This window comes from Phocoena phocoena, chromosome 7 (assembly GCF_963924675.1).
Source record: "Phocoena phocoena chromosome 7, mPhoPho1.1, whole genome shotgun sequence".
NCBI classification, from domain to species: Eukaryota; Metazoa; Chordata; class Mammalia; order Artiodactyla; family Phocoenidae; genus Phocoena; species Phocoena phocoena.
The window spans coordinates 104,433,256-104,577,434 of record NC_089225.1 but is presented as its reverse complement, the minus strand read 5'-3'; the positions used below and the strand labels follow the sequence as shown (position 1 = coordinate 104,577,434).

General features: G+C 38.5%; 1 protein-coding gene across 1 annotated transcript; it reads left to right on the top strand.

Moving 5' to 3' along the window:
• The first annotated feature begins 34,581 nt into the window (after nucleotides 1-34,581).
• Nucleotides 34,582-133,247, top strand: SPHKAP (SPHK1 interactor, AKAP domain containing). The gene is made up of 11 exons (XM_065880184.1): nucleotides 34,582-34,734; nucleotides 53,191-53,298; nucleotides 92,411-92,470; nucleotides 94,430-94,564; nucleotides 98,665-98,920; nucleotides 100,851-104,616; nucleotides 119,119-119,304; nucleotides 121,124-121,210; nucleotides 123,441-123,493; nucleotides 123,581-123,765; nucleotides 133,104-133,247. The coding sequence occupies exons 1-11, from the start codon at nucleotides 34,582-34,584 to the stop codon at nucleotides 133,245-133,247; spliced, it is 5,133 nt and encodes a 1,710-aa protein (XP_065736256.1).
• Nucleotides 133,248-144,179: the final 10,932 nt, after the last annotated feature.

Genomic DNA, 144,179 nt, shown 5'->3' with positions numbered 1-144,179 from the left:
AGAGGCAGCCAAAGGGGTGGTGCACGACCAGTGGGGAATGTAGGCATTGCCAGGAGTAGAGCCTGAATGTGGGAAAGTGGGTGAACAACTTCAGGGTTCAGACTGCTTTCCCAGAGAGAGAGACAGAGATAGAGAGAAGGGGACGAGACTTTGAGGCAGGGAGAGAGAAATTCTGTCGGAGTCACCTCTGCTGGGCACCGGGAGAAGCAAGGAAAACTCAGAAGGGGCCACTGGCAACGAAGACTGGAGTTGCCTTGGAGGAGGGCAGGAGCCGGGTAGAAGGGTTGGAGCTTTGGCCAAGCGCACTCGCAAGATCAGAGCGGACGCCTGGGAGGAGACTATCTGGCGGTCGCACGGTGCAACGCTTCCCCGCCCGGGAGGAGCGAGGCTCAGACAGCACCTTGCCGCGGTGGTCCCAGCCTGCGCGCCTCCGTGCCCGCGCGCGTCTGTCTCTGCGCTCTGGGAACCGGGTCCTAGCACCGAAGACTTCCCATCCCTCGCCCGCACTTTCAGTCTTTCTTCTCAACGCGCGCATAGACAATGGATGGCAACTCCCTGCTCTCCACACCCAGGTAAGACCTGCTTCCCCCTCTGCCCAACCCAATGCCCATCAATCTCCGTTCTCTGCTATGAGTCGCTCGCGAACTTGCCCTGCGGGCGCCGCGGTCTGCGCGGGGCTCGCGAGGAAACCGAGGACTCTGAACTTATAATTAAGTCCGGCCGCGGCTGTGCGAGGAGCTCTAGGGAGATCGAGGGCCCTGTCAACTGGCCCACAGGGAGCGGTGCTGGATGAGCCTCCGAGCCAGAGCAGCACAGGGTGGGAGAGAGCTCGTGTCGGTCTCTAGGGCGGGGGCGCTGGGGAAGCCTGGAGCTTGGACTTTCTGTGGACCCAGCCTGGAGAGGTTTCGCGCCTTGTAGAGAGACAGGTTCCAAGGTAGGGATAAAAATAGGAGGGAGCAGGACCAGGGTAAAGTACCCCTACATCCCGTCCCTCTGGACCCGGGCGAGTGTCTGCGGTTGCTGGGCTGGGGAGACAGAGATGGGAGCGATTGCCCCTAACGCCCTACCGACCGGAGACCCTGGATAGAAAAGACCTCTGTCTGCCCCAGTCCCACCCGCCTCAGCTGCCCCCAATCTCCTGCCAGGCTGCGAGTTCCTCCTTAGCATCTCTGGCCTCCAGCGTTCCCTGACCATACCAGCCCTGGGGTCCGCACACGGGGGAGTCAGGCCCGCCACCTTAGACGCTGCCGGGGGCAGCAACATGTTTTCCCTGATTTGCGTTTCGTCCTGTCTCCTCTCCCTTTCCCTCTATTCCGCGGTCCTTCCAACTCAGTCCTTTGCGAATTGAAGAAACAGATTTTAAGATTTCTACCCGCATAAACCTCAGGGGTGAATTGAGGCGATCACTGGTTGGGTTCCGCCAGCCGGGCAGGTGGCTTTTGCGCCCTTTGTGCTCCGCGCGGAGCGTGCGCACCGAGAGCACGGGATGCTGCTGCCCAGGGGTGAAGGTGTCTCACTGCCGCCTGCACAGCCCCACCTTTCCTAGGCAAAAGGGACTTCGTGTTGACCATTCTTTTCCCCAAGCAAACGTTTAGGCAGCTACCAGCCGCGTATCAGGCACTGGGATAAACATATGAAGCTCGAATTCTTGGAGAGCACTTAAATCCAACATCCACAGGCTGAAGCACACACGGAGCTGATACTATTCTGCCGAGTAGTCGAGCTGGCGGTGGGACTGAAGTGGGGAGTAGTAGAGGAGGATGGACACCGCTTTTCAACCCTGTTAAAGACTGCCATCTAGGGGCTTGAAGTATTTATATTCTGCAAGGAAATGGAGCTTTCCCAACTCCACAGGCATTTCCTCTTTGAGCATCCCTTCCCTGGCGGGCTAGCAAAGGGCTCTAAAAAGATTTCTAAGCATGGCCTGAAGCTACTCAAATCTCTGAAAAGGACAATAAGAACCACAGGAATACTTCTTAAAACTTCAGATAGATGGATAGATGATAGATAGATAGATAGATAGATAGATAGATAGTCATTATTTTTAGTTTAAAGTGTGAGGCATTTGAAAGTCAAGCAAACTGGGGGTTCACTTTCTGCACTGTCTGTTCTACAGCCTGAGGTCTTTAGTATTGAAATGGTGAGCTGTGTGGTTCCAACATCCCAATAGAGACATTTCGATAGGAGAGTGCCTGCTCTAAATTCAGTTTTGCTGATCAATACTGTCGTGCTCGAATCGGGATTATATATCTATTCAAATGCTGAGACATTTTCTAAAATATTAGAAACACATTATGCCAATAACTCCTTAAAATTATTTCTGTTGCAGTACTCTAAAATGACCTTCTAAGGAGAAAACGAACGGCAATGAAATTGCTCTGTATCTTGGAGTAGCCGGTAAAAATGTTAATATAGAATTAACATCAGCTGTGCAAATTAATCCTTTTGAATATTACTATTTATTCACCAAGACACATCACATTTCTACAACTCAGTGTAATAATTCAGCTACTTTATTAGGGTCCTTATTCATATAAAACGATTCAGTTCATTTTATCGCCTATTTCATTGACTACAAGAAATCCAATTTTCTTTCTATAATATTTAATTGATATGCCAAAAATGAACTAGAATTTTTAAAAAGTAGAAATATTATATTCATTGTACCTCTTGTCCACAAAACTTTGAAATTTAGGTAATTGATGACGATACTTTATACAAACTTTTCAAGAAAATGGCAGTCAAGGGGAAAATCAAATTGTTATAAATCAATATCTGTATTGTCTAAATCTGAAATGTTTTCAGTATCTAATAAAATTAAGCTGGTGATTATAAGTCACTGTTTCTCTTAAGAATTATAAAATAATTTGACACTCTAACAATTGGGCAGATATGACAAAATGATTTTGTAATATATCAAGTTAATTATGGAATATATTTTTATGTTGGATTTTAGATTTTAAATTTTTTAATGAATCAAAGATATAAATTACTGAAACTTTAATCACAGTATTCTGTGGAGATTGATCTTATAATTTTATTTGATTCATATACTTTAGAAATTTTGTAGGATGGTTTTTTAAAAAGGAATTATTTATGTTTTTTTGAGTTATCCCACTATATTACCTTACCTCTGTGAAAGCTCCAATGAGGTTTTACTTTGAATATTTTCATCTTTAAATGTGCAGTGTTATGTGGATTACATTACAGATTTCTTAAAACCACTGTTTATCAAAGCTGGAGGGTGTCTCAAAGAAGGAAGCTGAGCTGTGGAAGGATGAAATTTTCCTGTGTTAGTTGCATTGTAGACCCAGAACCCAAATGTTTTCTGACTAGTAGTCTAGTTCAAGGAAGAAAAAAAAAAAAAAGAAGGATGTTTTTGTTTTGTTTTGTTTTTTTAGATCTAAAAGTTTGGGTAAAGATTCTTTAGTCATCTCTTTTACAAAAAGTTTATTTGATTTGCTAAGGTTACATAACTGGGAACTATGAAAATAAAACAGAATCCAGAATTCTCACCCAGTGTGTTCTATTGCTGTAGTACGTTGTACTACAATACAGTTACCTCTCACAAAAGGAAAGTCGGTCTCACTTACACTGGTAACTAGTGTGTGGATAGTAAAGTTGGAATTTTATTAAGTGTTATACCCTATATGAAATTATTTGATCATCACATCCCTGTGAGTTAATTATGACAGACATAATTGTCTCCACTTCCTTGTTGAAAAAATTGAAGTAAAAGGAAATTAAATGAAGCAAATAATTAGATTTTAAATCTACACAGTAGTATGCAGCAGAGCTAAGTTGTCTACAAAGTTCTTCTAACTTCAAGTTCAGTTTTCTTTTTTGTATTGATTGAAAATCCACACTTTATTTTAAATGGGGTAGAGGGGAAGAGATCCTGGTGCACAGTTTGGACAAACACTGATATCATTAGAACACATGGGGGCAGTCTAAAAGCCAGATCTTCGTTTAAAGCCAGCAAATGCTGAAAATACCATTTTTGCAAACAGAAATAATTTGTCACCTTGACCATATCTAAGCTTGAATTTGAAATTTAAGAAAGAAGTGATTTATTTTCGAAATCACTTGCATTTTTTATAATTTAGTTTTGTTCTTTTTATTCTGTGTGGCTTAGTGGATTCTATTTCAGTAATAATGTCAGGTTTTTTATTGGAGTATAGGTGATTTACAATGTTGTGTTAGCTTCAGGTGTACAGCAAAGTGATTCAGTTATACATGTACATATATCCATTCTTTTTCAGATACTTTTCCCACTTAGGTTATTACAGAATATTGAGTAGAATTCCCTGTGCTATACAGTAGGTCCTTGTTGATTATCTATTTTATATATAGTAGTGTGTATATATACTAATCCCAAACACCTAATTTCCCCCCTCCATGGCACTCTGAATGGAAAACACATTAAAGGCAGACTTTTGAGAAATAGCTATTTTGATTTAAATTTCCCATCAGTTGATTTTAACCAAGCCTAAGTTTAACCTAGCAATAAAGCTAAAGCCCATCAGAATCAAAATTTTGTCTCTAAGAATGTTAGTTTTATGGGAAAAAAACAAACAATTTTTTCAGTGGGGCAAGCAACCCAATGCTATAAACTAGACTAAAGTCCTCCATCAACAACTTTTTATTGAAAGATTATCTGTTTTCAAGTTTAAATAAACAGAGAAATTCAAGAGTACATCTACATTTCTATTTATCAGAAACTCTCAGAAAAAAATTAATCTATCACTCTTAGCAAGTTGGGGATCAGGGACAAATATCAGATTCTGTCTTAAATCTAAACTTGAGATTATTCTCTATCTTGGAATGCATGTTCTTTACAAACTCAGGGCTGATGTGGCCACATTCCCCAATTTCTAATTCTCAGGGCAACACTGCCCAGGAGGTGCTATTTATTATAGAGAAAGAAACTAGAAAGTCCTGGTGCTCAGGACTCTGAGATCCTACATTGCTGAAGGGTAATAAACATCTGAAGAAGAGATGGAAACTGTAAAGGCAGTTTCCCATAGAAACATTATAAGAAGTCTTGACACCCACCATGTATGCTACTTTTCACGCCCTGACACTTTTAGGGGCCCCTGATCTCCATCCCTGTGGTTCCTTTAGTAAAATGTGTATCTGCTGCCGGACAATCAATTTGCAAATGAACTACTAGAGCTCATCTCATTCACAAAGGGCACCTTCATCTAGTATTATTCATCTGAAGGGAGTTTTACTCTGTGATTGAAGGTTACGGCTATAAGGAATTGTAAAGAGGGGAGGAGGAAAAACTGGTGTGTTGGATATTCGGAGACCATTGGGAGATGTAGCGCTTAATTCTGTTCTGAACTTAACGGTTGTGACTGTGGAATTAATTGCTTGACTTGTTGATTCTCCACATCCTCCTGTTTACAATAACGTATGCCCTACATATACTGATCTTCTGGGTCCCTTTCACTTCTAACCGTCTATAATGCCATGACCTTTATTGTAGCAGTGACTCTCAACTGGGCATGATATGGATGAGCATCTCATTCTCTTGAAATATACAGGCAAAATCAAGGCATTAAAAAAAAAAATAAAAACGGGGCTTCCCTGGTGGCGCAGTGGTTGAGAGTCCGCCTGCCGATGCAGGGGACACGGGTTCATGCCCCGGTCCGGGAAGATCCCACATGCCGCGGAGCAGCTGGGCCCGTGAGCCATGGCCGCTGAGCCTGCGCAGCCGGAGCCTGTGCTCCGCAATTGGAGAGGCCACAACAGTGAGAGGCCCGCGTACCGCAAAAAAAAAAAAAACAAAACAAAAACCGAAGCAACACTCACCCATCCAAAAGAAAGCCCAGTTCAGAGAATGGGTTAGTTTGTTTTTAAATCCCCATCAAGCTGAGTTTCAGAACGAGCACAACGTGGAGCACAGCCCTCAGCCAATCCATGATGGACACATTGGATGAGAGAGAAACAGACCTTTGTCATTTTAATCCCCTGGATTTTGGAGTTGTTTGATTCTGCTACATCACCTAGCCCACTGTGCCTTACCCTGTCACCTTCAGGGCTGAAATGGTAGGTGGTCTGATGGGCTGCTGACTCGCTTGTGAAGGTTTCCAAAGGATCTCACAGCTTCTCTTCTTGCTCTGAACTTCAAAAATCCTCATCACTATCTAACAGTATGTTCCTGGTGTAGTGATATAAGGATGGGGTTGGAGAAAGGGAGGAATGGAATTCACGCTAATTGTTGAATCAGTCAGGAACCAGGCCTTATAGACCAGTTCTAGGCAATAACAACAAATACAGTGACCTGTAGCTCTCCCCTCCTAAGGACATGGAGTGTGAACCAGGAATCTCACTCATCCTGATATCAATTCACACACCGCCCATTTCACAGCCTCACACAACTGCTGCCGTTCAAGGACATAGTAGGGCATCATCTACACATTTAACTCGTGCAAATTCAATACTACATGTTCAATTTCCTTTTTTATTCTTCCATTTCTCTGCCTCTCTTTCATTATTAAAAATATGGGAAGCTTACATTTAACTTGTATTTCTATCACATATTGTATAGAAATCTATATAGTCTGCACGCACCAAAAAACAAAACTTTATTAGACTTTTTTGCAAAATCCAACATGCCACGATTTCTAAGCTTCTTAAAGGAGTTTCAAAGGTTATTTTGACTCCACACAATTTTCAAGATAGACTATGACATTAGACCTGAAATCCCACATTAGCTGCTTCTCCGTTTCACAGTGATTGTCAAAACACTGATTTTGGTAATATGTCTCCATGAGAAGAGGAGGACTGGAGAGTCAGTCAGGCAGCACTCTCTCCTCACACCTTCATGATTCTGGGATAGAGGAAGACCCATTTCCTGCCCTCCTTGCATATCATCTTGGTGGCAGTTGGGCTTTGTGAGGAAGAAGACATACTAGGAAGTTGATACCCAGCACCCCACGACTAGATTCTCTTTTCATTTCCTGAGTGACCTCTCTCAGGCTAACCAAACTGATCAGTTCTCTTTCTGATTCTCAGCGCATTGACATGAAGGAGAGTTGACCCCTAACTTCTTAAAACAAGTTTTCCCTAATGAAAAATTTGCCTACAAGATACGCCTTCTGAAATATCACATCCCTTTCTCTCTGTGCTGAGGAAATAGGAACCCATCGAGCATGGGATGTTGGCGCTCCAGAGGACATTGGTAACGGCCACCTTGCTCAGCCCTTTTCCTTTACAGATTAAAAAACTGAAGTCAAAAAAAGTTCAATGAATTAATCAAATCATACACATATTTATAGATGGGGCCAAGAATGAAATCCTGATCTCCTGATTCCTATACTTACCACTGCATTGGGTTTATTTAAAGTAATAATAATAGTTAGCTCCAAAAAGTAGTTGGAAGCTCTTGGAATTTGGGGGTACAATAGAACTTGTCAATCACCTATGTCTAAATACCTTCCTTATTTTTCCTTAAGAAAAGTAATATTTTTATGACTGCTCATGTCTCCATGTCACTTCAGCTGCCAGAAATGCCAGAAACAAGTTAAAAGTTTAATTATCTCAACAGTGTAGGAGTTTACAACTTAAATATCTACGCTGTTTTTCACCATGATACTAACCTCTCGCCGTAATGTCTATTTTCCTTAGCCTGCATTTTAACTTACGTTCAACCATTTAATTGTATATATATTTTCTGTCAGCTGTCATAATTTTTTAGTGGAACAGGATGGATATCCATTATTAAACCCATCATGCAGTCAATCAATCAGTTTCTTTATAAGCAATGCAAAAGAATAATGTTCCTCTGTATTAGAAGAATTAAATCGATTGTGACAAATTGGAACTCATATAGATCAATGATCTGTTCATATTTAATGAGACTTTCTTTGATGACAGACTGTATCTGAAAAGTCATAAGCAGTTTCTTCAAAGTGATTATTAAATTATTAACATTAAAGTAAAACCAGCTGTTTTAGAATAAATGTAAAATAAAATAAACTGTGAAAGTTTTGTGAGATGTAATTCTCAATTACTTATTAAACATGATGTTACACATTTATTTTAAATGTATGTGGATACACATACATGATGTTACACATTTATTTTAAATGTATGTGGATACGTCATGAATATCAATTTGTAACAAGGGTATTATTACCTAAAAGTGCCATTTTTAGTTTGTAACATTTTACATTTCAGACTACTTTGCTCAGGTACTAAAATGCATTAAATAAAATAATATGCATAAAATGCATTAAATAAAACTAAAATGCATTAAATAAAATAATTATAAAAAATAATAGGAATTTTAAAATATTTAGTTTTGCTTCCAAAGATACAAGGAGAATTGATCATTTTCTCCCATACTTCAGTATTAACATAAGTTAAACAACATACTTAGTTGTTTCTGTCCTAAAAATCTATACTTTTGAACATAATAAAAAGAACAGAATAAGAATTCAATAAATGACTTCTGATACATTGTGCCTATGGATAGATTTGTCCATTCAATTACAGTTTGATCAGCCAGTTCTTCCACTTAATTTATGCAGACAAAAAAATTCAATCATTTATCTGGGTAATTCAGACCAAAAATCATATAAAAATAAAAAGTACTTGTTTACTTGAAAGGAAAGAATGAAACCTAGTGACTTGAAGGCCATTTCATCATGTGAGGATAATTGGAACCTGGAAAAGGGCACATAAATTTCCTACAAAGAAGACTAAATGTCATTAAATAGTGAACAAAATATGTTTGATTAGAAATTTATCTTTAAGAATAATAAAATTTATAAAAATTAGTTCAATTTATCAATATTTTAAAAACAGAAAGTGTGAATTATGTAGTAAACAAATAATGAATCTGGTGTTGATCGGATTGGAAGATCATAATTTTTCCTTTAAAGTTGTATGTTAACGGGGCACTTTCTGTCACAATATCATAAAGAATGTCAGTTCTGTAAATATATTCAGTAGTCTTATCAGTTGTGCCAATTGGTTTTTTTTTTCTTTTTTTTTGCGGTACGCGGGCCTCTCACTGTTGTTGCCTCTCCCGTTGTGGAGCAACAGGCTCCGGACGCGCAGGCTCAGCGGCCATGGCTCACGGGCCCAGCGGCTCCGGGGCATGTGGGATCTTCCCGGACCGGGGCACGAACCCGTGTCCCCTGCATCGGCAGGCGGACTCTCAACCACCGCGCCACCAGGGAAGCCCCCAATTATTCTTTTAAGTCTGATTCTCAAATCAGTCCCCTGTGAACTGTCATGTCACGAACCTCACTGATTTTCTCGTCTTCCGATTTTAACTGAACTCGCTCAGATAGACTCTCATCTGCCGACAGTTTGATATGTGATAAAGAGTTCTCCCACATCATATTCTTCTTCTTTCTGAAATCCTGCATTTTATGCGAGATTTGCCATTTTGATTTATTAATGTTTTATTTAAATAAAACTCACAACATCTTAAATCACCAACAGGCAACTACCAAAGGCGTTGATGCCATGGGCAGAGATAAACACTCGTGTTAGGCGGGGAGGGATCCTCGCTGGAGAGTAATTGTGAGCTGTCAGTCCATTTGTTAATGAAACTTTTGCTTTCTTATACAACCTTTTAACTGAAAAGACTGGAAAATGAATAACAAGGACACCTGATCTTCGGGGGGACAATTTACAATGACTTTAAATTTACCAGATTTTCTCCAGTGAAGGCACTGCTGAAAATCTTTTCCATTTTTCCAAACATTATCTCATAGATGATTGAATTTTCTAATGAAGCAATGCAGGTACAATTGACTATTTCAAAAACCTCAAACAATCTGCTGGAAAATTCTCCACTGTAGTTAAGACTAAAGAGGTCTTTCTGTTTCCAAAATATCTCACAATTATTAGTCCATTTTTAACATACAGGAAGTAATTTAAGTTGAATGAAAAACACCAAACAGTGTTCCAGGATAAATGTCAATCCTTTTCTTCTCCCTTTCTATAAGACTACCGTGTTGATTAAAGTCTAAAAGGCAACAAGTATATCAATTGGATTAAAACCGTGTGGTAGGTCTTCTGATGGCGTCTGTGGTGACCAAGGCCTGGATGAAACAGATCCACATCTAATCCCTCACAGTCACCGAATCACTAATCCCTATAATGGGTCCCTTTATGCCTCTGAGGAGGGCAAAAAAATGCTACCACAGAAACAAGGTTTTTTTGTGGAGGATTAGAGTCAAATGTAAGACAGATATAAGCCTTTAAAAACAAAATACATTCATTAATGTATTTATTTAGTACAGACAGTCCACTGTCTGCATCTGTGGCTACTGCACCCTCAAATTCAATCAACTGCCCATCCTGTACTATGTTTATGATCCAAAGCTTGTTGAATCTGTAGATGCAGAACCCAAAGATAAGGAAGACCAACCTTGGGACCTGAGCATCTGTGGATTTTGGTATCTGAAGTGGGTCTTGTAACCATTCCCCCCTCGGATAACGAGAGACAACTGTATTGTATATTTGAAAATTGCTGAAAGAGTAGATTTTAAAAGTTCTCGCCACACACACACACACACACAAAATGGTAATTATGTAAACTGACGGACGTGTTAACTAACCTTATGGTGGTAACTATTTGGCAACATGTGCATATATCAAACCATATTACATTGTACATCTTAAATTTACACATTGTTATATACCAATTATATTTCAGAAAAGCTGGAAAAAAATACTGTCCACATTTGAAAACACTCATGTTGACCGATTATGCTCATTATAATCAGGTATAGTTGTTTGTTCAGTATCTCTTATTCAATAAAGGAAGGAGAGAGGTATAAACTGAGAGAGAGAGGAGAAACAAATGTAAAAAATGGGGAAGGGCAGTGAGAATATGTCACTTAGGTACCTTAAACTGCATCTTACGTGGTGGGCACAAAAGCTGATGGAATTCAATCAAAAATATTTTGCCCCTAACATGTGCTAAGTATACAATAAATATAATTTTCTTTGTTTTTTAAAAAATTCAGTCCCTATCTATGTAGTCTCCATATGACTCAATCGGCTTCATAATCAATCTCAGTCATTAAAGGGACTCTCTCCCCCTCTCTATGATCTCACAAGAATCCAAACCTACCAGAAAAAAATTGGGTAGTGTCTGTAATCCCCAATCTATCATTGTTTCTGATGATATCTTGTTTTCCACTGACATGCAGTCACTTTCTGTGCACTTTAAGAGTGGGACAACAGGATCTTTGCTTTATCTCAGAGCCCTAACACTTAATGACTCAGCTTCTGTCAGCTCAACATAGCCATTCCTTCCAGAGTTCTAGCACCTTCTCATGGCACTTACTCTAAGAAAGGCTGGGTTCCCTCTCTCTGTGGTTTCTACCAACCTCTATACCCTTCCTAACTCCTGTTGCTTCTCAAAGTCAAGTTAGTATAGAAATACGTGTGCAACACGATCCCCGTTATCGATATTAACAGTAAACAACTATTTTATTGAATTCTTTCCACTAAATATTGACAACTTTTGAGAGGATGCATGAATATAATTTATTAAAATGGCCCATTTGGTGGTCTTGTTCAAGCTTGAACTAAGGTAAAACTTACCAATAGATAATCAAGGGGAAGAATCTGACTGATTTGGTCAATTAGTATAATTCAAATCTAAGAGACTTTTCCATAAAGTAGTATCTATGTCATAATTAATTACTGAAATTCACCTAAATTCTCCAGCTGAACTCTTCTGATTCTCAAATGCAATTTTTAAAAGGCAACAAGCATGAAAAGAGTTTCTCATTCTGGGGACCTACTTTTTTTCCCCTAACCTCATCTGTTTGGAATTAAAGTGCATAGAAACAGCCAGTTCCAGGCTCTGAAGAGTGGGATGCCTGACCCTATATGGCTCAAGAGTAATTTCTTAAAGAAAGAATATGAATGGTTTACAACCAAAGTCTATCAAAAATAAAAACAGAGTGAATTCTGAGTAATTTTTAAACATCTTTCATCTTCTACTGACTCCTTCCCCTGGCTCACCATTTTTGTTCACGAATTGTACTTCTGAAGGAATATGAGTTTGAACCATGCTCTGATTTAATACAACGCAGTAAATAGCAAACCCAGAATCATTTCTGCCTATGGTACTGGCTACCCTACAAACAAGACATTGCAACTGATTAACACATACTTAATAGAAGGGCACAAAAGCTTGGAGGTAAAGGTGGCAAGAACAAAGAATCAAAGGTTCTCATCAGGTGAAGTTTGTAAAATTGGATTAGGTGTCATGAGGACTTGTGCTTCTGAGCAAATATCTCATAAACCTTTTTTTTTCTCACTGATGGCTGAAATTCATGTAGCAGGTGACAATTCAATCACTACCATTCTGAAGCAAAATAGCATTGTTTCTAGATTGGACCAATTCCGTAGCCTCTCAGTTGCATCGGCTGAGAACGCCGACAGTGTCTCACATAGACTCGCCCTTACCTTCCTATCCAGTCTTTCCTTGGCTTACATTCTCCCTCACGGTCTAAGCACCAGCTGCGTGGATCTACTTCTGGTCATTCCTACACACCAGGTCTCTTTGCCTGGATGCCTTCCTCTTCTTTACCTGATTAATTCCTCTTCATTCTTTAGAAGCCAGATTCTCAGTGAAGCTTTCCCTGGACTCCCTTTACTAACTCAAACCTTCCTCTAAAGATCACAGTTTACACTATAGTCTATTAAGTGTGCAGTAGCATTATGTCTAAAAAAACAATGTACACACCTTGATTTAAAAACACTGTTGCTAAAAATGTTAACCATCGTCTGAGGCTTCATTGAGTCATCATCGTTTTGCAAGAGTAAAATCAAAGATCACTGATCATAGATCGCCATAGCAAATATATTAATGATTTAAAGGTTTGGAAGATTGCAAGAATTACCGAAATTTTACAGAGACAAGAAGCGAGCAAGTGCTGTTAGAAAAATGACACCAATAGACTTGCTTGACAGAGGACTGTCACAAACCTTCAATTTGTAAAAAAAAAATAAATTAAATAAAATAAAAAGCAATATCTGCAAAGTGCAATAAATGAGTATGCCCGTATGTTACAATATTTCATTTAGAAGGTTCACACAGATCCAGCTAAAGACCATTTGAATGTCATGATCGTGGAGAGGACTAACATGATTAATACAATATTCCACCTCCCCTACTTCCAAGCCCACAGATTCCACTGACAGTATCAACTCTCAGATTCATTCAAAACATCACACCAAGCTGAATTTCCTCCTCTCCAATCTATATTTTGACTCATTTCTGTCTTCTCTAAAATGATGTTTTTATATTAAAAGCCTTATCTTGCAGCTGAAGGTAGTGAATGCCACTTCCCTTTGCTTCCTTTCCTAATGAACAGGACTCTAATGGCTTCAGGCTCCTAGCACCAGAACACATTCCCAGCAGCAGACTGGAGAGAGATTTTAAACGCACACTTATATGGAAATTATTTCCTCAGATATAGTGAGGATGGTATAGAAGTGAGGTGCATGGTCTTCTGTGATGAGAAATAAGGATGGAGAAGAAGCCAAGAGCTCGATGATGAAAGACCTACAGTCCATTGACCACGATGGACTTAACATTTCCTTCATCTTGACTAAACTTTAGTCATCATCTTCCTGACTCCAAGACAAGACTTATCTTTTCTTAGAGGTTTTTGTTTTTTTCTAGATAACTTATACTTTTAAATTATTTCTCCGCCCCTCTGAGATATAAATCTTTTCAAAAGCCTCTTGCCAGTTTTACAACCCAGGAATGTCTTTCTTAAGGACCTGGAAGACTTCTGTTTGAAATATAAACATCATGGGACATAACATGTCTATCTTCCAATTTCTTTGGGAGGGTAGGAGCCTGAATTCTGTGGGTACCTTGCTCCAAGTTATAAAACTATCACATGTCATGGAGATATGAGAGTTTCTTTTTCCTTTGGGTAAGGACAGTTAACACAAATGATGGCCTATGCTCCCCCCACCAACCACAACCACTCCTGTTCTTAAAAAATCTCCACGCTTTGTTTCAATGGAATTGAGTTCACACTGAATTCTGGTCTCTCTCCCCTATTGTAATCACCTTGAATAAAGTCTTTCTTACCTGTTTAACTTTGGTACAAATTTGCTTTGAGACTATGCTTAGGAATCTTGATTATGTCTAAGTTGTTAGTAGGACAGCGGTGGAGAGCTCAGACTTGGCGTTCCTACAACCTAGACTAGAATTCTGACTCTTCCACTGCTCATTTGTAAATTACTTCACCCCTCTGTCTATTTCTTCATCTATGACACACAAGAAGGCATTGAATTCTTTCAGAGATAATAAGAATGGAAAGAAGGGGATAGGATGCAAGATGTATCTAGAGAGTAAAATTGAAAGGATTTGATAATTGATTAGATATTAGGGGTGAGAGGAAAAGGATTCAAAGACAAATTCCAAGTTGTTTTAGTTTGGAAATTTGGGGTTGATTGTAACAGAAAAAGCTGAGCTGAAAATTCATGGGGAAAGGCAGATCAGGTAGAAATAAGTTGACCTTGAGATAGATGCAGAACGTATCGATGGAGATATCCCGCAGACTGCTGAGTATTCAAATCTGAAGCTCGAGGAGAAGTCTGGAGCGAGAGAATGAATCTAGACCAATGAATCAGAGGCATGAGATCTCTTGGGTGAATTGGTTAGGTAAGAATAGCTCTCCTTTTCTCACTCCCAATTCTCATCCTCCTGAATTTTTAATATCTTGTTAAATATATATGCTTTAATTTTCCTGGTGGGCCCCAGTTTCACTCTATAGAAACGGCAATAGAATTCAGTCTCTTGGACTTTGACTTTTCATGTTACTTAGGACATACCTTAAATTGGCCTCTGGTTCTTCCCACTCCTGGCTACTTTAACCACCTCCAGACCGGGACTGACTGTGGTTGGTCTCTTGGCCCTATTTTAAGGGGTAAAATAATACAGACTATGCTGGAAAAGAAGGAAGTACAATACAATCACAATGATCTTACTTGTGCATATTTTATTTCCACATAGCCTTCTGAGGTCTGAAAAAGAAGAAAGTAGGTGAAGGATGCAGTTAGTGGACAATTTGGACAATAAATAGGAAGTTGCTTGGCTGATCAACACTGAACATTAGCACGGATGAACAGTCTCCCTGTCGCTTTGCCTTTGTGCAGTCACAGACAAATCCGTGAGTGTGTTGTCCATCCTATCGCATAACTCCTGACCTTTTGCAAGCACGTCAGTCATAAGTAGTTTCAGTAAGCTTGGCATTTTGTTGTGCCCTTGGCATTTCCACATCAGTCTTGTGCATTTTGCAGTAGATTAATAACTATGGCTTAATAAAAAGCAGCTCTATTTAAAATTTGGTTTCTCGTTTTTCTTGGCAATTTTACTTTCCTTTCAAGAATCATAACTATTCAACCTAGACAAAACAACTACTGCCCATCTGTGACCATCTAAATAGTCTGTGAAAATGTTTCAGCCTATGTGTTTATTTCCAAGTCTACCCAATGAAGCTGTCCTAGCAATTGTAAAAAACCAAACTCACCCAAATTCCAGGGGTCTCTGTGGGCTATCCCTGTCCTTACATACATATACTCCTCCTGAGCTTTCTTCCACTGCCTTCCCCGCAGATAATACCTCTTTATCCCCTATATTAATAGGCCTATGTAATAGAAGCACATGCAATGAGGCAAATAAACTCAGAAATCCTCTGAAAGCAATTTCCATCAAAAAAAATGTAAAAAGAGGATAACAGGTGTTTTATTGCAAGTTATCCAGCTGCTATATTCTTTTCTCATTGTCCAGCTTTCTTTGAGACAGTGGGTGGAGAACCCTGAAATATGCAGATATATATTCAATTGTTCAGTTCATTTGGCTATTCTCTTTCCATGATATTCAGTACACAACTCTTGTGAACATTTAATTTACTTTTTTGTTGTTGTTGCTGTGTAGACGATGCTTTATGACGGAAAACTCCCAAGGTGTGGAATTGGAAGACTTGGAGTTAAGAGCACGTTCTTTGATATACTGTGTGACTTTGGCAAAATTGTTTAACTATCCTGAACTTGTGTATTAATGTTTCCCGAATCACTTCTCATTATTTGTGTGCAGAAAAAAAAAACTAGGCAACCTGTGCGAAAATATTCACTATATAAAAGTAATATTCAAGTGTGATTTTTTCAGTCTCTTACATATTTTTACTTCTATATATTGCTTTTTCTTTTTGTCTTTCTCCTCCAATACAGCATAAACCCCAAGGTGGTGAGGAGTCTTGTATGTTTTATTCGCTGCTGTATCTTGAGCACTTCACACGTTCTTGGTGCTCAGTAGCTATTTGTTGAAAGAATAAAAACAAGCAAATGCAGATTTCTACTTAGTTTTATAATTGCTCAGAATGAATATGTTCCTTCTGCTTTTTCTGCTTACAGAGTGGCTAATGGAACTGTTAACATATCATTAGAAAGAAATCTCATTTTGATTGAATTTCAGAAGAAATTAAATGTTTGTGTGTTTCTAGAAGATCTTACCTTAGAAAATGAGAACTTCCAAAGTAAATCTGAGTCAATGACCAGAAGGTCTGGAATAGATAACTATAAGTGTTTATTGATGTTAATTAGCTCTTGCACTTGTAATTTTGGTTGGTGGGATAAGCTTAAGTCCATCTGCAGTGGAGAAGAATATATCAGGAATACCAATATAAGTAAAGCTTCTTCACAGTTCCCATTTGTAGTTCTCTCACAATCGACATGTAGCTACTTTTGAGACATGCATGTCAGATTCTTTGGGAACTCATACTGTAGACTCTATGACAGTACAGATAAAAGAGAGTAATCTTATTTCAAAGTAGGTCTTGAGGGGGAAAAAGAAGTCTTATTCTCTTAGTTGGCATATCTTAGCTTAATTCTTTCACAGGGGAAGACATTCCTCGCCGTGGTGATCTTCTATATAGGACATGCTCAGTTCTGCTCTGCCAGGAAACTGACTGATGAACTGGATGGCTTGCTGAGTTCCCTCCCTGAGCTACAATGAACAAGTGTTCCTAAACTTTGAGTCTTTGCTTTGCCCTCTTTGCGTGTACCACATAGAAGTCCTATTTCCTGTCTGCAACTAGAATTTTCTATGAATATTAAATTTACAGGATTTCTCTCAGAAATATGTTTATAGCACTCTTGAACACTTTAGAAATAGGGACTAATTGTTTTAAGCCCCTAAGCAGCCTGGACGTCTCTTTACATAACCTCTCTGGCTGGATTTGCTCGCTGTCTGCTCTCAGCTCACTTTTCTCAGTGGCATCTAATGAAGCGATAGTATAAATCTACTGTGCCCATGGCTATATTGTCCTAATAATGAGGAAACCTGTTCACCTGCTCAGCTTCACTAGAATTCTGTGCTCCACTTCCCCTAGAAAGGGTGAAATGTGATTTCTAAGAACAAGCCACACTTTCTTGAATCTTGGCTATTTGAGCACCTATAGAGTTATAAAATCTGAAATGCATATTTGTATATATATCATATTTTATGGTCTTTTTAGTGAACAACCTTTTTATGCTGCTATAATTCATATGTGGCCTAATATTTGAGGTTCTCATTAATAATAGTTGCATATAGATTATAGCTATTTAATAATTTGTGTTCCAACTGCTTTAGTCTCATCATCTACTTTTAGAAAGCAAAAAATTTTTACTCTTATCAAGTTTTATCTCAGAAATAGCTACCGTTGAATGAGTGAGAAGAGTATTCACTGCTAACCTTCAAAACAGAGATGCTGGTATAATTGGCTTCAAATTTTATCTATAAATTGCACAAAGATATAATTTAGCCAGTAATATCTGTTATTACAATTTCTGAAGTGTTGCTCAAATTAAAACTTTAACTAAAAATTTCCTCTTAAATATAAAAGCTTAGAGCTATACTATAAAAATCTCCCTAATATTCTTTGCACATTGAGAATAGTTTACATGTCGCTTGGCTCACATACTATTTTTCATGAAGTGGAAAATGTAGACATATTTTTTTCTCTTGAAAGCTCAATGTATTTAAGCATTATAGCTTGGAACCTAATATAATGAGCTTCATTTATCTGTTTTTATTAATTCATTCACTATTATTTTAGTTGAATGAACCCATGAGAAAAGAGAAAATAGATGTTTGATTATTTCCTCCATTTTTACATCTCATCCTAAAACCTGATCATTTTAAAGTTGCTTTTTTAAACTGAACTAGAGTAAAGAGCCATCTCTAATATGCTGGACTGTGCTACTCAACTTCCATTAGGGTAAAGATGTTTTTGTGGGGAAAGCAATTCAGATCTGGCAGGGAGGCATCATGCATGCTACTTGAATTTTGTATGTGAGTCACTTTATCTAAGGTTTTTCTGCAAAAGAAATCTACAAACACAATGACAAAGCATTGTTATAATGAATTTATAACACAAAAAAAGAAGATTTAATAAGATTATTAATAAATTCACATATTGTGTTTTCTCTGCCTGAGCAGTTTGATATATCGTGTAGAAGTAAACTTCTAAAGTATGCTTGCTTTCCAAGAAAGACATTGTGTGCTATTCATAACTATATATAAGTACCATGTTTTTCAAACTAAGAATCAAGACACCTGCTCTACCAAGTATGTGGTTTTGAAGTACAGTTGAGCAAATGATTTGAAATCAGGTCCATCTTGAAAAACGGAAGTCATTTTAGCTATACACAACTTTATTTTAAAATGAAGATGGTTTTATTTAACTTCTGAGGGGAACACATAATTATTAATACCTAATTATAGTATTATATAATAATTATCCGTGGTAATAATTATTACCATTGTTGCTATTGTTTTTGCTACAGCTTGTTTCTATTGCGTGAAATGTTTAACTGAGTAAGTAGGTACATTTGGGTCACTTAATTATCTACTTCCTTCTCCATCCAACTGCTTCTTAATTCTTTATGAAAAGCTTTTCAGGAGATAGGTCAGTTTTTCCTAATTTGATCTTCTCGTCTGCTCACAAACATTATTAGATCTCTCATGTTTCTCAACCTTGAAATCTGTTGGTAATATTTTTCTTTCTCTGTGTCTTTCCCAACACCATGAGATAATTTTCAAGGCCTATCAGTTTTAACTCCAGTGATATTTTTAAAATTATTCATCATTGCTCTTGCTTAAAATGACTAAAATTGCTTTAAAATTTACTAAAAGAATTGAAGAGTAGATAACTTAATAAATTATTAGCTAAATATCAACAGGCCATCAAAGATAGACAGAAAATCTTAAAAGCAGGCAGAAAAAAAGATACAATGCCTTTAAATGAAATTGACAATTAGATTGACAGCTGACTTCACAAAAGCATAACTGGGATTCCCAAGATAATGAAGTGATATCTTTGATATATAGAGGAAAATAATGGCCAGTTTAGAATTCTATATTCAGTGAAAATATCCTGCAAGAATAAATACAAATATTTTCTTACAGACAAAACTGGTAATGCTATTTCTTACTAAAAGGAAAATTGTATTGCATTTTAAATATATCAAGCAGTTACATTAAAAGTGGGATGGGGGCGTCCAAGAGGGAGGGTGTAACTCATTCACGCCTTTTACCCCATGCCCCCAAATCAGGTGTCTCCTGCTGTGATGTCTTTGATGTTTTACTGCCTTTGTTCTCTGGCATCCTCATCCACACAGTAAAATTCCCTTGAATTCTAATTATGTACCAGTAACTACCAGCAATGGAGATGTGACGATAATTTCACCGACTCCTGGTTTATTTTGTGCTCCAACGTATTATAATGGCTTTATAGCCTTTGAGATTTGAGGTAATATACTATTCATTTTGACTGAAAAACAAAGAGCTAGAGCATGCCTACAGGTAAGCATTGTACAGAAAATTAATTACAAGGCTTTCAATGAAGCTGTAACAAATATCCATAAAAATCTGTTGCCCCACTATTCTCTTAATATTAATCTTAATATTAAAATAATAAGTTTGAGTAGCACAAACTGAGCTCCTCACCTATAGATACCCATAAACCAGGTTGGAAGTCTCTGAAAGTCTTATCTACAAGATTAATTTACCGTTTGATTCATCCAAGATGTGGAGCCCAATCTCAGACACACATCCAGGGTATTACCCAGGACAGACACTACCTGAAAATACGCATGCAATCTTTGAACCCTTTTCTGAGTTTCTAAAAATTATTACAACTTCATCATCTAGCTATTTTTGTTCTTTTTAAAGACAGCCTGCTCTGCTGTGTCTTTCCCCTTGAATGATACTAAAACTTGCTTCTTTTCCACCCCCCCACCCTTCTCCTCTCCTACTTCCTCTCCAAAACTGCTCCTGTTTGTAACTCCTTTATTGTGGGTGTGGTCCTCTCCATCAGCCATGTGGGTAGTTGAACAAAACTCACCCACCTACCTCTCTGCTGCCTTGTCTGCCAGGAGAGACTCCCAGGAATCCAGGTTGGTTGTGGGGGGTGGTGTCCAGTAGGACATACAGCCAAGTCATGACCGGGGCCTCTTCTTTCATGCCAGCATTCCATCCGCCCCCTGGGCTCCCAGCCCTCGGATTTTGACCGGGACTTTGCAGGCTTCCTGGTTCATGGTGCCAAACTGCAAATTGTGCCGTGCACCTGACCTCTTTTTTAACATCAAATTTTACCCTTTCTGTGCCCCATCCCTTTGGGTTCCTGCTACTCTCTTCTAGTTTAAATGACTGACTCCAAGTCATTAGTAGGGATTCCATCATCGAGATTAGACAGGCGGTGGATATTTTCAGTTGGACAGTTTTCCTCATCCCTCCACTCACAAAAGGAGGATGCTTTTCTATTTCATTTTCAGGGAGGTCTAGGCCTGGTAGTGTGTTTGGTGATACTTCTCTATGATTCAAGTCCCCCTCTTCCCTCAAGAGGACCATCCATCCAGTCTGGTGCAGCAGCACATCTCCTCCTGCAAACCCTCAACCTTGTCCGCATTGCTCTTCTCTGGACCCCAGGGTCCCCATGAAATGAGAGTACCCTGAAAAAACACGGTTCTTAAGAAAGTTAGCATGTGGCAAAAGCAAGTGACACCATGTGAAGACATCAGGCCTCGGGGAAAGAGCACAGACTGGGGTCAGGTTCATCTAGGCTTGGATCCCAAATTATGCCACTTAACTGTGTAACTCTGAGCAAACTCTGAACCTCTTTGTCTCAGTCTTCTTATGAATGCAATAGAGTAATAACACTTCCCCTACTCTGAAGATATGAAGTGACAAATGTAAAGGTCCTGTCTCAACAACTGGGATAGAGTGGGTGCTCAGCCAAGTGTACCTATTAAGATTGACTGAGATTTTCTCCTTTCACTAATAGCAAACCTTGTACACTAAAGTAAATAACATTAGTCCCATTTAACAGATGAGAAAACTGAGGCTCAGAGAGATTAAGTAACTTTCCCAAGATAAAGCTAGTAAAGTGACAGTTGAGACCCAAATTCAAGTCTTCCAACTTCCAGCACATAGTAGTATTTTCACTACATCACATGTCATAAGGATAGTTTTTTAATTTTGACATATATATTTATATTAATCACAAATCTTCTCATATGACATATTGTTTAGTGTGTGGATGTTCTTAAATGTTTCTTCATTCTATTGGTTTCAAATATTGCAATTATAATTTACATGAATTTTTTCTTGATAAAAAATGACAGTTCCACTTATGGTTTATATACATTATTTCTAGCTAAATGTTAGTTTTACAAACATTTGTATTTCAGGACTATAGACTCTCACAGACAAAAGCATAGAGATAGAATTAAAAGATCATGTTCAACTCTATGACATAAATCACAGCAAGATCCTTTCTGACCCACCTCCTAGAGTAATGGAAATAAAAACAAAAATAAACAAATGGGACCTAATGAAACTTCAAAGCTTTTGCACAGCAAAGGAAACCATAACCAAGACCAAAAGACAACCCTCAGAATGGGAGAAAACATTTGCAAATGAAGCAACTGACAAAGGATTAATCTCCAAAATTTACAAGCAGCTCATGCAGCTCAATAACAAAAATACAAACAACCCCATCCAAAAATGGGCAGAAGACCTAAATAGACATTTCTCCAAAGAAGATATACAGAATGCCAACAAACACATGAAAGAATGCTCAACATCATTAATCATTAGAGAAATGCAAATCAAAACTACAATGAGATATCATCTCACACCAGTCAGAATGGCCATCATCAAAAAATCAAGAAACAATAAATGCTGGAGAGGGTGTGGAGAAAAGGGGACACTCTTGCACTGCTGGTGGGAATGTGAATTGGTTCAGCCACTGTGGAGAACAGTATGGAGGTTCCTTAAAAAACTACAAATAGAATTACCATATGACCCAGCAATCCCACTACTTGGCATATACCCTGAGAAAACCAAAATTCAGAGAGTCATGTACCAAAATGTTCATTGCAGCTCTATTTACAATAGCCAGGACATGGAAACAACCTAAGCGCCCATCATCGGATGAATGGATAAAGAAGATGTGGCACATATACACAATGGAATATTACTCAGCCTTAAAAAGAAATGAAATTGAGCTATTTGTAATGAGATGGATAGACCTAGAATCTGTCATACAGAGTGAAGTAAGTCAGAAAGAAAAAGACAAATACCGTATGCTAACACATATATATGGAATTTAAGGGAAAAAAATGTCATGAAGAACCTAGGGGTAAGATAGGAATAAAGACGCAGACCTACTGGAGAACGGACTTAAGGATATGGGGAGGGGGAAGGGTGAGTTTTGACAGGGCGAGAGAGAGTCATGGACATATACACACTAACAAACGTAGTAAGGTAGATAGCTGGGGGGAAGCAGCCGCAAGGCACAGGGATATTAGCTCGGTGCTTTGTGACAGCCTGGAAGGGTGGGATGGGGAGAGTGGGAGGGAGGGAGACGCAAGAGGGAAGACATATGGGAACATATGTATATGTATAGCTGATTCACTTTGTTGTAAATCAGAAACTAACACACCATTGTAAAGCAATTATACCCCAATAAAGATGTTTAAAAAATAAATAAATAAATAAATAAATAAAAAAAGATCATGTTCACCTTTATCTGACAATTGGAGATAAATCACTAAAATTTTTGTGGTGCCATTTGTTGATCCTATCATATTCTTGAGTGCTGATTAATTGGTAGACATGGTGCTAAGTATTTTGTAGGGTTCCATAGTGACTTAGATGTATAAATCCTACTGTGCTTACCACATGTCTGAGAGCAGGAATGATCTGGGAAATGTAATCCCCCCTGCCCCCTTTAAAGGAACATTATTCAACCTCATTCTAACACATGAGATGCTTCCTACAGGCTTTGGATATTTTAAAAGATAATCTAATATACCCAAAAAAGACCTCAATAAAAATTCTTTAAACTATTAAGATAGTTTCAGAAAAATGAAGCCATTAGCATTGGCTGTCCTTACCCATTAGGAGAGCAGGAGCTACTCCTTTCGAGGTGATCGGTATTTTGGCGTGATGATGCTATTTTAAACTGTGCAGGTAATGCCATCCAGCAGCTTCCAGGATCTTCTGCTCCTGATCTAAGTAAAATCTCATTATCCAGAATCAGAGCTTGCTCCATAGGACTGTCGAAGTTTAATTTCATCTGGCCAGTTACTTATACAGACAACAGTGAAGCCGTTCAACAGCCTTATCCCCCAGAGATATAAGGAAAACCAGATGTGCTCATATACAGCAGACCATGACAAAGGACTCTTCAGCATAAAAACTTTGCCATGGAGGTTACCTTTGGTTAAAGGCTCGTTTTGTTGCTTTATTACTTCTAACAGTCACATTAATCCATTTTCACTGTGGTAGCTTTGGTGGGTCCCATGAGAACTCATCACTAAAATGGTAACCTATATGTTAAGATGGCAAATTTCATTTGATTTTGAAGGAAAAAAATTATTTAATAATCGGGGAAATTCCTTATGACTGTCAGTATAATAGATTTTGCATTTCCAATTTTTTTCATGAGCACTAGATTTTCAGAGTTTACAGAGATCACACATTTTAAAATAAAGAGTTCTTTTGAGTCACACACACACACACATACACGTGTAAAGAATATAAAGAATTTAGAAAATGTAGAAAAGAACAAGAAAGAAAATGTCACAAGTAATCCCTTTACCCAAAGATAAGTTCTGTTAACATTTTCATATGTTTCTATGCGTATGAAACTATGTATACATTTGTTTTAATTAGCTCATTGATTTAACAAACATTTACTGAGCTCCTACTATATGCCAGGTATTATGTTTGGCCTGAGAATGCCTCATGAAAAACCGAAAAAGATCCCCACATTTTTGGAGTTTATACCCAGCAGGTAATAAACCTGCGGGAGAGCGCAGGGAGGAGAGACCCACAATAAATAATAAACATAGTAAATAAATACATCCTATAGAATTTTAGAAGATGATATTGATACTGAGAAAAATAAGGCAGGGTAGGAGAGATGGAAACTCCAGGGATGGGGGGCCTGGGTGACACCAGGATGGTCAGTAAAAGCCGCAGCGAGAAGGGGCATTTGGGAAAGACCTGAAGGAGGTAATACGAAGGGATTTTGCAGACAAAGAGCAGAGGGGGCAGCAGTGTGCCTGTCCTGTTCTAGGACTAGCAAGAAGGCCAGTGTAGCCACAGTGGAGAGAGGCAGGAAGAGTATGAAGGGCACAAAGTCTCAGAGGTCATGGGATTTCAAGCATATAGAGCCTTGTAGTCCGTGGCAACGACTTACAATTTTACTCGAAGTGAAATGCAAACCTATGGCAAGATTTTAAGCATAGAAATGACCGGATTAATCTTACATTTTAAAAGGATGCCACCTATGTCGGGAGTCATATTGTATAACATTTTGTGTTCAGCTGTATTCATTCAATAGGGGAGCATTTTCCCAAGTCATTTTGTATTTATGGGGAAGAGGCATCATCTTAATATCTGCATATTAATTCCACCAGTGTACCTATTAGTGAATGTATTATTTATTTTCAGTTTTTCTCTACTCATGCTATTGAGTTGAACATCCGGTACGTGAGTCTTTATCTCAGTGTCTGTTCTTTAGAATACATGCTTGTAAGGGGCGGTACTGAGTAACAGGTATGAATAAGAGTTGTGAAACGTATGTCCAGATTGTTTTTCAAAAAAGCCACGTACATTTATACCCTCAGAAGCAACATGTAAAATATGACATATTATCTTGATTGACAGAATAGTATGCGAGTTTTCCTAACTTAGGAGACCAACAAAACTCATTCACTCATTTATTTATCAACAAAGACTTCTTAAAACTATACTGTACAACAATCACTAGACACATCAGAATGACACAGGCCCATATTTTTCACACACAGCTACATTTCTTATCTTTCTTCTTTCACTCCTTTTTTCTTCATTAACCCACTCTCATATAACTGACTTTGAATGTAAATGACCAACAAGCATGGCTCAAGCCAGGATACATCCCTTTTCCTCCCTCTCCTAACATTTCTTATATCAGTTCCTCAACGTGATTTTTGATGATACCTGAAACAGAGGCTTCACAGAAGCCTAACTCCCAGCATCTCAGAAGAAAGGGTTTGCCAAGCAAATGAAGGGGGCAAACAGAAACACAGAGGAAAATATATATTAAACGCTTTAAAAAATCATTCTTATGTATTTATTAGTCTTATTAAATTTTTTCAATTAAAGTAGCATTTAAGCAATACAACTTCTTTCCTCAAGAAACACTTTCAATTCAAATTTTCACTGAAGTCAGACTAATCCTCTGTAAGCTTTGGGGCTTTGCTTCAATGATCTGAATATTTCCCCATGTTGATAAACATAAGACTGTGTGTCTGAACAGGCCATATATTTGTACAGCTTTAGACTAATTGAATGAATTTTATGTTCTCTTGGATTTAAAAAAGTTTCATCATTCTTTATTTTATAACCTCATGGTAATAGAGTCAGCATAAGTATATATATATTTTAGAAACTCAGAACTGAGAACAGAAAAATGTCACTATAACAAGTATTTATGCATTTATTCAAAAGGCCTGCATGTATTATGTTTAATTTACTATCAAAATGTACTTAAAATCTAATAAGGAGACTCTTAAGAGTAAGTAAATTTACAGGGCTTAACACGGTATCATTTCCCAATTTAATATTGAGTGCTTTCCCTATGCCAACACTATGCTACTGCTTTACAAGAATAACCCCATTTAACTACCAGAACAGTTCCATGACACAGCTTGTATTATAATCTGCATCTTACAGATGAGGAAACGAATGCTCAGGGAGGTTTAAGTCACACGTCTAATTTCATCCAGCTAACAAGTGGTAAAAATAGAAACTTGAACCTAGGTTTCTCAAATACCAAAGCACTAGGATTTGGCTACTTTGGGACTCATTTAGAGGTCATGGTCATACAAGCAAAGGATTAGAAGGAAAATTAGAAGTTACAATGGAAAATAACATGGTGTAGAGGTAAAAGAAGAAGGGCAAGTCTCAGATCACTTATTTACCAGTGATATAAACTTGGGTTACATTTACCTCTAGTCCTTGATTTCCCATCTATAAAACAGATATAATTAAAAGACTGTGTAAAACACTCCATAGATGCTAAGCACCTGCTATGCATTAAATGATGGTAATATGTTCAGAAGTAATATAAAGAAGATTGTATAACAGAATGAGGCACTTGCCCAGGTGGTTTGGTGGAAGAACAGAAATTAGCTGGGAGTGGAGGTGGTTACTGTAACATATATTATTAAGTATCTGAACTAAAATCTAGATGCAGCAAAATGCAGTGACATATATGATGTGTTTTGACCCTCCAATCAAATATCATCTAAATCATTTTTTTAGAAATAAAGCACTTTGGGATAAATATATCAATAGTAAGCATCTAACGGTCTTCATGTATAAATGCATGTTCATGCAACACTAACTTAGCAACACTTTTTGTCTGACATTAAAATAATATTTTTGCACACGTCATTTGTAGGGCATATGTTTTCAAAAGTCTCCCCCTAGCCCTCATTAACAGAAGGGTGGGGGGAAAGCTAAGCTATCTTGTTCTTTCGCTTTGCTTGATCCTCTTTTCTGAACAAGGAGTTATATTTCAAAATTATTTCTTGGGCGTCTTGGTGAAGGCTGAGATTGTGAAACCACCTTTTAAGGTACAAAAATGAACTCCTACGGTAGTGATTAAATTCTTGAGGCCACTGTTTGTTGTCACCTATTTACTCAGAGATAATACATGAATTTGCAAAGCACAGTATTCTGACCCACAGAATATTGTTCATTTGAGCCACTTGTTTTATGATTAATAATAAATGATCTGTTTATCCTCTTTTTATTGTCATTTTTTAATAGTACCCCACAAAAAGTACACAAACTCAGGTCTGCAACATTTTCACTGATCTGAGGACAAAAAAATTATAGCGAAGTTGGTCAACCATCTTTTCTTAAAAAGAAATATTCTTCATTCTTAGATAAGGTATCATAGTGTCATTACATTGTTTAAATGTCCCTTCTTTGAAGAATGAATGTGAGAGAGAGGTAGTAAAGGATTTTCTTTAAAGGTCCTTATTTGGGAAAATAAAAGCTTGGTTGCTTTATAACACTATTGTTTTTGTTATTGTTATTTTACTGGTCCAGGAGATCAAAAAAGTCTGGAATTCACCATTCTACAGTTCTTTGGTCACCTTTAAAAATTAAAACAGGGCATAACGGTGGTTTTTAAATATTTTCAGGGTTGAGTAGTCATTTCCTGTAATACTTTTAGTAAAATCCTACAAAATTAATGAGGAGTTTGTAGGTCTGCTAGTCACTGATAAGCTGGTGACATATTTAATTCTCATGGATGACACGATGAGAAAGCCATGCTCTGATGTCTCCAACCCAGAAAATAAAAACATGAGTACAGAAGGAAAAACATGTGAATTTCTTACCAGAGATGGAACAGAAGGTTACACAGTGTAGAAGAAAAACCTTGCACCAGACACTTGTTAGAAATGCAAGACATTTTATTTGAGCTACTGCAGTAGGGGAGAGAGATAACTCTTTATAGAACTGAGCTCAGCTCCAAATACAATGGGGACAATTGGGGATTTATAACCATTGGGCAGGGTGGGGGTTCAGTGGATAGAAAATTACTAAGAGGAGATATCAAGTGGAGGGGGATCCTTGCTAAAATGGCCTGACAGGATTCTTGCTAGAGTCTGACCAAGGACTTAGATATTAAGGGTGAAGGATGAGGAACTTAAGTAGATATCAAGGGTGGAGAGTTTTACTAAACTGACTTAGCAGGATTCTTTGCTAAAACTGGGCTCAGCAGACTAAGGTCAAAATCTAGTTGAAAAGATGGTTCAGAGGAACTTGACTAAAGTTTGGTCAAGGAGGGAGTGTTTGTCAACAGACTGGTCAGAAGATGAAGGTAAAAGAAACTAACATATCATGCGATTTTTAATACAAATCATTTTTTGACTAAATTTGTTTAAAATTTAAAAAACAAAAACAGTTCACCTATTTCTCCCACCTACCTCTCCCTCTTGTTTTATAGATAAAGATATAAATAGATATAGATATATAGATATACATACACATATGTATATGTTTATAGATTCCACATATAAGAGAGATTGTACAGTATTTGTCTTTCTTTGTCTCACTTATTTCACTTAGCGTAATGCCCTCAAGATCCAGCCATGTTGTTGCAAATGGCAAGATTTCATTCATTTCTATGGCTGAATAATATTGCAGTGTGTGTATGTGTGTGTGTGTGAGTGTGTGTATCCACCCATCCATTGATGGACATTTAGGATGTTTCTGTATCTTAGCTATTGTAAATAATGCTGCAATGAACATGGGGTGCGTATATCTTTTCAAATGAGAGGTTTTGGTTTCTTTGGAGAAATACCCAGAAATGGAATTGCTGGATTGTATGATAGTTGTATTTTTAATTTTTGAGGAGCCACAAACTGTTTTCCATAGTGACTGCACCAATTTACATCCCACCAACAGTGCACAAGTGTTCCCTGTTTCCACATCCTCTCCAACACTTGTTATTTTGTCATTTTACTAATCATTCTAACAGGCATGTGGTTATAGCTCATCATTGTTTTGATTTGCATTTCCCTGATGATTAATGATGTAGCACATCTTTTCATGTACCATCTTTTCATTGGCCATCAGTATTCAGATCTTCTGCCCACTTTTTAATTGGGTTGTTCAGTTTCTTACTATTGAGTTGTATGGGTTCTTGGCATATTTAGGATATTAGCCCCTTATCAGATACATGATTTGAAAATATTTTCTCGCATTCAGTAGTTTGTCTTTCCATTCTGTTGATGGTTTCCTTTGCTATGCAGAATCATTTTAGTTTGACGCAGTCTCATTTGTTTGTTTTTGCTTTTTTTGCTTTTGTTTTCGGTGTCAGATTTTAAAAATTATCTGTGAGCTTACTGCCTATATTTTCTTCTAGGAGTTTTATGGTTTCAGGTCTTATGTTCAAGCCTTTAATCTATTTTGTGTTAATTTTTGTGTGTGGTGTAAGGTTGTGGTCCAGTTTCATTCTTTGTCATGTGGCTGCTCAATTTTCCCAACACCATTTACTGAAGAGACTGCCTTTTCCCCATTGTATGTTCTTGGCTCCTTTGTCATAAATTAATTGACCCTATATGTGTGCATTTATTTCTGACTCTATTCTATTCCAATGATCTATGTGTCTGTTTTTATGCCAGTATCACACGATTTTGTAGGTTTGTAATATAGTTTGAAATCAGGGAGTGTGATGTCTCCAGCTTTGTTCTTCTTTCTCAAGATTCTTGTGGGTTTTCAGAGTCTTTTTATGTTTCCAGAAACAAATCAGTTTTTGAAAGACTAACCTAAACCCCTGAGCTTTATCTAACAAGTTAATCCCTTTAGCTGAGCATAAAAGGACATTCACTTTAGCAAATTTTCATTTTGAACCACACAAATGTGTATTTTAAAATCCTCTAAATTCTAGGTTGTGGCACATTGTTAAACTGGCTTTAACAAGAGCAACTTGATTCTTTGCTCAAAATACCTTCTGATAGATGTGAGCTTTTATTTTTTTTTCCGAATGTCGTGATTAGAGGATTTAGTATTAAAGCTCGAGTGGATATCGTTAACAGAAATGAGACAATCAAACCAATTACTATATTTCACTGAAAGCATTCTTTAAGTGGGGAAGAAGATAAGAAATCTTACCTTTTAGAATCTTAAAATTGTCTAACTTTCACTGTGTTTACTAGACTCTCGCAACAATAGCAGCAGGATCCCTTTTCATTAGAATTATCCTGGGAAATACTTTAGATTATCTTCTCAGATGTGGCTTATCTCACCATATGTCACCACTGCAGAAAAGTCAGCATTGAATTCAAACACTCTTTTGTGCATAATCTTTTGAGGTCAAACAGGATGCTCAGAAAGATAAGAAAAAACAACATTAATAAATACTAATTGAGCATCCATCACTGCCTAGCACCATCCTAGGTTGTAAGGGGTCCCTAATCTTTCAGTATTTACAGCCTAAAGGGGGATACAGACAAACATTACATAATTATATATCATTTTGACAAAGGCTATAGCAGGATAAGGTTCAGGGTGCTGTTGGAACACACAAGAAGAGTGTCGATCTCATTTCTTGGGTTGGGTTGAGCGTTGGGAAGAGGGTGGGAAGAGGTGAGAGTGTATGTTTGTGTCTGTGCATTGGACAATGGAGGTTGGAGAGGAGTAGTGGCCTCCTTGGCAGAAAGAGGGAAGGGAGAAAGTGCAAGAAGTGATTTATAGACTGAGACCCAAAGGATAGAGAAGGAATTATCCAGGAAGAAGAAAGGGGACTGAGAAGAGTGTTTCTAAAAGAAGTAACATGTGCAACGGCTCAAGGGCAAAAAAGAAAGTATATTTAACTTAATACTTTAGATAAATGCTTCTCAAGCTTTAATGAGAATACGAATCACCTGAGTTTAATGTCAAAATACAGCTCTCATTCAGTAGTTCTAGGGCAGGACCTGAGCTCCTGGGTATCTAACAAGCTTCCAAGAGATATCAGTGCTGCTGGTTCATAGACCAAACTTTGAGTAGCAGCATATAAACAACTCAGTTTCCAGTAACTGGACACTTCACTCTGGTGAAATAACTGAATATTCCTTAGGCTATTTTCTGATGGTGACCCACTTATTCACACTGCATGAATCATTAATGATTGCAGCGTGGTGACAGCTCAGGACTCGGGCAATTCATATATAACATTGCTCTACAAAGGAGTCTGCTTCTCTTCCGGTAATATTTTTAAAGTCACTACTTTAAATTCTGCTTTTGTACCTCCTTTCCTACCTTCATCTTCCTCCTCACTGAAATGTATTTAGCAGTCTCAGCATGAAACCAGTCTGAAAGGATGTGCTTAATAAATACTGTCAACACTTGTCAAAATCAAATGAAAATGTCCCAGGAAAGTATTTGCAGCCATACCCATTAGGAGCAAGTTATAAGGCTGTACTGTATCTTGACAGCAGTTCCTTTAATGTCAGTTTGAACTCATTTTAATAAATGCATGAGTTTCATGTTCTTGCCATCTCTGTCTCATCCTGTAGCAGCAAATGTTCTGCTTCTCTAGAGACAATATTTTTGCAAATACTCTAAAAATTCCATTTCCATTCCAAAGACATGGGAACAGATTGGGCTCTGTTGTAGCCACCTACTGGAAATTTACATCCATGTCACATGATTTAAAAGATATGCCTCTCTAGATATATTTTGGATATAGGTGTCAATAAATTGATTCATAATGTGTTTCAGGAGAGTGAAAGATGCATTGGCTTTGGTGCAAGGAGTTGCCTCACAGTTATTGTGAAGTAATGCACAGATTTTAGTCCCACTATGTGACTCTATTGCCTCATTTAATTCTTATAACAATAAACAAATATATATATATATATATATTTTTTTTTTAATGCTATACATGCTTAGCCTTAGAACAAATGGCGTGAGCCCTACAGGCAAGCAACAGTTTCAAATTCCCTTCTTCACCTCCATCTCAGACCAGGATCTCACAATCATCTTAAAGGCAGAAGGGCTTTCAGGATACATGTGGGTAGACTTGTCATTTCTTCTTCCCATTAGACTAGCTCAGCAGTTAAACTTTATGTACATAGTAATTACTATAGCACCCGTGGCTACTTGCAGTCATATACAGTGTGCTTCATGGGAAAACAAGGAACTTCCATGGGTGATCTTTCACTTTTCCCGATGTTCCCATTACTCCCTGATTTTAGACCTACTCTCCCTAAGTTAGATGTGATCCCCCTTTAGAACGATCACAGATTGTTGAAGCTCTGTTTCTACTCTGTTTTATATCAGGTTTGTCTCCACCTTACTTCTCAGTCTGCCTACTTCCCACTCTCAGGACCAATAACCCTGCAAAGAGACATGGGAGGTGTCCTAACAGTGAACCTAAGTCCTTTGGTGGCCTGGATGGAAGTGATCCACCAGCTCACCAGAGCTGCCTAAGAGACACAGTAGCAAACAGGACATGTAGCTTTGTAGACTCTTCAGCCTGAACTCCTGCACATGGAGCTTTGGCTCCTAAAAGAAATAACATACAATTTCTCTGACTTATGGGCCAAGTTATTACAGCCCAAAGTTAGCTTGGTCTGTGGTCCTGTCTTCCACGTGAAAATGATTTGGGACCTCACGTGTTTCGTGTTTGTGTAAAAGCCAAACTTTCCTGTGGCCAAGAAAGCATTCAGAGGGACATCTGCAGTTGCGTTTGAGGGAGAATCACACTTAATAGCGTAAAAAGCTATAACCTCATGTGTGGGAAGCCTGTAAAAATACGGCTGAAAACTCAGACTTTCTATGATATTTTGAAAGTGATGTCCATAGCTAGCAGGGACCACAGACTTTACTCCAAACATGTCATCTATAAAAGAAGAGACAGACCCTGAAAAGCTAGGCAGTATCCTGGCTAAGAAGTTATAGCCAGTATCTGGAGCCAGTTAGCTTTTGCATCCTTTCCCCCTCCCTCCCTCCCTCCCCTCGCCTTCCTTTCCTTCCTTCCTTCCTTCCTTCCTTTTGCAACCTTTCACTAGTTCAACAAAAATAACATGGGTGCTGTCTTTTCATTTAAATTATACTCATTCCATTCCTCAAGGTGGCAACTTCTCAGAAAATAATACATAAAGTTTAAAATAAAGCGGATCTTACTTGAATTATTCTTTGAAATTTTTACCCAAATTTCTGATCTGTTACGTAGCACCATAAGCAGTCATGTAAAAATGTTATTCATATAATTAATAATAGAAATACAAACAGACTACATACATGCAATATTTGACTTATGGTTAATTGCAATGCAGTGAAAGTTGACTAATTCAGAACTTAAAGCATGAGGGTTATATGTTATTCAGAAATACATTGTTTATTTAACTGATTTTCTATTGTGCTTCTCTTAAGAAAAAAATTCTATATTTTGGGTTGATAATTGCATAAAGAATCATTAGACAGTATTCCAAAAAATGTATTTCAATGAATTGTATATGTTCTATGTGGCAAACAACCATGAAAATAAAATGTGTAGACTTGAGATAACAGTACATTTTTTTAAAACCCAAATTTGTGTATTTTCAGAAGAAAAATATTTAGCCTAATTTAAATACCAAAACAACCCTCTGAATCTTAATTTTTCTAAATATTCTAAAAATAATTTCAATTTATATCACACCTTGAGGCTGCAGAAATAATTTCAAATCTTTAAAAATATTTATACAGCCCCATATATAGTCAAGCCCACCAAGATTTGACAGAAATAGGGGAAAAGGATAGAAGTCTAGAATTATGGAGACAGAGAAGTTAAGATACCATCTCCAGCCACAGAGATGATAAAGAGACGACCTGTGTTTTCTAAAGCTCATGTTCGTTTCACAGTACCACCCTTCCTCCCAGTTAAAATTATGTTTTTCCCTCATTTTAAAAAATAAAATGAGTTGGGTTTTTTTTGTTTTGTTTTGTTTGTTTTGGTTTTGGTTTTTTTTGCGGTGCGCGGGCCTCTCACTGTTGTGGCCTCTCCCGTTGCGGACGCGCAGGCTCAGCGGCCATGGCTCACGGGCCCAGCCGCTCCACGGCACATGGGATCTTCCCGGACCGGGGCACAAACCCGTGTCCCCTGCATCGGCAGGCGAACTCTCAACCACTGCGCCACCAGGGAAGCCCAAAATAAGTAATTTTTATGTGTCCATTTTGGCCGAGCAGAATTAATGTGAAAATTGAAAGGATATTCCTTGGGTTTTAAAACTGCTTGCTTAAGAAAAGATGTCAACCCTGCTAGAAGTCACGCAGATGCGCTGTGTCCATCCACCTACACTGGAAGGTGATGGGTCGCAATTTTCTATTCACAATGGAATAGGTCATAGTGCTTCCACCAATTACAAAAGTGAAACCAACAAAGAGGCAAACAGCAATGTCAGCAGGAGGGTTGCAGTGTTCCACACAGTCTGAAAAGATGATTTTCCATAAAACCACGTCATGCTTCTTTCTTTCTGAGTACAGAGATGATTCACCAGAATGTGTTCTCTTTTGTGTTTTGGGGCACAAACAGCGAGTTGGAGTCACCCCTGATGTATGAGGTTCCGGAACTGCAGCAGGGCAGCGCCAGCGGCAGCTCGGGAAGTAGCTTGGGTAGCTCCATCACTGCGTGTAAGAAGGTAACACTGCCTAACACCACTCTCCTCTCACCGATTGAACTTGAACACTACTTTAGTTTGACTTTTCAAGCACTTCTTCTAAAGCAGGAACAGCAACAAAAACACACCACAGAATCACCCACAATTTGCTCCCCAGGACAACCCCCTGATGACATTCAAAACTCTAATTCATGGAAATGATCGGAAAACTCAAGCATTTCAGAAAGGTCTGATTTAAAAATTCTAAGCCTCCAGTGCTTCACCACACCTCCAACTTTTTCTAGTAACTCTTTCCAAACATAGCCATGATTGACGGCTTCTTGGATCTCCTTGTAGAAAAATCTTCACAGGTTTTGAATGGCTCAACTTATTATAATAAGCTCCTAAGTCTATATCTAAGAAAAATGCATGGCTCTTCTCTTTTTGCTGTTTTCTTAAAGGGAAGGGTAGCCTGGTTATTTTATTAGGAACAGAATTGCATTTCCTGGAGCATAGATTTTAGAACTGATAAACAAGTCTTGCTTTAAGACACTTGCAGAAAGTTGTCATTTGAACAACATAAAATCATCTAATTTAATTGTCTGATTTTTCCAGCCAATCCAACTTCAGACCCAGAAATTTAAAGCCAAATGCCCAATTCCTCATCTAATGCTTTTATCACTATTTGATGCTGAATTCCAGAGAAAAGTGTGTTCCTTTTCGTGAAAACTTAGAGGAAATCACACTGGATTAGTTCATTTATTGTTAAAACAAAGTTCAATTATAAAAAGTACTTACAGCTATAAATTAAGATAAATTCTTTTACTAATCATATTGTATAAGTATATATAATTATGTATACATAATGTGCATTATATATGTATATATATTTCAATTTACTGATTACTGTACCCAGTTAAGCAGCCTTATGTATTCTCTGCTTGTGTGATTTTGTATAGTTTTTAAGTACCAAAGAAAACAAATATCTTCATTAGAAAACATATGTTGATTATAAAAAAGTAGCATTAAATGTAATTTTACAAAATATTTTATGCATATATTCATAACCAAATATAAATATATACCTGCCTGATTAATTAAGGATTCTTATTATCATGTGTTATATGATCCTCATAAAATTCTTATAGAGGATTCCGTACTATGAATTCCAGTTTTTAATGTAGAAAACCGAGGCGCTACAATTCAAAATGATTTTGAATTACTTATGAAAGAACTAAAGCAGCAGGTTTTCAAGCCCTAGGTATGGTCTATTCAACTCTGTAACTCTAAATTATAAAGTCTTCACTGGATGCTATGTCTTTCATAAGGCTAAATGATTTTTAATTTATTCTACTTTTTAAATAACTCTATTTCTATTGATTAGAATTCCAGCGGCATTTAAAAGAAAGATTGAAGCCAGACTGCCTGAATTTGACACCCTGTTCTACAATTACTAGTTGTGTGATTTCAAGCAAATTACCTCTTCATGCCTCAATTTGCTCATCTGAAAAAAGATAATATTACCCACTTCACAGGGTTGAGGTGCAGATTCAATGAGTTTATAGACGTGAAATGTTTAGAACAGTGCCTGGCATATTGTAAGCACTCAAAATAATGATTACCTACAACTAATAGTATTCTAAAGAATGATTTTATCAACAAGTAAACAGTGCCAGAAAAAAAATTCAATATTGGCATTACCGTGCTGAGAGAGTTAGTACTTTATGATCTGTTATCTCAATTATGCTTATTTCCCTAGAAAATAGGTAGTCATATTCATTTTTTAAAAATCTTGTCTGGAAGCTAATGAGCTAATAAAGCTGTTTGGGACCGGGCAGCTACTAGAAAAAGTAAAATAAAAATTCAGTCATCTATTCTAAATGACTTCATGTATATATATATATATATATATATATATATATATATATATATATATGAATTTAAAGTTTTAAATATAATTCTACTCATTCCACAATTATTTCTAGAACAACTAGTATTAGGTTGAACCATATGAAACTGACTTTTTTATGGATCAAAAATGATCAAATAGGGGCTTCCCTGGTGGCACAGTGGTTGAGAATCCGCCTGCCGGTGCAGGGGACACGGGTTCGTGCCCCGGTCCGGGAAGATCCCACATGCCGCGGAGAGGCTGGACCCGTGAGACATGGCCGCTGAGCCTGTGCGTCCGGAGCCTGTGCTCCGCAACGGAAGAGGCCACAACAGTGAGAGGCCCGCGTACCACAAAGAAAAAAAAAAAAAATCAAATAAGGGTAATTCCATACAGTCCAACCCAAATACTTTTAAAACTTTGTTACATCCTGAGGAAAGATACAAGGATAGATCACAAACGGCCCCTGGTCTGGAAGAATTTACAGTCTAGTGTGGGAGATAATACTGGTTTCTCTTGTGAAAAGTCAAATGATAATTAATAAGTTAAATAATTATGTGAGGTAACTACACAGGCATATCTCAAGATAGACAAGTTCATCTTAATTTGGACTTTGAGGTATGATTAAGATTTGAATGAGTAAAGACATTATCCAACTAAATTTAGGAAGGATTGTTACAAATTAATGCAGGAGAAGTCAATACCTTTGAGTACTGGCAATATTTTTCTAATATTCATAGCACATTCCTTTCATTTTAAATATTCTCTTAAGCTTACATACTAATTGCAGTTTAAGACAATTTAGTAGCCATATATGCCACGTGTCATACACCATGTGGGCTATAGCGGTTTTCCTTGCCTTCAAAAAAGTAGCTCACCTGTGTTTCTTCTCTTCTTTGTATCAGGAACATGGGCCCTCAGTGAAAGGCATGAATATTGAGACTTTATTCCTTTATTTTATTATTATTACTTATTATATTATTATTTATTATTATTACTGCAAGCTGATTTAAGTGATCATGATTATATTTTTAATTGCATTAATCACAGATTAATTGGGGAAGTGAGGATCTATATGTTCACAAATGCACTATAATGTATATTCTGTACAAAAGTGACAAAAAGAATAAGGACAGCTCTGTCTTAGAAATAGCAAGGCTGTCCAGCTGAATCAGCACTCTTCACAGTCAGTCAACCTTCTATAAGAGTAACATGGATAATTGAACTCTATTGGTAATTCCCCAAACTCATTTCATGTAATAACTTCATCTTCTTCCCCATCAAACCTTCTTATCAGAACTGATACCTTGTTAAATTAATCAGTGGAAGAAATGAAACAAGGTTCCAGAAGATAATGCATTAGTTGAATAATCAGCCTCTGAAAAATTGCAAATTGACCGAATGTATTTCATGTGCCGTGTGCTTCACAGTGAATGTCTAAGCTTTTTGGGACTCCTACCCAGGTGCAATTTTCTTGTTAGGGAAAAATGGTCACTGGACACCATAGCTGTGAAAAAGCCATATCATCAGGAAAAAGACTTTGGTGGTCTTATTTGAAGGAATTATTGACTCCTTAATATATGTTTTTATCAGTAAGTCTTTCCCCAGAGCTAAGATTACCATATCATCTAGTCACAGCCTATATATACACTCTCCTGGAATTTTGTGGATAGACTCCCCTTTTGCTCTCAAAAGTTCCCTGGTATGCACAATGTTATACCATTATCCCAGCTCTAGCTTCAGAATTATTCTTTCTCTTCCTTCTCCCCTTCCTCTAAGTGCTAAGAAAGTCATCAGACAAATTCACACTGAGGTGTTAGTGATTGCTTAAAGTAAAGCAATAAAATTGCAATCACAATAAAATAGTGACTGCAAACATAAAATCTATTTTTACTTAACTACTACGACTGCTAAACTAGTTCGACTGCCCCCTCCCTTAACTGACATTGACAACTGAGCTCATTGCGCCCGGACATGATTTCAGAATTCCATTCATCACAAAGCATCAATCCATCCAAGTTGGGATGTAAGCTAACCCCTATGTCACCCTAATTTAATGAACACCAAGACCCAGGGGAAGTTTTAGTGTATGTAAAATAATGCATTTAAATGATAGAATTCCAAATATTGCCAGAAAAAAATTGAGAGAAAGAAAGAGAGCTGCTGGTGGAGAGGGAATACTGGAGCTCTCTGTGGTATCTCTTAAAATTGTATCTCACACGGACATTCCCTGATGTTTCCTCCTCTCATAGGACAATTCTTCCTTACAAGACAAATGTAATCACCTTTGTGAAACTGAATCATAGAGACTTTCCTTTAAATGAGCTAAATTATTATAAATGTTATCCTTTTATGTCTGTTAAACACTAAGTGAAAGGTCCTTATATTTTCTCTATAATAAATCAAAATCTGTTATCTAAAGGGAGGTAGTGAAATGTTGTGTAACAAAGCTGGACCTGGAATCCAAAGTCCTGAGTTAAATTCCACGTTTCTCTTTTTACTGTGTGATTTTAGGCCAGTGATGTAACTTCTCTGAGTCAGATGTCTTAGGGGTGGTGTGACGTTTATATACAGAAAGTTTTGTGTAAGTCCTTGGCACATAGTTGGTGCTCAATAATTACTAGTTCCAAGTAAATAATCTTTATACAAGGGCAAAATTTATGTAAGTAAAATTTAAAAACTAATCTGGACGTAGCATGCATTGTGCCTTCATTGTGTTGAGTATCTGTTAGACTTTCCTCTAGTTTGAAAGCATTATAGTCAATGCCATATTTCCACAATAGCTGGACATTTTCAATGCATGCTTTACTTGATGGACTGAAGATTTGTAACTTGGGATATAGTGGAACCAAGTCTCTGAAGAGGATTCATGTGAGGAAAGAATTGTTGGAGAAGAATCAATACCTCAAAAGCCTTCTCTTTTTATGTCATGTTAATTAAATCCACCTTAAACTTTGACTTATCAAAGGCAGCAGGCTGATAACATTTCAGTTTCCCAGAGGCAAAGTTTGATCTTAATATGACATCTGATCAGCTCTCTGAAGTTTCAAGAGCATTCTTTGGTGTGACTGACCTCCTTTAAACTGACTTAAATTTGCTGTCAACAGTGGCACAGATACATCTGAAGAACAGAATGGAAGCCCCTTGATGTTTCATCCTACTCTGTAATATACATTTTCATCTAAGCCCATATCATTTTGATGACATGTAATTAACAAAAGCAATTCAATTAATGTGTGCAGGCATGGGCATACAAACGGAGAAGCTTTTTCAGAATCTGATCCATATCTCTAAAGACATTTTTATTAGTCAGAATTATACTGCTTTTGGCCAAAAGGCTCAGTATTAATTCTAGGAAGTACATGATGGAAAATAGCTATAATATTCTGTATTTCTAGAAACTGTTTCTTTTTTTTTTTTTTGCGGTACGTGGGCCTCACTGTTGTGGCCGCTCCCGTTGCAGAGCACAGGCTCCGGACGCGCAGGGTCAGCGGCCATGGCTTACGGGCCCAGCCACCCCGCGGCATGTGGGATCTTCCCGGACCGGGGCACGAACCCGTGTCCCCTGCATCGGCAGGTGGACTCTCAACCACTGCGCCACCAGGGAAGTCCTAGAAAGTGTTTCTTTAAAGGAAGGAAGGGCTTTTAAAAATATATAACTAAATAAATAAAATTTAATACAAAGCCAGCATAATTGAGCCATAGCCACCTTTCTATAGAAGGAAGACACAAGGCTTTTCCCTCTGAAGTGTAAACTACTCAGAGCTCTATAAATACGCTCTTCTGATCAAGCAACCTGGTAGTGATTTTCAGGCTCAGATTTTGATACCAGAGAATGGCCTATCCAAATTTTGTTAAACTGCTAGGTGTCTTGTTGTATTGCTCTCCTGCAGGAGTAATCAGGGGCATTGAAGAAACAGGGAGATTTTTAAGAAAAGAATTAGACAGTATGGACTCCCCTGGCGGTCCAGGGGTTAAGACTCTGCACATCCAATGCAGGGGTCACGGGTTCGATCCCTGGTCACGGAACTAGGATCCCACATGCTGCGTGGTGCTGGGGGAAAAAAAATATGTATCTATTATATAATATGTATATATAATATATATATATAAATTTTTTAAAAGAAAAGTGTGCATTGTCCAGCAGTAAAACGACATTTAAAAAAAAACGAAATAGTTGTCTTACTAAAAGTGATATTTGAAGATGGTTAATATAGTAGTTCTAAAGATAATTCCTTAGAGCAAAGGGAGAGTGGAGTCTGGGATGCCAGGGGAAGCATAGCTGAAGTGGATAGGGAAGCAGGGAACAGAGAGGCGGAATCTGTATACAGGCAGTGGGAGGAGGGAAAAATGAACTCTGATGAGACACATTTGGAAGTCAAGGTCAATAGGTCTCCATGACATTGAGAGTTGAACAGAACCACGAACTCTGACTATTTGAACCAAGACATCCATGAGTGGTGGTGTCACTGAGGTCATTAGGGAGAAGAGCTAGGAGACAAGGTAGCGAGTTCACAGGTTCAGATTCAGCCAAGCTGCATCTAAAGAGCCAGCCACAGAATTCCCTCTGGGGGCCATTTTGCTGACTGCCTAAGGAAACTTCCTCATGTGCTGAGCCACACTGACATCCCGGAGGCTTCAAGGTTGCACTGAGGCCAGAACAAAGATGATGCGGGCTCTGGTGGGGACTAATTTCCTCTGCCTTCACCAAAAGCAGGTTGAAATGATGAATGTCTTCTCTTGCCTTTAAAGCAGGCTGGTCCACAATGAACTTTAGAGAGGTGGGGCTATATGTGCTACATGGTGAGTTTATTCTTTGGAAAATGTCAATTCAGTAATTTTACGTGGGAAACTTTGTTGAAAACCAGCAATTATGGCTCACTTTGCAGTTTGAACATGATTCAGCTTCTTACTTCAAAAGTCAAGACTTCTATTCAGGACTCCACACCACCTCTCTTTCCTGCCAACAATTGCTATATAGAGTACTTGAGACTCCGATATGCTAGTCTTCTTCTGTTCTCTCATTTTTGCTGTGTGTGAAGAACTCCTGGAATGATTTTGCAGTGCCTTTCCTTTTCTTTCTTTTTTTTTGTTTAACCAAAAAGTAGGACTCTGAAAACCCAGAATAACTTAAAACATTTTGTGGAATTGAGGGTGATGTTGCACTATTGAAACTAGGCAAGTGATCTTTTTTCCTGAATTATTGCAATTACGCCAAACCTTTATATTAGGTATTCAATAGCTCTATCCAAAACTGGGAGGGGGTCTAAATTTTTTTAAATATCTAATCTGGCATTCAAAACTCTCTTTTCTCTCTGTGGGCCTTTAAAATATCTTACCATCCCAGGGTTCCCCATCACTAGCCTTAAGGTTCTCCTCTCTTTCCCTTCAGTCCTCCATGTAAACAACACTCTCAGCTTTGTAGCCTGCAGTAAACACCATGTTCCCCACCAGTCCTAACAGCATCCACCTTCCCTGTGTCTGGCCAGGCTCACCCTTCTGATAAAAGCGCCCACTTTTCAATTCTGCCAGAATGGCATGGAAAGATTTGGCTCAGATAAACTTGAAGAGTCCTCCATAGGGGCCTTCTGGCTCATGAATCTCTGAAAGTGAGCCCTGTCATGTGCATGCCCACATTTACCAGGCTTATCTCTACATGTTGAGAAGGAGACCTGCCCTAAAAGATCCAGATGAGGGCTCACACTCTCCAGAATGGGGAATACCCAAGAGGCAGGTGTGAACCTTAGCAAATTATGTGTCCACATGCTGACATCTTAGAAGGTAGTTGTTCCCAGCAGCTTCTTCCAAAGAAGAGTCAAGAAATGAGAAATGCCACCTTCTTATAATTGCCAAAAGCCAAAGGCACACATCAGTACTCAAGGGATATGTAGCCAAATCCGCTGTCCCTTTGACGAACAGCAAAATATGCGCTACTTACACTTTGCAGAAAAATCATACAAAGTCAATGGTAGGTCTAGATACACATCATGTGTTTTCCTACATGTGCGTTTTTTCCTATCTTTTGCTTCTCCTAACATTAAAAATCACATTTCCATCGCTGGTCATATCAACATGACAGCATTATACTGTATCTAAATAGGAATTAAATAGCAATTAATCAGCTGTCCTCCATGTATGTCTAATTTGACTCTCTTTAAATCAGACCATTCATAAATTATACTATAATAGCATTTCCTGAGTATATCTGTGTTTGAAACTCTTGTATTTTATACTTGAGACTCAAACTTGGTTTTCATTTTCATGTGGAGAAAGCTCTGATCAACTTTCAAAGCATTCTTCAGCCAGCTGACTGGCTGAAGTGTGATGTGGCAGAAGTAAACAAGCGTGGCTTGATACTGCTGGATCGCCCTCTGTGCTCTTATACCTTTCTTGTGATTGCATTGATATACAATGTAACTTCCAGGATAGAGTAATTGTGTGGCACAAGAAAAGCAGGGAGAGATCTGAAACTGTCTACCTAGTTCATTTCTTGCCACATTAGGATAAACTCTGTGCCTGGTTAATATACAAAGTCTCCAGATTACATACATGGGGACATTAATTTCAAAGAAGAGAACCCTTTTGTTCGTGAAAATTTCCATTTTATACTCAGTTACTTGCATGTGTGACATTTGTCAGAAATATTTATAAATCAGTATATTTCATATTTATTTCCCAGAAGCAAGCTTAGTTCGACCAGGATTGCTAAAAGCATCCAATAGATAAGGACTCTCTCGCTATAAGAGTACAGTTTATCTTGAGGTTAGTACGTTTATAACGAAATATGAGAATGTCACCTTCTTTCTTCTCTGGGGGTATTCCCTCCCACCATTCTCCACAGTAAAGAGAGAAAGAATTGCAGATCCGCTGCTAAGCATTTCCTTCCCAAACTTCCAAACCACCTATGCCTTTGATCTGCTCCTTGACAGTGGAGAATTGCTAGTTCCAAGGCCTTAAAAGAACTCCATTGTTTTCCAATACTTTTGTAATAGTCAATTGCAAGATTTCCAAACTGTACTAGGTGTCAGTCGTGTAATGCAAGAATGTTTCACATCCAACCAGATGATCATTGCAGAATATGTCCTATGAATAATCAAACATGATTATTCATACTTTGGAAACAGTTTCCCCCTTTTGTCAAAGGAGGCTAAATACATAAAACGTCAGGCAGTCAGCCAGAAGAGTCATCATTAAAAGGAAAATGTTATCTTAACATTTAATTCAACCTTCTGAGAAACTGAGACGAAACCACTGAGTTTTCTATGCCACTTTTTTCCCTCCACACAATAATTTAATTTCCAGTTTGTTTCCTTGTCTCTTTTTAGGAATTCAGTGTGCTTTAAATAAGCAATAGAGTTTCGCTGTGAGGTAATGAAAAGGTATCATATCCCAGAGTGGAAAACAAAAGATTACAGAGTTCTCCAAAAAGTTCACTAAGGCACAGATTAACTCAACATAAAATAAGTGTGTAAAATTACACAAAATGATCCTTTGTATTTCTGCAGTGTCAGTTGTTACTTTTGAAAACGAAATGAAAAATGTTACTTTTTCATTTCTAATTCTATTGATTTGAGTCTTCTCCCCTTTTTTCTTGATGAGTCTGGCTAATGGTTTGTCAATTTTGTTTATCTTCTCAAAGAACCAGCTTTTAGTTTTATTGATCTTTGCTATTGTTTCTTTCATTTTTTTTCATTTATTTCTGATCTGATTTTTATGATTTCTTTCCTTCTGCTAACTTTGGGGGGTTTTTTTGTTCTTCTTTCTCTGATTGCTTTACGTGTAAGGTTACATTGTTTATTTGAGATATTTCTTGTTTTTTGCGGTAGGATTGTATCGCTATAAACTTCCTTCTCAGAACTGCTTTTGCTGCATCCCATAGATTTTGGGTCATCGTATTTTCATTGTCATTTGTGTCTAGGTATTTTCTGATTTCCTCTTTGATTTCTTCAGTGATCTCTTGGTTATTTAGCAGCGTATTATTTAGCATCCATGTGTTTGTATTTTTTACAGATTTTTTTCCTGTAATTGATAAAAGGGTGAATTTTATAGGGATGTGATATCTCTATGAAGAAAATGTTACCAGCAGTAGAGATGCCACTGTTTATTGCAGAGCAAATAGGTAATAATATCTGATGAACAGCTGTCTTCGTTCTTCCCTAACATCATTCTTATCAACTCTCGGCCATCTTTACCACTGACTATGCAAATCTAATTGCCCTGCTCGCACTACAATCTCTTTGTGTAAGAAAAATTTAATTGAGTTTCCTAGAAAATGGCTAGAACAGCAATAGGGGCCTGGAGATTCTTCTCTGAGGGATGCTCAGAACTCTATTAGTGCACTTATCTGGCTTCCTTCATTTTATCGCTCCTCTTGCTTTTTCTTTCCTTATCTCCAACACACATTCATGAAAATGAAGTGCAACATTTGAAAGGACGATTTCTTTAGACAGTGTTTCCAAATCTTTTCCACATTATTATACATATTTTTTAAAAGAATATTCATTTGGAACTCTTGAATAAGCAGATGGCCAGAGGTGCTTGCCCTGGAATGGCCAACCCAGCTTCTCTCCAGCCTCCAGACAGCTGAGAGAGTCAATGTCTCAAAATCCCAACACATCTTAACTTCTCTGAGTCTACCTGTTTGGGGTTGGGGGAACGATAAATCTCTGCTTTTGAAGAATGAGTTCATTGTTCTGATGACATTATTCAATTAATTTTAAGCACCATTCCATCATTAATCATGATACATACATTAGGCAAACGTAGCGTTTTGTGTTTGAAATTTTTCTCTTTAAGGGCTTTGATGCTTCTTAACATCATTATACTTACAATTATCAGAAAATAAAATTTGACAATATTTGATAGTACAGAAGTAGAAAATGGGAATTTGCTCAACATAAAAATTCTTTGTAACCTTTCCATAAAATCTCTGAGGAAAACAAAAGCCTTGCAGAAATAATACTCATATCATCTAATGGGAAGGACGAGACATGCATGCACATTCCAAAATTCTGAGATAAAAAATTGTTTTCATCATGAAGAAGAAACATTTGATAGGGAAAAGGGGTTTGTTTCAATTATATCTTGATAGCTGGGAAGGAACTTCTGGGAAAAAGTTCAGGGAGCTGGTGGAAAGATAGGAGGAAAAGCATGTGCATTATAAAGTCTAGAAGTTGGAGCTCTTTTAGTAAGTGGGAGATTCTAGCAGAGGGTGTGTGCAGAGAAAGTATTGGAGACAAAGCCAGGAAAACACCTAAACTGGGCATAGTTCAGTATCCTGAACATTGGAGCTTAATACATATTCATGAGATGATTAACAGGTGGGAGCTGAATTGGGTTCTGTCTTGAATACTAGGCCATGGTTTGACAATAAGCCCATAAAATTTGGGGCTCACTGAGCAAATATGTCCTTCCTTGTTCCCCAGCGCCTGGTCTGGTTTCCAGTAGGAATAGATGGTACAATGCTAATGTTTATTGGGTCAATTAATCAACTGAGGTTAAGGGCTTGGGAGAGAATTACATAACATCAGTAATCGTATTTGTGATAATAATAGCTATTTATTATTCACTGTTCACTGTTTGTGAACACCCAAAGTAGTCAGATACTGTGTGTGTTTCGTATTTTTAATGTCTACTAAAAAAATTCCTCATTGTGAGTGCAACACCGACCTCATTTTGTAGGTGGAAAAACTGAGTCTCAAAGAGGTTAAGTGACCGCCTTAGGTTGCACAGTTAATTAATGGAAAAACCGGAATTTGAAACCAGGTTTGTCTTCAAAGGCTAGTACTTATCTCTGATTCTGGTTTCAGTAAGCTAGATGGATTTGAGAGGCAAGGGATGAAGGAGATAGAAGAGACAGACCATTACAACGTTAACAATTGTAATTGTTAAGGACCCTGTGGGTGTCCAGCCTTCCCTAACTGCCCTTCCCAAGTATCATCCCATCTCTTTTGTTCTCTATCACTGCACCATGTTGAATTTCTTTATGCTACCTACCACGATTTATAATTAAAAGTGTATGAAGTGTATTTCAGTGCTCCTTTATTTACTGCTGGGTTTCCATGCCAGATTTTAAGTTCCATAAATGTGGAGATCAGGTCTGCATTATCCACTATTGTATTACCCAGAGACTAGTCTATAGCATGTACTTAAATGTTAAGTGAATTAAAGAAAAAATTAGAGCAAAATATAAGACTAGAAACAGATAAAGAGGCATTCCAGATGGCACAGACATTTTAAGCCAGGGTAGGAGAGAATTGTTCTTCCATTAACTGCAAATACAGAAGTCAGGGAGTCAGGTTTCTTTTAAGGGCCAGAATTGGGGAGGGAAGGGTTTGGTTTTAGACACAAAGAGTCCAAGGTGACAGCAGGAGATCCAAGAAAAGTAACTAACAGCTAGAACTGTGAAAAGCCAAGCTCTAGAGAAAGGTCAAAGATGAAGTCGTAGACCAATGAGTCATCCCCCCAGGGGGGAATTAGTACCCTGAGAGTCAGTAAGATCTCCGAGGAAAAGGGTTGTGAGGGGTAGAAAGAGCAACACGCTGAGGCCCTATGCAGAGGGGATACTCCCTTTTAGGGCATCAGAGAGGAAAGCTAGTTAGAAAAAGAGACATGTTCTCCCAACCTTCTCCACCATCCCCAGACAACTCAGATGCATCATTCAACTTGACACGAGGGTCAAGTGCACAGTCTCAACCTTCCGCAGGTTGAACTGGCTACTCCATCCTGGGTGATCTCTGACATGGATTGTGCTGATCAAAGCACCTGCTTTCTCTATCACGGGGCTGTCAGCGCTTGTTCTCCCCTCTTAGAGTTTAATTCCCAAGGCACAGCAGTCATTTCGTTCATCTTAATATTCCCAGTGTCAAACATCCAAAGGGTTCAATGAACCTCTGTTGACCGAATGTTGAGTGAAGGAGGAGATGAGAGAAGCGAGAGGGGTAAAATACGAATGGAGCCCCACAAATACAAATAAAGAGAAACTGCCAGGTGCTGTGCAGAGATCAAGAAAATGTTAAGATGGAAAATGTGTTTTCTCAACTTTACTGCATTCTCATAATAAAAGCCATCCCCTATCAATTGCCTACTCAGTTAAGAGCGTAGTCATTCATGAACCTTCTCTTATTTGAGCCTTGGAATAACTTTTTGAAGTGCCTGTAATCATCCTCCTGTAATAAATGCAAAAACTAAGTCCTGCAGAAGCTTAATGACTTGCCCAAGATCACTCAGTAAGTGACGAGATGGAAGAGAATATCAGCTCTGCCTCCAAACCTCTGTGACTAACCTTAAATTACTGTCTTCTCCAATTTAATTACTATTATTTTTTTCTGCCCAGCAATGTTTAAAGCTGTGTCCAGGTTACCAGGAGCCCACTTTCCCCTCCCCATGTCATATCAAATCCCCTCCAATCAAAATCCCCTCCCCATGCCATATAATTCCTACAACTTGCTTCTCTAGATAAAAAAGGAAAGTCACTGTACAAGAGAGCAGAACACTCTTTCTCCTTTGCTTAGGACACTCATGAAATTTTAAGAGAAAATGTGCCCTTGTTATTTCAAACTACTGAATGCACAGCATGTTTGTTATTAGCTCTTCATCTGAAATAAATGAACCTGCAGCTAAAAATAGCAGATAAATGAATGAGCCATTGAGAGCCTGGTGAGTTTTTCTCTTTCCCTCCCTGCCATCAGACAGTGACTGTCTCAGCAGGGAGATTTTATTCATAAAGCTTCAAAATCATTAAATTCTCAAGCACATATTCTTCTTTCAAGCATTCCTCTTTTCCTAATGGCTTGGCTAAGCCATTACACCAAAAGCTTCTCACGGGTTAAAATTGCTTAACGTATGATTCTAAGTGGTTTATTGAAACCTGCATTTTTATTTTCTTTGCTTATTTGGCTCTTAATGTATTTGGGAAGTGGAACAGCAGAAGGAATGAAAGGAGGACGAAGGCAGAGAATTACTGATGTTCCATGTAGAATATGACCCTTCAGATCACAGGATTTAATTGTATACAAAGGACAAACGGAGGCTGGGAGCTGCTGGGTAGCCTGACCACACAGATAGCAGGGTCAGGACTGGAGCTCAAAGCTCCTGACCACCCAGATCAGGCCCGTGAGGGAGAGATGGATAAATACATAGACATATGTTTGGTAGAATCCAAGGATGAGAAATTATGTAATTTTACCAGCTTGCAATGGAGCCATGCCTAATGGGGGCTTTGGGACCAGAGAGCCTGGCTCAAATGCTAGCTCTCCACTAACAAGAAAATTATTGACCCCTATAAGTCTGGGCAAACAGAATAATAATTTTTATAATAGCAAATGTTTATTGAACACTTGCTATATGCCAAGCACTGTTTTAAGTGCATTTCACGTATTAGCCCTCAAATTCTACGTCGTAAGTCTAGAAGTTTAATTCAGATAACATCTATTAGGGCCTTAGCCCAGAGAGTTCTCAATTAAATGTATTATTTTTTGGTCAATAATGAACGAATATAAGTATTAAATAATTAATAATCTCTAAATATCAATGAAATGTATTTTAATTATTGATAAGATCAAATAAACTATTCTTTAAATTGTGATGAATAAAATTCACATTTTAAAATTACACCGTGAATGAATATTCTCATGAAAGATGTTCTCCTCAAAACATTTGTTCTTAAACAATTGAAAGATTTAGGTGGCACTTTAAATTTCACTTCCTCGCTCTGACATTTCTGTTTCCTCTAAAGCAAAGACGGACCATTGAGAAGACACTCAGGATCCAAAGGATATGGAATAGCCAAGTGGGAAGTCTTTCTAGCATTTTCCACTGAGTAAGCAGGTCCATAAAGCTGTCGACTTTTTCCCCCCTCTTAGGATAGGGCAGAACAAGATCTTTGTATATGTTTAGTTATTATTTATGCTTAAAATAGGTGCAAAAAATGCCCTTATAGTAGAAGACTCAACGTATTAATCTTTCTGTGCTATTTCCCTATATCAGAGAAGTTCAACACAGGAGAAATCTGTTAGGTAGGTGACAATTCTCTCAGTCAGCCTCATCACGAGACAGTCTTTTTCATGGCCTTGGGAATCTTGCAGTGTGGAAGTGTCACGGTGATGCCTTTCGGCATTTGCATCTCTGACTCTCTGTGTTTCACCTGGAAAATATGCCAGTCCAGCCCACCACTTTTCTGGAAGACCTAAGTGAATTGTGTCTGAACTCTGCTCCCCTCTTAGGGCTGACTTAAGACAGGAATAATTCATAAGCTCCGATAAGTGGCAGTTGTTTTCTCCTGTTGACACACAGTTTGTTGCAACCATGATACATGTGCCTTGAATATGTTAGAATACAGAAAAGGTCCAGGGCCTAATTTCTGTGGAGTGAGCTTTGAAATGGCTAAGAAGGGATTTTTAGTCAGAGGAGTTATTAAACTGCATTGCAAGGTATTCTTAACTGGTATGTTCATTTGATGCTTCCATTTACAATCTCTAACATTATTATGATGCAGAGTAAACGTAGTTATGTTTACAAAAATTAGAGGCACATAACGCTTCAGAAACATACCCCAAATCACACCCATCTGTAGGGGTTATGCAAGGCAACATTGTTAAATGATTTCACTCACAGACTTGGTATCTTCAAAACCGAATTCAAAGTCCAGCTCTGAGCAGCTTGGGGCAGGAACTCAAATCTCTCTGAACCTCAAGGTCTTCATCTGCAAAATGACACTTGCCATGAAGATCCTTCTCTTTAATTCCTACCTTATAGTACTGCACTAAGGACTAAATTTAAAAGTAATAAATAAATATATGAAAAATTTAACACATTTCCCAGCACATTCTAAGCACGCAAAAAATAGTAGCTGCAACCGTTAATACTACAAAATGTTGAACTGAAGTTACACCTTAGGTCAGAATATTTGCTGAAGAAAATTTGTCTTCATACATCTGAAATGCTTTCAATCCACTAATTTCAGGCAAAGGCTTCCAATTTTCTATTTTCCTTTGAAGTTCGTATCAAATAGTAACAATGAGAACCATGTATTGAGAGGATGACTTGTCATCTTGCATGCTGAAGTGTTTGACACTTGTCATCTCACTGAATACCCCAATGATCCCACCACCAGGTGCGTGTTACTCTCTCCATTCACGGGTGTAGAAACCTAGACTCAGGATTTTAGGCAACCACCTAAGGTCTTCCTGCTACTAATGACCAGGTTTAGATTTCAACGCGGTTAGATCACTAATGTCCAGTCTCTTAAATTCTATTCTAAATATGCTGAAAGTAAAAGTGAATGGCAGTGGAGGAGGTGGACTGAGAAGCTTTTTCTTCTTTAAATAAAATTAGTCTAGATCAATGGTTCTCAATTTTATTTTTTTGGAATCAAACTTCCTTTGCACTCTAAAAATGTTGGGGGACCTCATGAAGCTTCTGATTGTAGGGTTTATACTTATTGATATTTTCCATATTATAAATTAAAGCTAAGAAAATTTCCACACGTAAGCAATATCATATGATATTTGTCTTTGTCTGACTTACTTGCAGGCAGAATCAAAAAAAATGATACAAATAAACTTATTTGCAAAACAGAAACAGACTCACAGACTTAGAGAACAAACTTATGGTTACCAAAGGGGAAAGGTGGCAGGGAAGGATAAATTGGGAGTTTGGGGTTGACATATCAATACTCTGTAATAACATAAATGGGAAAATAAGTTGAAAAAGAATAGATACATGTAAACTGAATCACTTTGCTGTACACCTGAAACTAACACAACATTGTTAATCAACTATACGTCAATATAAAATAAAAATTATAAAAGACAGCTTTTGCTATATACTAAATCGTATTTTCAGCATATTTTGATGAAGTCTGATGCCACATAGAAAGAAATGAAAATACTGAAACTTAAAGAAGCTATATAAAGTTATAATTCATAGAAAAAAAGCTAAGAAAATTCTAAATATGTGTAATTTTAAAATAACAGTAACAATTTAAATAAGCATAATTTATTATTTTAAAATTATTTTAAAATAATAATAAACACATTACATGTTAACATACATATTTTTATGGAAAATACCTATGTTTTCCAAAACAAAACACTTTAGTGAGAAGAGTAATTTCATCTTACATTTTTAGCAAATCTTCTTAATATCTGACTTAAAAGAAGACAGCTAGACTCTCCTATTTGCTTCTGCAGTCAGCCTGTTACACCATCACACCTTGTGTGGACCCTGGAGAACTCCACTGAGTACTTATGAGATAATTCGAATGAAAAGGGTGAATAAAATCTTAGTATTATAATAAGCATAGTTTGACTTCTGGACTCTCTGAAAGATCTCAGTGACCCCTAGCGGGTCCCAGCTCACACTTTTAAGAACCACAGTTTAGATAAAATCTTGGCATTGCCAACTTGAGTCTGCAGTGATAACTCAAGTTCGTCATTCAATTACCTTCTCATCAAAGTGTCTCTTTGTACTGTTCTGGAAAAGAATGATGAAAATTTGTCATCTCCAGGAATAATAAACATTGAGTGGGAAAAATATTTTAAAAGTAATAATATCACTTAGCTGAAACAAAAATGTTATAGAAAAATGTGTCAGACATATTTGGTTAACTCAACATGCAGAGACAAAAATTAATGTACTTTTATCTTTATAGAACAAAAGAAGACAATCCTTGCAAATGAAATGTAATTGAAGTGTCATTCTATTTTTGTGGCATTAACCAAACTGATTAAATGTGTTATATTAATTAAGTGAAGGTAGTTGTCAAATAGTAGCAGACATGTACCCTGATAAAGCAGAGGGTACCAGGAGAGCATTGGAAATCTTATATAAGATGAGAAAAATCCTATACAATATTTGAATAGAGTTAAGGCACATCAGAAGTTGAGTCATTTGTTTGTTTATGAGATTGAATCTTCAGAATGTTTTGGCTCAGAAATGCAATTTTTCTTCATTGCTTTAAAATCAAAGCCCAGAAACAAGGCATTTGTAAATCACAGTTGGTGTTGTTCATTTATGAATTGAAATTGATTTTGCTTTACCATACTGCTTCTAAAAAGGGAAAGGGCTGTTGTAAGACACTTACTTATTCCTAATAATTTTAAAATTTAATATAGTATCCTAAGTGTTCTAGAAGAACTGTGCCCTATTTCACAGATATATTATCAAAGCTGAAGAACTAAAGAATCATAATTTCAGTAACAGTATTGCACCAAATGGAGAAACTACATTTTTTAATCGAAAATTTTCATATTGTAGAATGTAAAAGAGTTCCAACACTTAAATGAAATTTGATTCCCCATTGCCAATTGAACCATATCCCAAAAAAATCACTTGACTGCAAATTATGCAAAAGTCACAGGTACACTGAAGTTTCCAGACGTTGAATTAGATGAAAGAAGAAACAACAGTATTCACTTCAATGTATCCCTCTAAAGTGGATTCCTGGTTGAATATTTTACACATTCTAGAGGTGCTGTTATCCTGGAAGTTTTTTCTAATATCCAGATGCTCTGAGGCAAACAAAACACTTACGGATTCTTCAGAAAAGAGTTCCTTGTTTAAATAGAAAATCTTGCCAATAACACTGAGAAGTTTGTTTGGTTCCTCAGGTTCTCCGCAGCAACAGCCTGCTGGAATCTACAGACTACTGGCTGCAGAATCAGAGGACGCCCTGCCAAATTGGTTTCGTGGAAGACAGGTCTGAAAACTGCGCTTCTGTAAGTAAACACAACTCTGGGGATGCAGGCTGAGAAAGTGGGGAGTCGGGCATATGTACTCCTACCAAGGACATAATGATTAAGTACAAGATTTGGAAAGCATCCTTTTGAAAATACATAACTGCTTTATACAGCGTTAACAAAATAACAGGCAGAAGCTGATGATTCTTCTGCTTTGCTCATTTCAACAGGTAAATTAATCTTATCATTTCTCTGAAAAGGAAAAACGATGTTTTCATTTTCAAAACTGACTGTGTAAAAGATTCAGAAATAGCATCGTATGATGAGAAATAAAAGCCTATTCAAGAGTGCTCTTGGATTCTTTGCAATATATTTTATAACTCCTACTAGTAGGTATTTTTCAACATGAAAACTGTGTAAAAATGTTCTACCATTCTTATAAGTTATAGTCATTATTTGAAAGCATTTTCAACATAAGGAATATACAGGCATGCTTTTTAATATTATATACTGGATCTGAGCTTTACGTATAAAACCCTCCTTTGCAAGGGAAGAGACGTCCTTATAGATAAATATTTCTTGTGGCTTAGAATGTAAGGGCGTATTGTTGATACGAGAAATCAACAACGTGATTTCTCCTTCCTATATGAAGTAGTCTGCTTCCTATATGTTTTACAAAACTATATGTTTCATTTTAACTGCAATCGCCTAGCTCTTATGGGGTCATGATTACAGAGACTAGGGGAGAATATTTCCAAAGCGGAGAGAAATGTAATTCTCATGACTAAGTTGAGAGCATCAGCTCTGAGCTACTCCTGGAGGTAAGTTGCCTGCCAACATTTCCGTTAAAAGAAAAAAAAAAGGGGGGCTTCCCTGGTGGCGCAGTGGTTGAGAGTCCGCCTGCCGATGCAGGGGACACGGGTTCGTGCCCCGGTCCGGGAGGATCCCAGATGCCGCGGAGCAGCTGGGCCCGTGAGCCATGGCCGCTGAGCCTGCGCGTCCGGAGCCTGTGCTCCGCAACGGGAGAGGCCACAACAGTGAGAGGCCCGCGTACCGCAAAAAAAAAAAAAAAAAAAAAGAAAGAAAAGGAAGCTGAAAATGCGATGGAGGAGCTTTTTATATATAATGAGCAGAACCAGAACTGGCAGACAGAGGATGTATAACATTTCACACTGCAGTCTCATAGCACAAGGAAAGCAGAGTCCATTCAACAGACTTAATTCAATCTCTTTGTTTAGGCAAAATGATTTTGATCCTGCTATTTTGGGGACTTTTTAATCCCTTGTCCAGAAAACCAGTTGATGGTTAAAAATCTTCGGCGAAAACGAAAAAGGATTTAGGTGGCAAGTAATTTAACAGCGATACCTTCTTTGCAAATTCAATTCTGAGATGAGGTGGAAAATTTAGGCATTTGCTGATATGGATCTCTAATTACACAGCTTTGATTTGTAAAAGGGAGAGAAATTGAGAGTAAAAGCTATCAGCATCTACACTCTAGTCAAAGTTGTCATCAAAGCAGCTCCTGTATAAAGGAGTCTGCCATTTGGAGAAGGCGCCAAAGTTGGGGCACTAAAAATTGTGTAATAAAGGGCAAAGAGGTCTTTTCTAAACTTTATATTTTGGGAATCTCTATTGCAGATCTACAATTAGAAATGGTAAATTTATAGCCAAATTTAAGATTATCATTGGATCTTCACAAGTATAAGAAAACTCTAGTCACAACCCCCCCAATCCCAATGAACTCAAATTTGGACTTAAAATTGTATGACTTTCTTCCTTAATTCTTTGTCCCTTTATAGTTTCAGATGACATCAGTGAGCTTGAGCTAGCTGTTTCATACTGCCATTATGGTTCTTTCTATACTTCCCCAAAGGGGAAAAATCTAAACACAAGTAAAAGGCATAATGGAAGATTAGTTTTCCTGCAAGAGATGATAATAAATGAAACTGACACAAATGTGAAAAATTGTCCATGACTCTAAACTGTAAAAAAATTTCAGAATCCCTATGAAAAATGAACCCTAATCTCTCAAAAAGTATCTTGTAGTTACTTTTTCTTAGTTTCTGAGTCCTTTCTCTCTTTCTTACTTAGCACAGATTTCTAGGGTGAGGAGAAGAAACAGAATCCAGAGCTGGACATTGCTGAGGGGAAGCTATTATCTAGAGGAAAATAGAGTTGATCAACAGCAATGCTTGACAGGACAAGGATCTCTTGATCAAAATAGCCATACACAAGGAAGGAGTCACTAAATGGTCAGGGAAAAAGTACTTAATTCCTTTTCAAAACAAATTATCCACAAAAGGGTAACAATGAAGTTGTAATTTAAATTAAAAAATAGAACTGCATTTTAAAATAATATCTTCATTAAAGTTTAATTTAAAAAATTAGTCTTATGAAATAATCCCAAATCTAAATCTATTAACAAATAATCACAACAGATTCTGAGGAACCTGTAGCAAAGCTTTCCCATATTTTATTGCTTTATACTCTATTCATAACTCTGGGGTACCCCAATCTATGTTCATTGTTGCTTCTTTAACTCATTTCTTCCTGATCAAACTTAGTAGCCAACTTTTTTATATTCAATTTTGATTGGCTTGGTATCCATCATACTGAACTCCAAGTATCTGGATTTGCAGTTTCTTAGAACTAAGTGCCTCCGAGGACCAATGTTTTCTGAATTCAAGATGTTCATTTAGAATTTTTATTGAGGGACAATCTCAGGCATAGAAACACTTCAGGGTGTTATGGGCATGGGTCAGAACAGCTGTTTGTTCTCAAGCATCAAACAAGCTTCAAAAATAACTTTTGGTCATTATCTCAATAAAGAATTGCTTTCATTTCACAGGTAAAATGAGGTGTCTTAGTGAAGAGCAGTTTGAAGCTGCCAGAAATGGGCACTCTGTAATGGCCTATATGGGAAAGAATCTAAAAAAGCGTGGACATATGTATATGTATAACTGATTCACTTTGCTGTACAGCAGAAACTAACACAACATTTTTACGCGGGCCCCTCACCGCTGTGGCCTCTCCCGCTGCGGAGCACAGGCTCCGGACGCACAGGCTCAGTGGCCATGGCTCACGGGCTCAGCCACTCCACAGCATGTAGGATCCTCCCGGACCGGGGCACGAACCTGTGTCCCCTGCATCGGCAGGCGGACTCTCAACCACTGCGTCACCAGGGAAGCCCTAACACAACATTTTTAATCAAGTATACTCCTATAAAATTTTTTTTAAAATAATAAAATTTTAAAAAAAGAAATACTATAGGCTGGCGAAACATGAAGTCTGACTCAGAAGGCCCCTGAAATTTACCCTTAAATTTTTTTCAAAAGATATCAAATATGAAAACTGTGGTTTTGTTTTTGTAAATAGATTTCTCCAATCAAACTATACAATTTTATTTCTGATTTGCCATTCTGAGAAAAAAAATCATATACCAACCTTCACCGTGTTCTTTTTTTAACCTAATTATTTAAAAGGGAAATGTGGACGAGGAAAATGAAGTTGGAAGCCAATGTTCAAACCCAACAGCAGAAGCATTATCTTAACATGAGTGGTAGGATTTGGACTTTTCAGGACCCTTGACTTTTTTAAATTAAAAACTAATTTAGGGCTTCCCTGGTGGTACAGTGGTTGAGAGTCTGCCTGCCGATGCAGGGGACACGGGTTCCTGCCCCAGTCCAGGAAGATCTCACATGCTGCGGAGCAGCTGGGCCTGTGAGCCATGGCCGCTGAGCCTACGTGTCCGGAGCCTGTGCTACGCAATGGGAGAGGCCACAACAGAGAGAGGCCCATGTACCGCAGAAAAAAATAATAATAATAATAATTTAATTACTTTTTAAGCCCCTATTGCTCTTTACTAGAATTTAATTTTTTATATTTCAAGAACCATCTTTTGGTTTAATGCTTCATTAAAATTACCTTGACAATTCACATTCTTTCTTTTTTTTTTAAATTTGAACAGACATATTTACAAAAGAAATTGAACATATAGTTTTCTTTTTTTTTTTTTTAATTGGAGTATAGTTGCTGTTCATAGTTACAGTCAGACTCTTTCCTTACTGATCATTTTAAGACTTTTGGCTATCATCACCCCGCAAGTAAATTATAGCCTATAGACTGCATTTTAATCAATGAACCATGGTATTTGAAAATGTGTTACATTTGCCATAAATTTATAAATAAATGAATCAGATTCTCAAGCAGCCTTCAACATTCCATACATGATATTGTAAAACTACGAAGATATTTGACAGCTGTTCAGTGGGACCTAGTCTATTCTGAAACTTAATAGAAAAGTTAAAGAAGAGACAAACACCCCACTTGATAAGCTGGTCTATGGAAAAATTTAGATTTACTTGATTAAGGAAATATGTAATTATAGAACTGTGAAGAGACATTTACATTATCTAGTCCAGATATTTACCAAGTTTTCAAACAACTTTTAATGTTTTTTTCCTAAAAAAATCAACTTTTCTACTTATTTTTTAAATCTTTAGACTTACAGAAAAATTGCATGAAGAGGGCAAAGAATTCCCAGATTCCCTAAATGCTCAAATATTACTGCATTAGCTTTACCCTCTCCTTTGTGCATGCATTCACTGATACATCTGTGTGTAAACACACATATATGATTCCTCTCTAAAACTTTTGAGAATGACATGATGCCCCTTTATCTCTACATACTTCAGTATGAAATGTAAATATTTTAAACTCAGGTTGAGCCCAGAGTTGCAGAAACCCTTGTTTAGGCTACTAATTCAGTTCATTGACTTTGTTTACTGCCTCAAGGAATTACAATGTAGATCTAAGCAATATTCTTTAAATATTTATTCAACGATTTTCAAAGAGAAGCTAAATGCTGCCTGCATAAAAGTGAAAAATCAAACAATGGTGGCAGAGTCAGCCAGACTGAACAAAACAGAAGCTCTAGATAAAACAGACAAAGCAAGTCTGCACTGGGGCAGTAGAGCTGGTCCATGTGACCTCATCTCACCCTGGGCAGTAGCTCCAGACACATTTTAAAAATCCAAGAGTCCCAGAGAAAACTTTTGAGTCTCAGTCAAATGAGAGTTCCACTGAACCTTCCCAAGCTTCTAGAAGCCAATGAATTAGAAAGGACACTTTATTGGGAAGCATGACACAGAGGGATGGTAGAGAAAAGAGTCTGCCACCAAAGAAACTAGGTGGCTCTATATCCACGAAAGCCATATGGAAGAAACCAAAACCTAGAAAAGTGATCAATAAAACTGAGAAGGAGATTTTGATAAATAATTTGAGGGCTGAACCTAAAGCGTGTGGCCAAATAATACAGTAGTAACTTGGAGGTAGGTCTTAGACCTAGTCCATAACATTTATCAATGTCTTAGATCCTGAAACTATTTTTTTTTTTTTTTTTTTTTTTGCGGTACGCGGGCCTCTCACTGTTATGGCCTCTCCCGTTGCGGAGCACAGGCTCTGGACACGCAGGCTCAGCAGCCATGGCTCACAGGCTCAGCCGCTCCGCGGCATGTGGGATCTTCCCAGACCGGGGCACGAACCCGTGTAGCCTGCATCGGCAGGCGGACTCTCAACCACTGCGCCACCAGGGAAGCCCCTGAAACTATTAAAGAGAAACATTTTATAAGTTTATTTTGATTGAAAATTGAGTCTAAATTCTATCTTATAAGTTGTAGGTAAAATGTCACATAATAAAAATTAAGATCATTGACTTTGTTTACTGTATCAAGGAATTACAATGTATATCTAAACAGGACATGTTCTTAGAGGAAAACATAGGCAGAACACTCTATGACATAAATCACAGCAAGATCCTTTCTGACCCACCTCCTAGAAAAATGGAAATAAAAACAAAAGTAAACAAATGGGACCTAATGAAATTTAAAAGCTTTTGCACAGCAAAGGAAACCATAAACAAGATGAAGACAACCCTCAGAATGGGAGAAAATATTTGCAAACAAAGCAACTGACAAAGGATTAATCTCCAAATATACAAGTGGTTTATGTAGCTCAATATCAAAAAACAAAAACCCAATCCAAAAATGGGCAGTAGACCTAAACAGACATTTCTCCAAAGAAGATATACAGATTGCCAAGAGGCATATGAAAGGATGCTCAACATCACTAATCATTAGAGAAATGCAAGTCAAAACTACAATGAGGTATCACCTCACACCAGTCAGAATGGCAGTCATCAAAAAATCTAGAAACAATAAATGCTGGAGAGGGTGCGGAGAAAAGGGAACCCTCTTGCACTGTTGGTGGGAATGTAAATTGATACAGCTACTATGGAGAGCAGTGTGAAGGTTCCTTAAAAAAATAAAAATAGCACTACCATATGACCCAGCAATCCCACTACTGGTTATATACCCAGAGAAAACCATAACTCAAAAAGAGTCATGTACCGCAATGTTCATTGCAGCTCTATTTACAACAGCCAGGACATGGAAGCAAGCAACCTAAGTGTCCGTCGACAGATGAATGGATAAAGAAGATGTGGCACATATATACAATGAAATATTACTCAGCCATAAAAAGAAACAAAATTGAGTTATTTGTAGTGAGGTGGATGGACCTAGAGTCTGTCATACAGAGTGAAGTAACTCAGAAAGAGAAAAACAAATACCGTATGCTAACACATATATATGGAATCTAAAAAAAAAAAAAAGCAGTTCTAATGAACCTAGGGGCAGGACAAGAATAAAGACACAGACATAGAGAATGGACTTGAGGACATGGGGAGGGGGAAGGGTAAGCTGGGACAAAGTGAGAGAGTGGCATGGACATATATACACCATCAAATGTAAAATAGGTAGCTAGTGGGAAGCAGCCGCATAGCACAGGGAGATCAGCTCGGTGTTTTGTGACAACCTAGAGGGGTTAGGGATGGGGGGCTGGGATAGGGAGATGCAAGAGGGAGGGGATATAGGGATATATGTATATGTATAGCTGATTCACTTTGTTGTACAGCAGAAACTAACACAAAATTGGAAAGCAATTATACTCCAATAAGATGTTTAAAAAAACAAAACAAAACAGGACATGTTAATGGATTGAATAAAGGAAAGATAAGTCAAGGATAAGTCCTACGATTTTGGCATAAGCTCCTAGGTGGATGGAAGTTTCATTTACTGTGATGGGGAAGACTGGTGGGGGGGAACTGGTTGGAGGTAGGAGGAGGGGGTGATGCTGGGTGTCTCTTACTCATTCAAGTGGAAATCCAGCCTGGTAGTTGGATTACAAGTGGGAGTTTTTGACAAGATCAGGAGGAGAGAGAAGAGATTTGAGGGTCTTCAGGGTGACCCTCAGAAAGTAGAGAAGATCAGTCACACCAGGAAGAATGTGTGGATGAAGAAAGGAGCTTCAGTACTTTGTGACCGCCTGGAGGGGTGCGATAGGGAGGGTGGGAGGGAGGGAGACGCAAGAGGGAAGAGATATGGAAACATATGTATATATATAACTGATTCATTTTGTTGTAAAGCAGAAGCTAACACACCATTGTAAAGCAATTATACTCCAATGAAGATGTTAAAAATATATATATTATTAGAAAAAAAATTATACCTCAATTTTTAAAATTTAAATAAATAAATATTTAGTAAATATATGTATATCTTTGCACATTTTCAAGTTAACATAAATATTTTATCAAATGTTTGATTATTTTTGCAAGAGGTAGGATTTCTAGTATATTGCAAAAATTGGCATTAAAACAATCTCCTATTTCAAATGTTAAAAAAAAAAAGAAAGGAGCTTATAACTGAGAGCTGGGGTTCTGATAAGCACACATACAGGGATCTCTATCTTTCAGGGTCCCCTCAAAAGCAAGAGATTATTTGTTAAGCGTGTGAGCCGAGTTTCAAGTACATAATGAAGTATTTTAGTGGTATTTTTGCCACTAAAAATACAGACAGATGAATAGACCTGAGTGTAATTTCAAACCCGGGTGTTCAAACCATTTCTCAAATTTTTAAAAATTCCTTTTGACAGAAGAACGCATTATTATAATAGCTCAGATTTGGTTTGAGTTTCCATTTTCATACAATTTCTGCAATTACAGCAAATTTCCTTTGGTTGAAAGCCAATCAGTCAAGAAAAACCAACAGCAATAAACAGTGTTTCTCATTAAAATACCTTTAAGCTTCAAGGATGTTGACTACATAATTTAGATATCTTTTTAGCAGAATTGTTTGGTTTAACTTGTCTTTCTTAATCAATTTTTCCAAAGTCCCAGGAAAACTAGTTAGAAGTAATAGTGTTAATTTTTTTTTCACAACTTAGAGACTGAAGTTTAAAAACAAATAAATAAATAAATAAGAGGAAGAAATACAAAAGTGGGCCTGGCTAATGACCACCATAGGATGTCTGTTTTCAGTTCCAAGCCTCTGGAGTACTATTTCCTCTCTTTTATAACAATGAGACAAGCTCACCCTAGGCCTTTATTAGGAAATGAGAAAGTGCTACAAGCAGAATTCCTGCCCTTCCATCCTTGGATATTACACTCTTTTTAAGGCCAGAGACAGCCCTCACTGTATATTCCAGACAGTACCTGGCCTGTCAGCTGGTCCATAGCATCTGAGATGTTGGTGGAATTTAATTAGACTATCTGGAGTCATTCAATGTACTTGCCGGAAGCATCTGAATTGGCTGAAACGAGTGAAGGAAACTTTGCCCATTGCTAAGTTATGCCTCAGGCTTGCTTTAATAGTATACAATGAGTTTAGCAGACAGTCTGTCAGCAGTGAGTAGGGTAGTTTTGCTAAGTACCCAGGGATGAATTCTTCTAGGGAGGGTCTCTCAACCTTCAGCACCATTGCCCTATTAAGCTGGATAATTCTTTGTCGCAGGGGCTTTCCTGTTCATCATAGGCTATTTAGCAACATCCCTGGCCTCTACCCACTAGATGCCAGTAGCACCTACTCTCCAGTTGTAACAACCAAAAATGTCTCCAGGTATCACCAACTTCCCCTGGCTGGGGAAGGCGGGCAAGGGGCAGCATCACACCCAGTTGCAACTGCTGCTCTCAAGTTTCTGAAATTTTAATCTCTAGTCTCCCCTAAGGTACCTCCTATTCATGTGTTTCAAACTGAGCTGCCACCTCACTCTTGCACAGACATGGAAAGGAAACAGCCTCTGCTTCCCCCAAAAGATCCCAGTCCTCTTGTTGCTCTCATCAAAGGCCATGTGCACTAGGAGGAAGGACTGAAAGTGAAAGGCTCACGAGACAGTCAAAGCCGCTTCAGGACACCTGCCTGTAGGTCAAGATCAATTAATTTATGGCCCTTGCTTCTACCACCAAACAGAATTCAGTACCGCTTGGACATCCCAGGCAACCAATTTTTAGACTGAGATGTATCACTTTTACTTATAACTTATTTTCTTTCTTTTATCAAATATAATGCAATTTCATAACAGAACATTTGAAAGCAGTAAGAAAGAAAAGCTCCCTAACTCTACTAGTTAAAGGATCTACTCTTGACACTGGTTATTTCCTTCCACACTTTTCCCCACAAGCTAAAAAGAGCAGGCATGTCAATTCACCTTGATTCCAAATGCTAATACAGGTCTTGGGTTGAAGATCTTCTAATATTTCAAAATAAGTCAGAAATCTAGTTTTCTACATGAAATCTGATTTCTAAATGTTGGGCAGCAATAAAATTTTCTTTCAAAACAGACCACCCGTATCAGATGGAATCAGCTGGTGGGACTCGTTTCTGACATCTGTCATTTCATCTTGTGTCCACCTGGCCTCATTCTTGTTACCTGCTAATTTCTATTTGCATTTGAATTTAGGATCCCTGTCACTAAACAATCTCTCAAGTGTTTTCCAGCTCAAAAATTGTATGAGTCCAGGACCAAGTACATTACTAGAACTTCCTTTCTCATTACCTGAATTAGCTTGTCCAAAATGTTACCACTCTCCACAAGCAGACAATACCACCCTCTGTGGCCTTATTCTCAGAGGATGATTTAGAAAATACAGTCTTACCTAACCTGGAATATAAAGAACAGTGGACATGAGTTATACCAATTTATTTATATGTGTATATAAATATATAATGTGTATTCTATTGAAATATATATAAATACACATTACATATATACACTATATACACATTATATATATATTATGTATATATTATATATATATATATTTCTGTTGAAATGTTGTTCATTGACTTCATGAAGACCTAACAAAGAAAAAATGGTCCAAAAGATAAAAATCAATCCTGTAAGTACATTTGCACCCAAACATCCAATTCAAGATCCTCCACCATCTGCCCTTTCCAAATTTGCCTCTCAGTCAGCCCTCACTTTCCCCCATTCCCTGGGTTCATTAGAATACTTGCCATTCTTCAAACACCTATGTCCCTTTGCCCATTCTGTTTCTGTACCCCAGGCTGCCCTGGAACCAGCCTGCTGCCTCAAAAATTCTTACAGACTTGTCAGTCAATCTGTGTTTATACAAAACAGTCATTTCAACTTTTTTGTCAACTTTTAATCATTACTTATTCAGGACAATTTGGGGAAAAATATTGCATTATGTCTTTCAGATTAATTCCTGGGGGACTTAACTGTAATTTCCTGCATTACTGACTTCACTGGGAACTGACAGCTAGTTTATCAATTACTTCAATATTGTATTCCTTCAAAATTGCTTTGTCTTAAAAGAGAGCAAATGTCATCATTCTTAATGAAAGTACTCTTCACCACAGCATTCTTACATGTACACATATATTTACATATATATTTCTCCTCCTTCCTTATAAATACTTATGTTACTCCGAATCCTCTTTAAAAAGCAAATATTAAAACAAGCAAAACACTTCCTTTGACCCTAGCTCTCTGTGAAACCACTCACCCTATGTTCCTTCTTCTCTTGACCACCAGACTTAAAAACTAACAAAAAATGTATTGTCTCTGGCTACTATCTGGCTACTATCTGGCTACTATCTGGCTATCTTACCTTTCTGCTGAGATTGCTCTTATTTGTGACAGCAAATCCACTAACATGTTGCCACTGCTTATGTTCCTAAGCTTTGAGCAGAACACTAACTAAACATATACCCACCCCCCCAGCTTCTGAAGACCGGCTATTTTTTCCATGGCTTCAGGAACATCATTCTCTCTTTTAATTATTTCCTTACCTCTAGGATCATTTCTTCTTTGTCCTATTCCTGGACTTCTGCTCCCCACAACCTTGCACTTAAATGTGGCTTTTCCCAAAGGTCTTTGCAAAAGCCTCTCACTGGATCATTCATCCTTACCTCATGGCTTCAGCCACATCTTTATACCAATGACCACCATCTGAGGACTACAGACTTATTTCTAAGTGCCTGTTAGATACACCCACCTGAAAATCTAAAAAATAACCCATAGTCAACATAACTTGGGTATTATCCAAAAATATGTTCCTCCTCCCAAAATTTCTATTGATGGTTTTGTAATCTACACATTTTCCCAAGCTATAATCCTCCGAATCACACTCATCTTATTTTTCTCCCTCACGCTTCATCTCTAACTAGTTATCAAAAGTTGCTTCTGGGCTTCCCTGGTGGCGCAGTGGTTGAGAGTCCGCCTGCCGATGCAGGGGGCACGGATTCATTCCCCGGTCCGGGAAGATCCCACATGCCGCGGAGCGGCTGGGCTTGTGAGCCATGGCCGCTGAGCCTGCGCGTCCGGAGCCTGTGCTCCGTGACGGGAGAGGCCACAGCAGTGAGAGGCCCACGTACCACAAAAAAAAAAAAGTTGCTTTTATTTCTCAGTTCTGGCTGTGCCTTTTCAGCCCCACTGTCACTATTTTATTGTTTAATGCCCCACATATTTCTTCTAAATATTTAATGTGCAAAAATCTAAAGCAAACACAGAAAGCAAAAATCAAAAAACCAAAGAAGTCCTTAGCAACCTTAGAAGTCCACTGATATCTTGGTATCCTTTTCTCCTGAATTCCTTTGTAGCCTCAAATGTCTAGACTTACTTTAAGGTTCCAGCGGTACAAATAATTACTTTACCAGTCCCCTACTACCACCCTCAGCGTCATATAATTCCTCCAGGGACTGCTGAGTCAATTCAGTAGCTAATTCAAGACCATGACTCTAATTTTTAATTGAATTAAAGATGAATTCCAAGGGAATATGAATATGAGTCACCACTGTTATCCTAGTTTTTAAAGTACTATGCTAAATGACAGGCCAATGAGGAAGCACTTTGACGTTGGTACTATTTGACCCTGGGAACACAATCACGGTATGGATTTGACAGAGCCTAGTGGTAGCACCAAAATAAAATAGCTCTTGGTGAGTGTATTTACATCACATGTTAAACAAACAAAATGTACGAGAGTTCTCCTATTCTGCCAGGCTAAATGACTAAAGTACCATTGGTGAAATTGCAGAGCCCAAGAGCTGGAATAAACCTGAGAGGGTATATTGTTCACTCCATTCACTTTTCAGGTGAGAAAACAAAATAGCAATGAGGAGGAAGATTGCTTAAAGCCACAGATTAAATTAATAGCAAAGCCAGGGCTTCCCTGGTGGCGCAGTGGTTGAGAGTCCGCCTGCCGATGCAACGGACACGGGTTCGTGCCCCGGTCTGGGAAGATCCCACATGCCACGGAGCGGCTGGGCCCGTGAGCCATGGCCGCTGAACCTGCGCGTCCGGGGCCTGTGCTCCGCCACGGGAGCAGGCCACAGCAGTGAGAGGCCCGCGTACCGCAAAAAAAAAAAAAAAAGCTTGTTAAATAGCATTGATTTTTCAACTTTAAGGAATATAATTTCATCATCAGCCCACAAAATAGACCGTAAAATGTTCCCCTTGACACCGCATGAATTGGTTCACAATATAGCTGCTGGCTGGAAGCTACTTAGACATTAAATGAGGTCTGGCAAAGGATGATAAATGTCAAATAGCTAAAACTGAGTCGTCCTCTCTAGTACTGACTGCATAGCAAACCCAGTTGTCTAGTTATGTCACTCATTTGTTCCAATAAATTATATTATCAACCTACAAGAGAATTTAGTCATGTATCCTTGAAATCACCAGAATTTTGTATATTTTCAGCCAGAAATTCATGGATAGATATATCTGTATCAAAGAAAATTCTCTGGTCACTGCAATTTTCATCTAATAACATTAATAATTTGAGGCTGGTGCAGGCTAGAAAAACTGATACTAAAATTAAGGGCCATACTTTACTTATCACAACAAATTCTCAAGTGACTTGGCCTATGTGACCTCAAAGGTTCCTTCCAATTTTGAAGCCTCTTTTCAAATGCTTATTCATTGTTCTTGACAGTCCGGTATTGGAAGAAAGTGATATTTTGCTTGATTAGTGAAAGCAGCGTAATTTTCCTACCTTTACTTGTTTGCACTGACCTTCAGTGTGGTGTTCTATTAACTCAGCAGAGTGTTGTTGTTCTAATGTTTTAGTCTGGGAAAGCACATTCCGGCTGAATTTCTTAAGAGACAAAGAACTAGGGATGTATATTTGGTTTACGTTAGTAACTGCAAAGGGAATTCATCAGTGTCACAGGCTTTGAGCTATTCTTATGACAACTCAATTTTACTATTTTTTTTTCCTTCAGTAACTTTGTCTTAAAGATGCCCTCTTCCCTCTATCCACCACAACCCTTTCTCACGCTTCATACGGCCAGAGATCTCTTTGATCTAAAGAGAAGTTATTCGAAAGTGGGAAAGCAAAGAATTGGACTTGAGCCCTGTTCATGTGCCTGGAAACCGAAGGGAGAATTGATTTGCTTAGGCAAAGTCCACTTGGGTTTTTAGTTTATGAAAGCACTTTTCACAACTAATCAATGGTGAACATTTTAGAAACTCCCTAAAATGAAGCCCCACAAGACATTTCAGATGACACAAAAATATGAATTCCTGTGGTGCATGAAAATTTACATCACATCATTTGTTTGAAAACAAAACCAAAAATATGAGTAGCTTATAATTAATAATATTTATGTATGAATACTTTTAAAATGTGATACTAACAGACTGATGTTTTCTTTTTTTATTTTATTTTATTTATTTTTTAATTTTTTTAATAGATCTTTACTGGAGTATAATTGCTTCACTATACTGTGTTAGTTTCTGTTACACAACAAAGCAAATCAGCCATATGCATACACATGTCCCCATATCCCCTCCCTCTTGAGCCTCCCTCCCAGCCTCCCTATCCCAACCCCGTAGGTCAAAGACTGACATTTTCTTAGTGTGTTGATGGTTATGAGAAAAATTCATGCAGGCTTTAAGCCCCTTTCAAATCAGCTGTGCAGACATTTACTTGCCTTCTTATTTGTAGTCCTACTATTATTAACGTCATCTCTTGTTTAAATTTTTTTTATTTTTAATACTAATTATCCATGCCAGGAAGCCATTAATAATACACGCTGCCCATGAAAGATGAAAAGGGCAAATAATAATATTTCACTGAGTTTTTACAGAAACCCTATGATATAGCCAGAGTAGGTATTATAAGTAAAGAGATGTGCGTGAGTGTTGAAAGGTTAAATGTTTGTCCAGGAACATAGAGTGATGGAGTTATTGCCTGAAATCAGGTCTTCCAATTACATTTGCCAAGCAACAATTAACTGGGAAAGTAAAGTCTTATGATTTCATATCCTTAATTTTCTAGAGAAGCAATTGACAAAATACAGTCCTCGAGCCAAATCTGGCCCACTGTCTGTTTTTGTAAATAAGTTTACTGAGACACAGTCACGTCCATTCTTTTATGTATTGTCTATGGCTGCTTCCCCACCATCACAGAAGAGGTGAGGAAATGCAGCAAAGACTTTTGCAAGATAAATACTGCTGCTTTGCATTATTGGTTTAGTACGGATAAAAACAAGACTATTTCTGTTCTATCTGAGGAATCTCTCAGGTCTGTTATACATCAAGTATTTGAAGGATATTACTTTTCACCATCAAGACTTTAATTCATTGATCTCTGCTTCCCATTACTTAAAACCATGAAATGTTCTGAAATTTTTGTCAAAATGACATTTCCATGACTGTTTCCTACAAACTTGCTTATTCTTGTTTCACTTTAGTGTAGACTTTTTGTGCCTTACCTCTTAGTGGCTTCCAATTTAACTACTCAAAGTGTCCTAAGAAATTACATGTTTCATAGCATTTTCTCCTGACTTACATTTGAGAATTAGACAGAAATATTGCCTTTTCTTTTCCCTCTGAAGAGCAAACTGGCATCTTTTAGGAGAACAATATTGCTTCCTGCATAAATCTAGCTTTTGTTTTTCTCAAAGCTGTAGTTACTAATCGTATTTTTAGTTCTGTAAATATTAATTTGCCATCCCATTTTACTGTAGCCTGTTAATCACAACTTACCAGCAGTCACAAAAGCCATGGTCATGGTCTTTGAGAAATATTTGACGTGTGCTGGGCAATTCAGAAAAAAGAACAAACACTTGTCAGCTCTTTAGAAAAGGAAAGTAAGTCCTTCAAAGAGGGTGTGATCAGAGGATACATTTCCCTATTTCTGGGCCTCAGATTTCATGAAGTAAGTTAGCAGGGGCATACGCCTACACACCTGAGCCCTACCTAAGTCATTATTAATTTGAAAACCAGACATATCTGTGTATACCAAAAGACAATGTACTAAAAGGTTACTACATCCATGGCATAAGAGAAAAAATGCAGGTGTTATAGAAACCTTTTCATCTTTGAGATCCATTTTATTGATGATATTCTGTAATTTGAATTTACTTCCATAATTATGTGCTTCCTACCTTAACGAGCATTGTGCTACTCCCTGGAACCACAGTGGTGACTGAGATAGACATAGTCTCTGCCCTCCTGGATCCAAAATTTTCTTGGTTTTGGAATAGAATGGTCTCATTTTTTATGATAACATTTGTTATAACATGCTGAACAGAAACTGACTGGCAGGAATACTTGTTGAAAGAAAGAGAAAGAGAAGGAAGGAAAGAAGGTGGGCTGGAAAGAAGGAAGGAAGGGAGAGAGAGAGGGAGGGAGGGAGAAGAAATAAAGCAGGCAGGCAGGCTCGAATAAAATGAAGGCAAAGTCATATACTATAGGGGGTACTTCTGAAGACGTCAATAACTCAAGATTAACTTCTCATGGACATTAACATAGATTATAGATAATGGATGTGAGATTATATCAATTACCCCATTATAGAACATTTTTTACATTTAAATACACTTTTTAATCACAGCATGTATTTACAGTAATTTTTGCATTGCTAGCACCTCTTTTCAAATGGTCAAAAAATACCACCTGCCTCAGTGCAGACAGTTGCTTGGCTTAAGGTCATAGGGGCACATTATAGAAATTTCAGCCTTAAGGTTAATCTCCAGAAGTTTATCTTTGTCCAACTGTAGCGTCATTTTTGCAAACTGAACAAGATGTCTGCCTTGATTTTTTTCCCTAGTTTTCTTAACATTGTCTCTACAATTTCATAGAGCTCTTCTCTCCTAAGTTAACTATAGGTCACTGGAAATGGTCCTCTGGTCTTTCCCATGACACCACATCACTGTTAACTTCAGATTCAAAGGTATTAATTTTATGCAAAAAAAGAAAAAGAAAAAGATTTTAAATGATGGTAGGAGTACCTGCTAAAGTAACATATATCAAAATCACTCCCAGAGTGGCTGAGGATTATGTTCTCTGGTCAGTTTGTGTTATCATGAGAATTCATCATAGCAGAATGGATCATTCTGTCACTCCAGACAGCTCTACTAGCCGAGAAACATGCTCTCTTTTGCAAGGGTGCAGAAATGAGTGTGATTTGTCTCTGTCAGAGCAATGTGCAACCTAGAAGCTAGAAATGGTGTGCTCATCACAGCCCTGGGGTCTGAGTCTACTGCCCGCGCACAATGTGGGACACAGGGTGGCACCAGCTGGCCTGGAAGGCATTTTCTCTGGAAGGTGAAGGGGAATTTTGCATGGACAGATTCAAACAGGTTGACTGTGGTTTTAAGGGGACAGAGGGTCCCCTTGGATAGCCTCTTTAAAAAAGGATAAACTTCCAAGAGACACAAATGATCATTTTCTAGAAAATGAATTACCTTGTGTCAAGGTGAGGCCCACGGGAGAGAGACAAGAATGGGAGGTGCAAAAAGGAGGCAACCTCTGGGTGATGACGAGGTCAGCTGTGAGTATTGGGATCACAGTCTTTGAAGCTTCTGGACACAGGCATATTTCAGCTGGAGGCTAAACCATATTTCATTGGAAAATCAGTTGGGGACAAAATGCAAGGGAAAACATGAGATAAATGAAAAAGAACCACTTGGAGCTTCTCTGGATTTTTGCCTAATTACTAGAAAAAAAAAGTTAAGCATACTTCTTTCCTTCTTTCTGATACTACTACAGGTTTTTGTTTTGTTCTTAGCCTCTAAAGGCATATTTAAGTTCTGCTGTGAATTATGCCCTTCCAACCTAAGCAGCAGGGGCCTCCTGGGATAAAGGATGCTATCTGAAGCTTCACGCCTCTGCTCCTGAGCCCCTCCAGCATGTAGCATTCTGACCCAAAAGTCTTTACACAAACTATTCACACTTCTCCAAACCCTCTCTCCCCTACTTTGGTGGCTAATAAGCTCTTCATTATTCATGTCTCAGCTTAGTCAGGGTCTATCTATCTCTCCCTGAAAGGCTTCTGGAACTTTGAGGTCCGCAACTGTACCTTCTACACCCATGTATCGTCACCCAGTACTATTCCTGGTACTTAGTTGACTCACAGTGAGAATTTTGAGTGCAAGTAAGGAAGTCATCTCTATAGTCTGGGGTTGGTTTACTCAGGGACAGCTTCCTCCTGAGTGTCCCCTGAGGCAGCTTTGCCACAGGGGGAGAGGCCACAACAGCGAGAGTCCCGCGTACTGCAAAAAATAATAATAAAAATAACCCTACAATTACGCTATAACTAGAAAGTAAATGGTACCCCTTGGAATTATACTACAGGGCATGCTTGCACAACCATATCAACAGTCTTAACAGGAATCACAAGCAAAATTAGGGGAGGGGGGCAAAGTGAAATAACTGAAAAATCACTGCCAGAAATTAGAATTCTCCCTTGATCATATTTCTTCTTTTGGCAGTTACCCTCTGTACTCCCATTTATAGCCAAACTTTTGAAATAGTTTAGACTCATCTCTTCAGCCCTCAGCACTCCATGGATACTGTTCTTTCCCAAGTTTATCCAGGACCAATAGACCATTTTCAGTATTTACCTTTCTTGAACTCTTGGCAATGCTGGTACCTCCTTTCTTGAATGAGTGTCTGTAAGGACTGTGAAAGAGCTGAGATTTTGTCCTACTTTCAAGCTGACTGTTACTGTTAAATGAATGCTTAGAAAAGACATGAGATTTCTGGGTCAGAGAAAAAGTACTTTATTACTCACAGCACAGCAGTAGCCAGAGTCAGTATGTTTGTGTCAGTTTTTCTTTTTCTTTTTTTTTTTGCGGTACGCGAGCTTCTCACTGTTGTGGCCTCTCCCATTGCGGAGCACAGGCTCCGGACGCGTAGGCTCAGCGGCCATGGCTCACGGGCCCAGCCACTCCGCGGCATGTGGGATCTTCCCGGACCGGGGCACGAACCCGTGTCCCCTGAATCAGCAGGCGGACTCTCAACCACTGCGCCACCAGGGAAGCCCTGTGTCAGTTTTTCTTGCCTCCCAAGAACCACAGGGACGACACAGGTGGGTCCCAGGTATATGCCATGCACACAGTGAGTTTGCATCACAACCAAGGTATGCTGAGCGTGGAGAATCCGCTGATTTTAGAGTGAGCCGCAAGCAAGCTTGCTCTTTGTCGGTGGGGAAGGGAGACATTACTTCATCTTTTGAGATTGCTTTCTACAAACACAAGGCTGTGAAATGGCCCTGGGAAAGAGCATTCGGGGCCTTGCATTTTTGGTGTAGCCAGCAGGAGCGTACAAGGATGCTCAGGGCTCATGGCGGATCACCTCTGCCAACACTGTCTTCTGTCAAGCTCTGTAGCCCCACACTTTCCTGGTTCTCAGGCAACCCAGTTCTCTTACTCTGCCCCTATGTGAGCATTTTAATGAGTTCTCTGTTGGTCCCTCCTTTCTTCTTGTTCTGCATACTGTTCCTCTTCAAGATTTCGTGCTTTAATTAACATCTGTAACAGGGGACACAAACTCAAATGCCTACAGAGGTGAGGCAGGTAATGTAAATGAGTGACACACACCAGGAGGAAAGCCAGCATCTGCCAGAAATAGAATCACCTGCCATTCATTTTTACTGAACAGAGAGAAAGATACTTAATACAAACAGGATTGACACTGAAAATAACTTTAAAGTCAAAAATTTTTAACTATATACTCTAAAAATAGAAACATCGCATTACTACATTTTTACATCGTAAGTTACTAGAGCTTGATCTGAAACTAAAAATCTGAAACTTTTTCTTCTACACAAGATGTCAATGGCAGGCTTTACATTTCAGTTTACAATGTACAAAACCAAGTTCAGTCATGGTTCCTCCAGCTGGGTGTGATATTTACTTTTATTGCTTTCCATAAAGGAAAACAACTGTTCCCAAACACAGGTACTGCCAAGGCTGGATACACCTGTGCTTCTTATACTTTAGGTAATTCCATCTTGGAAAGATAGAATTACTGTGTCCCAAAGTCATCATTTTTAGATTCCAGTACTTATGATTTTATGATTCTGTATTTCAGTAATATCCAATTCTTCCTTCATAATTGGAAATATTAAGAAAGAGAAATTGAGCAAAATTAATTAAATTTACTTGCAGTTTAACATCAACCAGAGAAATCTTTTTAAACATCAGCCTTCAAAACCATGGTGTGAAGAATGTGGTTCCATTTCATTTGGGAAACTGATTTTAGCATATAAAAGTGGGCCAGGGCTTCCCTGGTGGTGCAGTGGTTGAGAGTCCGCCTGCCGATGCAGGGGACGCGGGTTTGTGCCCCGGTCCGGGAAGATCCCACATGCCGCGGAGCGGCTGGGCCCGTGAGCCATGGCCGCTGAGCCTGCGCGTCCGGAGCCTGTGCTCCGCAGCGGGAGAGGCCACAACAGTGAGAGTCCCGCGTACCGCAAAAAGAAAAAAAAGGGGGCCAGGTTATTCCTTCCCAAATGGCATCTGCAAATACCTACTTTCAGGATTACTGGAGCAGTGAAATCGTGCATTTTGATAGCTATCCAGTGATTGGAAGAGTTGTACTGGCAACTTAAATGATCAAATCTTTAACACAGTCATGAACCCATGAATAAGTCGATGTTTTGAACAGTTAAACTTCTCAGCACTTTGTCATATGAAGCCATCAAAACCATGTAGTACTGCATGTCCAGTTCATTCAGAAATCTCATCTTGACTCAAGCAATGGGAGCTTATTGAGTTGATGGAGTTAATTGCAATGTTCATAACGTCATCTAGTGTTAACTTTTTAACCAAAACAGGCAAACAAAAACTAGTTCATAATGTACTACATGAACTAAAATTCTACATTCTTGAAAAAGGTTACCACCCGGTATGTTAGTTTTCTAATGTCTCACCAGTTTTGACTAGTCTACAATAAGCTGTTCAACTTCTCTCAGTAAAGTAGCTCATTTCCTGGTATTATGCCATCAGGAGAACTATATCCAAAAGTTCTCCGTAAAATCAAAATTATCAATACCGAGAACAAATAGAATTAACTGGTTGGTACTACATAGACAGATAGATAGATACATAGACAGATAGATAGATAGAAATCAATCTGTGCTTTGAGCAGATGCCACAAATAACTTTTTCCATGTAAATTATATAGTAAAATAGCTGTCCTTCAGCATGCCAAGCAATATTATTTCCAGCTAGACTTCTGTTTGTAAAACTTGTTTCTGTTCAGAACACATGATTTCTGCTACACTCAATAGACTATTTAATAAACCTGTCATCTGTAAAAAGCAATTGCCCAGACAAGTTATTTCCCCTAATGCGTAACTAATTCCACAGAAGCATCAGTTATTTTACTCACATCCGAAGCAAATGCCTTTAAAATTTCAGTCGTTTTAACAGATCACCAGTTGTTTCCTCATGCATCTTTTCTTTATACCCGTGTAGTTCTTTATGGTGGATGTTTCATAATATTATTTTGTTTTGTTTCTTTTAAACACAGATATACTCTGCATATCAAACATGGATCTAGCACTAACTTTCACAAAGAAATGGGCTCTCTAGCATTTTTCTTAAAACTCACAGTCTTGGCATTTTTATTTCCCCTCTTAATAAAGACATGGGTACAGAGATAATTTTCTCTACTCTTAAAAAAATTACCATGCAAAAACCAATGACATGGCGTTTACCATGCTACCTCACTGTTCAGGATACAATAGGAAGTGATGGAAGACTTGCCACACTTAAAAGGATCTGGGGGAGACTGTCATATGGAAATGAAAGCTTTTGTCCCAGAGATTCTCTAGAGGCTGGAAATCCAGAGTTTTTATGAGAAATCACTCAATTGTTTCATGTTACCTTGATTTCACTTAAAATACTACCAATGTACACTAAACACATTTCCAGGCTATATTGTCTAATTCTGGAGTGAAAGTGCCAGTTTGCAACGTGTGAACAGAATTGGGTGACATTCATTATACCAGGGCTAATAAGGCCAGAGTCCAGACTTGGTCACTATGAGATCCATTAGTTTTTCAAGGAAAATATTTTTTTTCTTTTCTTTTTCTTTTTTATAGAAGCCACAGCTAATACTCTTTTCCAAAAAATTCATGTCTTGGATATTCAGACTGTAAATACCTTGCCCCAAATATCACAGCTATCGTCAAGCAAAATCCTTGTTTGAATCACATATTGTAAGTTTCTGTTTACCAGGTCAAGGGTAAAATTGAGACTCCAACTAGAAATAATAATATTAATAAATAATAATAACACAATAATAAAGCTAATTGACTTAAGCTTTTATCCATGGTCTTGCTGTCCCTAGGTGCACATCCCTGGAAGCAGTAGAGTCTGTCATGCATGCTGCTATTATCGCCTATTATTATGTTGTTATGGAGAAAGTTTAACACTAAGAAAAGAATATCCACATATATCATATTTGAAGCACACCCATGAAAATGGAGAACTTCAAGATGCCCCAAAGGTTACCCAAGGTTGGTCTCAAACCCAGCGTGGTTTATGGAGCCTCTGTCACAAGCTTTAACCTGTGCTCCAGTCTTAGAGATGAGGCCACTGCTTTCCCCTCTCATGGGCTGATCTTGGTAATGTCACTTCTTCTCCTGGCCCTTTCTCAATCACCCATCAAACTCAGAGCACTTCCCGAGAACTGTCACCCTCTCCCTGAGGAACACCTTTCCCAAGTGCTGCCGTCCATCTTGGTTCCTACTTCAAGCTCTTTGTGGATTTAACCAAATCACAACGGAGGTTAACATAAGACGCCTCTTGAAGAGAAAAATTCTCAACAACCATCATGGCTTCAATCACAAATATATTAAAGACCTGGAAGTAAATATCACATTCCAATCACTAAGCCATGGTTTAAAAAAAAAAAAAAAAAGACCACCTTAGACTACTAGAGTGAAGTGCTTAAAATGTATCCAATTCTTAATCAAATTAGAACCCCTGACAGTCTATACAATTCATCTTTTAAAAACAGCATAGTAAAATACATATTATATATATAATATAGTATGTAACACAACATATGTAACATAGTATATTATATAATATATAATATAGCATATAGTAAATATTATGCTAAAAAGTATAGCAGGGCACAGACCTCTAAGATAGACGGCTTGGGAATGAATCTTGACTGTCACTCAGCAGCTCTGTGACTCTGTACAAGTTACTTAACTTTTCTGGGTCTCAGATTCCTCACGTGGGAGTCATAATAGCCTCTTCTTTGTAGGATTTTTATGAGGACCAAATGTCTGCGTGAGAAGCTGCATAATGAAAGTGTCTGCTACCGCATTAGCTCTGAAGGTCTCAGCTGGACACCTGTATAAATTGCTTAAAAAACTCTTTTTCTAATTAAGTTATGTCTAAGTATCAATGTTTGAAGCTCTGTAGAAATTTAATTAACCTTCTTCCTAAGGACTATTTTTATCATCAAAAAGGAAAACAGAAACCTTGGATGGGAGCAGTTTATCCCAGTGTCTCATACTATGTTGAATTAAAGTGGTGAGAGTGGGCATCCTTGTCTCATTCCTGATCCTAAACGAAGTGCTTTCAGCTTTTTTCATCATGGAGTATAATGTTGGCTGTGCGTTTGCCATATATGGTCTTTTTTTTTTTTTTTTTAAACATCTTTATTGGGGTATAATTGCTTTACAATGGTGTGTTAGTTTCCGCTCTATAACAAAGTGAATCAGCCATACATATACATATGTTCCCATATGTCTTCCCTCTTGCGTCTCCCTCCCTTCCACTCTCCCCATCCCACCCTTCCAGGCTGTCACAAAGCACCGAGCTAATATCCCTGTGCCTTGCGGCTGCTTCCCCCCAGCTATCTACCTTACTACGTTTGTTAGTGTGTATATGTCCATGACTCTCTCTCGCCCTGTCAAAACTCACCCTTCCCCCTCCCCATATCCTCAAGTCCGTTCTCCAGTAGGTCTGCATCTTTATTCCTATCTTACCCCTAGGTTCTTCACGACATTTTTTTCCCTTAAATTCCATATATATGTGTTAGCATACGGTATTTGTCCTTTTCTTTCTGACTTACTTCACTCTGTATGACAGACTCTAGGTCTATCCATCTCATTACAAATAGCTCAATTTCATTTCTTTTTAAGGCTGAGTAATATTCCATTGTGTATATGTGCCACATCTTCTTTATCCATTCATCCGATGATGGGCACTTAGGTTGTTTCCATGTCCTGGCTATTGTAAATAGAGCTGCAATGAACATTTTGGTACATGACTCTTTTTGAATTTTGGTTTTCTCAGGGTATATGCCAAGTAGTGGGATTGCTGGGTCATATGGTAATTCTATTTGTAGTTTTTTAAGGAACCTCCATACTGTTCTCCACAGTGGCTGAACCAATTCACATTCCCACCAGCAGTGCAAGAGTGTCCCCTTTTCTCCACACCCTCTCCAGCATTTATTGTTTCTAGATTTTTTGATGATGGCCATTCTGACTGGTGTGAGATGATATCTCATTGTAGTTTTGATTTGCATTTCTCTAATGATTAATGATGTTGAGCATTCTTTCATGTGTTTGTTGGCATTCTGTATATCTTCTTTGGAGAAATGTCTATTTAGGTCTTCTGCCCATTTTTGGATGGGGTTGTTTGTTTTTTTGTTATTGAGCTGCATGAGCTGCTTGTAAATTTTGGAGATTAATCCTTTGTCAGTTGCTTCATTTGCAAATGTTTTCTCCCATTCTGAGGGTTGTCTTTTGGTCTTGGTTATGGTTTCCTTTGCTGTGCAAAAGCTTTGAAGTTTCATTAGGTCCCATTTGTTTATTTTTGTTTTTATTTCCATTACTCTAGGAGGTGGGTCAGAAAGGATCTTGCTGTGATTTATGTCATAGAGTGTTCTTCCTATGTTTTCTTCTAAGAGTTTGATAGTTTCTGGCCTTACATTTAGGTCTTTAATCCATTTTGAGCTTATTTTTGTGTATGGTGTTAGGGAGTGATCTAATCTCATACTTTTACATGTACCTGTCCAGTTTTCCCAGCACCATTTATTGAAGAGGCTGTCCTTTCTCCACTGTACATTCCTGCCTCCTTTATCAAAGATAAGGTGTCCATATGTGCGTGGGTTTACCTCTGGGCTTTCTATCCTGTTCCACTGATCTATCTTTCTGTTTTTGTGCCAGTACCATACTGTCTTGATTACTGTTGCTTTGTAATATAGTCTGAAGTCAGGGAGCCTTATTCCTCCAGCTCCTTTTTTCGTTCTCAAGATGGCTATGGCTATTCGGGGTCTTTTGTGTTTCCATACAAATTGCGAAATTTTTTGTTCTAGTTCTGTGAAAAATGCCAGTGGTAGTTTGATAAGGATTGCATTGAATCTGTAGATTGCTTTGGATAGTAGAGTCATTTTCACAATGTTGATTCTTCCCATCCAAGAACATGGTATATCTCTCCATCTATTTGTATCATCTTTAATTTCTTTCATCAGTGTCTTATAATTTTCTGCATACAGGTCTTTCGTATCCTTAGGTAGGTTTATTCCTAGATATTTTATTCTTTTTGTTGCAATGGTAAATGGGAGTGTTTTCTTGATTTCACTTTCAGATTTTTCATCATTAGTATATAGGAATGCCAGAGATTTCTGTGCATTAATTTTGTATCCTGCTACTTTACCAAATTCATTGATTAGCTCTAGTAGTTTTCTGGTAGCATCTTTAGGATTCTCTATGTATAGTATCATGTCATCTGCAAACAGTGACAGCTTTACTTCTTCTTTTCCGATTTGGATTCCTTTTATTTCCTTTTCTTCTCTGATTGCTGTGGCTAAAACTTCCAATACTATGTTGAATAAGAGTGGTGAGAGTGGGCAACCTTGTCTTGTTCCTGATCTTAGTGGAAATGCTTTCAGTTTTTCACCATTGAGGATGATGTTTGCTGTGGGCTTCTCATATATGGCCTTTATTACCATATATGGTCTTTATATGTTGAGGTATGTTCCCTCTATATCCACTTTGTTGAGAGTTTTTACCATAAGTAGATATTAAATAATGTCAAAACTTTTTCCACATCTTTTGAGATGATCACATGATTTTTATTCTTCAGTGTGTTAATGTGGTATAGAGCATTGACGTCAGTAGGCTTGTGGTCAGCATGCATTTAACTTCTTCTACCTGGTGGGGTTTCAGTATCTGCAAAACAACTCAAGGATATGCTCAGAAAATTACCTACAGACCTTGAGGAGGAACTAAAGGTCCTTGACTTTGTTTTATGACTAAACTATTATTATTTTGTCTTGCTTGACTGTTTTTCCTTTGTTTCTGCATTTTCTCACTTTTCTGATTAAATTTGCTCTTTGGAACTCTGGGAAGTTGTAAAAGGCTAAAGGTTTTCTACACACAGGATGCAGGGGACCAGGGGGTGGGTGGTTCCTGCTCAGTTTCTATAAGATAAAATTTACCATCCAGTCCATATAGTAGCACCTGAATGAATGTTCTTTGCTGTATTTTAAGTTTCATCTCATCTAACAACAAGAATTGGAGGATAAAGTAGCTAATAATGAACCGATGTTTCAGATTCTGCTTTTCACAAGCAAAAAATTTTCTTTTCTCTCCCAGCCTTTGCACTCACTGGCTGGAATATGTAGCCAGCACATGCAGTTCCTTTTGCAACACCATGATGGCTGTTCAGTCTTGCCACTTGTATAAATCAGTTTAGAAAACGCTTGGAGAAGATCATTTTTTCAGTCACATTAAAAATTTGCGGAAGTGAATAAGCAAGGAATAAAATATGTTATAGTCACTGTGGAAAACAGTTTGGCCTCTTCTTAGAAGTTAAACATGCACTTACCAGACAACCAAGTAATCCCGGACCTAGAATCTGTCATACAGAGTGAAGTAAGTCAGAAGGAGAAAGACAAATACCGTATGCTAACACATATATATGGAATTTAAGAAAAAAAATGTCATGAGGAACCTAGGGGTAAGACAGGAATAAAGACACAGACCTACTAGAGAATGGACTTGAGAATATGGGGAGGGGGAAGGGTGAGCTGTGACAAAGTGAGAGAGTGGCATGGACATATATACTAAATGTAAAATAGATAGCTAGTGGGAAGCAGCCACATAGCACAGGGAGATCAGCTGGGTGCTTTGTGACCACCTAGAGGGGTGAGATAGGGAGGGTGGGAGGGTAGGAGGGAGGGAGGCGCAAGAGGGAAGAGATATGGGAACATATGTATATGTATAACTGATTCACTTTATTATAAAACAGAAACTAACACACCATTGTAAAGCAATTATACTCCAATAAAGATGTAAAAAAAAAAAAAAGTATCCCTGAAGTATCTTGGAGAGGTAAAGTTTGGAGTTATTTATTAGTTTGGTTTAATTATTTGCATTTTAAAATTAGGTTCACTATCATTTATTCCCAGTGATTTTAAGCGTTTAAATTGCCTTTCATCTACTCTCAAATAATTGAGCTACTAAGACTACAAACATCAATTTCTACACATTTTACATTTTCTTTGTGCAAATATGTATGACTTTAAGAAGAGAAAAAAGGTAACTTTATTACTTTAAAGGTGAAAAATGAGAAATAATTTTATGGAAGTTTAGTTGAAGAGTTAAAACATAAAATTCTACAAAATTTAAAACCATGCAATATTTCAATATGCAATTCAGGTTCAGTTTATCAAATCTATAGCATTTCATTCTAATGCCATAGTCAAAGTTGAACTGTCTCATCATGCCTGGAGGAAGATTTTTGTCAATTAACTGATTAACGTTTCAATACTGATGAAAAGCACATTCTCAACTGACTTTTTAAATGTTTTAAAATAAAGCTAAGCCATGTATCCTTTTATACGCTGTACTGAGAAATTGAAATCATGCATTGGCTTCAAATGGTTGATCTGTACGTGTAAAAATTTGTGTTTACTCATTCTCATTAAAGATCTTTATTTCTAAGAATAGAGACTGTTTTCTCTCCAGATCTATAAGTTCTCTCAAACAGCACTATTCTTATTAGGGAACTAAATAAGAGATGATGATTAAGCAGTGGTTAATGTTTTTAACACGTCTACATTTCTGCTGTAAATTATAATTTTTTTTACTTTCATATTCATGAAATGGTTCCCTATTTCATGTCTGTTGCAATCATCTACTGGTTTTATGACACATGATAACAACATCACCATAACAGTTACAGGTATTCAGATGAATTAAGTCATAAACACCTCTGGGAACAAGAATGAAGGCATTTCTTAATTAAATGTTTTATAGCCCTGAAAAATAAGGTAACACACTGTACTTGTATATATTTGGTTCCAAACATAAGAAATAAAGGTTTAGAAAAAATAATTTAATGTTTTTCATCAATAAATAATGTTTACATAATCGAACTAAAACAAATATTTATATCAAGTAAATAAGATTTGGGTAGCAGAGGAAGTAGCTACATGCAAGGAACCAAATTTTAATTGCTTTACACTCATAAATAGCTGTTTTTTTTTTTTTTTTTTTTTTCCGGTATGCGGACCTCTCACTGTTGTGGCCTCTCCCGTTGCGGAGCACAGGCTCCGGACGCACAGGCTCAGCGGCCATGGCTCACGGGCCCAGCCGCTCTGCGGCATGTGGGATCTTCCCGGACCGGGGCACGAACTCGTGTCCGCTGCATCGGCAGGCGGACTCTCAACCACTGCACCACCAGGGAAGCCCAGCTGTTTTTTTTATAAGTATTCTACCTCAAATTATTTAGGTTAGACCTTATGAAATACTTTTTGTATGAAAAAAATTAAAGAGCAACAATTTCAAATAGTTCACCCTTACAGACTATAACACAGAAAGCAATAAAGTGTCATCCAGTTTGCTCCGATATTGTTTATTTTGTATTTCATCTAATCTTCACAGAAATTCTGCAAATCAGATATATTTTATTGCCCCCATTTTTTCTATGGCTTATTAAGACTACAAACTGTTAAGGGGTGAAGCCAGGATTTGAAGCTAAGCTTGTCTGTAGGCAGAGCACATCCTCCTGTCATTTCTGCACTACTGTACCTCAAAGATGAGGGAACGGTCCACCCAGATATGGGGAGCACATTGTCCCATGTACTGTGTCTGGAATTTCCTCCATCGCTATTTGGTGAAACCTATAAAATTTTAATATTCTGAACAATGACTGTGTCCTCTACGTGAAAACAGGATTGTTTTGAAAGCTTTGAAAATTAGGTGGCTTTCTGCTGCATAGCTTACTTATTTCTTCAGTTCTTTGTTGTTAGTTCTTTTATTATGGCCATTCATAGACTTTGAGGAACTGGGTTATTCCTGGCTTCCATGATTCAGGAACTGTCCTGCTCCCTCAATCATTCTTTTGCTTAGAGGATGCTGATCCAGATTAAGTAGAGTTAACCTTTTGAACTGAAGGCATCCAAGAGAGTGGTAAGAACTTATTAAAAAAAAAAAAACAGCAGTTTGAGCACAATGAATTTCAAAGAGTGAGATGTGTAGAACCGTCATATTTAACTTGATTACAGGTAAGAATTTCATGTTCTAGTCATGTTTTAGGATCAGCAAACAGATCTCATCTCCCACCTCCTGAGGTGCTGTTCATCTATCAGAAGACATAAATCCTCTGACTAGTCCCCTCCCCTACACATGCTCCATGTACCCCAGAAAAAAAAGATTTTCCCTATTAAACATGCTAGTGATTGCTGTGTGACTCTCTGAATCTTGGCTTAATTACAGTAGGCAAAGTGAAGACTTGAGAAATCATCTTGATCAGAAAGAAAACAGAAGTGTGCCGATGAGTAGAAGATACACCACCATCAACCAAGATGTCTATAATAATTCATCTACTTGATAGTTGATCAGCATTTGACTCTTCTTTGCCTGCATTATCCCAGGGTATGACTCCTGAGACTTCAGGAATGTATCTCAGCTCTTTGTGTATTAATAATCTAAATAACATCTGTGAGAGAAGAAGTAAGCAAGATGGAACCAATGTATTCTTTGTCCTTTCAATCTGACATACAAAAAAGATAAAACTTCCAGATAAACCCTGTTCTAAGGGAAATTTGACTCATTCCTGCCCCCACCATCTTTGGGCATCATTTTTCCTTAAGATCACTCCTTTTTATTCAGAAGACGTGACAGGAGAAAGTTCTCATCGCCAAGATGAGAGATGAAAAAATTACAGTCAAAAATCATCTTATCTTATGATTCCCAAGTCCTCAGTTACCAGGGGAGATTGTGAAAAATTCATATTTCCTTGGAAACAGCCCAAATATCCATAAACTGATAAATTAATAAATAAAATGCAATATATATATGTGTATATATGTATATATACACACAATGGAATATTATCCAACAATAAAAAACAAACTATTTTTACATTCTATGACATGAATGGACTTTAAAAACATTATGTTGATCAGTTACCAACAAATATATATTTTGTTTCTAAAACACATGATTCTTGTTACACTAAATGTCCAAAACAGGCAAATATATAGAAATAGAAACTAGATGACTGGTTGTCTAGGGCTACAGAGAGGGTATTTGGGGAGAAATAGAGATTGACTGCTAATAATACATTTTCTTTTGTGGATGATAAAAATATTCTAAAATTTATTGTGGTGGTGGTTGCACAACTCTGTTGATATATGAAAAACTATAGAAGTGGGACTTCCCTGGTGGTGCAGTGGTTAAGAATCCGCCTGCCAATGCAGGGGACACGGGTTCAATCCCTGGTCTGGGAAGATCCCACATGCCGCGGAGCGACCAAGCCTGTGTGCCACAACTACTGAGCCTGCTCTCTAGAGTCCAAAAGCCACAACTACTGGAGCCCCCATGCCACAACTACTGAAGCCCGTGGGTCTAGAGCACATGCTCCACACCAAAGAGAAGCCACTGCAATGAGAAGCCTGTTCACTGCAACGAAGAGTAGCCCCCTCTCGCCACAACTAGAGAAAGCCCGTGTGCAGCAACGAAGGCCCAACACAGCCAAAAATAAATTAATTAATAAAAAAAAACATAGAAGCATACACTTTAAATGGGTAAGTCATATGGTATATGAATTATATCTCAATAAAGAGTATCTTTAAAATGGAAGTTTAAAACAAATGCCATGTGTTCTTTATCTGGTAAATGTATATCAGATATTGCACATAAGTTTATCCTCTTGCTCCAAAAGAAATGTCTTTTAAAACAACAAAAATTGTGGGAAAATAAACAATTAATCTTGAGTAGCATCCTTATCTTTAATTTTTTAGGTTAGCAATAAAATTGGCTTGATGTATGACTAGTTAAAATATCTGTCACTGTTCAGAAATCTCTATGCCTTTTCCTGTGTCTCTTATCACAAACTGCTTGAATAGCTACCCCCAAACAGCATTTCAAAGTTATTTTTTAAAAATATTGACAATGAAAAAAGCAGAAAGGTTTGACTGTCTCAAGTGTAAATAAAACTTCATATTTCATTTTGTGTGATTACTTCAATCATTTCAAAGCAGTAATAACTGGATACCAATGCAGTATCATTCCAAATAGTCAAGTCTGTCCCAAAATGTCTGACAGCTCTGCGACATAACAACATTGATGTATGAATTGCCATTTCAGTTATCATCAGCCTAAAGTACTAATAGGGAAAAAGTCATATTCTTGAAAAGATGCTTTTGGTCCTGGATCTAGCTGAAGACTTTTGGTTGGGGGAAGAAAGGAAGCAATTTTTACTTTGAAAGATTTGTGGATCAGCATTTTAATACCACCAAATTAAGAGATCTTATCATTGCCACATGGCCAGATGGTTGCATTGTTAGAAGCTGCAGAAATAAGGAATTGGGTTTCTTCTAAGATAATACATATGTATATATTTGGTCATAGTAAACATTCAAATGCCTTGATGCCAAAGGCAATTTGACATCATGTTTTTTAATATTTTCTAAGCAGGATCTCCGTAAGAATGATTTCCTTAATAGATTTTAGCTGAATTCAGGAGAGATGAAAACATACCCGGGAAAGAAAATCAAAGGTCCCACATCCTGGGCTAAAACTCCATTGTCATGTATCCTTTTGCACAGGATTTGCCTTTAGTGAGTGCATGATGCAATGGCATTTCTCGACTGTTGCATTTGACTCTCTGAACAATCCAAAATGTTGACTGAAATGAATACATGATAAAATAAAACTGTCCACATACAATATAAGTTTGAGTCTGACAATCATCACCAGTTCTTTTTCTGTGGGTCAATTCAAAGAGTCAAACATGAATTTTTTACGTTACGTATAGTATTGTTTTTGTTTGACTTAATTTGTATTGAAATAAAACCATTAAATACAGTTAACTTACAAAAGTTATGAATTACAATCCACTTAAAATTATTGTTTCTTATTTTAATAAGGTTTAAGGTTAACCTCTTTCTCATAGTAGTTTTTTACCAAAATATATCTTATATCACTAATAAACCGTCACAGTAAAATTTTATTTTTAAACAGGTCTACGTGGTCCTCCATTTATGAAACTAGACTTATAGGTAAAATAAACAATTGAGATTACTTGACTAAATAATCTATAAAAACTAAACAGAGAAAACAATGTATTGCCTACAAACATTAAAATGTTAACTATTTATGAATACCTTTGAAGAATATTTTATTAGATTATTTAAAAGTCAAAATTATAAAGTGGCATCATTTTCTCAGTGATTCTTATTCCTATAACATTTCTTTTTAAAACCATAATAATGACAGAAGAGAGGCTTTGAACTTAAAAGTTATGGACAACCACAAAATTAGCCTTTAGGCAAGAAAAGAGATGTTTGTGTTCTCTCAGTGATGATGTGTTTTTATCATCTGCTACGGCTGAATATGTTTGCAGATGCTCTAAACAAGGGCGTGTGCAGACACAGAGTGGAATGTACTTTATATGAGGAGAAAGGAGCTCTCAGTCCAAGAAAAACGTTAATATCTTTTATGTGTATTTATTACCAATTATGGTTCTCAACTTTTTGCCTATTTCTATTTTTTTAGCAAATCCTTATTCATGGGATAAAGAAGCCAATCTAAGCACTTTAAATAATATCAATAGCTGGATTAATATTAGCCCAGTTAATTATCCGATAACTTCTCTATTTAATCCCTTGCATACTTGCTGGAAGAAAACTATGTAATAAATAAGGAAAATATTTATTTAAAATAACTTATTACTTATGTAATAAAATTATTACACCTATCACCTGTGACAGTGCTTTCACTTCATTCATGCATGTACATTTATCAGCAAGGATTTATTGAGCATCTATCAAGTGCCAAGCTATGCTAAGCACTAAGAATACAGTAATGACCAGGACCTGCCCTCATGAGCTAATAATCCAGTCAAGGCTGAAGGAAATGAACTGTGTTTAAAAGCAAAGGTAATTAAACAAACATGCCTACCTTAAAAAAAAATCTTTCCCTGTATCATTTGACATATTTGGATTTGCACATTCAGGCATTTTACAGTTAACTCAATAACATCACTCCAGATTGAGACAAAGAGTCAACACAGAGTAGTGACATCTTATTCCTAATTGGCTGATGTCTCAGACATACAGCCTCAACCTCCCTGCCCACAGTGCTCTTTCCAGACCCTGAGGGACCCCTTTCAATACTCAGCCCATTAAACCTTAATGAATAATGTCCCAGGCTTTAATATTTTAATCACACATAACACTCACCCTAAGCCTCTAGAAATTTTAACTTCCCATTACCAAGTTTCCTTATATCCTCCTGTAATAACATGGAAGCGGCCTTGTTTGTAAGAAAGGAAATACCTAACTCTAACCCACAGGTCTCCCTCAATTCTTACTGCACAGGAATTGTATCACAAAATTATGACTTCCTCTTTCATTTGACTCTTTTAAAAAAGTCTGCTATTATTACCAGAGTCTTTTATTGTGCAGAAAGAAAGGCATTTTGTCCACCCACTTTGATCTCACTCTGGAGTTTCTCAAGGAAGCTTCTCTCGCCTTGGACTTCACAGGCTCTGTCTTCTCCCTCTACTCAGCCTGTGCTTAAAACAGAGCCTCTTAGCATTACTCAACAGGTGCTGATCAGGGGAAAACCATCCATGCACTGTTTGTGTCATTTTCCCTCTTCTGCTTTTAAATGTGTCCTGCCTGCCTTCCAAGCTTACTTCAAATCCAGCTTCTCTGAGATGCCATTTGTGATGGGTCCCCTTTTCCCAACTTCCTTTACCAGCACACAGGCCTGTTACTTCTGTAACACTTCATGTTCATCGTGTTAGGGATGTGTTCTGCTTTCAGCAGACCATAACTCCCTGAGAGAAAGAAAAATACTTGTTTGTCTTCTCGGCACCTGACACCAAGCCATAAACCTCGGAGATGTAGAGCACGTAGTCCCCTCATCAACCTACACAACCGCTACCCCATACCCACCATTCCCCAGCCCTTCTGGACAGAGTCTTGTCTTATACTCTCCACTTCAGCAACGGAAGATGGCTAAATCTCAAGTAAACAGCCCACGGTCATAGAGGGTGAGCATAAGCTAAGAGGGTTCTCATCACAGAGAACATTTCACCATGAAGTGCACTTACTGTAAAACTATCAAAGCTTAAAATTTAGGACCTTGGTTGCATAGAACCCACTCCCAGGTACTCACATGGTTGTATGTTTGTGTGATTTTCAAAGTGAAGACATTCTAACTGCAATTGTCTCCTTCCATTCAGACTCTCACTACATCTTATCTCTTCTCGTGTGGAGGGTCATCAGAGTGGCCACAGACATGTGTGTGGTCTAGCTTAAGGGAAATGAGTAGATTAGTGTTTACATGAGATATATTTATGTTGCTTGAGATCACTTTCATGTACAGTTAAGTGACTGCTAGCCATCCACATGTAGGAATGGCTTCCTGAATGCCCCCATCATGGACTCAGCCAGACATTGCTGCTTGAAGATTTTAGATCAGAGACAGTTTCACAATATGAGGTGTCCTACCATCCCCAATACCAGAAACATAAAATAGTGAAAAGAAAACAAGGTTTATGTGCCAGAAGCTAGTCTGTGGAGAACTCTTCCAGTCACCAAACATGTAAAATTATAAATACAAGACGGGGTTCTCTTTGGTGCCTAGAAAACACAGAAGTCCTTTCCTGGTGGGAAATTGGATAATACAGCATTGAAAATTATAAATGAACCATGAACTATTTTTTTCTTTTTTAACAGGAATCAAACAAAAGAGAATTTATCCAAATTTTTATGTTTGTAGAGCACAAACTTGTAATGGTATTAAAATGAATGAATATATAACAAGCCATATAGGAAAGAAATTATGTAGTGGTTTCTCACTAAATTTGACAACACCTGGAAAATGTATAAGATATTATCAATAAAAGTTTGCGAAGTTGAAAAAACTTAAATCAACAGTATTAAAGACTGAATTATCTTTCGATCCTCTTTAGAGAAAATGATGTCGTAAAACTGCTTTTATATGAAGAGATGATCAGAGTATGGGGCCAAAAATGTAGAGAAAAAGGATCATGGAGGTGCACTGGGCAGTTTACTAATTAAAATATCATTTTTTTGAAAGCTCTCATGTTTGTGGTATTTGTCAGTCTTTTTTTATTTTTATTTTTTAATTAAATTTTTATTGGAGTATAGTTGCTTTACAATTTTTTTAACATTTTTATTGGAGTATAATTGCTTTACAATGGTGTGTTAGTTTCTGCTTTATACTGAAGTGAATCTGTTATACATATACATATATCCACATATCTCTTCCCTCTTGCGTCTCCCTCCCACCCTCCCTATCCTACCCCTCTAGCTGGTCACAAAGCACCGAGCTGATCTCCCTGTGTTATGAGGCTGCTTCCCACTAGCTGTTTTACATCTGGTAGTGTATATATGTCCATTCCACTCTCTCACTTCATCCCAGCTTACCCTTCCCCCTCCCTGTGTCCTCAAGTCCATTTTCTAGTAGGTCTGTGTGTTTATTCCCGTCTTGCCCCTAGGTTCTTCGTGACTTTTTTTTTTTTTTTTAGATTCCATATATATGTGTTAGCATATGGTATTTGTTTTTCTCCTTCTGACTTACTTCAATCTTTTTGACAGACTCTAGGTCCATCCACCTCACTACAAATAACTCAATTTCGTTCCGTTTTATGGCTGAGTAATATTCCATTGTATACATGTGCCGCATCTTCTTTATCCATTCATCTGTCGATGGACACTTAGGTTGCTTCCATGTCCTGGCTATTGTAAATAGAGCTGCAATGAACATTTTGGTACATGACTCTTTTTGAATTATGGTTTTCTCAGGGTATATGCCCAGTAGTGGGATTGCTGGGTCATATGGTAGTTCTATTTTTAGTTTTTTAAGGAACCTCCAAACTGTTCTCCACAGTGGCTGTATCAATTCACATTCCCACCAACAGTGTATGAGGGTTCCCTTTTCTCCACACCCTCTCCAGCATTTATTGTTTGTAGATTTTTTGATGATGGCCATTCTGACTGGTGTGAGGTGACATCACATTGTAGTTTTGATTTGCGTTTCTCTAATGATTAATGATGTTGAGCGTTCTTTCATGTGTTTGTTGGCAATCTGTATATCTTCTTTGGAGAAATGTCTGTTTAGGTCTTCTGCCCATTTTTGGATTGGGTTGTTTGTTTTTTTGTTATTGAGCTGCATGAGCTGCTTGTAAATTTTGGAGATAAATCCTTTGTCAGTTGCTTCACTGGCAAATATTTTCTCCCATTCTGAGGGTTGTCTTTTGGTCTTGTTTTTGGTTTCCTTTGCTGTGCAAAAGCTTTGAAGTTTCATTAGGTCCCATTTGTTTATTTTTGTTTTTATTTCCATTACTTTAGGGGGTGGGTCCAAAAGGATCTTGCTGTGATTTATGTCATAGAGTGTTCTGCCTATGTTTTCCTCTAAGAGTTTGATAGTGTCTGGCCTTACATTTAGGTCTTTAATCCATTTTGAGTTAATTTTTGTGTATGGTGTTAGGGAGTGTTCTAATTTCATTCTTTTACATGTAACTGTCCAGTTTTTCCAGCACCACTTATTGAAGAGGCTATCTTTTCTCCATTGTATATTCTTGCCTCCTTTATCAAAGATAAGGTGACCATATGTGTGTGGGTTTATCTCTGGGCTTTCTATTGTCAGTCTTTTTAAATTTGAGTCTTTTTGTGATTTCTTTTCTCCTTCTAAATAAATAAATATTCACTTTCACATCTAATTTTGAATTTCATCATTCTTTTTCTAAAAGAAGGTCTCCTAAAATTGGATGTACATCAGGCCCTAAAAACCTCCCCTACCACCAAGCTGCAGAAATATATACAGACTAAATATAAGCAAGTGGTTGGTTTATGTCTTGCTTTGTTTTGGTCTTGGCCCAGCTAGCAAGTATGGATGGTTTCCTCTGAATATAGGTAGAGTTTCACATTGTAGCCGAAAATTAATGAAAAAATTGTTCATCTTCAGAAACTAAAGACAATATTGGAGGGCAGATAAATGGTTGTTATAGATGCTTTTCTTTGGTCTCTCTGCTTTGCCCTCTCCCACTGGGAAATAAGATAATAGAGCTTTGTGATGCCCAGGGGCCAGTAATGCAACTTTCTTTAAGGTGAATGGAAAATTGTCTAATCAATTCAATAACTGTCATCCCAGTTGCATGTGAAGAAAAGTCCCTGAGTACTAATGGATATTGAACCAATTTTCCAAGGGCAAAGTAACTATCATTATATGAATATTCTCAAACTCCTCTAGATCATGAACCCCTTCCAAGCATCACCTACTATTTATGCTTCCATTTGCATTGTCTGCAAAAGGACTCAGCCTGAATCTTCCCTGTTTACCCATCTTATTAACCCAAAAGAAGAGAACCTCTGAATGAGAGTGAGGGTGGCATTTCATGCCCTTCCTTGCCCCAAATGCCCATCGAGTTATTCTTAAGAAGAAATACTGTAGGATGCACTGCAAAGATATTTTGAGCCCAGGAAACTTGAAGAAATCTCCCAATACTTGGGATAAAGACAGTAGAGATCTTTACACTTCAGCAGTATATAACCATTTTAGTTTTTAAAGCCTTTCCCAAAATCTTTCAATTACAGTTCTTTTTCCCTCAAAAAGAAAAAGAATGGACTCTAAGAAACTATGACCTCAAACGACTAACTGAAATCAGAAACCCCCATATGCTTGCAGGCATCTACTTAAGTCCAAACGTCTGACTAAATACCCAGATAATTAATGTTCTCATCCAGTTTTGTATGATCAAATCGACATGTTAGGAATAAAAACCTTTGAATGATTTTTAGTAAAATATTGTAAAACTTCATTTGCATGACTTCATTTAACATGAACCTTCCAAGACCTTATTTCTAACACTTTTCTTTCTCCAGGACTTTGCTGCAACCAGACTCTCTCCCTGCTTCTTTACAGGGCATTGCTCTTTCCTACCTCCAAATATTACTCATACTATCTGACCTCCCAGGGATGTCAGTCTCTTTCCTTACCCACCAAAATCCTATTTATCTCTCAATAACGTATCTCGTCTCTTTGCAAATTTTCTTAAAATTTTCTTCTCACCGTTCCCATCTGAATGCCCATGGTGGTTTGTTTAATCTATGTGATGTGTTTAAATTGTACAATTCTTTTACTGTTGCTCTGAATTATTATTTAATCTTGTAGCTGTTGCTTTCATACTCTTACTTATTCAAACACTTAATTAAGATAGCTACAGAAGAGGTAAACTCTACAACAAGATGAAATACATTAAAATTAACTAAAACAATGAGACAGAGAAATCCATTGATCGTACATGATATGAAAAGTGGTGGAGAAAGGGAGCAGGAAATAAGAGGAAAGAGGGAAACAGCAAGTAGTGTTTGTTGCAATTATAAACAGAGGTTGAGAGTATTACAAATCTTTTTCCTATTTCATGAGATTTGACAACACTTTATAAACCTGAAGATTTTCTTGGGACTGTTACACTGGTTCCATACAAAGGGGCTTTGTTTTGTTTGTCGGGCCATGAAAGACGGAGGGCATTTGGTGGGATCAGTTGGAACTATGAGTAGGAATTGGGTGCAGACGCCCAAAGGTAAGATGGCTGTTTCTAGGCCAGATCGACTACACAAGATATGTACGACTCTCTAATCATTTGCCCCAAACTAATTCCTGCTTTCTTCAGAAATGACTGTCATGGGACTTCCCTGGTGGCACAGTGGTTGAGAATCTGCCTGCTAATGCAGGGGACACGGGTTCGAGCTCTGGTCTGGGAGGATCTCACATGCTGCGGAGCAACTAGGCTCGTGAGCCACAACTACTGAGCCTGAGCGTCTGGAGCCTGTGCTCCGCAACAAAAGAGGCCGCCATAGTGAGAGGCCCGCGCACCGCGATGAAGAGTGGCCTCCTTCTGTGCTCTCGCACAGAAACGAAGATGCAGCACAGCAAAAATTAATTAATTAATTAATAAACTCCTACCCCCAACATCTTTTTAAAAAAAATGACTGTCATGTTTTTCACTTAATTGACAATATTTGCCCTCTTTCCCAGGTCTGCTTTGTGAACCTGGATGTGAACAAGGATGCATGCAGTACAGAGCACCTGCAGCAGGTAGCACTGGGAACTGGGCTCTCTGGGAACTCACTTCAAGGACTGGCTGTACTGATGAGAGAACTAACATGACTCCATTTAAATGATGCTCACTTTGTAGGAGACTCTTTAATTAGGTGGTTTCATCACAGCCCATCTCCCTGACCCCTTTCCCGTCACTTTCCTACACAGCTTGCCCTCCTTATATTTGTGAAACTTGCTTTCCCCAGTAGACAGATGCTTTCTCCTGCCTGCCAGGGCCTAGGAGTGGCTTTTTTACTCTCTCCTTCTCCACTCTCAAACACTCTGTCTGTGATGACTTTTCCAAGGTTTTTGCAAAACCCGCTTGATACCAGCTAGCTCTTCCCTCTGCTTTGTCCTTCCTGCTGCTTTCATCAAATGTTTTATATCTAACCTCAGTTTCCTAGCCCTACACTCATCTGGGACTCAAACTTTTTGCACTCTGCGGCAGCTAAATGTTCCAAGCTCATCCAAGGTGTTAAGATCCTGATGTAAATCCTTGACAACATGCGACACCTTGAAGGCCCACTCAATCCTTCGGAACTAGAGCCTGTGGTTACAGTGGGAAGGATTCATTCCCAAAGCTGAAGGTGGTTTGATTTCACTATTTGGTGTAACACTCTTTAACGAATAAAAGCACACCATTGGCCACCTGATTATCACACTATGGTAGACCTGCAGTTACTCAGTTACTCCCGCAATGTTCTCTTCTTGACGATGCTGCACCTGAAGTTCTCCAGCTCAATTGCCCATACAGATTCTTTATTATTTGACTTCCACCGAGCTCCAAAATACCACTCATCAGTGTAGTACTGGAGAGATCTTCAAAAGAAATTGTACATATAATTTCATTTGATGGAATTATGGTGCAGGGTACATCAAAGAGAGAGCAGGAAGGACCAAAGCAATTGACATCTTAAGAACTGTGTTTCCACCAAACCTTATGACATAGAAAAGACGCATTATAACTGAACAGCATTTTTTCCTACTCATTTCTCTGATTAATGTGATCTTCATGAAAACAAAACTGTTTCAGCAGTGATCTTTGGCACAGCTATTACAGTATTTAAATATGCAAATAGATTACAGATATTAATTTTTAAATATATGTGAAATGGAAATTTGGTAATATTACGGAAATCACGTTTTTAGAATCTATAAAATGCATATGTAGATGTGTATTTCTAATTAATCTGTGCTGTGTATGAATCTCTTAGTATTCCCTGCTTGTGTTCTCAGGTTTTGATATGTAAAAGAAAATTAAGTATATATGTCTACCACAATAAAAGACTAAAGCAAAGAGAAAAAAAAAGAACATTGTATTTAACGAACTTAGGTGTGATTTGAGACCACCATCTGCTATGCCTAAGGGTACACCTAAACTGAATAAGCTACATAAAGGTGTTCAAGGAACTCATCTCATCTTCTCTGGATCTGAGGCTACTTATGAGTGAAAGGAAAGTAATAGTGGTACAATCCATATAGGGGTGTTGCAGTGATTGAAGACAGTAGTGTAACATATGTACAGTCCTTAATGGTGTCTTGTAATCAATACATACAGAAAAATCAATGTTAGTAATTATTTTATTATTAATATTATTGTTGACTTTATTAGAACACATCATTATTAGTTCACGGGTTTCTTATTCAAGGATTTAAAGGAAAAAGTTCCCAAACTATCATGTATAACTGTGGTGTCACAATAATCATTAAGTGTTTACTTCGGAAAACTTAGAAGTAAAAATGTTTAAATCTTTATGTTTAGGAAATTTTCTATTCCCATCTAAACCTTATGCTTCAATTTTATACAATCTCTTCTAGTAATAATCTTAATAGATTAAGTAATCTAGATTATGAATTGTTACTGAGTATATTATTTTTGCAAGTAAAATAATTTTGGGGTAGTATTTTAGAAATGAAAATAAAACATCTAAGCTAATAAAGATTCTTGTTCTACAGAAATTGGTCAATGTCTCACCAGATCTTCCAAAACTTATAAGCTCCATGAACGTCCAAAAGCCAAAAGAAAATGAAATTGTCCTCCTAAGTGGGTTAACATCTGGAAATCTCCAGGCAGATTTTGAAGTTTCGCAGGTAAGAAATATAAGCTCTTGATAACCTATTCACTAGTAATAAGTTATCTGTGGTCAGCTCTTGACACAAATCAGTACAAGGCCCAAATAGATGCTATACATAGACTCCCATAGCATAAGAATCAAAAATGTCCTTGTATTCAAGAATAGGCTTTACTTGTATTTCTCTTAAATATTGCCCCTCATAGCTTGACAGAGTTTCCCTTACATCAACTCCTGACATGTGTTATCTTCTCAAGTTTATGGTGCTGAGTTGCACTTAAACTAAAGCAGACACACTAGGCATTGGTTGGTTAGCTTGGTTTTCTACAAATCTACCGGATAATCAAAAACAGAATTGTCTTCTGTTTCAGGAACAATAGCCAAATTCTAATTCATACCTTGTGGTCCTAGAATCGCACAATTTCTTCTTTCCGGATACTATTTATTTCTTAGGATATATCAAACCAGCCAAGCTAATAAATATACGATAGGGCTTCCCTGGTGGCGCAGTGGTTGAGAGTCTGCCTGCCGATGCAGGGGATGCAGGTTCGTGCCCCTGTCCGGGAGGATCCCACATGCCGCGGAGCGGCTGGGCCCGTGAGCCATGGCCACTGAGCCTGCACGTCCAGAGCCTGTGCTCCGCAGAGGGAGAGGCCACAACAGTGAGACGCCCGCGTACCGCAAAAAAAAACAAAAAAGGATAGCAGCCCCAAAGATGGAAATGGAGTTTCCTAGGCCCAAAAATGAAGTTCCCAGAATAAAAGAAGATTACTGAAAATAAAGTAGAATTTAAAATACTATTATTATCATTCAATCTACTAATGTTCATTATTATTAGATATATCATTATAACACTGAAGAAAACTTTAAAATTTTAAATTGTTTAACCAATTTACAGAAAAACACATAAAAGATTTCTAAAGACATACTGTATAAAAGATCGCAAATTTTCTCAAATAAGATGTGTTGATAGTGATAGCTCCAGTTTAAAATAATGAGCATGTGTTTTCCTCTGACAAATTTCTCTTCCTTGTGTTTTAGTTTTGCTGGAACGTTTTTAAATCTTCTTTTATTCTTTAATCCTTCAAAATATCAAAAAATTCAGAGGTCCACCCACTTTTTCTTGCCGTACTCCAGATACTTAATGAAAATCTACACACGGCCTGTTACAATTTGCTCATCAAGCCTAGAACAAAATTCTTCCCTGTCAATCTAATGACACATTTCCTTAGTGAGAAAATGAATTGTTGGAAAAGAGAATAAACAGCTCTAAGTATCCTCTCTTTGTACTAGGCAAAACCATGATAACCAAAATCAATTCTCAAAGCTTAGTTTTAAGAGTGGTTTCGGCACCAGGCCTGTCAGTAACGATTTCTAATTAAACTCTCCATGAGGAGAGTTGGAAAGAACACAGGAATTGGAGTCCAGCAGACCTGGATTGCATTGCTGGCTCTTCCACGTTATATTTCTGTGACTTTGAAAGGATCGGTCAGCCTTTCTGTGCTTCTGATTTCTCATCTGTAACAGAGCAGTAGCGACAGACACCTCATAGAAAATTGTTTGCATTAAAGGTCATAAGGTATGCAGACACCTAGTAGACTATCATAAAAGTTATATAATAATATCCCCCATTATTTTACAGGCTCCATTGTTTGCCATCATTTACCTAAGCCTCTCAGGATGGTTATTTACTTTCAAGAAGATTGTAAAGAAAATACATTTTCTTCCTAAGGGTACCACAGCGGTGTAACATTGAATGTTTAATAACAACCTCCTTTCCCTAAGCCTGTCTTGAAGTATTATTTAACTGCTCATATCGCTTTCTTAACATTTCTTTTGATTCCTACCCCATTTCACTTTGTTATTTATATTTAGGCTAAATGATAGGAAATGACAATATGCAATAATCTTGACCTGCAAATCTGACAACTTCTTACAGTTCAACTTTATTTTTATTCATGTCTGATCTACTGGGAGTATGTTATGCTCCAACCCCTAGAGTAATTATTTGATTCATGTTTGTATCTCCCAGCATACCTTGCATATAATAGGCACTCAGAAAGTATCTATCTATCAAATTTCACTTTAGTATATTATGTCTGAATTCAGTGGAAAGAAAATTAATCAAGCCAGCTCTCATTACTCTATAGCAGTGGGTCCTCACCATTTAGGGGAGCACAGATCCTTCGTGAATTTCATAAAAGATATAGACCAATACTTCTCAAATGTTAATGCATGTTGGAATCACCAAAAGATTCCTTGAAAACGCAGATTCTGATTTAGTAGGTCTGGGGTGGAGTCTGAGATTATACATTTGTAACAAGCTCCCATGTGATGCTGAGGCTGCTAGTACAAAACCCACACTTTGAAAAGCAAGATTATGGACCACCTTCCTTGAGAACAGACCTAATCACATAAGCACAGAGATAAATCCTATTTCTGAGCCCCCTAGGGATCCCTGGACCCTTAGAGAACTACTGAATTTTTCATTTTATAATCATCTGTCCTAGAATTACTCTAATTATAATATGCAATCAAAGAGATTGATAAATCATATTTATGTCAGAAAAAGATAAACTCCAGAAATACAGTATAAATGTCTATGTGTATGTGTTCCTCTCCATATACACATCCTCACCACTCACACACACACATACATTCAGACTCAAGGATTCTAAAATGTCAGGTTAACTAGGATGAGACCTAAGTAACTCCAACCACAGTCAGCATGTTTTAAATAATCCCGTTTAGGACATAAAATATTTCCAAACATTTTGAATTCCATTTGAGATAAGTTTATTTCGCTTCCCTTTGTCCACTAACTGTTGTTTCCATTCAAATAATTTTCTCTTAAAAATTACTATAAATAAGCATATTGTTCCTCTTACAAGATTGTTTTCATTTTTGTAATGCACAAGACATGTCTGTGATTTACTAGTAATCTGTGCGTGGGCAATCAAAACTTTTTTTTACTGCTATTCTAATGAATAATACTATGACGAGTGAAAATGTGTAGCAGAGAATAGGGAGACAGTCTGTAACCCTGGAACTGAACAGAATTAACAGGTCTCGGTGGGACACCAGCCAATGATTTGACCTCCTTCACTGCTGTCCCCATATGCCCATCCTTTAGACAGAATTCGTTCACTTCCAGGGGATTTCTTTAAATCTCATTTTGGCTACTTCTTCAAACGAACAATACAAATTATAAAGTTTAACTGTAATTGAGAAAATACTCCTTATCCGTCTGAAGTACTGGCAGAGGTTGTATTGAATATCACCAAGGCAGAAAAAGATACTGATCTGAGAACCTGGGATTCAATTTAATCAAGAGGGGTGCCCAAGACAGCCTGAACTTTCCCCTCAGCTTGGTTAAGCTTTAGACAGCCTTCCTCCTGACTTCAGGCCCTAAACCTCCCTTTTCTCAGAACATTTACTTTAGAAAAGATCGTTATAAATTGTTTCTCTGCCCCATTGAGATGTAAATTGTTTTAAAAGCCTTTTGCCAATTTTACAACCCAAGAATGTCTTTCTGAAGGATCTAGGACCCATCTCTTTGAAATGTAACCATCAGCGAAGCTAGTGTTCCTGTCTCTGTGGAAGGGTGGGAGCCTGACTTCCGCGGGCACTTTGCTCCAATTTGCAAGACTACCTCCAGCCAAGAAGATACAAGAAAGTTTACTTTTCCATACCAAACGCAGATGGATGTCAATCCTCCTATGCTAGCTCTTAAATACCCAATTGCCTTTTGTTTCAGTGGAGCTGTGGTCCAGCTCTGTTCTGGCCTCTCTCTCCTATTTTAATAACTTTGAGTAAGGTCTTCAGTGCCTGGTAAATGTGGCCCAGGGCAATTTTTGCTTTGACAGGAGAGAACAAAAATATGTGATATAATTAGTCTATTTTCCACTAAGTCAAACTTTCTCCTGGGTACCCTGTGTTCCCCAAGCACCACTTGAATTTTTTTCAAGCAGTTCATCAATAAAAGCCCAGAAAATATTCCAAATATTTTAAAGGTCCCCGTTCCTTCTAACAGGAGAGATTGATAGAAGAAGAAAGGTCAGAGGGAATGGTTTTATATTTTCTCTTTTAACAAATGCCTTTTTCTCTCTCTGCTTTTAGTGTCCTTGGTCGTCAGATATCTGCTTGGTCCAGTGTGCAAGAGGGAACAGACCAAACAGTACCAATTGCATCATCTTTGAAATCAACAAATTTTTGATTGGTCTGGAACTGGTGCAGGAGCGGCAGCTCCACCTGGAAACAAACATCTTAAAAGTGGAGGATGACACAAACTGTTCCTTGTCTTCAATTGAAGAAGACTTTCTTACCGCATCCGAGCACTTGGAGGAGGAAAGCGATGTGGAAGAATATAGGAACGGTGAGAACTTTCCAATAAAACGAATGTGCATCCTGAAATTAGTCACCCTATAAAAATGTCTGGGTTAAATTTCAGAAAAGTTTCAGGCCACATCAGTTTGGCTGACACATCACAACCTTCACTTAAGGAGTTTAAAGAGGGAGAGAGAGTAAGAAAACACTAGTGGGGATGCTGACGGAGGCACTTTAACAGATTTAATGGTTAGATGGCCCCATTCTCCCTAAAGATGCCTTAGGGATGCTGAAGGAAATCTATGTGTTTTAAAACAAAATCCTCCTGCCTGCCAAGAGATGGAGACTATCACTTGGAGGAAAGTTAACGTCCCTAAATTTTCCATTAAAGCCATGTATTAGTTGAAACTGAGTTAGATTGACCTGAATCATAGCACTGCCTCTTTGAGGCTGTGAGACCTGGGGTCAGTTATCCAGTCTTTTTGAGCCCCAGTTTCCTTGTCCACAATTTGGGAGTATAGCAGTGCTCTTAGCACTATTATATTTAACCATATGTTTGTTATATATATATATCATTTAACCATACATATTTATTATATTTAACTATTATTGTTGTCAGTACAGAAGGAAATAACCCAGGAAAGTGCTTAGCTTTCATTTATTCATTCTTTTTTTTAATTGCTTTACAGTGTTGTGTTAGTTTCTGCTGTACAATGAAATGAATCAGCTATATGTATACACGTGTACCCTCCCTTTTGGACCTCCCTCCCACCCACCCCATCCCACTCATCTAGGTGGTCACAGAGCACCGAGCTGAGCTCCCTGTGCTTTATAGCATGTTCCCACTAGCTAGCTACTTTACACATGGTAGTGTAATATGTCAATCCTAATCTCTCAATTCGTCCTACCCTCCCCTTCCCCTCCGTGTCCACAGGTCCGTTCTCTACGTCTACGTCTGTAGCTCAGTGAACAATGGGTTACTCTTCCCCACAGAGGAAGGGATACCCCATATGCTGTTTCCACTGTCCTTGGGGCAAATCCTGTGCCAACTTTAGAATAACTCTTTCAACAAGGCCATGATTTAGGTGACCTGAACGTCCTCCCTTCTCCTCCTGTACCCACTGGGAAACTTCAAGACACAATTGTCTGTGTTACTTTCTCCCTGAAACATGGTGACCAGCCCTCAGCTCCCAAATGCCCTCCCGCACTCTAGCTAGCACTTGCATTTGTACCCCGCATTGAAGGCCACTTCGTTGAGTGGCAGTCCACAATGAAACTCAAAAGATTTTTCGGATTCATTTTTCTTAAAGAAACATTCAAAATGCTATTTAAAAAAAATAAAGATACCTGATTCTGTAAATCATCTTTAGGAATTAAATGTTATTTTAGACTCATGGAAACCTGCTATCTAAAATGTAATCGCAGGTATATTATACAGCACTTAAAAGAAACAAGCTATTCATGAAAAGATAGGAAGGAAAATTAAATGCATATTAGTAAATGAAATAAGCCAATCTGAAAAGCCTGTATTCTAGAAAAAGCAAAACCACGGATACAGTAAAAAAGATCAGTGGTTGCCAGGAGTTTGGCAAGGGTGCAGATGGTAGTCAAAGGGATGAATCGCTGGAGCACAGAGGATTTTTTGGCCAGTGAAACCAGTACAACACCGTAATGATGGATGTATGCCATTATACATGTCTAAACCCATAGAACGTACAGCAGCAAGAATGAACCCTAAGGTAACTGTGGACTCTGGGTGATTCTGATGTGTTATTATGGGTTTTTCAGTTGTAACAAATGTACCACTCTTGCGGGAGGAGCTCAAAATAGAGAAATCTACACACGTGTGGAGGCAGGGGATATATGAGAAATCTCTGTGTATTGTCTCAATTTTAACCTAAAACTGCTCTTTAAAAAATGAAGTCTTAAAAAAGAAAATAAATACAAAATAATAGTGGCCCTCATTTTCTCTTCACTAGGTTATGAAAATATAAATGTCTCAGACAATGCTTTGGAAAATAAAAAGCCAAAGGAAGCCACTCGGGAGGAATGGAATTACAAAAAGGAAAAGTTACTTTATGCTTTGGAAGATAAATATGTTAGCAAATATCATACACCATTGATTAAAACAGAAGGATCTCTGGGAAAAGTGGCAGAAGATACAAGTTTGCAGAGTCTAGATCCCTCAACCAAGCCATCAGAGTGGAAAGGTGAAGTTGTGGGAAATGATAAGCCAACCACAAATGATTATTATTCAGAAAATTTTAAAGGTCAAGAGGGAGAATCACAGGCACTATGTATTCCAGGTAATGCTTATTTCTCAAGGATGGTTAAGAGAGATGGACCTTCTGCATGTGGTACTTTCTCTGAGCATGACAGCAGTTTAGACCCAGGAGACCATGAAGACGGCACAAACTCTATTCTTCCCATGAAAGATGGAGAAGCCACCACCGGCGAGTATGCTACGAATTTAGCAGAATCTGTGCTGCAAGATGCCTTTATTCGATTATCTCAGTCTCAGCCTACGCTACCCCAGGACTCCGCAGTCAGTGTTTCTCTGGGAAGTGCACTGCTCCCCAGTGGTTGCTCCACAGAAGATACTGTGGTCCCTCGGTCATGGAATAAACTCCCCCAAATTGTCATCTTTCAGAGTTCAGAAGGCAGCATTGCTGGTCCTGAGCCAGGTATCTCCTCACGGCCCAAGACGCAAGTCTCACTTGAGACCCCAGGCATCCCCTCTGGAGAGAACTCCAGCAAACGCCCCCAGAGTGCTCTAGAAGTAGCCTTAGCTTGTGCAGCCACTGTGATTGGAACCGTCTCCAGTCCACAGGCCACAGAGAGATTCAAAATGGAGCAAGAATCCCTGGTTTCAAACCATCCACTGGGAGGAAATGAACCGGTGCAAACTCAGTCATCTCGAGTATTCAAGGAACACTCCACCAGCAAATATTCCTTTCCATCTGCTCTGTGTGGCATGACTCAGGTGGCAAGTGCTGTCGCTGTCTGTGGCCTGGGTGATGAAGCAGGAGAGGTGAAGGGCCCTGTGGCTTCAAGTGGCTTCTTGTCTGCCGCTGAGGTTTCTGCAGCAGCCCCCCCACTTCGTGGTTCAGTGACCGGGAAGAGCATGGAGCTGGGGAATGAAGCCATCGCAGAGGCATTGCTCAAGGAGGCCACTCTGGTCTTAACAAGACCTAATGCCTACAGCAGCATTGGAGACCTCATGGACTCAATGAATAGGAGAATCACAGAAACTGTTTCAAAGCCTCAGACCTTGTGCTCAGAAAATGTCCTTGGGAATGAACTGGCACAGACCCTGTCTAATGTTATCCTGAAGCATTCCATTGATGAAGTTCACCAGAAAAATAAAACAATCGACCCCAGCGATGGCAGGCACTCATCTGAAACCCTGGACACCTTAATGGAAAGTACAAATCAGCTGCTCTTCAATGTGATATGCTTCACTTTCAAGAAGATGAGCCACCTTGTACAGCTTGGTGAATGTCCCACCATCCTTTCTAAGGAGACCATCAGAGGGAGGGAAACCGAACTAGACTCCCAGCCAGCTGATCAGGCCACTTGTCGAGCATGGACAAAAGCCACTGACTACTCCAGCAGCCATCCCCTTAGCAACATGCAGAGTCTTGTTGTCAATGATCTTGTAGATGATGAGCATCCCAGGCAAAATAGCAAGAGCCCAGAGAAGCCAGTCCTCTTCCAGAACCCCACACTGCAACCTGAAGTGTCCTGTATTCCCAGAGAGTCTGTTAAAACACCCCCCAAGGAGACATATCTGAAGGGAATGGTGGAAGAGGATACAACAAACCCTCATCAACAATCCAGTCACAATGAGAATGAATGCAGAGCCCCTTCAGAGGGAGAAATGACACCGACCGTCGGCAAGTACATCGGTTCCCAGGACGTTGAGGACAGCATCAGTCCAAATGCTCCAGAAAAGTACAATTGTGCCTCACCTCTAAACAATGAAGTTCAAGGTAACCTGTCTTTGCTAGGGAACGATTTGCTGCTTCCTGCTCAATCCCTGCCACCGGCAAAACACCCAGACATATACTGCATTGCAGACTTTGCAGAAGAATTAGCAGAGACCATTGTTTCCATGGCAACTGAAATAGCAGCGATTTGCCTTGACAACTCCAATGGAAAACAGCCCTGGTTCTGTGCATGGAAAAGAGGGAATGAGTTTCTGGTTACCCCCAACGTATCCTGCCGATCCTTGAAGAGGAAGAAAGAGAGCCAGGCCAGTGGGGCCACTGTGAGGAAACACAAGCCACCACGACTCAGCGAGATCAAGAGGAAAACAGATGAGTACCCGGAACTTAAAGAGAAGCTGATGAACAGGGTTGTGGACGAGTCGATGAACCTTGAGGACGTCCCAGATTCTGTAAACACTTTCGCAGACGAAGTGGCAGCCAAGATCGTGAACCTCACAGAGTTCTGTATGGTGGACGGTGTCTGGCAAGCCCAGAGCTATCCTCGGAGTCGGTTACTCAGTGGAGACAGGTGGAACCGGCTGAAGGCCTCCAGCTGTGAGAGCATTCCAGAGGAGGACTCTAACGCCGGGGCGTATGTGAATAGCCTGGGTTTAATGAGTACCCTAAGCCAGCCAGTTAGCAGGGCCAGCTCCGTCTCCAAGCAGTCGAGCTGTGAGAGCATCACCGATGAGTTTTCCAGGTTCATGGTGAACCAGATGGAAAATGAAGGAAGAGGGTTTGAGTTACTGCTGGATTACTACGCAGGCAGGAATGCCAGCAGTATTCTGAACTCAGCTATGCAACAGGCCTGCCGGAAAAATGACCACCTCAGTGTGAGGCCAAGCTGTCCCTCAAAGCAGTCCAGCACCGAGAGCATCACCGAGGAGTTCTACAGGTACATGTTGAGGGACATTGAACGAGAGAACAAAGACGGCGCCTCCTCCGGACGAAGCAGCCAGGACTGGACGACTGGCTTGCTGTCGCCTTCTCTGCGATCCCCGGTGTGTTACAGACAGTCATCCATGCCCAACAGCAGATCCCTGGGCGCCAGGCTGACGGTGAACGTGCCCATCAAAGCCAATTCCTTAGATGGCTTTGCTCAAAACAGCCAGCAAGATTTCCTCAGCGTACAGCAGGTCAGTAGCGCTTCCTCATCGGGTCTCTGCAAATCTGACTCCTGCTTGTATCGGAGGGGTGGGGCCGACCAGATCACAGACATGTTAATTCACGAGACGTGGGCAAACTCGATCGAAGCGCTCATGCGGAAGAACAAAATTATAGTGGACGACGCCCGGGCAGCTGATGCTGAGCCTGCTTCCGGTGGCTCTTCCTTGCAGGTGGAGAAGTGTGCGAGCAGATGGGCTTCGAGTAGAGTGCAGAGTGGGCCAGCTCTGCTTGTTCAGGAGCCTGCTGATTACCCGAGGAAAAACTCCATTACTGAAAGCAAACATCCCCCAATGTCGTCTCCAAGCAAAGCTGCGCCTCTTGCAAATCACAACAGTTTAGATTCTAGAAAGGAAACTTCCTCGTGCCAGGATGCTGTCCTTCTAAGCCACACCAGGCGATCACTTTGCTCAAGGGAAGTGCCTTTAATTCAGATTGAAATAGATCAGAGAGAAGAATGTGTTGGAGAACCTGAACACGTCCTTTCCAAACGCAGCCCCCTAGAGGAAGCAGAAGAGTGTTTGAAAGAAGAAAAGGTCCCACATGTGGCGAGGGGTGGAGACACTACTGTGAATTCCTGCCAAAACCCTAGGTGAGTCAATGACCTCTTAGACGAGATAGGGTGCATGGGACTGGAGTTTGCATCTTAATTAGTATTTATTCTAAATTTTAGGGGCTTACTGACACAAGAACTGAATTTCTGAGGTAGTAATTGACCTCCCTGGGTTACTATGCACTTATAATAGAAAGATGGAAGGTTTTTTAAATAATCTCTAAAACAAATTTGATTTATGTATACAACAGAAGAAATGAGGTATCATTCTCCCCATTACAATTAATCTCCCATAGAATGCTACCTTCTGAAATTAATTCATGGCAGTTTTCAAGCAAAATAAGAAAATTACATCAACTTGTCCATTTGAAAGCAGTTAAATGTAAATAAATTTTAATATTGGAATCTGACATTAAATATTTTGGTATCATTTTTCTCCAGGGTCTCTCAAGTTTTTCTTTTTTGTCTTATTCTAAAGGTCTTTGCAAGGACACCATGTCCCAGAGTGCTGGCCCTTTAGATGCATGGTATACCATGGTAGCATAAGTGCAAAACAACATCATCAGCCTTAGAAATTTGAGAGCTGAATCTTTTTCCAAAACATAAGGACTAAGTATTGAATATATTTTTCTTTGTGGAGCAATATAAAGAATTGTTATGAAACATGATCTCCACTAAATAACCTTGAAACCATCACTCTAAGCAATTTTGCTGATTTCTGCCTCAGTTTACTCACCTGTTGGGGGGGAATAATAGTAATAATTACATCATAAGAAGATTCTTAAGGTTTAAATAAAGAAATGTACACAAGCCCTTACCTCAGTGCCTAGGCCATTATAAACACTCAATAAATGTTTACTTTATGGTTGTTGTTGTTTGGGGTTAAGGTATATGGTTGCCTTTATTCCAGGAGATCTTTTGCCCAAGAGAAACCTGTTATGAATGGCATGAGAATTTTACTAAAACTACGGAATTCTCAGGATTTGCAAAAGGGGAAATTAGTTATATTTAGATCACATTTTCTAAGCTCAGAGTTGTTATCAGGGGATTTGACATGTCAAAATAGCTAAACATGGAACTCAATTCCCTGTGAAAGACTTCCTACCCTCTTATACACAAGAGGGAGGGAAATGATACAGGCACTATTGATTGTTTGGAAGTGGGGAGGTGTCATGTCCTGAAGATATTTTTAGGCTATTCTCTGAGGGACATGTTCATAATTCTTACTAAAAACTTCATAAAATCTCAAATGATGAAATAAAAATCACATTCTTACTTTTTTGTTATTTGAAACAGAATTCAGAATTCATCATGGCAGGCCCAAATAGAAATACCTATTGTATTTTAGGCTGGCACATTTGTCCAGGTACCAAATTATATCAATTATAAAGAGCTTAAGGGTGATTTAGGATAACCCAGTTCTTGATTTGGGGGAAAATATTATCCTACTGGTGAGCAGCCATGTGTTCTTAACTCAGCCACCTTCTCTGAGATTTTTGAAAAGCAATTACCTAACTTTTTGATAATTTGAGACCACAAGGTATAAACACCAAACTGAGAATTTTGAGTATTCACATGTTGCACTCACAGACCTAACATAAATTTTTTAGAAATATATTTTATGTTGTGTATTCATTTATATTTGCTTCAAGAAAAATAATTATTCATCCAACAAATATTTGCATGCTCACCTGTGATACACACTGCCTTTGGGGCTGCAAGCACAGAAGAAAATAGAGATTTAGTGTCTGTTTCCATGGCTCCTACACACCAGTGCGAGAGACAGACAAGATGCATGGAAAAACCCTTTGGAAAAAGTGTGTGATGTAGAGTGTGATGAGAGGAGAATAAAAAGAGTAATGTGGTAGAGAGTTACCTTTTGGGGGAAGTGGCCACTTAAGACAGGATGTTGATATTTGAGACGAGACCTAAAGGAAGAGACAAAGGGTGCCGACAAAATGAAGAATTGAATCGAAGGACTTGTATCTCTAGCATTATGGTGTTCTAGCTAGAAACTAGTCCACCCACCAGAAAAAGGACGTGATAAGAAAACATATCTTTCTGAGTAGAGCTCAGAGTAGAAGAGAAAGTCCCCTGAGCATTTATAAACACAGCTTGCCTTAATGCATGTTTGGGGTTCTAATTTGCACCATCTGCATGATGTAGGAAACCACAAACTGGTAAATTACCTTAAAGCAATCTTAGGTTAACAACACTGTGAGACCTTGGCAGAGGCAAAAATAAATCTCTTGATATTTAATCCCAAGTCTCAAAGGATTTCGATAGATAATGCCTATCAAATATAGGCTCAAAACTTCAAATTTCAAGATACACAGGAATCAAGGCACTATAAGAAAGACTCACAAATATCAAAGTAGAATTAGCGTTAGCAAAGATTGCAGATGTGGGGATGCTCAGATACAGAATATAACATATTTTAAATATTTGAAAAATTAAGGTATACAAAACAGGAGTGGGAAAAACTGCAATCAAAATAGAATGAGGTAGATTTGGGCTTCCCTGCTGGCGCAGTGGTTGAGAGTCCGCCTGCTGATGCAGGGGACGCGGGTTCGTGCCCCGGTCTGGGAAGATCCCACATGCCGCGGAGCGGCTGGGCCCGTGAGCCATGGCTGCTGAGCCTGCACGTCCGGAGCCTGTGCTCTGCAATGGGAGAGGCCACAGCAGTGAGAGGCCCGCGTGCCGCAAAAAAAAATAGAATGAGGTAAAGTTAAAAGTCAGTTAATTACTACAAGAGATAAGTATAATCATTGAAATTAAACATTGCTAGATATAAACATAATTATTTAAAATTAGATTATTGGAATCAAAACTTTAATGGCATATCTGCAGAGAAAACTATAACAAAAGATAAATGTGAAAGGACTACTGTTTCCACCCATGATGGAGTAATTGAAGCTGAACTTGTTCTCCCTCTGTAAATAACTAGAAAAGTGGACAAAATATATGAAACAACTGTTGTCAGACATTTCACAAAAAGCAGCATTCTGAGATAAGGAAAACAAACATGATGAGCTTTATAATAGTCCAACTTTCTGCCTGGATTCCCTTTTCCTTTTATTTTTATTTTTTATTTTTTTTGCGGTACGCGGGCCTCTCACTGTTGTGGCCTCTCCCGTTGCGAAGCACAGGCTCCGGACGCGCAGGCTCAGCGACCATGGCTCACGGGCCCAGCCGCTCCGCGGCATGTGGGATCTTCCCGGACCCCGGCACGAACCCGCGTACTCTGGGTCGGCAGGCGGACTCTCAACCACTGCGCCACCAGGGAAGCCCCTGGATTTCTTTTGCAGACAGAATTACAAAGGGGACAAATCTGAGCAGAACTCAGTGGTCACTCAGCTGAAGATTCAGAGATTGGAGGGCGCTATCAGAGAAAGAACTCCAGAAGTCTGTAGAGGGCTCCCCTCAAGTCTGTTACTGAACCCTAAGCCATGCATGTATAGGTGAAACCCCATGAAGCTAGAAATCTGTAAGCTAACAATGCCACAAGCTCACACAGGACTAGGAAACGTTTAGTTCCAACCAGCCACAGTGGAGAAACCATGTTAAACATATGCAGGATTTAGCAGAGACCCTGAAAGAAATCATACCGTAGAATTAGGGCTCAACTATCCCTGAAAAATAAAAACTGATCTAAACTTGCCCTAACAAAACTTGAAGAGAAGCATTGAAAAATCAGGCTGAACTGAAGCTAATTTAACCTAGAATGAGTCCAATAGTCTTTAAAGAAAGGCAACAAAATTCAGCACTCAGCAATATAAATTTTCAGCTTAACGTCCAGTTAAGCTGAAAGATTTTACACATTCAAAGAAGCAGAAAAATGTCACCCATAACTGAGACAATAATTATTCAATATAAATATACCTAGAAATTACAGAGATGATGAAATTAACCAACTAAGACTTTAAATAACTATTATAAATATGCTTCAAATTTTAAAGTACACATGATTATGAAAGTTGATGAAAATGATAAACTTATAAATCAGGAAGTACAATGAAGTCTAAGCAGAACAGACAAAAAGAAAACCACATGAGTGTACATCACAATCAAATTATTAAAAACCAGTGATAAAGGAATAGTCTTAAAAGCAACCTAAGGAAGAAGAAACCTTACATACTGGAGAACAAAAATAAAAGTTGCAGCTTTCTACCACAAAAAAATATAAACTAAAAGACAAACAATGACATCTTTACTGTGCTGAAGGAAAAAAAAAAACTCCCAACCTAGTGCTTTTTACCTAGTAAAAAATAAAGCTATTCATGAATAGGAAGACTCAATATTGGCAAGATGCCAATTCTTTTTAATCTGAACTACAGATTCAATGCAGTCCCTTTCAAAATCCCAGCCACTTATTTTGTGGATGTTGATAAAATGATTCTAAAGTTTATGCAGAGAGGCAGAAGACCCAGCATAACCAGAATATTAAAGGAGAAAAACAAAATCAGGCTGACACTACCTGACATCAAGACTTACTGCAAAGCTTACAGTAATCAAGACTGTGATACTGGTAAAAGGGTAAATAAATAGGTCAGTGGAACAGAATACAGAGCTCAGAGATAGACCCACACAAATATAGCCAACTGATCTTTGGTAAAAGATCAAAGACAATACAACAGAAAATAGTTTTTTCAACAAACAGTGCTGGAACAACTGGACATCCACACGCAAAGAATGAATCTAGACACAACTCTAACACCATTAGCAAAAATTAACTCAAAATAGATCATAGACCTACATGTAAAAGGCAAAACTATACAACTCTTAGAAAGGAACATAAGAGAAAATTTAGGTTACCTTGCTTTTGGCAATGACTTTTTAGATACAACACCAAAGATATGACCTATAGAAATAATTGATAAACTGGACTTCATTAAAATTAGAAACTTCTTGTCAGTGAAAGACACTGTCAAGGAGACCAGAAGACAAGCTGTGGACTGGGAGAAAATGTTCCCCAAGACCATCTCCGACAAAGGACTGTGGCAAAAGACTTGAACAGAATCCCCATCAAAGAAGATATACAGATGGCAACTAAGCATATGAAAAGATGCTCAATATCATATGTCATTAGGCAATTGAAAATTAAAACAAAAATAAGATACGATTACACATCTATGAGAATGGCCAAAATCCAAAACGCTGACAGCACAAAATGCTGTTGAGTATGTGAATTAACAGGGACTCACAGTCATTGCTGGTGGGCATGCAAAAATGGTACCACTACTGTGGATTACAGTCTGGCTGTTTCTTACAAAAATAAACATACTCTTATTATATGATCCAGCTTACTTACTATATGATCCAGCTTACTTACTATACTATATGATCCAGCTTACTTACTATATGATCTTCGTATTTACCCAAATTAGTTGAAAATGTATGTCCACACAAAACACCTGCACACAAGATTTCATAGCAGGTTTATTCATAATTGCCAAAACTTGGGAACAACCAAGACCTCCTTGAGTAGTTCAATAGATGAATAAGCTCTGGAACATCCAGACAATGGAATGTTATCCAGCACTAAAAATAAATAAGCTATTAAGCCATGAAAAGACATAGGGGAAACTTAAATACACATTATTAAGTGAAAGAATACAATCTGAAAAAGCTACATACTATATGATTCCAACTATATGACGTTCTGGGAAAAGGCAAAACTGTGGAGCCAGTGAAAAGATCAGTGGCTGCGAGGGGTTTAGGAGGGAGGAAAGGATGACTAGGTAGAGCACAGAGGATTTTTAAGGCAGTGAATCTATTCTGTATGATACTATAATGGTGGATACATGTCATTATACATTTGTCCAAATCCATAAAATGTACAACACCAAAGTGAACCCTAATGTAAATGGTGGACTTTGGGTGAAAATGGTGCATTGATTTCGGTTTATTAGTTGTGACAAATGCACCTGGTACAGGATGTTGATAGTGGGGGAGGCTATTATGTACGTGTGTGGGCAGGGGACATGGAAACTCTCTGTTCTTTCTGCTTAACTTTACTGTTAACCTAAAACTGCTTGAAAAAAAATAAAGCCTATTTTAAAAAATAAAGCTAACTAGTAATTTTTATACAACAGAATTTTAGAGAATATGCCAATAGGAGATTTGCACAATGAGAAATGTTAGCGGAAGTTCTTAGGCTGAAGGAAAATAATGCTGATTGGAACTTGGATGTACACAAAGAAACAAAGAATCCCACAAATAGTAAATACAAAATATTTTGTTAATTTTAAAATTTCTTTAAGATATAATTATTTAAAACAAGAAATATTGCATTATGACATGAGGGACTGAAATACATGTCAATTATGGTACAAAGGATAGGAAGAGGAAATGGAAGTGTAAAAGTCTTCCTTTCTAAGTGAATTTGTGTAATGTAATCTGAAAATTGACTGTAACAAATTGACAATGCACACTGTAAACCCTGAGATAACTACTAAAAAAGTAAAACAAAAAGCCAATAAGTCAATACTGGAGATAAAATGGAATGGTAGAAATTACTTAGTTAATCCGAGAAATGCAGGAAAAGAGGGAAGAAGTAACAAAGAATAAATGGGACCAATAGATAATAATTTAAACCCAGGCATATTGATAATTACATTAATTTTTTAATGATCAAAACACTCCAATAAGAAGCAGAGATTGTCAGGCTGAATAAAAAGGCAAAACCCTACCGTAAACCATCTATAAGAAATGTGTTTCCAATATAAAATAACCGATAGGTTAAAAGTAAAAGAATGGAAAAAGAAATATCATAAGAATGATGGATTAGCTATATTAATATCAGATAGAATCAACTTCAGGATAAGGAATTTTGTCAGGGGAATTTTATCAGGAGTAAAGAGGGATATTTTATAATGATAGAGGGGCCAATTCATCACGAAGACATGGAAAATGTATATATGTAATCACCTAAATAATAGAACTCCAAACTACATGAAACAAAATCTGATCGAGCTGGAAGGAGAAATAGACAAATCCACAGTTACAGTTGGAAATTTCACACTCTTCGCTCAGTAACTGATAGAATAGTAGACAGAAAGTCAATAAGGATATACTACAAGACTTGAGTAACATTCTCAATCAACTTGACCTAATCAACATGTATTAAGGATGCCACCAAACGGCAAAATATACATTTTTTTTCAAGTACACTTGAAACATTCACCAAGATGGACCATTAGGCCATAAAACAAGTCTTAATAAATTTAAAAAGAATTAAACTCATATAGAATATGTTGTCCGACCACGTGGAATTAAAATAAAAATCAATAACAAAAAGATGCCTGGGAAATCCACACCCCAAAAAATTTGAAAAATTTCTAAATTATAAGTTGGTCAAAGAATGTCACAAGGGAAATCTAAATAAATTTTTAATTGAATGAGAAGGAAAACATACCATATAAAAATTTGTGTATACAGCTAAAGTGCTTAGGAAAGAAATTTACCTTTATTTTTTATTATTTGTTTAACATCTTTATTGGTGTATCATTGCTTTACAATGGGTGTGTTAGTTTCTGCTGTACAACAAAGTGAATCAGCTATATGTATACATATATCCCCATATCCCCTTCCTCTTGCATCTCCCTCCCACCCTCCTTCTAGGTGGTCACAAAGCACTGAGCTAATCTCCCTGGGCTATGTGGTTGCTTCCCACTAGCTGTCTATTTGGTAGTATACATAAGCCTATGCCACTCTCTCACTTCGTCCCAGCTTATCCTTCCCCCTCCCCATGTCCTCAAGTCTATTTTCTATGTCTGTATCTTTATTCCTGTCCTGTCTCTACATTCTTCAGAACATTTTTTTTCTTAGATTCCATATATATGTGTTAGCATACAGTATTTGTTTTTCTCTTCTGACTTACTTCACTCTGTATGACAGACTCTAGGTCCATCCACCTCACTACAAATAACTCAATTTCGTTGATTTTTATGGCTGAGTAATATTCCACTCTATATATGTGCCACATCTTCTTTATCCATTCATTTGTTGATGGACAGATGCTTCCATGTCCTGGCTATTGTAAATAGTGCTGCAATGAACATTGTGGTACGTGACTCTCTTTGAATTATGGTTTTCTCAAGGTATATGCCCAGTAGTGGGATTGCTGGGTCATATGGTAGTTCTATTTTTAGTTTTTTAAGAAACCTCCAAACTGTTCTCCATAGTGGCTGTATCGATTTACATTCCCACCAACAGTGCAAGAGGGTTCCCTTTTCTCCACACCCTCTCCAGCATTTATTGTTTGTCGATTTTTTGATGATGGCCATTCTGACTGGTGTGAGGTGACACCTCACTGTAGTTTTGATTTGCATTTCTCTAATGATTAGTGATGTTGAGCATTCCTTCATGCGCATGTTGGCAATCTTATATCTTCTTTGGAGAAATGTCTATTTAGTTCTTCTGCCCATTTTTGGATTGGGTTGTTTGTATTTTTGATATTGAGCTGCATGAGCTGCTTGTAAATTCTGATTACTCCTTTGTCAGTTGCTTCATTTGCAAATATTTTCTCCCATTCTGAGGGTTGTCTTTTTGTCTTGTTTATGGTTTCCTTTGCTGTGCAAAAGCTTTTAAGTTTCATCAGGTCCCATTTGTTTATTTTTATTTCCATTGTTCTAGGAGGTGGGTCAAAAGGATCTTGCTGTGATTTATGTCATAGAGTGTTCTGCTTTCCTCTAAGAGTTTGATAGTGTCTGGCCTTACATTAAGTCTTTAATCCATTTTGAGTTTATCTTTGTGTATGGTGTTAGGGAGTGTTCTGATTTCATTCTTTTACAGTTTTCCCATCACCACTTATTGAAGAGGTTATCTTTTCTCCATTGTATATTCTTGCCTCCTTTATCAAAGATAAGGTGACCATATGTGTGTGGGTTTATCTCTGGGCATTCTCTCCTGTTCCATTGACCTATACTTCTGTTTTTGTGCCAGCACTCTACTGTTTTGATTACTGCAGCTTTGTAGTATAGTTGAAGTCAGGGAGCCTGAGTCCTCCACTCCATTTTTCTTTCTCAAGATTGCTTTGGCTATTTGGGGTCTTTTGTGTTTCCATACAAATTGTGAATTTTTTTGTTCTAGTTCTGTGAAAAATGCCATTGGTAGTTTGATAGGGATTGCATTGAATCTGTTGATTGCTTTGGGTAGTAGAGTCATTTTCACAATGTTGATTCTTCCAATCCAAGAACATGGTATATCTCTCCATCTGTTGGTACCATCTTTAATTTCTTTCATCAGTGTCTATAGTTTTCTGCATACAGGTCTTCTGTCTCCTTAGGTAGGTTTTTTCCTAGGTATTTTATTCTTTTTGTTAAAATGGTAAATGGGAGTGTTTCCTTAATTTGTCTTTCAGATTTTTCATCATTAGTGTATAGGAATGCAAGAGATTTCTGTGCATTAAGTTTGTATCCTGCTACTTTAACAAGTTCATTGATTGGCTCTACTAGTTTTCTGGTAGCATCTTTAGGATTCTCTATGTATAGCATCATGTCATCTGCAAATAGGGACAGGTTTAATTCTTCTTTTCTGATTTGGATTCCTTTTATTTCTTTTTCTTCTCTGATTGCTGTGGCTAAAACTTCCAAAACTATGTTGAATAATAGTGGTGAGAGTGAACAACCTTGTCTTGTTCCTGATCTTAGTGGAAATGTTTTCAGTTTTTCACCATTGAGAACAATGTTGGCTGTGGGTTTTTCATATATGGCCTTTATTTTGTTGAGGTAGGTTCCCTCTATGCCTGCTTTCTGGAGGTTTTTTATCATAAATGGGTGTTGAATTTTGTGGAAAGCTTTTTCTGCATCTATTGAGATGATCATATGGTTTTTCTCCTTCAATTTGTTAATATGGTTTATCACATTGATTGATTTTCATATATTGAAGAATCCTTGCATTCCTGTGATAAAACCCACTTGATCATGGTGTATGATCCTTTTAATGTGCTGTTGGATTCTGTTTGCTAGGATTTTGGTGAGGATTTTTGCATCTATGTTCATCAGTGATATTGGCCTGTAGTTTTCTTTGTGACATCTTTGTCTGGTTTTGGATTCGGGGTGATGGTGGCCTCATAGAATGAGTTTGGGAGTGTTCCTCCCTCTGCTATATTTTGGAAGAATTTGAGAAGGATAGGTGTTAGCTCTTCTCTAAATGTTTGATAGAATTCGCCTGTGAAGCCATCTGGTCCTGGGCTTTTGTTTGTTGGAAGATTTTTAATCACAGTCTCAAATTCAGTGCTTGTGAGTGGTCTGTTTTTATTTTCTGTTTCCTCCTGGTTCAGTCTGGGAAAAATGAACAAACCTATAAATTTCTCTCAAAAGAAAATGGAAACTAGTGTTTTAGATATAATCACTATTCATTCTGAATCCCTAGTTATGTGACATGGAGTATGAGATTTACTGTAAATAGAGTGGGAAATTGAGATAAAATAAAATATACTGACAGATTCATTTTTAAGCTGGATGTTTAATGTCAATCATTGAGATTTAACTTCTGATTTAGTAAGGAATATACTATAATGAATTTTTTTAATAACATAAGGTCCTAATTCAGTAAGGAATTAGTCCAGGAAATTATTTTTTAACCAAGTAAACAAATGGTTTAGGAGCCCTCCCCTTTGTGCTGAGTATTTGCCTCATTTCCACTTTGGAGAATATGTATATTGTTTCTATTTGTCATCAGCGAATTAACTTATCTTTCATTTGAATTTAGTTAAATTCAGTGAATATTCCTTTGGCTACATCCATTCTTCCCCTTTCTATCTGCCCAATTTAGAAAAATCTCAACATTTTTGAAAGAAAAATCAAGCTTATTAAGGATCTCTTTTCACCAAATGTTAGCAACAGATCACACTAGAAACAGCCACACCTCAAAACCGCACCTGTACAGATACTTTGAGAAGGAATCTTAGGGACAAGATTTGGTGTGCTATTACCTATGTAATTCATTCACATATCAAGGGGATATTTAATCACACCAAAAAAAATCTACATTTGAAACTCTACACTCTATACTAGAACTCATTTTAGCAAATATTGTAAAAAGTACAACCATTTTTGGAGAAAGGATAACAGTACTAATTCTAAGATTGAGGAAAATTATGTAGATCTTTCTGTAACCGATCAAGTGTTTTGCATAAAAGTGATCAAGTGTCTTAAGTTGTATTTCCTGGGAACAGACCTTGAGAAGGAGAGTTCAGGCAAATATATATAATTTGTTAAGGAGTGCTCGCCAGAGAAGAGTGTACATACATGGGTAAGAAGGAAGGAAAGACAAGAGTGGACAGAGGGAGATGGTCCCCCCCCCCAAATATGTTTGTACCTGAGGGCACAGCGCATCCTATAGGAAACCCTGAAGCTGGGATGGTCTGTCATGTTTAGTGCAAATTGAGGCAAGGGTGGACTTTTATATCTCTGTGTCAGCTGGTCATTGGGGTGCTCACTGGGACAGGGTATAACCCTGGCAAGGCAATTCCCAATCTGAGGACAGCTCTCAGTGTGGACTGGCAGCTGCCATTACTCTCTACAGCCAGTGCACAAGGGCCAAGAAAAGCATTCCAGTCTCCACTCACCGAGTTACCATATTTTTCATTGTCAACTGAGAAATACACTCTTGCTTTTTGTTTGCAAACATTAATGTCCTTCTCTTTGTGCTATTAGTTTTTGATGAGCCTATGGAGAAAAGTCTCCATGAATCTGTTCACATTTCTGTGCATTTGGCTTTCTGAGCAAAGAGCACTGGCACCTGGAATGAAGGTTGATCAAATACTAACCCTGAAGATAGAGACTTCTAAAGAGATACAGTGATTCATTTCCCTGGAGCTGTTTAATTACATTCCAGGGTAGTGACATCTCCTCCTCTCCACAGAAAAGATTTGAATGTGTTTCTAATCTAGAGCAAAGTGCTCTCTGCTCCATCATGTCTCTCTCTCTCCCTTCTCTCCCTGGAGAAAAAGAGAGGCAGCTGTGTCCAGGCATGATAATTTTGAGGCTCCTCTCCTGTGGTGCAAACCTCACTACAGGTGCAGTGTGCAGTAGGGAATTGGGGCACAGAGAATGAATGCAAGCTGCTCTGTGAGAAAAGAAGTGGTCTGATCTCTAATCCAGAGCACTTGTGTGTGTGTGTGTGTGTGTGTGTGTGTGTGTGTGTGTCACTGTGCCAGGCAAACAAATGGAAAGTCAAGCTTATTAAAAACCTGCTTTCACCAAGTGTTAACAGTAGGGTGTGATAGAAACTGCCACACCTCAATACCGTAGTTATTCAGAATGCCATTAGCTTGTAAGAAAGATCTTTCTCATATCTTTCTACATAAGACTTAACAGGTAGGGCTATCTAAATTTGAATATGGTTCTACTTATGAAGCTAGGTAATTTTAACAATAACATATTCATCTAAAAAATATTTAATGTGTTCACAGCTCTACTCCAAATACATAAAAAAGTATAAAAGCTCTTAATAATGTATGGTATATACACTAGACTGCAAACTAGGAAGCATTAAGTGCTACCGAAAAGAAAGAAAGCCAGACTAATTGCTTTGATCATTCAAGAGAGAGATGGCCCTAGTGAGAGAGATTAAGGACGACTTCAGGGACGTGAGAGCATCTTGGCTAAGGAACAGTAAGAAACAAGGATCAGGAAAGAATGTTATTAGACATATGATTGTTAATGAATTATATAATTTACTAATAAAGAATAATATATACTTACATACAAGCACTAAGATAAATGCATTAAATGATTTTATTTTCTAGCTTATTTCTTCCAAAAACCATTATGAGGTTAGTATTCTTATTTTTCTTGGAAAGTTTTATTAACTTGTCCAAGTTGAATAGACGACACATGGTAGAAGTGGAAGCTACAGCACTGGACTGCAGGAACAGTGCTCAAAGCACCCTGGTCTCCAGCATTTGGTCAGAGGAAGCAACGGGGCAAAGGTCAAGAGGCAGGAAATGTATGGCACATTTGAGGAGCAGCAGAGAGTCTGGTTTTACTCAGTAATGAACTAGGGTCATACAGATAAAACTGGATAGGCAAGGGAAGACCGTGAAGGAAAGAGTTTAGCTTTAGGAAGTTCTTGAAGGTTTTTGACAAGAAAAGCCAAAGATATATGCCTTGAGAACGTTAATTAACATTAACCTGGCATATGTGTGAAGAAGGTTTTGAAAGAGGAAGAATAGTCACGGCTGAACTGTTAGGAGGCTGACACAATATAGTCCAGGCAAGAAGTCAAGTTTCAGTGCCCAGGAGTCTCAAAACTTGAGATCCGATGTCTGGTACCAACTCCTGTTGTAACTTCAGGTAAATCATTCCACCTCACTGGGCTTTGGCATCCCAATCTACAGGAAATCTGTGAGGTTCCTTCCAAATCTAAATTCTAGAAATTTAGAAAGATCTCAATTAACATAACTACCTGAGCACAGAGACAGAGATAAGTATGTGAGAGAAACTTTAGAGATGGAACTGAAAAGCATAGCAAATGATTGAATGTAAAGGTCAAGGAGAAATCAGAAGTTTTCTGCAAGATTTTAAGCCCGGACACTCAGAAAAGTCAACGAAATAAGAAATACAGGAAGAGGACGGGAGGGCAATTAGAATTTGTTTTATATAGGTCGATTCTGAGATGTTAGTGAGACAGATTGGAGATGTTCCGAAGACCAACTGAGGAAAAGAGCCCCAGAATCAGGAAGAGGGGCCCTGCCTGAAGCTCAGATTTGGAAGCTATTTTCACAGGCAAAATAGATGAGACTGCGTAGGGACAGACTGGAAAGGAGGGCAGTGAATCAATCAGAGCTGGCTATACTATGTTTAAAGGACAAAGAGAGAACCAGGTTCCAGGCATGGAGTGTCCAGAAAGGCAGAAATTCGTGGGAAGCCAACGAGGAAAGGTTTCAAAGAAAAAACCTTGTCAGATCAAAGGTTAAATGCTTGATATAAAAAGGTGCTCATCCAGAAAAGTGATGCTGATACAAATCAGAGGTTTCAGAGGGAGAGGATGGGGTAAAAAAAAAAAAAAAAAAAAGGTGGCTGCAAGTGCAAAATACATATAGAGGCATTTATAGGCAAAATGGTTTGGTAAACCACTAGAACTGGGCTGGGTGTTGTTCTCCCAACATGGTCCACATACAACTTGCATTAGAATCACCCGGGGTGGTTATTTAAAATGCAGGTTTCTGGGCCTTCCTGCAGAACCCCTGAATCGTAATCTCAGGGGAAGGATGCTCTGGGTATCTTTATTTTAAACACCACTGCCCTTCAATAATTCTTATGTATGCAGGCCAGGTTGCTTCAACATGTTTTTTAAATGAACGGAGGGAATCCGTAGAAAGAGATCAAATGAAGAAATAAGAAAGCTGGTGGAGAGTAATCCTGAAAAGGCAAAAGGTAGAGAGTAATCCTGAAAAGAAAGATTCCATCTATGTCCTAGGACATCCTGCTGACTATGGCAGAGATCCATGCTCAACAGAGCATGCAGTGAGGTTCCCCTAAAAAGGTCAGTCTTGTGCCTGCACTCTTAGTAATATCTTACCGTCTACAGTGACAGCCCTGATGCCAGAGATGTACCAGAGGCTGAAGTCTCAACAGAAGGCAGAGCCCCCGATGAGTTCTCCAACCCTCCCGGCAGCAGTGGAGAGAGCACGGACAGCTGGTCCCAGCTCGCCAATGAGGAAGAAAACCCAGATGACACCAGCAGCTTCCTGCAGCTCAGTGAGCGATCCATGAGGTACCTGCTCTTTAAATGACTTACCAGGGAAACAGGTCTCAACACAGATTCCAGAAATGCATTTTAATCATTCTCTGCAAAGGGTCCCTAATAGCGCAAAAAAGAAGGACTGCCCGTCATAATTTGTGCTGAGAGCTATCTAATATCAAGTTATGGTTTCAACTAGCTTGGCCAAGGTTGAGAGTCATCTGTGTTCCCTTCTCTGCAAGCTCCAGCTAGTGCATTCAATGATGACAACTGTGAGTTTTTAAAGAAGAGCTGCTATTACACCTGGTGTGTTTGACACTTTCTTTCTGGTTCATTTGTATTTCAGATGCAAGACAGGCTGGGTTTACATGAGGCGTTTCCATACTGTGTTGTGTTGTTTGGCCTGACTGTTCCTCCCCTTTCTCTGCCTGCCCTCTGTATTGTTGCTCTAGAAAAGCTAGAGAGGTGCTAAAGAGAGATCAGATTTGGGAGGACCTGAGCCAATCAGGAGACATAAACTAAAAACTAGTCCTTTGTGAGGTGAGAATGAAAAGAATCTTCATGTTTCTACCCAAAATCTTATTTGATACTGGGCCAACAAGTCCACAGACTTTCCAGAAAGGCCAATTGGAAAATGGGCTTCCGATGCATCTGGCTGTATGGCTCCTTGAAAATTTTACTTCTGACAGTTCAGTCTGTTTAGACTTAGGAAAATCTCACAATGTTAAGTGATATATCTAAAATTTCAAAAACTGGTGGGAAATGTTATCCTATAGAGATAGAAAGCAAAGAGAATTTGAATCTCTGGACTTAGCATAAGTTTATACAGTTAATTACCTCCAGAGCAATGTTTGAGTCATCAGATTTCAATCAGTGAAAACATTCAGTACCCCACACGAAAACCAAGACAGGAATTTGAAATGAGGGGATTTAGTTGCTTATTCATGGAACTCCTGACGGAAGAAGACTGTCCCATTACACGATATCCCAGCACTCACTCTTTGAAAACCTTACTTGAAGAGACGTCATTGGAAAATAGAGAAGGTATGAGGAAATATAGTGAGTTTGGTGAAATTGGATGCATTCCATTTTGCAAGAACCTAAAAATGGGCTCCACTCTTCTGTGTTTCAGTAAACAAATTCCAGGCTAGTAACTAGACCATATTTTGATTGTGCATCCTACAAAAATGTTGCAATATGTGATCCCTCCTTCTCTACAACACACAAAGCATCAGGTGTTGCTATTTCTCAAAGATTTTAAGATAGAGTTATAAAACTCTGGCATTGCCCAACTCTGTACTTGTAAATTCTGTAGTCCCTCAGAAAAAAAATGAGACAAATGCATGTCCTATGGAATATCCCTGACAGAATGGCAAAGGGAAAAGAGAACATGCATCGCTGGTTTCTGTCAAAAGCCAAGAAGCAGGCAGATAAGCATTCCCGTATCTTCCCCCTCAGCCAGCGTTCTCAGAAGTATCTTAGTCTCTGGAGGTATACTCAAGGAGTCTCTTGCTGATGGATAAACATGCTTACTGTCACTAGGATGGGGAAGAAAGGAGTCATGCTGATTGTCACCCACTAGGTGTGGTCCACCAGGTGTGACCACTGCAGAAATTACGAAACATTGATGACGATGATGATGATGACGATGATTGGCTTGAGCCAAAAATGTCTTTTGTTGTGTTTTCCCCTGATTTGGTCAGAAATAAAGATCAATTTAGGAGTCCTAGACACTAAGCAGTATTCTTCTGGGGACCAAAGGAAGAACCTCTTAGAATGGTGGAGCATCAGTGTCAGCAGTGTGGCCAGGTGGTGGACACTGGCATTAATATGTAAACTTTTGCTTTGTCAGCAATGGCAACAGTAGTGCCACTAGCAGTCTTGGCATTATGGACCTGGACATTTATCAGGAAAGCATGCCATCTTCTCCCATGATTAAGTAAGTAGCCACTGAGATGCAGTGATTGTGAGACCACTACTCCGATTCCATCTGGCCATCCATTTTGATCATTCGAGTTGTTCCCGACCACTGGTTTCATCATGTCTGTCCTGCTGAGGTTCCCAGACATGTATGATTTCATGTCACTGGAGTAAGAACTCAGACCTGCAGTAGCCTCACCCTTCCCACCACCTGCCTTCTGGATTTCAATTCTGCCCCCTATAATATAATCATTTATATATATATATAAACGTATATATATATATATAAACATATATATAATATAATATAATCGTTTTGGATAAAGCTTATCCATATAATCAGACATATATGTCATTTTACCTAGTTGGTCACAGAGAAACAAAAATCCATTTAAATTGTTCTATGCCAACCAGCGAAAACTATTGTTCAATAGGACATAGTGTGAATGGCTTTGCCTTTACTTGTAGATGCCTGGGATTATTGCCACTAATGAGTCCAATACCAAATGGCACCGTGGTGGAACGTGTCATTTTTATATATGCTCCCCACAATATGAGGACCTTCTAAAAGACCAAGGGAAAAAAGTACAATATGTGTGTCATAAAATATGGTGCATAAAGGGAGGGCAACATGAGGTCAGGACTATATCTAGAGTTTGTGATTGTCCTGGAAAATTAAATGAATTGAAACCTATTTTTGACCATTATGACTTATTATTTGGAGATTTCTGAAATTTCAGAAAAATGAAAATGAAGTATAGGACTAAAGTTGCTCCTTGATCTATTTTTTCAATTATTATCTAGAGCTAAATCATTTTTATTTCACTGTTTAGTCAGGTATCCTGCCTGCGGGAATATTTCTCAGTGATTAAAGGTTGCAGTGCATTCTTTATTGTTCCACACAGCCATCATTCACAGGTAGAGATGAACATAAACATTATCTTGGGTTTGTTTTGTTTTTTAAAGGAGGCAAAAGAAACAAAAACACTTTGGGGTAAATTTATTTTTTTCCTACAGGAAACATTTGTTTAGGTATTTTGTCCATCTTTCTCCCCAGTATGAGCCTAGGACCCCACAGACTACAGATAGAGAAAACCAAGACCATCTCTACCCATATCAGCATCCTGCAGCTCCATAGTAGTAGAAATCGTATCTACCATATGTCATTTCACTTATGTCACTTGGATAGAGATCTAGCAGAAAATCTAGACCCTTGGGAAATTGGCCATCCTTCTACAAATAATTAGGTGCTCATGAAAGAACAATTACACTTTCTCTCGACATCAGGAATACTATGGGATTAGCCAGATCTTAGCAGTAACAGAGAATATAAGGGAGAATCCTCTCGCATAGAGACACATTTTTAAGAGCACCTGCAGTTTAATTTCTAGACAAGACAAAAATACAGAACAACAACCATGGGCTTCCCAAGATGGTCACTTCCTTTCAGCTGTTGGGTCATATACTCTTATTTTAAAAGCATTAACTGAGTCCTCCCACTATTTACAAATCTCCCTAATAAGTACTCACTATGTGAAAGCACTTCAGATGTTGAACATGACTATATTTAATGAAATCCTCACTTCCATTATGAGTATCTACTTCTAAACCACCCCCAGCCTACTACATCTTCCCAGTAAAAAGAAAGAAAAAGAAAATTTTCAACTAATTGAGATATTTTGTCACCCTTCTTAAGTTCTAAAGTTTGTGATTGTCTTTTCCCTCATTTCAGGTCAAAGAACCAAGTATAGGTAGAAAAATATTTTCCTAAATGAAAATGCAAGTTTATGTTGCTGTCATAGTATAGAAAAATATCATCGTCTCAAGATGGAAATATATGATTCTGTAAATGACAAGCAAATACAGAAGAAGGATAAGTCCTCAAATCTGATCTAGTTACCTACAAAATCCTTCCTTGACTGTTCAAACCTGTGACTGTTTATGGAAAGAAGGTCAAGAAGAAGAAAAGTTTGCATCTCTCAGAGTCTCCCACACCAATTATCCCAACTAAAACCATGCAGTTTATCTAGCCTTTATTTTAGGGGTAGTGTTATTCATTGCAGACCCAGTAGTCCTATGTAATAGCCACGTTGGTATTTCCCTAGTATTTGTTTAGTTTATTCCACAAAAACAATAAATATATGAAACTTCAGAAGCTTTTAGATCAATAAGACCCATCACCTCATCTAGCACTTACACCTTGCTCTTCCTAAACATTACCAACCATATATTGTTGTTTTCTCCCAAAGTGAATTAGTAGAAGAAAATGAGATTCTTAAAGGACAGTCAGAAAACATAGAGGGTAAGCCACGTTCCCATAATTTTGAGACAAAATTTGCCTGTGATCTTTGTATGGAAATTGTAGTAAGGCAGTTGTGTCTGTATTCAGAACGTGCCTCTGGAATGCCAGTGGGAAAGGCCAGCCGCCCGGGGAGCCTGCTGGTGATCAACTTTGACCTGGAACCAGAATGTCCTGACACTGAGCTTCGAGCCACTCTGCAGTGGATAGCTGCCTCTGAACTCGGGATCCCCACTATCTACTTTAAGAAATCTCAAGAAAACAGAATCGAAAAGGTACCGTGTTCCCTGTTTGTATATCATCAAGGCTTTGTGTTTTATCCCTGCTTAAAACTCAGTAAATGCACAGTTAACCCATTTAAATTTTTTCCTTCACTTTTCACCTTAAAATTGTGATTAGAAATTTGAAACCTTCCACCTGCATAAATATAATCATGATAATTCTTTGACCGTCAGTTTGTCTTAGCTAGTTGGTGATGATGAAAAAGTAAATTGAGGAGACAGGATAGTTTTCTAAGAGTCTTATTTTTGTGTGTGTTTCCTCACTCTGGAACCAACCTCTTCATGACATTCATTTAAATAAAAAATAGAGAAGGAAAGGCAAAAAGGATTCTTCAGTTAATTTTAAGTCAATCAAAAGGGAGGCTATCTGGTGAACCTAATCTAATCCAATGAACCCATTAAAAGCAGAGAGTTTTCTCTGGCTAGTGGCAGAAGTAAGAGAGACTGACAGCATGAGAGCATGAAGGGACCGCATGACAAGAAATTGGGCAGCTTCTAGAAGCTTAGAATGGACCTCAGCCAATACTCAGCAATGTGAGGCCATCCTGATAATTAAACTATGGCATGGCGTCAAAGAGAAGGCATTTTTAATTCCCTATGGGACAGATTTGCATTGGATGGGCTTTCTCATTATTTTCTCCACCTAGAAATATAAAGCTAAGAAATAGATCCCTAGCCAACATCTAAATTAATAGCAACTCTCACTCTAACTCCCTTTCTCTAAGACCAGACACTTACTCTTGTAGAATCTCAGTTATTAAGGTTAAAGCAAGAATCCATCTACCAATGTCTTCAAGCTCAATTTTCCATAATTTAAAAGTATGTTTTTAAAAAATTCAAATTCATAATAATGTTGCTATGTTGGTTTTCTATTTCTGTGTAACAAACTGTCACAAATTTACTAACTTAAAACAACAATACCCAGCTCTGTTGTCAAAAGTTTGGATGACTTCCATGCTCTCTACTGAGGGACTTACAAGGCAGAAATCAACATGTCAGCCTGTCTGGGCACTTATCTGGAAACTGTAGAGAGAAATGAGCTTCCGAGCTTGTTAGGGTTGTTGTCCTAACTGAGTTCCTGTGGTTGTAGGACTTAAGTCCCCATTTCCTTGCTGACTATTGGCTGAGGTCCACTCTCAGCTTCTAGAAGCTGCCCAATTTCTTGTCACACAGTTCCTTCATGCTCTCATGCTGTCAGTCTCTCTTATTTCTTCTGCCACTAGCCAGAGAAAACTCTCTGCTTTTAATGGGTTCATTGGATTAGATTAGGTTTACCAGATAGCCTCCCTTTTGATTGACTCAAAATTAACTGAAGAGTCCCTTTTGCCATTTAAGATAACATAATAAGGGCATAATTATCTCATTCTATTCATGGTACTGAGGATTAGGGCAGAAAATCTTGGAAGCTGCTTCAGGATACTGCCTATCTCTGCCACTGTGCCTTTTTTAATGTCTTAGAGTCACTTCCACATACTCGTTATACTTGTTTCTCAACAATGCTGTGAAAAGAGCAGAATGGATATTATTGTCCCTTTTTTACTAATGAGCAACTCAACACTCAAAAGCTAGTCCATGAGAGAGTCCTCAGAGAGTGATATTTGAGCTTAGTGGTAGAACCCCACTTTCTCCACAGATCCCTGTCAGTAGTGCGTCTCTCTCAAGTTAGATTGCCTTTGAGTTACAATCTAGACTTTTTAAAATGTGTAACTGCATTTTAACCCTCACTGCCAGAATCCTACAGCCTGAAATTAAAGGTCCTCTACCCTTTTGCTCAGGCACATGGTAATTACAACAGCGTATCTATGTCTGCATCCCCAGACAATGGGATTGGCTACTGAAAAAAATCGAGAAGGAGACCTAGTTTATTTTCCATGCCCTCTTCCACTTCAGCCTCTCTCTCTAGCCAGTAATTCATATTTCTCTCCAGGCCTAGAACTGCCTACAGCTCTACGCTCTCTGAATCTAGATACGTTCCTATGCTTGGCATATGCAAGGTGATGAGTGGTTTGCTATTTAATAAATTCTCCTTCCACCTTACCATCCAGCCTGCCTAGTGCAAAGGATGCAGTGAAAGAGCACTTCACTTTTGACCCCTCCCTCCTGCCATACACAATCCCAAGACCCCCTGCCATGGGGAGGAGAACAAGAACATTCTCAGCCAGGGTACATTCTCAGTTTCCTGGAAAAATGAAAGGCAGTTTGGTTTCCAAATTTATCTCAAGCCTCTCCCTGAATAAAAGCATTACCTGGTGCATTTTCAGATGGTCTCTTAATGGAGTAGATTTTTATACAATCCACCATTTTGAAGAAACAACGTAACACTCCATGTGAATATATGTCTCATAAATTCCCCTTAGATGAAAGGACAAGGAATATGTCATTAACACCTTAATTATGTACATGATGCTTTGACACAATATTTATTTATCCCCACTGATTTTCAGTTCTCAAAGAGGATGCCTGTCTTTGCTCATAACTATTTTTTCTGAGAATATAAATGCTCCACTAGTGTTACCAAGAAAAACATTAATGATGTTTCACTCCTGTTCAGCATCAGTTCAAGGAGGTTATTTCCAAGTAATGTAATTTTATGGACTGAATCTTCTAACAGTTTTTTTCCGAGTCAGTTAGGGTTCTCTACACATAGTGGCTTCTCCATAAAAGGGCACTTGCCTGTGCCCAGTTCTATGACAGAACTGGTGAAATAAAGCAAACTGTTATGTAAAATTTTGACATCCTTTCTTTTACCGATAACACATTTGAAGACCTCATTCTGATTGTTTTTAAATTAGCCAGGAAGTTAAGTGGCCATTTTCAAGTGGTGTGGAAGAGAGATTGTGGCTTCCTACCAAGGAGGCTGTGTCACCTGAGAGCAGCAGTGTCTCACTAGCTCCTCATTGGCTTGGAGAAGATTAAAGAAATGTCTCTGTTAAGTTCAGCAATGACATTCCCCCACTGTCACTAGAGTATGAAACACCATTCACAGATACATACCCTGAGTCCCTATCTGTGTAAATTCTCAATTTTTTGGATAAACTAATTTAGCCAACACACCTCCCTTGATGGTGGTCTCAAGCATGAACTAAAATGACAGAGGATATCATGAATGAATACTGAAGCAGCTCATCCTTCCCACCGCTGCCGGTGAACTTGGCCCTGGAGTTGAAGGGCACCTAATGTCAGCTTGTAACTACTTCCAGCCTTATTTCTATTCAAAAGGCAAATTCCAAACATTCTGGGTGCCCACTGTACTGTCACTCCTCTCCGATAAATGACACCTTTTCAAGCTTTCTCTTTTAGTGTTCTAATCATTAAAATTCCAAGTCCACTTGAATGTCGTACATTCGGAACATTCACGAAAAGTTTATCGAATATGTACAACATGCCAGCCACTGTTCTAGGCTCTGGGGACACAGGGAACAAAAGAGACAAAATATCCTACCCTTTTGGAGTTCACATTCCAGTCTAGGAAGGACCCAAGGTAGGGAGAACATAAACCAAGAGGCTCAGGTTGTAAAGACCAAATGTGAAAGTGATGGGAGCTTATTCTGGACAAGGAAAATGAGAAGCACACTGAAACAGTACTTCTCACCCTGTGACCATGAGCCAAATGCACAGAATCACCTGGGACCCTTATTTACAATTCATATTCCTAGACCCTTTCTTGGAACTCACTTTCTAAGAGTGGGGCCCAGAGATATGCATTTTTAACAACTTTGCTCAAGGACAGTGATGCTAATGGACACCAAAATTTGAGACTCCCTTCCATAAGAAATATCTTGAAGGAGTGGCAGAATTTGAGGTGGCTTTAAAGTATGCTGAATTCCAGAGGAAAGACTGCTGAGAATTCCAACACCTGAAAATCTAAAACAGTTTGTGAATTTAATTCACAATGACTTTGACATCAATTAAATTTAATCTACTTAATTCAAAGCAGGGATGGGGAGAAATCTTGAGAGCAATTGTTTTTAAAAATAGATATCAACTAGCTAATTGTTCTGCTTTTTTTTTTTTTTTTTTTTTTTTTGCGGTACGCGGGCCTCTCACTGTTGTGGCCTCTGCCATTGCAGAGCACAAGCTCCGGACGCGCAGGCTCAGCGGCCATGGCTCACGGGCCCAGCCGCTCCGCGGCATGTGGGATCTCCCCGGACCGGGGCACGAACCCGTGTACCCTGCATCGGCAGGGGGACTCCCAACCACTGTGCCACCAGGGAAGCCCTGTTCTGCTTTTTTGAAGCCAAAGCATTATTTTCTCTAGCTCTTTTACTTCTGTTTAAATTCAATGAGCTTCAGTGAGCTAGAATGGCCTGATGACTGGCCTTGCAATAAATCAGGTGCCTTTCGCATCTTTAAGCTCATTTTGAGAATTACTTCCTTTTCTTGAAGGCAGTGCATAGAACAGAATGTGCAAAGAGGAAACAGATGTAAACTTACCTTCCTAAGAAAGTGGGAGTCAGAAGAGGAGTGGCCTCGCCTTTAATTTCTTATTCTTTTCCATATGCAAAACAGTGGGAAGAGAATGAGAGAGAAAATGTTGATGGCATTTACTGTTAACCTAACTTTCCCCAAAATACTACACTTTAAGTCTCAGTTTTGAAAAAAATACATGACAAGGGAAGGAAAAATAAGGAAGAATTAGATACTGTCTTAGCTCAGGCTGTTCTAACAAAACACCATAGAGAGTGGCTTGAACGGCAGACATTTTATTTCTCACAGTTCTGAAGGCTAGGAAGTCTGAGATCAAGGTGCCAGCAGATGCATTTCCTGGTGATGGGCTTCCTCCTCTCTGTGCCCTCATGTGGCAGAGAGAGAGCTCTGGCATCTCTTCCTCTTCTTATAACGGCATAAATCCCACCATGGGAGCCCCATCCCCATGACCTCATCTAAATCTAATTATCTCCCAAAGGCCCCCACCTCTTAATGCCATCATATTTGTGTCTTAGGGCTTCAATATATGAATGGGAGTGGGGAAGGGGGGGGACACAAACATTCAGTCCATAACAGATATTGTCTCTCCATTTGTGAACGTAAGAAAGTGTCTGCCTTGAACTGAATATTTTGTCATTGTTCTCAAATTCAGTGTGTGCTAGAATCACCTGGGGAGCTTTTATAGACCCCAGTGGGTGAGCCAATTAAATCAGACTCTCCTCTTGGGATTAAACTCAGGCTTTGGGGTTTTCTCGATGTCCCTGGGGGTTCTAGGGTACAACCAAGGCTGAGAATCACGACTCCACAGGCCATAATTGCAGGATCAATATAAAGACCAGCTCACTTGTGCTTAATCAAGTGGAATTCACCTTGGAACAAAAGAAGGTATCTGCTTTCAGAAATCTAAGTTGAATGTTTTCAAAAACCCATACGACTTGCAACAACTCCCATAGATTCCACCATATGATTTGGTAAACAATTAATCTAATTTAATAAATGTACCTGAGAATATACAAGGCATCTACCATGTGATACTTTTCTTCAAATGAGTCTACCAGTGATATACCATCACAGGATAGAAATTCTTCTAGTTACCTAAGACGAAACATTTGTTCATGGAAATGCCAACTATGATACATAGGAAGGGAGCCTAATTATTATTGATTGTGAAATAACAGGAAATGAAAATTTTTTATTTTTATATGTCAGTGCATTGGAAAGAAAAACTCAGATCTCTGACACACTAAAGCTGATTATGAAATTCCCAAGTCAAAAACATGGACAGATACAGTGAAAGATCTAGAACCAACTGCTAAATAGAATGCAGTTTTTCAAGGCTGTAGTAATGAGCTGGAAATGTCCTTTTCTGGTTTCTTCACAATCTCAGCTTCATTTTTGTCTAGAATTTTTTTTAAATGAAGGAAGAAAAGAAAGTGTAAGACCTTCCCTGCTCATCAGCCCCACAGATGGTTCTAGGTCTCGATGTCTGAGATGAAGTCATCATGGCCTAAAAGCATGCTATATTTAGTGGAACCAGATCATTTTTTAAAATTGCTTTATTGGGATATTGGCCTGGACTTAGAAATCATGAGACAGATTCTAGCGTGTGACCATTCGACAAACTACTGACAGAGTGACCTAGGTGATGGGGCACTTTGACAACTTTGGCCAGTCAACAACATGTTATGGTCATCACCACAGTGGGAGACCCTGCTTCAGCAAGCCCCAAATAGATGCAAAGTAGCTAATCTTGGGCTTCCAGAAAGGTCTGAAGCAGACAGCCTTCTGGGAAAGATTTAGCCAATATTGGCATTGGCTCTAGAATTTTGATTCTTTCTCAGAGCAATACCTGAGAGATAAAAGTTGGGAATAAGATAAAAGTTGGGAATAAGTGGCCCAGTGAACCAGTGTGTATAGAAAGAAAAAAGAAAAGTGCTAAGGCTAATTTTCTATTTCTGTTTACTTTATATCGACTGCTTCTTTATAAGACATGTTAAGGAAGAGCAAATACCCTCAAGGGACGAGTCTAGCCTAAGACCACTGATGACCCTAGAGGGAAATCTTGAAGCCAATGAATTATGAGCCTCTCTCAGTGAGACCTCAGAAACTTGATGTTCAAGTCCTCTCCACTAGGAGCATCTAACTTCTAGACTTCCAGTAAGAGCTGGGAAAGTCTGATTAACCAAATCGTGCAAAGACATCCTAGCCTTTCTCCCCCTTTCCCTGAGGCCTTATGTTTTTACCACTTTGTCCAATAGAAAACATGCCTGGTATCTTTCACACACACCAAGAAACAAGTAACAGCTCACAAAATTATTTTTACGCCTCTCCGTAAATTACTAGTAATCACCTGTAATGTTCCCCTTTCTGAGGGTATTTGTGTTTTGAGCAAAGCCTTCACCTAAAGGATTAAGCTGTCTAAAATTTCAGATCTAACAGACAGAAAGCTAGGCAGAATTTTGAGGGAAACCAGACAACTAATAGTCTCTGAAATTCTATCACTGAGACTGATGGAGCTGATTGGCACTAACCTTCCATGGCTGTTAGAGTGACCAGTGAAGAGAGGTCCTAGGCACCTTTACCCCCACGATATACATGCCCACTCCCAGGTACAGTGTGATGAGACACCTGTCCCATGACCAGCTTTGACTCTCCTCCTTGCCTACTACCATTGCACCAGACTAGGCTCTGCCCAGCCTTTGCCTAGATCCATGGCCCCCCAGTCATTTTTTTGGAGCATCCTATCAGTAGAAAATTACCGAGTAAGAAGCCCCAAGATGTGCATGCTAATTTTTAACTATATATGTGCAAATACATTATATAAAACTCAAGAATGAATATTTAGACAAGGTTCGTCTTCAATGATTCTGGATGTCACTCCTTATTTCAAATAGCCTTCTTGATCATTTTGAATGTATTTGACTCACATTTCGTTGTTCATTCCTTTTGTCATTCTGCAAATATTTATTGAGCCCCTATTAGGTGCAGGCACTAGATATAAAAAGGTGGCTAAGATGATGTCCTTTCCTGGGAGATTTACTCTCTGTAATACAGTTGCCATCGGCTTCCCATTGGTCTCCTTTTTTACATCATCTTTTAGATGATGTTTATGTTTCCATGTATTAAAATTAAGCATTTTATTTTCCAGCCTAGAGAATTGCTTTATTCTGATTAAGCCAACACAAGGCGAGTGAGTACAATAAAGCACTGATTTCCGTAACTGTGCAGTAGTTGGTGCCATCACAGCTGGGAGAAGAAACATAATTTAATAGTAGCTCTCGGGCTTCCCTGGTGGCGCAGCGGTTGGGAGTCTGCCTGCTAATGCAGGGGACACGGGTTCGAGCCCTGTTCTGGGAGGATCCCACATGCCGCGGAGTGACTAGGCCCGTGAACCACACAACTACTGAGCCTGCGCGTCTGGAGCCTGTGCTCCGCAACAAGAGAGGCCGCGATAGTGAGAGGCCCGCGCACCGTGATGAAGAGTGGCCCCCGCTTGCCACAACTAGAGAAAGCCCTACGCACAGAAATGAAGATCCAACACAGCAAAAATAAATAAATAAATCAAATAGAGCCCAGTAATTCCTGAAAAGTCTAGATAAACAACTTCAATAAACAGTCACAGGTTCTTTAAAAAAAAAAAAAAAAAAAAAAAAAATAGTAGCTCTCTATAAGACAACTTCTCAGCAATTGAAATGAATTAGCAAATGCAAACTGAAGAGGGGGGAGGAAAAGACCAGAAAAAAATTAGCATTCCACTTTCTAGCTGATCTTGAGAGTCTGAACAAATGCAAAATGAGCAGAGGAAAGACATTCTAGAAGGAAACATTGAAGAAATAGTAACTAAACTACAGCCCTCATCTTTTTTAACAAATAGGTTTTTCTTCCTCATTAAACGATACCAGATTCCCAGCTTATCGTTTCTCCCAGTGTTCCAAATAAATATCAATGGCTTATTCTCCTACGACCAAAATGCATGGGGTGCAATAGTAGAAAGAGCTTTGGGCTGGAGTGTTAGAAGACCATGCATCCTACTGCCAACTTTTCATCTCACAAACCCACAATTTTTCATCGTTAAATGCCTGCTTTACAGGGTTGTTGACCGAATTAAATGAGATAACATGCATGAAAGTAGATAGTTCCTGCAGGTTTTGGCTCTTATAATCATTAGTTTGCTTTATACGTATCTGACTAAGGAGTTTGAGAAGCCTTCATTCTGGGCTTCATCCCACGGTTTCACGAAGGGAACCATCTATAATGCTTTTCCCACCTTCCCACCCCCAACTCACAATGCACCTGTAGTCATAAACTTTCTACGTTGTGGCCACCTGAAGCTGGTACCGTTAACCAGGTGATGAATCTAAGATGTTTCCTCAATCTTTGCTTTTCCTGTTCCAATGGAAAGCCAGTGTCTCTCGAAACTTGATGAAGAGGGAGGGAAATTTTCAAGATGGACTGAGGAACCGGTAAATAACCCTACCCAAAAGTGTAACACAGTTTATTTGGCCTAAATGTATACATCCAATGAGAACTTATCTGTGACACCGACAGAAGGGACTGGGAACCATGCTCTACAGTCCTGTTAGAGAGAGTCCAACCCAGAGGAAAACAGATCCGAGGAAACTCTTCAAATATCTAAAAGATAGACTGTGGCAAGAAGAATTCCATGTAGTCTCCCAAAATCGAAGGATGGCAACTGCTGTGAGGAACATTTCAGTTCAGTTGAAAGAACTCGCTAATTATCTGAACTGTCTAAAAAGAAAATAGACTGTCCTAGAATATAGTGTGCTGTCACTAGAGATATTAAAAAATAACCTGGAGAGCCACTGGCTTTGGAAGAGCGTTTGAACAATATAACTTTGAGGACCCTCTGTGATATGTGAGCCTAACCCTGTGCTTTACTTTAGTTTCTAGATGTCGTGCAGCTGGTTCATCAGAAGGCCTGGAAAGTGGGAGATATCTTTCATGCAGTTGTTCAGTACTACAAAATGCGTGAGGAGCAGAAGGATGGGACCCCGAGTCTCTTTGACTGGCTCTTGGAACTGGGATAAGGCGGCTCTGCCTTTAGGGTACCCCTTCCTTCATTCCAGCTTAGATCACAGTGGTTTGCTCTAAATTTTCTCAAAACATCACATCACATTAACAGAGCTATGAAAAAGTCTGCTGTTCAAGTCTGCTGCATATCGAATAAATCTGAGGAAAAGCAAAATACCAGTCTGTACAAATCAATACAACCGGTGGGTGAGTTCAAAGGAGCTTGTATTAGAATGGCTGGAAAAAACCAGAATTTTAATGGGCCCAAGTGAAAAACTTATAACTAGGCCCAAACTCCAGGAAAGTTGCCCTTACATATTTTTAATAATATAAAATGTTATGTAATGTCTCCAATTATGTGAATCGACTGGAAACAAAGTCACTGGTCAAAATCATTTTATAAACTCTGCTGTAATGTTTATTTTACTCTTTTGAGCAGATTAAGGGATCTGTCAGCCCAGGTAAATACTTAAGATATGGGCAAGACATTTCCAAAACTTTGATATAAAAGCTTTCCAGCTTCAGACCATTATCAGTGGTTATTAACAGAAATGCAAGAGTATTATCAGTGTCCTTTACCAAGGTGATTTCATTTACCCACTACAGCCCACTGATAAATATTCCACATCTCACAATAATATCTGGGCTCCTAGCTAATCAGAAAACGATTGGTCTTCAGCTGAGAGGGAGAAAGATCAAAGATTGTCTTGTTTCCTTCTATTTATTACATGAGTAAAATGATTACAGAACTCTTACCCAAAGGGAAGAAGCTTTCTCACAAAAGAGCATCTTTTGAGATAAAATCTGCTTGTATATTAAATTATATAAAATCTAAACTTTCATTTTATTTTTATTGTAAATTATGAAGAGATTGTTATCTTAAATAATATATTGAGTTAACCTTAGAAGTTCATAAAATATGAAGAGATTATTGTCTTAAGTCATATATTGACTCTTGAGCTCTGTGGTTTCATTATAAAAGTACCCGTATGGCAGACTTGCTAGTCTTATGACATTTATAATGATGGATGCAGGATTCGACATAACCAGTTAGGATCATAGACTTCCTGATTTAAGGATACTAGCATTTAATTTGAGAGAAAGAAAATATTATCACATTTAAGTATTTTAAAAACAGGGATTTACTCTTTTGAAAAATAAAGGTATCTAACTTCTCCCCAGTAAGTCTTCTTTCCCTTCAACTCAATGAGCTAGACTGGCTTTTATCTTCTTGATCAAAGAAAGTGTTTATTAAAGATTTCCTGAGATACTATGCTCTTACACTATTTTTAAGATTGTGAAGTAATTTTAAATGTGAACAAGACCCCACCCCATCAATGCTGGCCTTGTGTGTCATCCACATTGACAAGAAATTGACATTTCTTGAAATGTCAAGAAAGCTTCATTGGAAGCTCTATTTCCTCCCTACCACCCACGCCAGGAATCCTTTCCAGGACTCTTTAGGCATTTATTATTAAAAATAGCCCAAATTTAGATTGTATGTTTAATTTGACACATTAAACAAATGTCAAATTTTAACATTTATCCACCATCTCAAACTGAAAGTTCTTCATGGTATTAAATGGAAAAGGATATGTTTATTTTTTACACAACCCCAGAATATTCTGTGTAGATTTTTGTTGTGCTCAAGTGAATGTTTACTTATCCTACAAAGCACAAATACTGAATTGTAATCATGTGATGAAATTATATTTGTTGTACCTAAAGTTGCAAACTAATCAATACATTTTTGTTGCCAAATGGTTGATCATTTTTTCTCCAAGAGCTTAAGCGCCTCAGAGAAAAAAATAGTCACAGTGTACTTGGGTGAAGGTAGATTTGTCCCTTAGACAAGTGTTACAGTTCCACTTTCAATTTTTGAATAAGAAAATATTCTTTGAATGGCCATCATCAAAAAATCTACAAACAATAATGCTGGAGAGGGTGTGGAGAAGCGGGAACCCTCTTGCACTGTCGGTGGGGATGTAAATTGATACAGCCACTATGGAGAACAGTATGGAGGTTCCTTAAAAAACTAAAAATAGAACTACCATACAACCCAGAAATCCCACTACCGGGCATATACGTTGAGAAAACCATAATTCAAAAAGAGTCGTGTACCACAGTCGTCATTGTGGCTCTATTTACAATAGCCAGGACATGGAAGCAACCTAAGTGTCCATCGACAGATGAATGGATAAAGAAGATGTGGCACATATATACAATGGGATATTACTCAGCCGTAAAAAGAAATGAAATTGAGTCATTTGTAGTGAGGTGGATGGACCTAGAGTCTGTCATACAGAGTGAAGTAAGTCAGAAGGAGAAAAACAAATACCGTATGCTAACACCTATATATGGAATCTAAAACAAACAAAAAAATGGTTCTGAAGAACCTAGGGGCGGGACAAGAATAAAGACGCAGACGCAGAGAATGGACTTGAGGACATGAGGAGGGGGAAGGGTAAGCTGGGACAAAGTGAGACAGTGGCATGGGCATATATACACTACCAAATGTAAAATAGATAGCTAGTGGGAAGCAGCTGCATAGCTCAGGGAGATCAGCTCAGTGCTTTGTGACCACCTAGAGGGGTGGGATAGAGAGGGTGGGAGGGAGACGCAAGAGGGAGGAGATATGGGGATATATGTATATGTATAGCTGATTCACTTTGTTATAAAGCAGAAAGTAACACACCATTGTAAAGCAATTATACTCCAATAAAGATGTTAAAAAAAAAAAAAGAGTAAGGCTAAGAGCTAAGAAGGGCCAAATTATTGGGAGCTTTGTAGATGGCTAAGTTACAGTTGAAGGTAGCAAAGGACTAATATTTTTTAAATTTGACTTTTAAAACTTACTTTTTCTGTTCTGTGGACATTGGGCTATCTTGTGCAAAACTGAGAGCAGGAACACCCCTTAGCAGAATATTTCACCCCACTGTACTGAGGCATGCTGCCACCCAGGCACAGCGGGTGAAGAAAGTTAATTTTGTCCATTGTGTAAATAATGTGCATCCCAAGCATTTGGAAGAGTGTTTAGCACATAGTACTCAATAAATATTTGTTGAATGAATAATAAAGTGAACTAACAAATGAGAAAAGAAAATATTCTTTGACTAAGTTAGTTAGGATCAGTAATGTTTATGTAAATCAGCATTTCTCAATCTTAGCACTCCTGGCATGTGGAGCTGGATAATTCTTTGTTGTGGGGATCTGTCCTGAGCATTGTAGGATGTTTAGTAACTCCCCCTCACGGGCCTCTAAAATTCTCCTAATATAGCATTGCCTGTGGGGCAAAATCACCACAGGTTGAGGACCTTTAGTGTAAATAATGCCTTGAAGAGGCAGAGCCTGAGGCTCTAGGAGGAGTTAGGGTAAAGGACGAGGTCTCTGTAGCCCCTAGTGTGGAGAACCCCAGTAGGAACATGAGAACCAGGCATTCTCCCCCTACCCTCCCAAGACTGATGGTCTGTGGCCTTTACGGTAAGTCTTAACAACAGGAGAACGAGTCACAAGACAAAAAGGAGTCTACAGACCTGGGGTAAACCAACCTAGATGCAAGTAAACTAGAGGTAAATTTTCAGTCTTAGAAGTAAATGGACCAGTGCTCTTTGAACTCAATAGAATTTATTACAACAAGGATATATTGTATAGCAAAAAAAGAAAAAAAGGAATATTATTCAGGTAATTAACAGTAAGGATAATAACACATCTACTATTCTCAACAGTTTTATTAATTGCAGTTTTTATGGTGATTTTCCAGAAGGGAGAACTAAAATACAGAGAACCTAAATCATCCATACAATGCTTAAAACAATGAGTGGCAAAAGTGGAGCCTGTTTTCCTAATATCTATATGAAAACTGGAAGATATCGTAGAAATAGCTGAACAATTGTGTCAACATTTTAATTACAATCTGAAGTTTTCCAAGTACAAAGTCATATCCGGTAAAAATCACAATGCATCTCTTAAAATCAAAATTATTTTATTGAGATTAATTTATGTATGAGACTATAAGCGTGTGTGTGTACTGATATTCAGAAACTTAGACAATAAAACAAATATATTTTCTTTTTTCTATAGGATAATTATGCTTGCAAACAAAAACACTCATTATAGACACCAGCCCACATAAATAAAAACATATTCAATCTCAAAAAGTATTAGATTTTATAGAAAGAAAGTATTGAGATTCTTGAGCACTTTATTTTATTCACTAATAAGAAGGCTTGGATACGCTTAGGTAAAGGATTCTCCAGTCAGCCAGAGGACAATGTCAAATAAAAATAAGACTCTGGGAATTCCCTGGTGGTTCAGTGGTTTGATCCCTGGTCGGGGAAGCCGCATTGGCGCAGCCAAAAATAATAATAAATAAAAAGAAATAAACAAACTCTGGACATTAATAAGGAGAGACTTTATTGGAAAGGATTATTACAAGAAGGGGAAAGGGACTGTTGCAGCAGGAAGGAAGGAGGACTGGTGTCTATTGTAAAGATAAGAAATCTCCAGCTGTGAGATCTAAGAGTGTCTCGGGGGTTGGCAAAAAAGCGGTTTTCTTTCACAGAGCAGAGTAAAGGACTAGAGAGAACCAGGTGTGGAAAGTGAGATGAACAAGGTGAACCAGTACAGGTGGCGGGCATGATGGGACAGTAGATCAGAGAACATGTTATCCTGGGCTCAGCCTATTTCCAAAGGGGCTCTTTAAGGAGAGGCTGTATGCTGGACCGAGCTGAGGATGGGTTACATTTCAGCAGCCTGGAGAAAGGGGAGAAACTTAACTAAAGTTTGGTTAACAAGCGTTTTGCTCTAGTTGATCAGTGGGTGCAAATATTTCAGCTAATCATTTATGAGACAAAGAATGGAAATTTGGAGGGTCTTTGTGAACAAAGGGGGCGTCCATGAGTCCAAGGCTCAGAGCTCAACTCCTAGGAGCCAGTCAAAGGCAAGACCTGAAAACAGACCTCTTTTAGGAAGAGGTGTGCAGGGTGTGAGCACCCAGGCCTCCCAGGTTAACCATTTCCTGTACTAGCACATCTCCATCTGCCTTCTAGCATGATAAGTTGAATACTTGTGTCTCCATAGATGATTGTATGCTCTTTGAGGATGGAGCCATCTTTAACTCACTTATGGATTTGGTCAGAGTCTCTATCACAATGCCTTGTCCAAGGTAGATGTCTAATTGAACTGATAAAGCTAATGGGCCTTGGGTAACTGAGGCTTTGGTTTACATCTAGTGATGTTCAACCATTAGTTCAAGAAACACAATTTTACTTTAATGTTCTCCTTAGTTTTCCAGAGACCTGGTTTATTAAGAGTCTCAAGACTTTTTATAAAATTACTTTTGGACTTATGCAAGTGAAACTTTCTAAAAATACTTGCCTTTTATTTTAGTTGCATTAGAACATTTTATCACAGAAAGGAGAATGTTTTCCTTCTGTGGTTTGGGGATGAATTTAAGTGATATCCAGGACATTATCAGCAAGACTTGAAGGCCAATTGAGTGCAGACAGATCTGAACAAAATGCACAGGAGGAAGAATCTTTGGACCTCCCTTCCTATCAAGAAATACTGTCTGTGCTCAAACAAAAAAAAATGCTAATCCACTGTTATTGTTGCAAGAATCCTTTGACCACTTAAATTTTTCATTTCCTGAAATAATCCCCTCAGAAATGCCCCTTCAAAGCCTCATATCCAGTTTCACTTCTTTTCAGTTATCATATCTCCTTCCTATTTCTTCCCCTTCTGTCCTTCAGAATGGCTTTTCATTTAATATGTATCAACAATTATTTGTGCGCCTTTGGAAGGTTCCCACTGCTTTGTTGAATCTGTCCCGTTTTCTACTTTACTCCCTGCTCTGCCTGCTTCTGGTACAGAATGTTGCAGGAACTCCAGATTCTACCATGATGCTCTGAGCGCCACAAAACCCAGGTGCAAAGATTGTTTCACGGCAGACTGTGTTGTGTCTGAGCTGAACCCCTGGCCCAAATCCTTATACACACACAACCCTTCCTTCTCCGTCACATCACAAACAGTAGCATGTGGCACAGAAGACGTAGGAGCATACATTCTCTTTTCCTTCTTACAGAGGAAAGCAGAATGAATCAAATCACCATTTGTTGAGATAGAATAAAGATGGATGATACCAGGAGGGCCTCTAGTTTTCAGTGCACTGGATTCTTCTCCATGGTCACGTATGCCTACTCTTTCAAACAACGGGACAGTTAATTTAAACCTAACAACGTTTTTAGTGAAAAAGGCAGTAGACCACGTATTGACCTTTCGTGACACCCACAGAGATGTCTAATAAAGCTTCACCAAATTAGTTCACTTATTTCCTTCTTTCTTAATTTTTGACATCAGCAACTCCTTTTAAAATTTTTTATTTTTATTTTTTTTTTTTTGCTGTATGCAGGCCTCTCACTGTTGTGGCCTCTCCCGTTGCGGAACACAGGCTCCGGACGTGCAGGCTCAGCGGCCATGGCTCCCGGGCCCAGCCGTGCCGCGGGAATGTGAGATCGTCCCGGACCGGGGCACGAACCCGTGTCCCCTAAATCTGCAGGCGGACTCTCAACCACTGCGCCACCAGGGAAGCCCTCCTTTTAAAATTTAAGTGCAAAAAGTAGAAAAAGCAGCAACTTAAGTCCCATCTGCCATGTGCCCTCCAGCATATGACTAAATGTTCCTGAAACATTTTGTCTTTTTTTTAATGTAACAAATAAAGCATGCAGATAAGGCTATATATGAGAACCCTTCCAAATGTAATAGTCTACAAATTGCTATTTGTCAGAGAGAAAGGTGAAGGTGATACGAATTTAAGGAGCAAAGCCGTTGTTGTGTGGAATTCAGTGTCTCAGGAAAAGAATGGTTAGGAGAGGCCTCCTAGCAAACATCAAGCAGCAGTTTGTTTCTTTGATTCCCAAATTCTCGGGGCAATACGTAGAGAAATCAATTTTGAACAATTCTGGATAAAGAGGTAAGGAAAAGTTTGAGAGTGTTCAGAGAGACAAAGAAGAAATGTAGTTGTTATTTTTAACTTTTTTTTTTTTTTTTTTTTGCGGTACGCGGGCCTCTCAGTGTTGTGGCCTCTCCCGTTGCGGAGCACAGGTTCCGGACACGCAGGCTCAGCGGCCATGGCTCACGGGCCCAGCCGCTCCGCGGCATGTGGGATCTTCCCAGACCGGGGCACGAACCCGTGTCCCCTGCATCGACAGGCGGACTCCCAACCACTGCGCCACCAGGGAAGCCCTATTCTTAATATTTTTGTGGTACAGGCTTCTCTGAAAATCTGAGGAAAAGTGCACATACACAATGCATGAACGACCTGTACAGTTTGGGGGGGATGCAGTTTTCATAATCCTGCTGTAGACTCTACATGTCTAGAAAGTAGAGCTCATGTCTTTTCCATTTGCTATCAGCTTCTAGACCCTCCCTCTGGTGCCTAATCTATCGTGGTGTCTAAGCAATCCTTAATACATGTTCATTTAAAGAAACCCCATCCTCTAGGAACTCATGTATTTTGAGAAAAAACCCATAAAAGACTCAGATTCTAACCTCAGAAAATGTTATTTAAAGACACTTTTGTATGGAATATGTGCACGTTAAGGAAAGAAAGAAAGAAAAAGAGGAAGGGAGGGAAGGAAGGAAGGGAGGAAGGAAGAAGGAAGGGGAAAAGAAGGGGAAGGAAAGGAGAGAAAATGAATTTTAAAATCTATATAACTTTAAGAAATCTACTACTTTTAAAGTACAAAAATTCTAAATCCAGCAGAAGTACAGAGTTGAGTTCACATAACATATGTCATGGCTAATACACAACAAGATAAATGTTCACACTGGCTGTTTAACGCTTCAGCGAAAACCCTGGGCCCCATTCATGGCTCCTAAAGAGGTGTCCATTCAACTCCAAGAGCTTCTAGTTTCTCCTCGGCTCCTACGGGATGATTGCCTGATGTTAATCCCCCAATCAAATCATGTGAATTTGTTCTTCCTTCATGTAGATTTGCTGAAAACAGTGATCACAGTTTTAACCACCTGCCACTCAAAGCAGATGTAATGTATTACTTTTCATTAAAAATGCACCAATTACAATTGTTAAGATAGTAAATTTAATATTTTTTACCATAATAAGAAAACCATTCAAAAATGCATTAGTTACAACAGAACTCCTATTCATAGCTCTGAAAAAATAACAACTTCTTATGCCCGTAACAGCCTCTTAGTATCGAACTAAGCATTTCTTGACATTCCATCATAGGCCTTTCTAGGCCCAGTATCCAACTCACAGAAAAGAAAGCCAAGAAAAGAAATCCAGCAGAATGTTTGGCATTCTGATAGGTGTTCATTCCACAAACATTTATTGGGGACTAGACATGACACAAGGAAATGCAACAAAGACTAGTTCCTTGGCATTTTAGAATTTCCATTCTAGCAAGGATTACAGATGACAAGCCATAATAAAAATACAGTATATATTGGGACTTCCCTGGTGGCACAGTGGTTAAGGATCCCCCTGCCAATGCAGGGGACACGGGTTCGATCCCTGGTACGGGAAGATCCCACATGCTGCGGAACAACTAAGCCTGTGTGCCACAACTACTGAGCCTGTGCTCTAGAGCCTGTGCGCCACAACTACTGAGCCCTCACGCACCACAGCTACTGAAGCCCGTGCGCCCTAGAGCCCATGCTCTGCAACAAGAGAAGCAACCGCAATGAGAAGTCCACACACCGCAACAAAGAGTAGCTCCCGCTCACCACAACTAGAGAAAGCCAGCACACAGCAACAAAGACCCAAAGCAGCCAAAAATTTTCTTAAAAAGAGGGTTTGCCTGGGGGCGCAGTGGTTGAGAGTCCGCCTGCCGATGCAGGGGACGTGGGTTCGTGCCCCGGTCCAGGAAGATCCCACATGCCGCGGAGCGGCTGGGCCCGGGAGCCATGGCCACTGAGCCTGCGCGTCCGGAGCCTGTGCTCCACACGGGAGAGGCCACAACAGTGAGAGGCCCGCGTACCGCAAAAAAAAAAAAAAAGAAAAATATTTTAAAAAATAAGTATATAAAATAAATTTAATTGAGCGTATAACATCAGTGAAAAGTGCCAGAAAAACATAATTAAAAAGCAGAGTGAGAGTTAAAGAGTGATGGAAAGTATCCGTTTAGAGCATGCCTAACCCCAGAGGTTCCAAGTTCCTCTTTAGTAAATTTGCAAGTTTTTAAAGAAGTTGAATATTATCACTTGAAATGTTCCCTCACCATTTATTTACTCCCTGGTCAATATAAACACATAATTTTTGTACTAAGTAAGGAAGTTGTGACAAAGTCAGCTGTGTTGTCTACACTTCAGCAACTGAGAGATACTGAGCTAACCTGTCCCCATCACAACATTGACAAATGCCTCTACTGGGTGACGGTGAGAACAGTGTTGAAGAGTTAACTTTACGCCAAAGAGCAGAATTATTTACAAAACAGAAACAGACTCGCAGACACAGAAAACAAATTTATGGTTACCAAAGGGGATAGCATGGTGGTGAGAGGGGAGGAGAGATAAATTAGGAGTTTGGGATTAACATATACCACTACCATATATAAAATAGATGACCAATAAGGATCTACTGTATAGTACAGGGAACTATCCTCAATATCTTGCAATAACCTATAATGGAAAAGAATCTGAAAAAGACTATATAGGGAATTCCCTTGAGGTCCAGTAGTTAGGACTCTGCGTTCTCACTGCTGAGTGCTGAGGGCCCAGGTTCGATCCCTGGTTGGGGAACTAAAATCTCACAAGCCAGGCGGCACAGCCAAAAAAAAATTTTTTTAATAAAATTAAATTTAAAAAAATAAAAAGAATGAAAAAGAATATATATATACATATATATGTATAACTGAATCACTTTGCTGTATGCCTGAATCTAACACAACATGGTAAATCAACTTTATTTCAACAAAAATTTTAAAAATAAATTTTTTTTTAAAAAAAAGAGGAGAAGGGCTTCCCTGGTGGCTCAGTGGTTGAGAATCTGCCTGCTAATGCAGGGGACATGGGTTCAAGCCCCGGTCTGGGAAGATCCCACATGCTGCGGAGCAACTAGGCCCATGAGCCACAAGTACTGAGCCTGCGCATCCGGAGCCTGTGCTCCGCAACAAGAGAGGCCACGGCAGTGAGAGGCCCGCGCACGGCGATGAAGAGTGGCCCCTGCTTGCCGCAACTAGAGAAAGCCCTTGCACAGAAACGAAAACCCAACACAGCCCAAAATAAAAATAAATAAATTAATTAATTAATTAAAAGAAGGCTCAACATTAAAAAAAAAAAAGAGGAGAAGTCTGATGGGAGCCAATATATCCCTATTGTTTGGGGAGTTTTTCCTCTCACCCCCATGTTTCTCAGACTACGTATTTTTCCACTTTCAACTAAGATCTCAGTACATTCCACCCTGGCGTTTTCTGACCTGTCTCCAGCTCTTGCTGCGTCCACCCCCATCCTGGCATGTTGTATTTACTTGCCCTTCAGGAGCCCATGGGTGGATGACTCGTGAGCTCACTGTTGCCTGAGGCATGGAGCCTCCTCTTTTAGAATGTCAAGGGCAATACTGTCATCCTCAGAACTCCCTGACTAATGAATATTTAACATTTAAAAATAAATGAATTTATCCTTGGTAGAAAATAAATTTTCCAGACTCAGCATTGGAGGTCTGGGTAAGCCCTTAAGTTGGAGGATAGACATCCACTAGCATCTGACTGAATCAACTTATGATTCTCGAAACAGAGGGCAGCCTTGGCGTTAAGCTCCCCGGTGTTAATTCACCAACATTTTACTAATGACTACTCCCTCTATCTTTCTTGTTCAGGTCCATGTAAATCATTTGAGCATGGAAAAAAATTATGGCCCTAATTTTGCAGGGGAGAAAATTGAGATTCAGAGGTGTGAGGGGACCTAATCAAGGTATCAAAGAATAATAAGAA

Excerpts from the sequence above, each read along its gene's own strand:
- SPHKAP (XM_065880184.1), top strand. The coding sequence starts at position 34,582 with ATGATTCACCAGAATGTGTTCTCTTTTGTGTTTTGGGGCACAAACAGC. Across the intron at positions 119,305-121,123 it reads CTCAGTGAGCGATCCATGAG|CAATGGCAACAGTAGTGCCA; the intron begins GTACCTGCTCTT and ends TTGCTTTGTCAG. Across the intron at positions 121,211-123,440 it reads CCATCTTCTCCCATGATTAA|TGAATTAGTAGAAGAAAATG; the intron begins GTAAGTAGCCAC and ends TTTCTCCCAAAG.